At 45.2% G+C, this 139,445-nt stretch overlaps 1 protein-coding gene and 2 long non-coding RNA genes across 4 annotated transcripts; 2 read left to right on the forward strand and 1 right to left on the reverse strand.

The window, feature by feature from the left end:
• Positions 1-40,075: 40,075 nt before the first annotated feature.
• Positions 40,076-66,207, reverse strand: NPTX2 (neuronal pentraxin 2). Its single transcript, XM_083585295.1, has 5 exons — positions 65,486-66,207; positions 60,903-61,119; positions 52,333-52,577; positions 48,829-49,008; positions 40,076-45,573 (listed from the first exon to the last, which is right to left on the reverse strand). The coding sequence occupies exons 1-5, from the start codon at positions 65,918-65,920 to the stop codon at positions 45,346-45,348; spliced, it is 1,305 nt and encodes a 434-aa protein (XP_083441421.1). The 5' UTR covers positions 65,921-66,207; the 3' UTR covers positions 40,076-45,345.
• Positions 66,208-66,423: 216 nt separating this feature from the next.
• On the forward strand, positions 66,424-75,339 carry LOC310749024. 2 transcript variants are annotated; one of them, XR_014541433.1, is made up of 3 exons: positions 66,424-66,657; positions 70,948-71,054; positions 73,653-75,339. It is a non-coding gene; the product is annotated as an uncharacterized lncRNA (long non-coding RNA). The 2 variants fall into 2 exon arrangements; XR_014541434.1 differs by lacking the exon at positions 73,653-75,339 and adding an exon at positions 71,340-72,230.
• Positions 75,340-106,973: 31,634 nt separating this feature from the next.
• Positions 106,974-110,545, forward strand: LOC310749054. Its single transcript, XR_014541466.1, has 3 exons — positions 106,974-107,030; positions 107,544-107,596; positions 110,502-110,545. It is a non-coding gene; the product is annotated as an uncharacterized lncRNA (long non-coding RNA).
• The last annotated feature ends 28,900 nt before the right edge of the window (positions 110,546-139,445 follow it).

Raw genomic sequence — 139,445 nt, forward strand, 5'->3', positions numbered from 1 at the left:
ACCACTGAACCTTTTGGGCTTGCCGATCAGAAGGTTGGTGGTTCGAATCCCCGCGACGGGGTGAGCTCCCATTGCTCTGTCACAGCTCCTGCCAACCTAGCAGTTCAAAAGCACGCCACTGCAAGTAGATAAATAGGTACCACTGCAGCGGGAAGGTAGACAGAGTTTCCATGCGCTCTGGTTTCTGTCACAGTGTTCTGTTGTGGTTTAGTCCTGCTGGCCACATGACCTGGAAAGCTGCCTGTGGACAAACACCGGCTCCCTTGGTCTGAAAGCGAGATGAGCGCCGCAACCAGTAGTCTTTGACTGGACCTAACCATCCAGGGGTCCTTTATCTTTTACCTTTACCTAAGCTTCCGGGGGGGACACAGGTGGTGCTGTGTTCTAAACCACTGAGCCTAGGGCTTGCCGTTCAGAAGGTTGGCGGTTCGAATCCCCGCGACGGGGTGAGCTCCCGTTGCTCGGTCCCAGCTCCTGCCAACCTAGCAGTTCGAAAGCACTTCAAAGTAGATAAATAGGTACCACTCCGGCGGGAAGGTAAACGGCATTTCCATGTGCTGCTCTGGTTTCGCCAGAAGTGGCTTAGTCATGCTGGCCACATGACCCGGAAAAACTGTCTGCAGACAAATGTCGGATCCCTCAGCCAGTAAAGCGAGATGAGCGCCGCAACCCCAGAGTCGTTCGTGACTGGACTTAACTGTCAGGGGTCCTTTACCTTTAAGCTTCCAGGGCAAAGAACATGCATGGGACTTTTACCTACTACCCTAGTGCAAGAGTGATCCTCTAGGCCTCTATCTGCCCCCCAGAATTCTCAAGACCATCTCCCTCACTGGCCCTGATTTGCACCCCGTGTTTTCACCCTGAGGTTCAATAATGCCCCTTGCTTGTCTGGATGGATAGAGGATACAGAGGGGTATGTGAGTGGTACAGAAACTATGCTGCTCTGCCTCTGGCCCCACCCTCCACTGTGCCACAGTGCTGTCAGGTAAGGAACGTCCCAAGTGAGGAATTAACTCTCTATTGTCAAAAATACACTTACAAGTTAGGGAAAGGCATGTCCATCAGTCCTAGGTCTCTCAGCCACTCGTAGGTGTGCACCTGATGAGGCAGTTGCCGCATCGGAGAGGTCCCACCTCCAACCTCAGCTTCTGTATCTCCTCCCCCTGAGCTGCATGCATGTTTCAGCTCATGGATTGCTTTAGAAACTGCATGTTAGGTAAACTCAACATTAAATGCAAACCAGATTGCATTCCCTTCCCCAGACCCTGTTCATATACACCACTATGCACACAAGCATTGTTCCACCCAGCGGAAACATTTTCAGGACAGCATCTATTGTTTTTAATTTAATTTAATTTAAGAATCACTTCCCAAGAGGCACCCTGAAGTGATTGATTGGCAATTTAATAAAAAATATATGGAACGGCTAAGTAAGTAAGTAAATATTAAAAGCATTATGTGCACATGCAGAATTTAAAACAACAACCACCATATATAATATATTCCTATCATTATTGTGAGGAGGGCTGAGCTCAAAAGGTGGTGCTTTTCAACTTAAATGAATCCTATTTCAACAATTTACAAATGAAAGCAAAAGTTCAGGATAAGGGCACTCTGAACTGGCTTTGTAATACAGGGAGGCCAAATCTGATAGCTACATTGCCTCACATTACATAATTTCTGATTGGGGAGCTTACAAATGGTACAAACAGAAGAAGGGGAGAACTGCAATTCATGGCTTAGGAAAACATTATGCCCCTTTTATGCTAAACAGATTGGCATTGGGTGAAGCCAGTCTTATAATGCCACTACAAAATATGCAACATGGACCTGACTGGACGAAGAGGAGTGGTGGAAGGCACCAGCCGGGGAACCCCCCCCCCCAAAATGGGAAACCCCAGAGGACTCAGAGCCCAGGGATTGGTGGTGGGACATTGAGGAGAGGTCAGAGGGAGAAGTTTGGGAGGAGGTGCAAGATGCAGAAGAGACAACAGGATTTAGTGAGCAGGAGTGCTGCGTTTGCAAAGTAAAGGAAGGATTGAACTCTGATTAACAAGAATACACACAGAGACTTGAACCAGCAAGACTCTGGGAAGGGTGCTGTCAGGGAAATGACATTGGAGTGAGAGGCGGAGGCAAGGCTCCCAAGTGATGCTGGAGAAGGGCCCAGCAGGGAGAGAGGCAACTCATCGGCTGGGGAAGGAAATCAACGTAACACCAGGGATAAAGGGGGGCAGATGGGGGAATCGGCGAGGGGGCTCCAGGACTCCTCGCCGGAGACCAGCGGGGAGAGCACGGGTCCTCCGCTACCCACACCCACCCTGCGCAGAAGACTTCCACGCACGGAAAGTAGGCGTAGACTTGGCGTCAAAGAACTTCTTTGCTGGAAGAAGTTCAAGAAACGCCCACTGACGGATTCTGCTAGTGACTGAAACAGCCACGAAGTGAAGGGCTGTCCAGACAGAAAAGGTTTAACCAGGCAACCTAGCCAGGAGTGGCGGCAACTTACGCACGAGCATCCCCTATAACCATTACAGGTGCGTATAATCGTGTCCCTCTGTGCTTGTCCGTGTGCAGCCCCTGGCCCAGGTAGTTTTATTCACAAAAGAACTTTTTACAGAGTGTTCATAAGAACCAATCAGATTTCTTCTGAGCATATCCACAAACCCACGTGGGGACAAAGTTAGATCAAAAGAAATTCTTTTAACTACAAAGACTACTACTCTGAGCATGCATACATAATCTGAGAGTAAATAAAAGAGGACTAGAGAAACTCCAGAGATCACAAACAGGAGTAAACAAGAGAGGATGGAAGGATGGTAAGGAGATAGGCATCTTTATCACCTTCCTGTGAAACTATTTCCAGGCCCTAAGATTAATATTCTAAGATTAATATACATCAGAGAAACTTGCCCACTATCTTTATGGCCCAGGATGCCTGCCTGGCGAAGCAACTGCTGTGTACGTGACTTATGAAGAGAGAGAAATGGGCAGCAGAGGGAAAAGGGCATGAAAAGGGCACGAATGTAGAGTCTTATGGGATTTAATCAGAAATTATCGTCAATATATCAAACCCAGTCAATACAATGTCTTCATCGTGGACACGATGGCTTGAAGTATATTTTATAATTCCTCATGGTAATCCCATCTGACCCCTACAAGGAGGAGCCTGTGACAGGGAACAGTTCAGACTCTGAGCTGAAGTAGAGGAAGGGGGTCAAGAGGCAGGTAGGGAGTCTCCCTTCTCCTGCTGCGACAAGCTCCCCTTCCCCCTGGTCTCCAGGAACGTGTAGAGCAGTGGTGGCCAAACTTGGCCCTCCAGCTGTTTTTGGACTACAACTCCCATCATCCCTAGCTAACAGGACCAGTGGCCAGGGAAGATGGGAACTGTAGTCCCAAAAACAACCGGAGGGCCAAGTTTGGCCACCTCTGGACTGTAGAGTAATGAGAGCAGAACAGAGACCAGGGGTGCGCAGGTGCAGTTTGAGGAGAGGAGGAGCCTTAGAGATGAGTGGGAGGTGGGTTCCTTCAGTCCTGGCAACTGCTCCATGGGGGCAAGACCTACTGGGAAGTGTTCCTGAGAGCACTAGGCGGAGTTGTATGTTCGTTTCCTGGAATAAAGAGTTAACTTCCCTGGCAATGGAAACCTGCTTCTTTTATTGCTGCATATTGTCTAACTCCAGCCCTGACAATATGCAGGCACAAGCTCCTTGTAAAACATGCAAGTAGCCAGACTGTAGGGTTCAATACAAGACCACATGCTTCAACAGAAACTCCAGGGGATGCTAAATAGGCATTATCCAAGCCACAAAGACAAGCACATTCATTTCAACGCTTGTACACGGTGGCCCCAATTCAGCCATATGCACACGTCTATTTCTGGAACCAGAGTACGGTATCTCCCTTCCCTCCACTCCCCGAGAATGATTAAAAGATGAACTGTTGGCTTGAGAGCTATTGAAATTTTAAAGCAGAACACCCATCTGCAGCTGGAGTTTGTTCTTTTGAAACATAGACACACAAACACACACGCTTGAAATGCTCTAGTTGTTTTTACTCCTTATGCAAATTATTAAGCTGCAGAAACAGCATCTATTTTTTCCCTCTTTTGGGGTCTTGCCGCTCTACTGTATCCCTCGGCTTCAAGACCCTTCCCGCCCCCGCCACTGAATGAGAGCCAGCTATCAACCACAAGCTGTATGCTGGGGGGGATTACGAGAAACCTCTGGCTGATTCAGTATTATCTTTCAGCTGCTGAAACTAATATCAGCAGCCTGATCCTTAACAAGGTACTAAGCCGTGTTGATTTCCATGGAATGCAATCTGACAGGAGCGTGTTTAGAATTGCAGCTTTAATGGCATGCTGTTATTCAAACTGAGTTGTTTGGAACACTAGATTGGTTTAAATCTATATCTGTATATATGGGAAGCAGGGTCTGCATGCAAAAAGAGACCAAGTTCAATCCCTGGAATCTCCAGGTAGGGCTGGGAAAGAATCCCTGCCTAAAACCCTGGAGAGCTGCTGTTGGTCCATGTAGACAACGCTGAGCTAGTTGGATCACCTACTGAGCTAGAGGGATCAGTGGTCTGAATTGATATAAGGCAACTTCAGATATTCCTATTAAATAAGCCAAGGAATTAACGTGGGTTGTAGCACTGGAGGGAATGGCCCTGCTGCTCCTTCTTAGGGGTATAAGAACATAGAAGAAGCCCTGAGAATTGTGGGAAGGAATGTGAAAATATCTAAATTAATGGTTCTTATTACCCCTGAGTAGTACTGAGTTAAAAACAAGAGGAATGTAAATGGGTAACATTGATGGTAATTGCAGCCAGACAGGTTATAGTGAGTAATTGGGAAAATGCAGAAGAGCTAGGGGTGAACCAATGGAGGAAAAAACTGAATAATATTATAATTTTAGAATACTTAACTGTGAAGATACATAGAATGAAAGGGCTTTAGGTCAGTGAAAAAGAGGTTTGGTTTGAGAAGATATTGAATTATTTGGGTAGGTTTGAACAATTTGGGGCATTAAAATGTTAAAAGTTAAATAAACCTTGTGGAGGGAGGAGTGTTAAGGTATATAGAAGTGTACATATGGTTTATTTGAATATGTTATTATTGAATATTATTGAATAGGTATATTATTGAATAGGTATATTGTTGAATAGGTATGCCCAATGTATCAGCTGCCTGGGGGGTTTCACTGTTTGTGTTTTGGTGGTTGGTAAAAAATAAAATATTGTTTCAAGAAGAAGCAGCAGCCGCCCTGCTGTATGGGGCCAAAGGCTCCTCTAGCCAAGTATTCTGTTCTCACGGTGGCCAAGCAAATGTCTAAGGGATGCCTGCAAGCAAGTGCAACAGCAGTCTTCCCACTTGCTACTCCCAGCAACTGGAAGGAGGCATTCCACTTCCAACAGTGGAGGTAGAACACAGCTATCATGGCTGGTGAGCATGGATAGCCTTATCCTCCATGAATTTTGTCCAGTCTTCAAACTGGACTTGGACAGCCCTTCCAATAGAGGACTGTACCTTTCAGGGGGGAACAGAAGGAGAAGCTTCATGTCCTATTTGCAGACTTCCCAAAGGCATCTGAGTGGGCACTGTAGGAAACTGTGGTAGGCTTCAAGGACTTCTGATACACTCCTGATGCTTCTAACCCCAGATGGAGAACCTCTGGCCCTCCATATGTTGTCTACAATTCCTCATCTACCCTGACCATTGGTAATGCTAGCTGGGCTGCCTGGGTGCTGCAGTCTGACAGCATGTGGAGGGACACCGGTCCTGTCCCCCCCCCCCATCTACTCTCAACTATATTTTATCCTGGCAACCACCCTGCAAGGTAGGAAGCTGCCTGTCACGGTACAGTTCACAGGCGATCCAAGTCCCGGCTGCGGACGTCGGGACCGGGGGCAAGATGGTGGGGTGGGAGCAGGAATGGGAGTCTAGAAGCCAGGAGTCAGAAAGCCAAGAGTCCGAGGGTCAGAGAGCTAGGAGAGAAGAAGCCAAGGGTCCGAGGGTCAGGAAGCAAGGAGTCACAAAGTCAGGGATCTGAGGATCAAGAAGCAAGGAGTCACGAAGTCAAGGGTCTGAGGATCAAGAAGCAGGGAGTCAAGAAGCTGAGGTTCAAGGATCAGGAAGCAAGAAGCCAAACAGAGCAAGGCAGGAAGCATGTTGCTGTGGCAAAGAGCCGAAGGGAAATGCTGACCTTATATCCCTTCCCAGCTCTTACCACCAGGTGCTGTGAGTTACCAATCGGCCTCACCTGTGAGGCCGCGCCTTGCCTCTTCAGAACAAACTTAGGAAGGCCCCAGTCCTGCAGAGTCCTACTGGTCACAGGGCCTGGCTCCTGCATGCACACCTGACCCTGCCTTCTACTGAGTAAGACCAGTGATTCAAAGAATCATTGGATTGTAGAGTTGAAAGGGACCCTTCATCTACAAAATATCATCCATATCCGGTGTGGGGAAACCTTTGGCCTACCAGATGTTGCTGAACAACAACTCCCATCATCCCCAGAAAGTATGGTCAATGGCTAGGGATGATGGGAGTTGGAGTTCAAATGTCATGGACTGCCAAAAGTTCCTCACACTGACTGGCAACAGCCGGGATAGCTCAGTCAGTAAAGCATGAGGCTCTTAATCTCAGGGTTATGGGTTTGATCCCCACACTGGGCAAATGTTTCCTGCCTTGCAGGAGTTGGGACTAGATGGTGCTTGTGGTCCCTTCTAACTCTATGATTCTATATTAGTGTTTCAGACTGGGGATATTTTCAGACCTACCTGAAGATGCTGGGGATTGAATCTAGGACCTGCATGCAAACCAAATGTTCAACTACTGAGCTATGGCCCTTCCCAGAAGACACACACACACACACACCAGGACACCATACAATAACCTGTGCTGTTATGTATTATTGATCCTATTGATGTTTCAAGTTTGCAATCCCTTCTCACCAACAGAAAATAGGAGAGACCATCACAGAACGTTGTCATCTTATTGGCTCGGGGAGTACCTGAACCTCTTTTACCATGCCAATATTTCGTATAATTACTACCTTGACACTTTCAGGGATGGGAAGAATTGAAAAGCTTTCTATCCTGTGGCTCCCATTTACAAGAATGTGCAGAGTGTTGCTTTGAAGAGCAGTGGTATCTGTGATGAGCCTGTCTCTGGTTATCATGGAATCAAATGATGGATGGCACTGTCAGGACTCTGAAATCAGCATGTCAACACAGCTTTAAACCTCCAGCTTCTATGTATTAAATTTCTACTGCAAAGTGGCATTGGAGAGAATGCAGCTCTGAGCCTTACTCCCGAGGTGCACAGGGAAAGCTGTGCATGCACAATGCAGTTGGGGGACCTCAGGTGCTTATTGTTCTACACCCCTGACCACCAGCCATACTGCCTGATGGGAGCTGGAGTCCTACAAAGGAAAGATCATAGTTCGATGCTAGAGAATCGGCTTTGAACACAAGAAGGTCCTAAATTCAATCCACAGCATCTTCAGGTAGGGCTGGGAGAGATCCTTCTCCAGCACCAGCTATTCAGAGGTACACATGGGGGAGGTGCCTCCATTTAGCCATGATGGTAGTCTAATGTAGTGGTTAGAGTTTGGGGTGTAGCTTGAGAAGATTTGGATTCAAATCTCAGCCCCAAGGCTTAATAGGTGACCTTGGGACCAGTCACTGCCTCTCAGCTTAGGACTATCACCAAGGAGAGGAGAGGAGGCATGAGGAAGAGTTTTAGCTCAGTGGTAGAACATCTGCTTTGGTTCAAGTCCCAGCATCTCCAGGTATCTGTAATCTTAGAAATCTACTGCTAGTCAGTGTAAACATAACTAAGCTAGCTGGACCAATGGCTTCAGTCAGTATAAGGCAGCTTCCTATTCACTTTCCTATGGAGGCACAAAGGTTTCCCAGCCTTGAACTGGAATCTTAGGCTTAGCCAAGCATGGTGTCCAGGGGTGCGCGGAGAAATCTCTTCCCATGTGGAATTTAGAACTGGGAAAATGAGAAACTGAAATGGACAAATTCATCCATCCCCAATGGAGAGGCAGAGGAATCTAATAACATAATAAGATTCTGCTGGGTCAGGCCAATGGCCCCTCAAGCCCAGCATCCTGCTCCCGCAGTGGCAGACCACCAGGAGCCCATGGGAGACCCGGAAACAGGAAGTGCTGCGGAAAGTGCACATTTGAATGGCTTAGGAAAGTCACTAGTTACAGGAGAACAGGCTGAAAAAGTAGTCATTTGATTCCCCTCCCTGTGATCTACCAGGCTCCACCATCACCTCGAGGGGGACAGGATGATTACCTTGTGACAAAGGGCTTTCCACATGCTCTGTTTATTGTCACCCATTAATGAGAACCCAGCAGCATGCAGGAAGTGTGCATTCTCATTTTGAGCCAAACCCTCCCTGGATGCAGTTTTTAATTACGACTGCTTAAAAAATACAATTGGACATCTAATCAGCTCTAAATGAAATGCCTACTTGGGAATCTTAATTTTAGTAGATGCACCATCAATATTTATTGGGTGTAGGCTTCTCTCTCCCTCTCCCACACTCTTTCCTTCCACCTTTCCTTTAAGGAAAGGGATAGCAAACATCCCAAGCTGAGAAGCAAAATATAGATCAAAAGTCAAACTGACCACATTTTTTTCCTAAATTAAATGCCTTCCCCATTGTGTTGGGGGTCATGCGGTGGAAAAAAACTCTATGATGAATGGAAGAAGAGGCATTCACAAACCATTCCAGGCAAATTAAATTGGAAAAGAATGGATAAATTTATTACCATTGCCTGGGTGGCTGTAATTGTAGAGGCATGTCTGTTACAGAAGATGCTGTACAGAGTCTAAGAATAGCTGTTCTCCCCATTATTAGGAGAGCTGAGCAATTGTGAATGGGTGATTGATGGACACTAGAAGGAAGCAGCAAGGGTTGTGGGAAAGGCAGAAACGTAGTTCTCCCCGGTGCATCATTCTAAGACCAACAGCCTCTCAAAGAGCATGTTTGCCTCCACTTACGCTCTGCTTGTTTGCTTCTAAATGCAGCAGATATCACAAAGGCACCTTTAGCCAGGGGTGCCCTTGAGAAGAGAACTTCTAACACCTTGTTCAAGGCTCCGTGGGCTAAAAGGCACAGGAACCTGCCACCACCTCTTACAGTATCTCAGTTTCCTCAGACTTGCAGAGCACAGTGGCTACAAAACAAGGTGAGGATCTCTGATCAGTCAGCCACTTCCCCCAGAGAGGCAGAACATACCACATACCATGTCTAGTCTGCCTACCTAAGCCTTCACTTGGCTCTAGCTCCTTGCAGAGACAGTATCTTCTACACCAGACATGTCCAAAGTCCGTTTTGGGGGTCTAATCCGGCCCGCTGGTCGGTTTAATCTAAGCCATTCAACCTCCACAACTTCAATCCTTAAAAAGGTCAACAACTTTGGTTGGCCCTTTGGTCAGCCCTCACGGCCCTTCACTTCATCAAATCTGGCCCTCTTTGAAAAAAGTTTGGACACCACTGTTCTACACACCTTTCCTACCAGGGCCCCTTGGAGCTGTCCAAGGTCCTGTTGGCTCTCTGCTGGACTGGATGCTTGAATGGATGCTGCCAGATTCCCCTGTGATCCTCAAGCTCCCACAGAACTGGACAGTGGCAGGCCAGCAGAGCACAAAAACTTCTTGTTGCACCAGCAAAGGTCAACTACAGAGGAGGGCCACCAAGAAGATGAAGGGTCTGGAAACCAAGCTTTATGATGAATGGTTGAGGGAGTTGGGTATGTTTAGCCTGGAGAAGAGGAGACTGAGAGGTGATGTGATAGACATCTTCAAATATCTGAAGGGCTGTCGCATGGAAGACAGAGCTAGCTTTTTTCTGCTGCTACGGGGGGATGACCTGAACCAATAGATTCAAATTACAAAGAAGGCGGTTCCAACTAAACATTGGAGGGGAATTCTGATGGTAAGAGCTGTTTGAAAGTGGAACAGACTACCTCAGAAGCTGGTGAGCTCACCTTTGTTGGAGGTTTTTAAGCAGAGGTTGGGTGGCCATTCTTTAGCTGTGACTCCTGCATTGCAGGGTGTTCGACTAGATGACATTTGGGATCCCTTCCAACTCCACAATTCTATGATTTTATGAACGGGAGCTGAAAGCTCCATTGCTTTTGGTCCCAGAAGTTCAAAAGTTCAGTTGGCAGAGTATCTAGAGCCTAGAGGTGCTCCACTGGGAAGCTGCCTCCTGCAGTTCACTTCTATCCAAAGTCCTAACTAGATATTACTCTGATCTAGCAATGATAATTCTTACAATTCTTTTCTATTCTTAGTGAATCTAATAATCAATGTTACATGTGTACATAAATTAATTAAGTGGCGGCTAACTGTCTACAGCGCCTGCTGAGAATCAGATGTTAAATTTGGTAGAAAATCACACGCTATTATGTTGAAATGTTGAGCGCTGCTCATAAAATTGAGCATTTAATGGAAGTGACAGGCTGAATTCCCAGTGATGTCTGATTTTTGTAGATCAGCTGCTTTTGACGAACACATACAAAAGATGTGATAGAATGACTAAGGCAAAGGAGGCCTGTTTTTATGAGGGAAGCAGAACAATCTTATTTCAGTCATTCATCACAAATCCTGTCTGAATCATTAGAGGAAAGAGGAATGTTAAAAATGTGTACATAGGATTTGGGCAGAAGCCAATGAGAATTCTCTCACCAGTCTTCTAAAAGCTCTGTAGATCCAGCTAAGCTCAAAGTCTGTGAACAAGGAATGCCTTCATCAGTATGCTATTAAAATCCAATAACATACTGTGCTGGCCCATTAAACAAGTCGTGATCCCAATAAACTGAGCTGAATTACTTGCCTTGCTTTGTGATGTAAACACTTCAGGCTACCAGAATATGGAAACTCCACTGTAATGCTTTTCTGAATCACTGAAGATGGGACTTACCGTATTTTTTGCCCTATAGGACGCACTTTCCCCCTCCAAAAATGAAGGGGAAATGTGTGTGCGTCCTACGGGGCGAATGCAGGCTTTCGCTGAAGCCTGGAGAGCGAGAGGGTCGGTGCGCACCGACCCCTCTCGCTCTCCAGGCTTCAGGAAGCTATCCCCCCAGCCCGGCAAGCTCCGGGAGTGATGGCGAGGTTCTGGGGGCTGGGGTCGGGGGAAGCTTGGGCTTCAAATAGTAAGCAGTGCTTATTTGGAAATAGCAGCACCTCACACCTACAATGCTCAGGAATTCTAAGGAACCTCAGAACCAGCAGAGTTTGGAAAAGTTTGGTCTGCTGAGTTTTTTTCAAAATGGCATCCAGTTGTATCCCATCACAAACAAATATAATAATCTGCTTCTTCATCTCAGGAACCATCATAAGTTTGGTTGAAATGAATGGAGTTTTGAAAGGTTCAGCCCATCATCTTGATTCAAAATAGTGCCAATTTTCCCCCAAACACAGACGAAACCGACTCCTTCATCTCAGGAATTATCACACAAAATGTGATTGCAAATCCCTTAAGCAGTGTCCAAATGCCTAGTGAAAAAGCAACTTTTGAAAACATAGTCGATAGGCCAGCCGTTGTGGAGTATTCAAAAATATGGTCTTCCATGGGAGCAGCTGGTGTGGCAGGGCAGAGCTGTGTAGCCACCTTCCTTGCATCACTGATATTTACCTGGTTCTGGGAGTGGCAGGACAGGAAGCATCATAGTCAAGGCTGTGCAGATGTGCCAGCAGAGTCATTCCAATGCTCCTGACAGTGTGTTTGTGCAGCCCTAACCTCTCTGCTCCCCTGCTCCCCATTATTCTTCAGAGTAAAGTTCTCTTCCTTACACTGAAGTAAGAACCATTTTCATTGTGCTTTAGGACACTGTGCTAGTTGTCTATATATTTGAGACACTGTTTAAGTAGTTCAAGATATCTTCTCCCACGTCCCGAAGGTTGGTCTTCTAGACCAGAGGTAGGGAACTTTTTTCAGTCCAAAGGCTATTTTCCCTTCTGCTAGCAAGAGGCATTATTGGCGCTCAACGACACATTCTAGTCAGGAAAAACACTCAAGAAAATGCAAAGCAGGGCTGGTGAAGAGTGCTGGCTGAGAAGAGGTGTGGTTGGGGAGAGTTCCGAGGGCCTGATGGAGATGCCTGAGGGGCCAATTTTGGTCCCTGAGCTTATGTTATGTACCCCTATTCTTGACTCTGTTCCAAGTGACTTTTGTAGAAATGGAACTAGGCATGATAAGATATATTATTTTGTTATCTTTCCTTGCTCACGTGAAATCAGCTGAATACTATCCTTTGTGGCTTAAACTTGGAAGCAACGACAAGGTTGATTTAACCTTTTAGAAACAATAATCCAGGGTGCTTTAAGGCAGGCTGGATTTTCCTGGTATTTCACCTTCCCCCACCCTAAAAATACAATCACATAAACATTGTTTTGTGAAGAAGTAAAAGTAGTATTTACTTACATAATTAGGACTTGAAGCAGCAGTTACAGTAGCAAAATGAAGGCAGGTTTATAACTACTATCTAATTTACAAAAGTAGAGAATCTAAATTCAAGATGGTGTCTGAGCTGTAGAGTTCAGACATGCACGTGTGGTAAGCTTGGAGGCATGATGAAGAAAGAGAAAGATCCCTGGGCAGGAAGGAAGTATGTAGTGTTACAGCTTCCTGCTGAGGTAGATACAGGAAGTGATCTCAACAGAGTTCTTGCTAGCAAATTTTACAGGAAAGCTCTGTGAGCCTCAGCCTCTTCATGCGCCTACCTGGCAAAACATGAATTGTTGGTTTGACTGCAGTAATGTCCCCCAACTTTGTCTCAGCATAATTAAAGCAGACAGGAGTCTCTTTCTCAAATTCATCTAAGGCAACTTCAGACAGAACAAGACATCCATGGGAGTCTAAGCACAGCACACATACTTCTAATTCATAACTGGTGTGCTTATCATTCTAGAGGCAACACCAGGATGTAAGGAACAACAAGCAAAAGTGTGTGTGCTCACCGCTCTCTTATCTACTGAACGGGCCATACTTAGAATTCTGTATGGAATAAGACTTCCAGAGTAAATAATACATAGCCTTCCAAATGCATCATAAAATTTAATTCAGTCTTCTTCCAGTGGGTCTTTTGATCTTGGCAAGGTTCTAAATAAATTGGGCCAGATCCACTCCAGGAATTGAAGGAATTGAAGCCTCAATCTGATGTAGGATTGCACACATGAGATTTGGTTTCTGTGTGTATGCAGGGAAAGGGTGTTACACCACATTATGATTTATACACCTCAGTGCACTTCAGTGGGCTTTCCACATGTGCACCCTGCTGTGAAAGGCCACCAACAGTATGGCTTCTTGTTCCATGTACATGAATTGGAACAGAAACCATCCATGTGGATAGTAGACGCATTGGATTCACAATTGATAGCTAGGATCAATGTTGTGTACTTAGGAACATAGGAAGCTGCTTTCTACCGAGTCAAACCATTGGTCTGCTGTAATGGCTTTAGGGGTTGCTTGTGTGTAAGTTACCGCCGCTATGGGCTAGGTTGCCTGGTTAAACCGTTTCTCTCTGGACAGCCATTCACTCCGTGGTTCTTCAGTCGCTGGCAGAATCCGTCAGTGGGCATTTCTTGAACCTCTTCCAGCAAAGAAGTTCTTTGACGCCAAGTCGCCGCCTACTTTCCCTGCGCGGAAGTCTTCTGCGCAGGGTGGGTGTGGGCAGCGGAGGACCTGTGCTCTCCTCGCTGGTCTCCTGCGAAGAGTCCTGGAGCCTCCTCTCTGCTTCCCCCATCGGCCCCCCTCTATCCCTGGTGTTGCGCTGATTTTCTTCCCCAGCCGGAGACCTGCCTCTCTCCCTGCTTGGCCCCTCTCCAGCATCGCTGTGGAGCCTCGCCTCCTCCTCTAGTTCTGATGGCAGTTCCCTGATATCTACCTACCTCAGTATCGTCCAAGCTGATTGGGAATGGCTCTCCTAGGCCCACAACTCCCATTATGCATGACCATTGACCATGTTGGCTGAACTGATGGAAGCTGGTGTCCAACAACATCTAGAAGGCACCATGTGGACTTTCTCTGCTCTACACAAACACCCTTTAAGATGTAACTGCCTTCTCACATTCATATTTCTACCACACATGGAAAGAATCTCTTTTTCAACCTCTACACAGACCCAACAGCTTCTGTCATCCGGTCTACTTATTCTACTCATTTTCCTGGCAGATGGATTCCATTGTGTGGCCTTCTCAAAACAATCATCTTTATAATTCATTGCAAAAGAGAAACATAAGGTTGTGTCCAATGTCAGTCACTCAGAGCAGAACCATTCGAATGAATGGATGGGACTAATTTAGGCCCATTAATTTTGATGGGCCTTCTCTAAGCAAAACCTACTTGGATTCGACCCATGATCCTTTAGTAAATTTTGAAAAATCTCACTCTTCTTGAAGAATTCTTTGGGATTTGAACACCTCTGTGCCATATCATTATGCAAGTCTTTTTCTCCACTATGTCCACGTGTAAAGTGAATAACATAAGAAGAGCCTTGCTGGATCAGACCCAAGTTTCATCTAGTCCAACATCCTGTTTCCATAGTGGCCAACTGTGCAGCCAGGCATACAGAAGCACCAGGCACATTATTTATTATTAATTATTATTATTATTATATATTCTTTCATTCCTCCCAAAGGAGTCCAGGGCAGTAAACACATCAGTTTAGAAAAGGCATTCTAGAAAAAGTTAAAACGCAGTCTCTCAAGCAGTGATCTCAGGAACAGTGTCTTCCAGCCATCAGATGCCTGGACAAACGTTTTTTAATTCCATTGAAAGTCAATAAAGAGGGACTCCCTCACCAGGGAGAGCATTCCACAAATGGGGAGGTGCCACTGAGAAGGCCATATCATGAGTCAGTGCCAAAAGGGCAGTCTTCAGAGTGGGGCACCACCAAGAAGGCCTCACCTGCCAATCGTAGGATCCTCAAAGGTTGAAACTGGAGAAGGCACCCTTTTAGGTCCCAGGGTCCCAAGCAATTTAGTGCTAACACATTGAATTGGGCTTGTGCAATGCTTTTGAGACATGCCAAGACCCAGCCCTGCTGGACTGCTCCACTTACCAGCCTAGCAGTCATGTTGTTCTCTAGCTGCAGCCACTGAACCATTCTGCAATAAGTTCTCATGTTTCTCCAGCATTCTTCCTTCTCTTCTCTTGCCTTTTCCTAAAGGACTACCGTTTTCTTCAAAAGCAGGAGCATCCCTTCTAGCCCAAATGATCAAAAGGTGGGTCATTGGCTCATTACATTAGATACTCCCTGCCGCCGCCGCCGCCCTCAATTAGCTTGCATGGGTCTCTCCTTTGCTTGCCTCCGTAAGTTAAATTCGTTAATTTGATTCTCCCAGAGTTGTCAGAACACACGATAATTAATCACCCCCTCACAGTTCCAGTGCCATTGCTCTCAACAGATGTATTTCTCTGTCTAATAAATTCTTCATTAATTCCCCAGAAAAGCTCCTTCATCTTTCCATCAAAAGAATCCCAGTTTCTCCTGAACAGATGATGTCTCTTTGGTCTCGCAGAGGCCTGGGGCTGCGACACAACAATCTCATCCCACATACTTGAATAGGAAGAGAAGGGCGAAGAAAAGCGATCAAATCAAACATTCTCTTCTGCCAACACTTATGCTCTCGTTGCCCTCTGTTGACAAGAAAGCACCCTTAATTTATGGGAAATGTCTCTGTTAAATCGCTGGCGAAATCCGAAGGGTGCCGAAGAATCAAGGTTTTATTGGCCTGACGTTTTTCAAATGGAGATTCTTCCTCAAAAGCATGGCAAATCAGAACAATGAACATTACATTAGTGCTGTTGAAACAATTGCACAGTGAAGTGGGGAAACAATACAAGACAGTACGGTGTAGTGGTTAGTGTTAGGTTTTCTTAATGTGGTCAATGGTGCTACTCAGAGAGGTGTGTGTCTTTGTAATCTTAGCCTGCATGGCGGCACGCCTGTGAACTATCGAAATTTCAGCACACCTGTGGTATGTTAGCAATTTGCCTAAGTAGCAGGGAGAGTTTACTTGCTGCACTGAATGCAGCGATGTGATATGATAATTGATTATTTTGAATACTGTATTTAAGTTGACCAATTGCTCTGTATCATATCTTGCTATTTTACTCTCTTATTTTGTACTCTCTGTTTGACTTACTAATTGACTAGTGTGTTGTTAAAAAATTTGGTTAATGACTGGGGGAGTGTGTAGTGGTGAGAAGGGGTGTTTTGCAGCTGTTTGATTATTACTTAAAATAAAGCTAAGCAAAGATATTGCGGGCAAGTTTTTATTCCATCGTCCCAGCCATTGCACAAACTTGGTTGGCAAAGAGAAGTCCAACAGTTAGGGTGTCGGACTAGGACCTGGGGACAAGCGTTCAAATCCCCGAGCAGCCTACTGGGTGACCTTGAGCCAGTCACTGTCTCCCAGACTAACCTACCTCACAGGGTGGTTGAGCGGATCAAATGAGGAGGGAGAGAACCACAGATGCCACCTTGAGGCCCTCAGAGAGAAAGGTGGGGCCCAAATGCAACAATTAATTAACAGTAAGAAATAGGACTTTAAATATCTTACAACACTTTTGTTCACATTTATCTGGATCAGATCAATGTCCCATCTGAGGTCCAGTGCCGAGGGCCTTCTGGCGGTTCCCTCACTGCGAGAAGCCAAGTTACAGGGAACCAGGCAGAGGGCCTTCTCGGTAGTGGCACCCGCCCTGTGGAACGCCCTCCCACCAGATGTCAAAGAGAACAACAACTACCAGACTTTTAGAAGACATCTGAAGGCAGCCCTGTTTAGGGAAGCTTTTAATGTTGAATAGACTATTTTATTTTAATATTCTGTTGGAAGCTGCCCAGAGCAGCTGGGGAAACCCAGCCAGATGGGCGGGGTATAAATAAATTATTATTATTATTATTATTATTATTATTATTATTATTATTATTATATCTAGTCCAGCTTCCTGTTCTCACAGCAGCCAACCAGATGATTGTGGGAAGCCCACAAGCAGGACCTGAACACAAGAGCACTCTCCCCTCCTGTGGTTTCAGAAGCATGCAGCCTTTGCCAGTGGAGGTAGATCATCACCACTGAAAGCCTCATCCTCCATGAATTTGTCTAAGTGAATTCACTAACAAAATGAATTTCAGTAGAGAAAAATAAACGGTGCTGCATAGGCACAAATAACCAGATGCACAAATTAAGATGGGGGACACCTGGCTTACTAGCGGTACGTGTGAAAAGGATTTAGTGGTCTTGGTGGACCACAAGCTTAACAGTGCGATGCAGCAGCAACAAAAACCCTAATGCTATTCTAGGCTGCAGCAACAGAAGTGAAATATACTTGGAGTCGAGTGGATTTCATGTTCTTTATTCAGCTCATAGTAGGGAGGAATGGAAGTTCCCCCAAAATATCTGCTTTATATACATTATTTACACAATGGGCCCCACGTGATTGGTAATTTTGGGATTCTCCTGTAGGCCAATCAGGTTGCGGATTCACTTCCACCTGGAGTTGGATTGGGTGGCTCCTGCGGACCAATCAGACTGCTGCATTCTGGAACCTATTGCTCTAGGACCAATCAGACTGCTGCATTCTGGAACCTATTGTTCTAGGACCAATCAGACTGCTGCATTTTGGATCCTATTAACTCAGCACATAACAAGAAGTATAGTGTCCAGATCAAGGGAAGTAATAGTACCTCTGTATTCTGCCTCGGTCAGACCACACCTGGAGTACTGTGTCCAGTTCTGGGCACCACAGTTTAAGAAGGGTGTTGACAAGCTGAAACATGTGCAAAGGAGGCCAGCCAAGATGATCAAGGGTCTCTGATTCTAAAGCCAGTTGCCCTTTTCCCAGACTCTACCTTGAGACTGATGTCAATGCAAATTTTATTGCTTTAATACCAATACATCTTTTTCCCCCCTCCCGCAGCCTTTGCTTAAATTGCAACCTGATGAAGCATACTGGAGAACTCGAATGCATCCTGTGGCATGACATTTTGGCTGGCCTTCTAAAGGCCTTGTCCCACTAGAGATTCAGACCCAGCAGGTTGTATCCAAAGTAGCACTAAGTGAAAGTCATTTAGCGGCATACTTGTTCCGCTGGCAAAACACTTCATGCAAGGCAATGCATAAACAGCTACGGCAATTGGCTCTAAATGAGAAGTTAACACACAGCTGCCAGAAATCAAAGGGAGAAATATGCAAAGACCAGGTCTCTGAGACACAGTTTCAATTTAGTATGTATGTTAATAACAAAGATGAGACACACTGACATCCCTTTCGGTTTGACTCAATAGTTTACATCCAGACTGGCAATTTCATAATGCTAACATTTTATTTTATTTTTTGGTACCATATCCATCATTAGCTGTATTCACATAGCAATTTGTTCCATTTCCGTGCTGTTTTCCTATAACCCTCTAGTTATAAATGTTCACATTGTATTTGAGTTTTCACACTATACAGTGGTACCTCGGGTTAAGTACTTAATTCGTTCCGGAGGACTGTTCTTAACCTGAAGCACCACTTTAGCTAATGGGGCCTCCTGCTGCCGCCATGCCGCCAGAGCCCGATTTCTGTTCTCATCCTGAAGCAAAGTTCTTAACCTGAAGCACTATTTCTGGGTTAGCAGAGTGTGTAACCTGAAGCCTATGTAACCTGAAGCGTATGTAACCCGAGGTACCACTGTATCCCAGAACTATACTGAAATACAGTTTATCTTTAGCATTCACTTCCATAATATTTGCAAACAATTTTTTCCTGGAGCCAAATAACAAGGAAACAAGCGCTGAACTTGCATTATATGCCACCATCGTTCCAGAAGTGGCTTTTAATGTGTGTGAACACTAAAATATCATGCAGAAGAGTAAGGGGGAAATCATGAAAACAGAATAAACTGGCATGGGAATGCAGGCATTGCCTTCCCCATATTTCTCATGCTTTGTCTCTCTATGATTATTTTCTACTACTTAGTGTACTTGTGAAAAAAAGTTCAATTAAAAAATGGAATGCTGGTTGCTCTACAGATTGTGAAATCTGCTGCACAATGAGTTTCCGCAAGCACTTGCTTTTAGCCAATAACTACACGGATCATGGAAGATCATTTACAGGATCACAGAGAATGAGGCAACATTGATAACCTGCTGCCAACGCCTCCCCCCCCCCATTCTGCCTTTCATTATTTCTGAAAATAGAAAGTAGGAACAGATGTTTAGGAGCAGCAACAACAGACATCTGTTCACATTAGGAAGTTCAAATCCCCCATTTTCTGGCCTGGTCTCAATCCGTGTTTTTGCTCCAGTGTCACAGGAAGGAAATCTTAAAATGACGTGAAAGAGCACACGGTTTAGAATTCGATATCCAAGGGGGATCTGCTGGCGGGGGGTGGAAGGCTTTCCCCAAGCAAGTGCTTATAGAAAAAGAGGTTTATGTGGGGCAGAGATTTACTCAGGGAGAGATGTGAATGTCTGATTATAGCATACTATGTGTATAAATTCCTGCCAACCTAGCAGTTCGAAAGCACGTCAAAGTGCAAGTAGATAAATAGGTACTACTCCAGCGGGAAGGTAAACGGTGTTTCCATGCACTGCTCTGGTTTGCCAGAAGCGGCTTAGCCATGCTGGCCACATGACCCGGAAGCTGTACGCCAGCTCCCTCGGCCAATAAAGCGAGATGAGCGCCGCAACCCCAGAGTCGGCCACAACTGGACCTAATGGTCAGGGGTCCCTTTACCTTTATGTGTATAAATAGTTAGAACACTTTTTCTAGAAAAAGAGGTGCCAGAACTCACAGTGAACACTGCCCTCGTTCTCTTAGAATGGCAACGGCCTGTGCGAGAGGTGTCTGAACCGACTTCCAGCAAGTTCCAGCTGGGGAAAAACGCCCTGCAAATAATGCTGGGGAATTGGAGTTATAAGTGTGCAGAAAAAATAAGTCGATGGCTGCAATCCGAACTCTGGCCAGGGAACAGTGGGGCTTAACAGAGCAGGGACACCATTTCCCCATTTACAGCTCTGCCACTGACTTCCTCAGCAGTTCTGCCCAAATAAGACGACTCAAAGAAACCGGTGGGTTTACCAGGGAGCAAGGATGAGAGTGTAGGGCCATAAGAAACCCCCCTCAAAGGCCTTTCTGAGAAAGGAGAGGTCCGTCAGGAGAACAAGGCTGGCATTGATGGAACAGGCTCAAATGTTTAGTATTCAAGGTTGTAAAGAGATAAGCAAACTCAGGAATGCAAATGGCCATGGTGTTGTGGGGCCATGGCAGGAAGGAGGGAGATGGCAGGAAGGAGAGAGGCCAAGACCTTACATGGTAATAGGAACTTACTATAACTTTCGATTTCCCAGAAATCAGGTGGTTTACAAGAAATCAGGTGGTATTGTATTCTGCAAATGTATAAAAAGCTGGCTCACTCAGAATTCGGGGGGCAGACATCGGGCAAACGCTTGTCTGTACCATTTTTGTCATGACAAAATAAACGATTCTGTTACTGCTGTCATTTTGAATCTTTGAAGCAACTCCCTGATTGCTCCGAGGATCCCAGGAAAAACAAAACAAAACAAAAAACAAAACAAAACAAAACAAAACAAAACAAAACAAAACAAAACAAAACAAAACAAAACAAAACAAAACAAAACAAAAGGAAGGATCCTTCAAGAGAAACAGGCCTGGTCAATTTTTTAAATGTTATTTTAAACCTTCTCAAAAGAGAGTCCATTGCACAAAAATATTGCCCAGGAAAGTTTTCACCAATTGCTGAAAAACAGTAAGAGGCATGGAGGGTAAGGGATCTTAGAGGATAAAACAGAGGTGAAGAAGCTCAAGCCAGGATCAGTATGTGCCCCCCGCCCCAATTCTCTCTATCTGGCCCACAGAATTTTCCCTAGACCATGCCCATCACCAGCCCTGCTCTCCACTCTCCCTGAGTGTTTCAGCCTAGCTAGATTGTGCCGCTGAACTCAGAGATTACCTCTTGCTAATCTGAATGGAGGCTGGAGAGAGGTGTGCGTGTATGTGCAGAAATTAGCCTACTGCGCAAAAGTAAAATTTACAGGAACTGTTGCTCCCTCTTTTGCCTCTGGCCCCACCCACTATTGAGGTGTGGCCCTCGGAACCTTGCCCAGAAGGCAATATGGCCCTCAGGTTCCTTGCACAGAGGATAAACTATTCTACAGTCTGTCCAGCTCCACATAAAAAGTCTCTCTCTCTCTCTCTCTCTCTCTCTCTCTCTCTCTCTCTCTCTCTCTTGCCTCAGCCACAGACAGCACAGTGAGAAAGTGCCAGATCACAGGGAACTGACCTGCTTGGACAGGAGATGTATTCTCCACTGAGCTCACATTAAACCATAACACATAGGTGCCCACAAAACTATACAGAATGCAGCACACAAAGCGTCAGAGAACGAATGGATCATGAGAGTGCCAGGAGGAAAACCCTGGTGCTTCTGCCTTAATTGAAAGCCGGCTTGCGATCTGTGTGCTCCACTGACAGCTCTGCCATCTTGAATAAAACATGAATGGTAATTTATTTAGTGGGGAAGTCTCGGGGGGAGGGGGGAAACACTTTTTCACAGCTTTCATTAACGTATGTTACACACAATTAACCTTGCTTTCTGTTTGGCATGTCATGTGCTGGTGTTTTGAAGTGAAATGCCAAGTGAGGAGCCGTGTGTGTGTGTGTGTGTGTGTGTGTGTGTGTGTGTGTATGCATATACAGTATACATATACATATACATACACATAAAAAGTCTCTTTTAATTAGATATAATAGCTTATTAGATATTAGACACATATATATTAGAGATAGTTATAGATAGATATAGATGATAGATCGCTACAGATACACACACACACACACACACACACACACACACACACACACTGCAGTACATTTTTGCTCCTGTGTTCCCAGCTTCTGGTAAGCTCTAAAGAGGTTCTCGGATGTATGTTCTAATCAATGATTTATTCTGCAATCCATTTATATCTTGTCTCTCATCTTCCTTCCTGTTTGTGCTTGTCGTTTTATAGGTAGCAAAGTGCCTGATACTATGTTAGGCAATGGAGGGGGCAGTCAAAATATAAAGGAGCTTATCCTTCCTTGACATCAGGGGTAGGGAACAGCAGCCAGCCCAGGGTCCCTTTCTGCTTGGCCCTGTGGACTCTCTCCAGGCCACATGACTCGCTGGACCTGCTCCGCACTATCTTGGGTGCACTCCATTGTCTCTCGAGACAGGTGGATGCCAACAACAGCAAGAAGTGTGGGGTGTGTTACAATACAATACAAATACCTTTATTGGCATTACAAATTAAGACATTTCAAATCACTGGGATAAATTTAAAAGGGACAGGAGTGAGGCTGTTGAGGGTCACAAGGCACTTGATGGTTCTGCTTCACCCTGTCCATTCCCTAAAGGGATGATTCATTAAGAACCCTTTTGGGTAAGATGGAGATAAAAAGGAAGCCACTGAGGCAGTAACGTCCTTGTCCCTGTCCACTAGAAGGGACCTCATTTGGCTTTCTCTTGGAGCCGTGGGTCACAGGTCCAACATCTTGCTGAGCATCTCTTTGTGGAGTCTGCTGTGCAAAGGGCAGTCCAAAAGCATATGGTCCAGTGAGTCTGGTACTCCCTGACTGCAGCTGCCATAAAACTTAGGGAACAAGCTGCGCTACCAAAATGATTAAGGTTTTAAATGATAATTTTAGGTTATATTTTAGTGATCAAGATTTAATATATTTTTTAAACTGCCGCTATATCTCAATTGTCTCTGTTATACCCAATTGCAATTCAATGTATTCCTGTTGTGTTTTATGATTTTCCTGATATTGTAAGTGAGGCAGAACTGGTCTGTGACCGTAATAATAAAATTCTATTCCCTGACTGCAGGCACACAGGCAGGCTTGATAAGGAATTTGCAAGTATCTACCTGTGGTCACTGCGGAGGGGAAAGCATTTAGTCTTGCGAGCATAAAAGCTCTCCGTTGGGAAAGAAGTAGTAGGTCTTTTAGGTAATTGGCACAAAATGTTACATGTATATGGGGTGCCCCCCACCAAGGCATAGAGCCCGTGGATGGTTAGCAATGAGAAAATGCAGTCCTTGGGTTACCGTATTTTTTGCTCTATAAGACTCACTTTTTCCCTCCTAAAAAGTAAGGGGAAATGTGTGTGCGTCTTATGGAGCGAATGCAGGCTGCGCAGCTATCCCAGAAGCCAGAACAGCAAGAGGGATTGCTGCTTTCACTGCGCAGCGATCCCTCTTGCTGTTCTGGCTTCTGAGATTCAGAATATTTTTTTTCTTGTTTTCCTCCTCCAAAAACTAGGTGCGTCTTGTGGTCTGGTGCGTCTTATAGAGCGAAAAATACGATGATTCCCTCCTCCCCCAACACTGGGGTACTCTCTTCCCACCGCCATTACTGTAACAACTTTGAGGACTTTCAAATGATTTAACAGCACTCTGCCTGCAGCCCTAATCCTGCAATATTTGTGCCCACATGTGAACTTGATAAATCAATTGTGAGGAGGGGGGGTACAACTCTCTCCCTGCCAAGTTAGCCAGATCACAGCTGATTGTCTGTCAACCCCTGGAGTGCAATCACACTTCCAAATCGGTCGTTCATCTCCCCTGACGCAAAGCATGCATGAACAGAGCTTATCCTCTCACAGTTCAATTGGGGTTACAGCATCGTTTTGCCACAGTTTCTACTGCACTGTATTTACAAGTCACGCAGCCAAATCTCCTCTCACCCGCGCAGTAAAAATATGACCTCGTTCCAAATAACTGTTATCCACTCTTCTCCAAATAACAACCTCTGCATTTCGAGCTTTGTTCAAACGTTACAACTCAAACGCGACCAACACCTGACATTGTATTCTTCTCTGTGTTGACTGTTCTTTCCTCCTTTTATATACAGTGGTACCTTGGGTTAAGTACTTAATTCATTCCGGAGGTCCGTTCTTAACCTGAAACTGTTCTTAACCTGAAGCACCACTTTAGCTAATGGGGCCTCCTGCTGCACCGCCGGAGCACGATTTCTGTTCTCATCCTGAAGCAAAGTTCTTAACCTAAGGTAATATTTCTGGGTTAGCGGAATCTGTAACCTGAAGCGTATGTAACCTGAAGCGTATGTAACCTGAAGCGTATGTAACCTGAAGTGTATGTAACCCGAGGTACCACTGTTTCTTTAAACAAACAAGTCCCCATTTTATTTGATAATCCCTGAGGGCTAAGACTGGGTGGCAACACTCATATAGGAATTGGTTGCAAAGAGAGGGGTGATTCAGACACAGGGATTATTACATTTGCTTTCCTGGTTATAATGATAGCATTTCTATCCTGGATTCTAACAGTCTAACCATGACATTGCTGTGTTATGGAACTGAAGCTTTTGAATCGATATACCATCTAATCGAGTTAAGAAAATATTTAAAAATACTTTTGTTAAAAAACCAGAAGCCTTTTTATTGGGTATTGTGGGTGAAGAGATACCAAGGGAAGATAAAAGACTGTTTATGTATGCAACAAGTGCGGCAAGAATTCTTTTAGCCCAAAAATGAAAACAACAAGAAGTACCAATGAAAGAAGAGTGGCAGATGAAGATGATGGACTTTGCAGAATTGGCGAAGCTGACAAGAAAAATCTGAAGCCAGCACGATCAAGTATTCCAAAAAGACTGTAGTAAATTTATACGATATCTGAAAGATTATTGTAAGAAATTAACACCACTGGCAGGGTTATCTGAAGACTTGTAATGAGAAGTTTTCTACCTTTCTATATTTATCTAATTTTTGAGTTATTTTGTAATGAGCGTAATTGGAATTGGGAAATGTACAAAATGCAATGATATAAAGGTTAATTTTGAAAGCCATGAGGTGGGAGTGAAGGAAGGTGATAGGCTCTAAAGAGCCAGGGAGGTAAAGTGGATAATAATGATGTGAATGTATATTATTAAATGGAAAATAAAATGGGTGGGTGGGTGGGTAACCTGGGGTTTCTCTGAGCATGTTGATACCCCACTCCTGTTTCCAAGTTTTGGCTTTGTTTCGATTGACACTCAACACTGACATTCACTATTAAAGAGAATTATGTTGTCTGCTTTTTATAAAAGGAAAATGGTGGGCATCCCAAATGAGTATGGGACGACTCTGCAGCCATCAAATAGCAATTAAAAGCTTCCCTCCACTCATAAACCAAGTGGGTGTACATTTAAAAATACACAGGCATAACACTCATCCTCAGACGTTTTAAGGTGTGCAAGTAGACACGAGGCAGAGCTGGGTAACTTCTGCATCAAATAATTTCAAATCAGATAGCAAGGTGACCTAAATATTTTGGCTAGGATCCATGCATCATAACAAAACTCTATGCAAGTTAATGAGCATATGCAAATAGGCCCCTATTTGCATTAATCTACCTGCAGAAATTGTGTTATAGTGTCATGAAATATCTAACTTCTGGCAGAGATTGTGACAGAGAGAAAGAGAGTGGAAGACAAATTGCAAATTTAAGAGAAGCTACTACTACCGGAATTCTACATAACTCTTAAAGGTGCTGGAACCCCCATTACATCGCTGCCCCCACTTATACCCTACGGACCATTGGTCTGTCTAGCTCAGCATTCTCTTCGCCATGGGTAGTCAACATGGCGCCCTCCAGATGTTGATGGAATTCAATTCCCATCATCCTTGACCACAGGTCACATGGTCTGGGGCTGGTGGGACTTGTAGTCCAACATCTGGAGGGCATCACATTGGTCCCCTGGGGAGCAACAGCATGTGATCAAGACTCCCAGAGTGGAAACTAACTTTGTTTCCAACATGCGCGAATGAAAGAACCTTGCATGCTAACTAGCCATTGGAAGATGGTTGTGGAATTAATTTATAAAAATAAACAAGAGAAGGACAATAATAATGACAAGAGGTAGTCCTGGCATGAGTGAGCTAAGTGGAGGATTCTTGAGTGGCTGCCCAAGCCAAGCCTCACATGGGTTGGGGTGGTGCAGATCAGGCAATTCCACACCAGGTACTGCTTTCATCAAAACCTTTCCTCACTTCATGTGACCTCTCCTAAGCCCAACATGACCCTCTGTCATTAGAACATAGGAAGATGCCTTATGCAAAGTCAGCCTAATGGTCCATCTGGTTCAGTATTATCCCAACCTGGTGTGGGCAACCTTTGGCCCTCCAGGTGTTGCTGAACTACAACTCCCATCATCCCTGTCCATTGACTATGCTTGCTAAGGCCGATAGCTGTTGTGGAAGGTGAAGTGAAGGACATGAGGCAGGAGTCGGTAATGCAGGTGAGCTGTGCACAGGCAAGCTGCCAGCTAGCTCTGCTGAAGCTCCTTTTATTAGCACAATATGCAAAACCAGTCAGATACATTTTGGACTGTGACCTTTACACATCTTCCAGTCCCGAGATCGAGGGGTGGTACAAAGTTATTTTGGCACCTGTTTCCACTGCGTCATTTCCCCCTTCAACAATGCGTGATGAAGGAGACAAAGGTCACAGACAGAGCACGGCAGACCACTAAGAAAGCAAAGGTTAGATAGAGGGCATGATGTTCAGACAGCTGTGGCTTTATCTGTGGATGGAAATGTGCTCCACACCCGGCGGGTGGAAGTGTGCTCCACACCCGGTGGTCATTCCTTCAAAAAGGTTCCCCGCATCTAGTCTATACTTACTCCATGGGTTTCAGACAGTAGTTTCTGCCAGCCCGACTTGGAGGTGCTGTGGATTGAACCCAAGCCCTTCTGCATGCAAAGCAGATGCTCCAAGAGCTACAACACTTCCCCTCACATGTCCCTGTGTCCTGCCAGATGTGCCCAGCCAGGTCCTATTTCTATAGCCCCAGCCAAGCGCTAGCATCACAAGTTTTACAAAGAGACTAGCGGGCTGCTCTTTGGTAAAATGTAAAGAGGCAGACAATCCGGATCCTAGCTCTGCATCATCTCATCTAGTTAGGCCTTGAGAATTAAGCCACCTGACAGACAGAAGGCAGCAAAGCAAAGGAAACTTGAAAAAGAAATATTGAGTAGGTATTCAACAGAGGGGCCTAAGCTGCCTGCCAAAGTCTCCTTGGAACATCAATATGGAAAACTGCCACAGCAGAGAGAAAGGAGCATTGCTTTGAAACTTGGTTCCCGAAACTGGCATTCAACGTATTGTGGGGTAAAACAATAAAATGAGGCAAAATAATTTATAAAACTGCCATGTGTGTTCTTTGCACTGCTTTAAAACTGATGGTTGTTTGCAAAATTCATTTATTTGCCACTGCACATATCTCCTGAGAAAGGGGGAGTTGTGACAGAGTCTAAAAACTAAACCTAGCCACTCAGTAGCAACTGGTGCCTAGTGGGAATGGTGGAGCAGAATGAAAGGTCTTCCAGAGTCTTCTACAGCGGAGTCAGAGGGCAGAAGTACCACATCCTTGGGCTAAGGGCAGGGGGCGGCCTCATGGGTTCATCTGGCAGCAGCACCTCTGCACATCCTTTGTTGAGGTCTGATCCTATGCCAGAACCCACAGGAGAAGGACCACGGACAGCTCCAAGTGAGCACCTTGCTCCAACAAAGGTTGGGAACAGACTGAGACCTCCAGACGGCCTCCTCCAGGCTCCACCCCCTTGACAGAACTTCAGGGGCTTAAAGATGTGCACTCACCCTTCATTTCATAATCTTCCTCATAGCGTGCTTGCAGTGCTGCTAAACAGGAGTGAGAGGCATCTGGCTATTCAGGCTCAGGCTCTGTCCCTATAGGCTCTGGTGAACTGGGAGGTTCCTCTGGGAGTTCTTGCCCAGCCACCTCAGCATCAATAGTATCCCTATTTTCTGTAGCCAGCTCTGAGCCCTGACTGCCAGGGACTGGCTGAATGATGAGGAACAGTGGAAAGGCACCAGCTGGGGAAACCCCAGAGGAGGGAAGCTCAGAGCCAGGTGGTAGGACACCGAGGAGAGGTGAGATGAAGAAGAGTAGGGGAGGTAGTGGATGCTGAAGAGGCAACAGGATTTAGTGAGCAAGGAGAGCCTGTGACAGGGAGCAGTTCAGACTCAGATACTGAAGCTGAGTGTCACGATCCGGTTCACGGGTGATTGAACCCGGTTCACAGGTAGCTGGAGACGTTGGGACCGGGGGCAAGATGGCAGGGTGGGAGCAGGAACGGGAGTCCGGAAGCCAGGAGTCAGGAAGCCAAGAGTCCAAGGGTCAGAGAGCCGGGAGTCAAGAAGCCAAGGGTTCGAGGGTCAGGAAGCAAGGAGTCACAAAGTCAAGGGACCGAGGACCAAGAAGCAAGGAGTTACAAAGCCAGGGGTCCGAGGATCAAGAAGCAAGGAGTCAAGGAGCCAAACGCAGCAAGGCAGGGAATGTGTTGCTGTGGCAAAGAGCCGAAGGGAAATGCTGACCTTATATCCCTTCCTGGCTCTTGCCACCAGGTGCTGTGAGTTACCAATCAGCCTCACCTGTGCAGCCGCGCCTTGACTCTTCAGAACAAACTTAGGAAGGCCCCAGTCCTGCAAAGTCCTACTGGTCACAGGGCCTGACTCCTGCATGCACTCCTGACACAGAGGAGGGGGTGGGCAAGAAGCTGCAGAAGAATCCCAGGAGTTTGCCTCTCCTACTGTGACAAGCTCCCTCCCCCTTTGGCTCCAAGGACACACAAAGTGATGCATAGAGCGGAACAGAGAGCACAGGTGCCCAGACACAGTTCAAAGCTGCTTGGGAGACACCTGGCCGAGGAGGAGCCTTAGTGGAGGTAGAAGGTAGGGGACCGTCAGTCCTGGAAACTGCTCTATAGGGACAAGACCTGCCAGGAAGTGTTGCTGAATTGTATGCCATTTTATTGAATGAAGAATTAGCTGCACTGAGAGACTCTGCATCTGAACCCAGCCTTGACACTGACCCAGACCCAGCTCTCCACTGGGTGCCCCTGCAGCCTCAGACTCTGTATCCACATCACTGCTAGAGACAGGGGTTATGGCACCCTTCCCTTTTGGGTTGGGAGTCTTCACCTCTCTCACCTGATGAAGAATTCAACTCCTTGGCCCTGACAGAAAGTGATTTCAGCAGTGAGTTTGTCTCAGTTGCAGCACTGGAATATCTTGGAATGATAATCCGCTCACAATGCAAGTAAAGAATTCATATTTTGCAACAGACGCAGTATTCAGAGAGCAGGAGGCAACCTGGTCTTCTTGGGAAAGCCACATGCTATTATGAGTTCATTTGGCAGAAGCCAAAAGAAAACACTGACTAAAATACTTTCCCCTCCTCCCTTTCCCACTCATAACAGGGGGGTGAGATATGATGAATTTCTCCTGGTGGAAGCAGGCAATCGGGTTCCTGTCTCATAATCAGCTTAAAAGAGCTGCCATGGGTCCAGAGGGTCACACCAAAATAACTTGACCTACCTTGGTCCTGTAATCTTTAAATACTACTCAACATCTGCCGTTCCGCATTCGGTCATAATTAATGTGTCTTTTGAAAGTTTGAGAGCGGCAGCCTTCCAGGTTCAAATTAATTAGCACAACTTCACAGACGAGGTCAACCTGGGCAAAAAAAAAAGGCTCATTCAGCTGGGGCAGATCTGGAGAAACCAATCCACTTGTGACTGCAAATCCACTGGAGCCAATTCAGATGTTAGAATCCCATGCAGCAAGATGAAAGTCAAGTTCTGATTGCTAAATCTTTGTCTATGCTGATTGATGGGCAGAGATGCAATTTTAGAAATAATGGCTGTAATTTAAACAGAGGAGGGGACCTCAGGACTGAGGGCCAAGTGCATCCCCCAGACTTCTCTGTCTGGCCCTCAGGAATCTCCTACACCAGTCTTTCTGGCCCTCACTCACCCTGCATCATGCCGCAAGTGCTTTGCCTACCTGGAATGTGAATTTGAACTCTTCCTTGCCTGGATGGAGGAGCTTGAGTGCAGAAACTGACCTACTGTACAAAGGTAATGTGTGCTGCTCCCGTGGGTTACCCTAGAGGTGAGGTCCAAGTCCAGTCCGTGGTCAAAGGTGCAACATGGAGGCAGTCCATAATAGCTGAAGCTGGGTGCAGGACAGGGAGTCGGGTGAAGTCAGGGTCAGGCATGCAAGCAGGGAGCCAGGGCGGGTCAGGAGCTTAGGCAGGAAAGCAGGACAGGGTGCAGGCAGGAACTAGCAAGCAACAATGTTCCTCCCGCAACTTGGGACTGGGGCTGGCTGGCTTTTATCTGCCCCGAGGCATAGGGTGACCCCGGTCCTCAGGTGACTTGCCTCCTGGCCTGGAGGCGAGCACTCCTCCTGCAGGAACTTAGTTCCCTCTGCCTCTCTGCCCTGAGCCTCCGCAGCTCAGGAGAGGCTGGAGGGTTACCGGACCCAGAGGCAACCTCAGCTTCCCCTGACGGGGCTGAGAGTGGAGCACCTGCAGGCAATAGGTCCTCCATCACCTCAGGAGCCAGAGCAGACTCAGCTGGTGCCTGCACCTGAGGATCCAGCACAGGTGAGGACCCTTCAGGCTCATGCCCCAGCCCCGGCTCAGCTGGTTCTGGAGGCGGAGACTCCTGTGCAGGCTGGGATTCCTCAGGTTCAGCATCCGAGTCCAAATCCCAGGCCATCACATAATGTTTATATTAATTTGCTCTGCCCACTTTTGCCTCTGGCCCCGCCCACCGCTGGCATGTGGCCCTCAGAAGGTAGCCCAGAAGCAAATGTGGCCCTCAGGCTGCAAAAGGTCCCCCCCCCCACACTTTTATATATTTCAAAATCCACTGGTGCTCCAAACTGCACCAGGTAGCTGGCTCTACTCTTCTTTTGAATTTCCCACAATGACCTGGGCAGTATTACACCAGGAGAATTGTGGGAAATTTTAAATAGTGAAAGCTGGACCGTAAAGGCTGATCGCCGAAGAATTGATGCTTTTGAATTATGGTGCTGGAGGAGACTCTTGAGAGTCCCATGGACTGCAGGAAGATCAAACCTATCTTGACTTTGCAGCCTGTAACCCAGTCTTGGGTTCCATGATCACTGCAGATGGTGACAGCGGTCACAAAATTAAAAGACGCCTGCTTCTTGGGAGAAAAGCAATGACAAACCTAGACAGCATCTTAAAAAGCAGAGACATTACCTTGCTGACAAAGGTCCGTATAGTTAAAGCTACGGTTTTCCCAGTAGTGATGTATGGAAGTGAGAGCTGGACCATAAAGAAGGCTGATCGCCGAAGAATAGATGCTTTTGAATTATGGTGCTGGAGGAGACTCTTGAGAGTCCCATGGACTGCAAGAAGATCAAACCTATCCAATCTGAAGGAAATCAGCCCTGAGTGCTCACTGGAAGGACAGATCCTGAAGCTGAGGCTCCAATACTTTGGCCACCTCATGAGAAGAGAAGACTCCCTGGAAAAGACCCTGATGTTGGGAAAGATGGAGAGCACAAGGAGAAGGGGACGACAGAGGATGAGATGGTTGGATAGTGTTCTCGAAGCTACCAGCATGAGTTTGACCAAACTGCGGGAGGCAGTGGAAGACAGGAGTGCCTGGCGTGCTCTGGTCCATGGGGTCACGAAGAGTCGGACACGACTAAACGACTAAACAACAACAACAACAACAAAGAGCTGGCCATTCAGCCCAGTCTGGAAAACCACTGCTGTTTTCTACCGGGTAAGCCTGCTAGGGCCTGTGGCTGACCGAGTGTGGGGTGAAATCAGTGGGCACTGACGGTGGGGGGAGAGGGCATGGACTCCTGGTGAGATTGAACGTGGCAGCCTCATCCAACCCAGCAGAGTCCTCATAGAGCATTGTGCCCAGACTTATTTTAGCTTCTTCCCTCCTGGGATATCTTCCCTAGTCAAAAATTCACTCAGGCGCTCCAAGCATTTAAGGGAAAGGCTTTCCACCCCCCCCACCCCCTCCTCTGTGTAGAAATAGCTGCAGAGATGAACAGAGTGGGAACAGACTTTGCGTCTTGATGTAAACCAACCCTCCTGTCCAAAAAAAAAGATGTGCAAGCAGTTTCTTCCCCCTCCCTCCCATAAAAACCCCAAAGCAGACATCCATTTGTTTTGACTTTGTTTTCCACTTCATGGTTTTTGTGAGACTACGGGGGTCATTTTGACATCTGGGAAAGTAGGTGGATTATGTTCTCAGTAATTATGAAGTTCTTCTGTTCCTCGATCTCGCCAGTGGGGGTGGGAGGGGAGTTTATAATGAAAACGAATGTGTCTAGTGCAGGCAACACCTGCAATGCTCCTTTGCAAAATGCAAACTTGACCTTCAGGCAAAGAGGGTGGAAGACGGTTCTGTCTGCAGTCCCCGAGGTTCAGATGATGCAGATCCGTCCTGAAAGGCCGCTCAGACTGACATTGTTTCTGACATCTGGTGTCAGTGGAAAGAAACAAGGTCCCCACCCCCACCCCCGCCTGGCCAGCCCTCATCACAGTTTTAATATTTTGTCACAGTGGACAATTCCCTTAACAAACAGTTCCATCTTCCTGCTCTGACAGACGATGTTATTTTATTCAAGGGATGATTTGAGCTGGGCCATTTTCGGATCCCAAGAACCGAGGGAGGCACTGCGTAAAGAAACAGCAAAAGGTAGGTTTTCTGAAAAGTTTGGCTAATTAATAATAATAATAATAATAATAATAATAATAATAATAATAATAATTTATTATTTATACCCCGCTCATCTGGCTGGGTTTCCCCAGCCACTCTGGGCAGCTTCCAACAGAATATTAAAATACAATAGTCTATTAAACATTAAAAGCTTCCCTAAACAGGGCTGCCTTCAGATGTCTTCTAAAAGTCTGGTAGTTGTTGTTCTCTTTGACATCTGGTGGGAGGGCGTTCCACAGGGCAGGTGCCACTACCGAGAAGGCCCTCTGCCAGGTTCCCTGTAACTTGGCTTCTCACAGCGAGGGAACTGCCAGAAGGCCCTCAGTGCTGGACCTCAGTGTTCGGGCAGAACGATGGGGGTGGAGATGCCCCTTCAGGTATACTATATATATATAAAGGTAAAAGGTAAAGGACCCCTGGACAGTTAAGCCCAGTCAAAGGTGACAATGGAGTTGCAGCTTTCATCTCACTTTCAGGTTGAGGGAGCCGGCGTTTGTCCACAGACAGCTTTCCGGGTCATGTGGCCAGCATGACTAAACCGCTTCTGGCACAATGGAACACCATGACGGAAGCCAGAGTGCACGGAAACACCATTTACCTTCCCGCCACAGTGATACCTATTTATCTACTTGCACTGGCATGTTTTCGAACTGCTAGGTTGGCAGGAGCTGGGACAGAGCAACAGGAGCTCACCCCGTCATGCGGATTCGAACTGCCAACCTTCTGATTTTGTGAATATACTTCCATTGCAGGGGCGGCAACATCATGGTTTGGCATCTGCCAAGACCCACATCCCAGCAGACACCCGTAGTTTTAGATGAGTTCTAAGGGGAGGCTTGGGGCCAGAACATGCTCAGGCGCTGGTCATAGGAGAACAGAGCTCTGATATTGCTTCAGCAGCCATTCAGGGCCGGCCCACCCATGAGGCAAGATGAGGAGACTGCCTCAGGTGGAAGGATCCTCAGGGGCAGCAGATTCAGGCTCCAAGAAATGCATCACCCACTGCTGCTACTGCAGTAACAGTGATAGTCACAGTATGCCACCTCTGCAGTGACCTCTTGGCAAACAGAATCTACAGCTCTTCTTCTCCCGCCCCTAGGAAGGAAATGGTGGGTGCTGCCCCCTGGGATATCACTGCGAGGTTGATTTGTCTCCCCCCCCCCCATTCCTGATGTAGATCTGCACTCACCCCTTCTTCCAGATGGGGCACCTTGTGGTTTGCCTCAGGTGCCAAAATGTCTTGGGCCGGCCCTGATCCCGAGTGAGCATGAGCTCTACGTTTTTCCCTCTTGGGAGCCAAGACAGAAAATGACTCTCTTCCCACAACCTTAAAAAATCCTCTTTTTCCCCTCAGCAGAAACTAATAGTGCAGTAGGAATTAGGGTGTCGTTTCATTTCTTGTTTTCAGCATCCAGGCGTTAGGCATTCCTTATTTGCTCCCCCATTGCTTTATTCGGTATATATATATTTTTCCTCCGGATGCATCACTGGAATAATTATCGCGTCCAAATAAACGTCCACCTCCCCTCCTGCGAAATAATGTAGCCCTGTTCTTTAGAGAAAGATAGCAGCTGCAGCATCTCCCCTGCCTTCCAAGTGACAAAAAGTTTGGGATCTAGTGAGTCAGACCCAAATAAAGATGCTGTGATTCAGGGTCTCATTCCAGCCTCTTTTCTTACTAACCCCTAGTTGCAAAGAGGCATCATTCCCTACATTACAGACTCTTATTAGATTATCCCCTCAACATTCTAGGCATGAGGCAGAGTGAGCCAGGCGACAAAATCTGAGAGGTGGGCCGTGGACCCATGGGCTGTATCCTGCAACCCATAATCTAGCCTGCTGTGCTCAGTGGCAATGGAGGACACTATCCCATTGCCAGCCAGAGGAGGCCAGTCCATTCAGTAGAATGGGGTGCTGTCCTCCCAACCTCAGCCTGTCCCCATGTCTTGGCTTCCACTCACAGATTTGGTACCCAAACTCTCATCTCGGATGTTAGGATTTAAAGCTTTCTTCCAAAATTCATGGTCGTGCCCCAACGTAAACTGGGTTGCTGTTGTTGTTTAGTCGTGTCCGACTCTTCATGACCCCATGGACCAGAGCACGCCAGGCACTCCTGTCTTCCACTGCCTCCCGCAGTTTGGTCAAACTCATGCTGGTAGCTTCAAGAACACTGTCCCACCATCTCGTCCTCTGTCGTCCTCTTCTCCTTGTGCCCTCCATCTTTCCCAACATCAGGGTCTTTTCCAGGGAGTCTTCTCTTCTCATGAGGTGGCCAAAGTATTGGAGCCTCAGCTTCAGGATCTGTCCTTCCAGTGAGCACTCAGGGCTGATTTCCTTCAGATTGGATAGGTTTGATCTTCTTGCAGTCCATGGGACTCTCAAGAGTCTCCTCCAGCACCATAATTCAAAAGCATCAATTCTTCGGCGATCAGCCTTCTTCATGGTCCAGCTCTCACTTCCATACATCACTACTGGGAAAACCGTAGCTTTAACTATACGGACCTTTGTCTCTGCTTTTTAAGATGCTTTCTAGGTTTGTCATTGCTTTTCTCCCAAGAAGCAGGCGTCTTTTAATTTTGTGACCGCTGTCACCATCTGCAGTGATCATGGAACCCAAGACTGGGTTACAGGTTGCAATTCAAGAAGTGTGGTGGAGTTCTAGAACACATGGCTAGGCAGATGCTAAGACACAGATGCAACATTTGACTTATCCTCCTGCGCTCTGTTTCTGAAGAGTGGGGTGGGCACCTGCATTTGCATAGTTGACGTCCCGAGGCTCAGGACTGGGCAGGCAAGCAAGCAAGGGCTTCAGCAAGCAGGCTGAGAGTGCAAAATCTATTTGCACCAGCACAAAGAGTCCCATGGAAATGTCTTGGTGCAGGGTGGTCGGACCTGGAGAAGGAGGAGAAGCTCAGGGAGTTAGATCTGGAAGACCTTAGGGAGTTCCCAGTAGGGTGAGGCTTTGTAGATCAGGCTTCCTCAAACTCGGCCCTCCAGATGTTTTTGGCCTACAACTCCCATGATCCCTAGCTAGCAGGACCAGTGGTCAGGGATGATGGGAATTGTAATCTCAAAACATCTAGAGGGCCAAGTTTGAGGACGCTTGTTGTAGATTCTGAACCCCAAGAGATGTCTGATTTGAGGGAGGATCCCAGCAGATAGGGACGCAGGTGGCGCTGTGGGTTAAACCACAGAGCCTAGGACTTGCCGATCAGAAGGTTGGCGGTTCGAATCCCCACGATGGGGTGAGCTCCCGTTGCTCAGTCTCTGCTCCTGCCAACCTAGCAGTTCAAAAGCACGTCGAAGTGCAAGTAGATAAATAGGTACCGCTCCGGTGGGAAGGTAAACGGCGTTTCCGTACGCTGCTCTGGTTCGCCAGAAGCGGCTTGGTCATGCTGGCCACATGACTCGGAAGCTGTACGCCGGCTCCCTTGGCCAATAAGGCGAGATGAGCGCCGCAACCCCAGAGTCGGTCACGACTGGACCTAATGGTCAGGGGTCCCTTTACCTTTACCCAGTAGATGACAACTCACCCTCCCATGGTGGCCAATGGTCAAGGATGACGGGATTTGTAGTCTTAGCAACATCAGAGTACCGTGGGCTTCCCATCTTTGACTTTCACACAGTTTATTCTGTTTCTCTAACATTAATTTCCACATTATATTTGAGCTTTCAGGTGATGTAAAAGCCACTTCCGGAAACCTTGCAGAACGTACTAGAAGAATAACACTCATTTCTGTGTTAACTGCTTCCAGAAAAGAATCCATTCGCAGCCACCTTAACCCGCAAAATTATTAGAGTAGAGTGATTAAATTTGGAGCTGTATCCTGGCACACAGCCCGTTCCTGCCGTTCATGGATGAATCACGGGGTGAAAGAAGCACACATGTGGGAAAGGTTGGGGAGTAGTGGCATTGTCCCTGGACATTGATTTTTGAGTCACACCACTGCTACGGGTGTGGATGAAATTGAGCATGACATGCTGGTATATTGGCCAAAAAGCCACAGTTCCATAATGCAACAGGGACTGCAGTGTGAAAGAAATTAGAAGCACTAGAATTGCAATCAGGAAAACGAATGCAATATCCCCCATGTCCGAATGCAGCTGAAGAGAGGTCTTAAATGACTCTGCCTTCTAGGGGTACGTTGTAAGTGCAGGCTTTGTGTATGTTTTAACAGCACTTCCAAAACTGATTTCCATTTTCTCACCTGATAATTATCCCTGTAAGAGACATACAGCTCCATCTTAATAAATATTCCACTTCTCATACTTTTTGAACAGTTGCCTATTAATCTTTGCAAACACCTTAAGAGTAGCCAGAGGGATGAACTTGTGTGGTCTGAACTCCAGGTAAGCAAACGTTTTCCTACTGAAAAATATAAGTTCAGGTTCAGCAATGCCAGCCATGCCCCTTCATACTTCATGGCAAGTATTAATATTTTATTCTTTTTATCAGGCAGATGATTTTCTAATGACAGAAGAGCTTGGAAGTGATCCCCTGCTGTGATTGACTGACAACATCATCTGTGTGTACTTATCTATCATCAAGCAGCCATTCTCCGGATCTGCAGAAATTGGCTGGCAGCTGTCCTGCACCCCAGAGGCAGTCGCAATTCAGTAAATAACTCTTAGCTAAGGAATTTATCATAAAGCCTCTTCAGTTTAAAGGCATTGTATTAACACAGCAGAGTACACAGGTTGTTGTCTTCCAAGCAAACTAGTCTCTCTCAATTTTGCCATCAAACTGGCTGTCATCTTCCACCTCAGAGATGTCTGCATTTCAAGAAACAAAGCTCACCTATGGCTTGGCACTATGCAAGTTAAGTTGTTGTTGCTGCTGCTGTTTTCAAAACAAGAAGTTTAAAAGTACTCTATAAACCGAAGCAGATGCCTAAATTTTGGGGAAAGGCATGGCAATACAGAGAACTGATCAAAGGGGCTCTTCTCAGCCGCCGCCACCATCTAGAATCTCAGATCTGTAGAGCTGGAAGGTACCATGGGGTCATCTAGTCCAACCCCCTGCAATGCAGGAATCTTCCACCCAACACTGGACTCAAACCCATGACCATGAGATTAAGAGTCTCATGCTCTACCAACTGAGCTATCCTTCAGGGATATGCTGCAATTCATCTGACTGTACTCAGACCCAACCCTCTCAAAGGAGCACCCATTTGCTTGCCCACATGCAAAAGATGACTTTTGCTTGCTGTGCTGAAGCTGTGCCCATCCTGCTCCTTAAAAGCTGTTGTTCCTTGAATCAGCATCTTAGCTAGCTCAGCCCTGCAGTCCACCTGCTGTGCCTTGTAACCCTTGCCTTGTCTATGTATCGTACTGATCTGAGTTCGAGTTCTTCATCCAGCAAGAGCCAGGTCGGAATCCAAAATCTGTACTTAACATAAGTAGATTGTGAGATTCTAATTGCTGCTCTCAGCAATTGGCAAGAATGGGTGGGCAGGAAATTGGGGCAGGAGGTGCTACCAGAGAAGTAAGAAGAAGAAGAGGAGTTTGGATTTGATATCCCACCTTTCACTCCCCTTCAGGAGTCTCAAAGTGGCTAACATTCTCCTTTCCCTTCCTCCCCCACAACAAACACTCTGTGGGGTGAGTGAGGCTGAGAGACTTCAGAGAAGTGTGACTAGCCCAAGGTCACCCAGCAGCTGCATGTGGAGGAGCGGAGACGCGAACCCAGTTCACCAGATTACGAGACTACTGCTCTTAACCACTACACCACACTGGCTCTCCAGAAGACAGTGATATCCATTACAGCCTGTACATACAATAATCAGCACTGTTTCTATTCCTCTGCAGTTCAGTTTCCACCAAATGCTATGTTATGTGTCCCACTGTCCACTGGTTAACGCAAGCTACATGACTTATGTAACTAATTTCAAGGACAGATGTAACTTACATAACTTACATTCATTTCAGTGTAAAGGAAATGTCACAACTGTTACATATTCAGAGGTCTGTGTTTGCCTGAGCTTGAGTCTGGACTAAGAATTCTGAGCTCCTGTGTTCTGATTTGATACATGGTGTCCAATCACAGAAATTTCAGGATTTGGGCCTCTGCCATTGGCCCTTGAACTCTGAGTCGTGATTCGCAGCTTGGAAGTGTAGACAGCCAATCACGGGGGGAGTGGGAGTGGCACAGGCTTTCAGGAAGGTAGATAAGCAGTTGTTTTGCTCCTGTTTCCCAGTTGTGCAGTTCAATAAAGGTTTTTGCTGTTATCACTGTGTCTAGCCTCGTGGGAACCCACCTACACTTCCACAACAGGTTTTAAAAAAGCCATTCATTGTGTGTCATTCGTGGACTTAAAGCGCCAACAACACTGTCACAGAATGAGTGCCCCTTGCTTGAATTATTTCCCTTCCTGACCACAACTTCTGCTTCCTTTTCAGTTTCATCGGAATTCTCCATCGCCTTTCAGTGCCACTGCTATGAACTGCCTCAAAGTTCTTAAAAAAACAGGCAGTCTCTCCAGTCATACACATGGCCCTCTAAAATTTTGAATTTGTGCACATTCTTAAAAGGATGCATCACACATTGGACCAAGACCCACGTTCTTTTCAGCTGAGGAGCATTGGGGAGGTTTTGAGCAGGTCATTGTTATTAGCACTATCATTTTGCACAGGCAATAAAGGATGGAAAAATAGCTTCACAATACAGAAAGGTCTTTGTGTTGCCAATGCAAGGTCAGCCTAACATCTTAAAGGAGGGTAGCCAGCTTAGAACCTTCCAGATATTATGGACTCCAACTCCCACCAGCTTCAGCCAGTGTGGTCAGTTGTCAAGGATCATGGGATTTGTATTCCGAAACACCTAGGAATGCATTGGGTTGGCTACCTTGCTTAAGGCACAATCCTGTCGAAGTCGTGCACCTTCCAGCTGCATTTATTTGGGGGAGATTTAGAAACACATGCGTAAAACAGAGTTTAAGGAGTTTTGAAAGAAGGAGGGCTTAGGTGCATTTATGTGACTAGCTCATGTTCTCAATCTTCTCCATTTGCAAAGATAAGATTGGAGACGAGTGAAAAACCAACACGCGAACCTCGTGGCAGTGGAATCAGCTTTTCACAAAAGCACCAAGACATTTTAAATTTACAGTGCAAGTTTTTAATTTCCTCTTTTTTAAAAAAAAAGAAAAGAAAAGAACATTGTACTACGTATTAATGGAAATATGTAACTTTCTCCTACAAATGATACAGTCACTACACGAGAGCTTCGTACAATCCAAACATTTGAAAAATAATATATGATTTTTAAAATATATAAATTCCCTTCCTTCCCCTCCCTTTAAAATCCCCCTAAAATCAGAAAAGATTATCAGCTTTCTTTCCCCCCCGCCCCTGCCCCGATATGTCATGTAAGTACTCTTAGTGATGCAAGCCAAGCAGTCACCAAATGCAAAAAAAGGGGAGGAGAGCCACATCTACAAGGTATTGGGAAAAGAACACATTTGCTTTTTTAAAAAAAAAACACCACACATTTAAAGACAGTTCAGTGCTTACAGATATCATGATAGCGAACAAGAACTTAAAAGCAACACAGCAGATTTTTATTTTTTGTAAAGCACAAAGGACCATCACAGGAGATATTTCTTTTTTTAAAAAAATAACAGACAGTTGTTTTTTAATTGGGAGAGATGAAGAAAATAATAAACATTGTCCAAGAGGGATATGGAACCTGTGGCCCTTCGGGTTTTTGTTGAACTACAGCTCCCATAATCCCTTGGCCACGCTGGCTGGGGCTGATGGGAACTGGGAGTCCAACAGCATATAGAGGACAGCAAGCTCCCCATCCCTGCAGACAGGAAGTCCTCCTGCACAACTCCCATTGGAATGAATGGGCGGCATCTACTGAAGCACTACTGTGCCCATTCATTTCAATGGGACTTGCAGGTGAAGCGCCCAGTGAAGAGCCAATGTTTCTTTGCAAGTGTGGGGGGGGGGGAGAGAGAGACTAAAACAACATCCTTAACTTTGGCACATGCTTATGAAAGGCAAAGCAAAAGTACAATCCCCTTTGGGAATTCTCTTGGGTAGATATTTTAAAAGGAAATAAACAAATAAAAAATACCCAGAAGGTTAAGTATGGCTAAGAGTCAGTACCTAATAAAGATCAAGGGTCCTTACTCAGGTGTAGGGTATCGCCCAAAAAAAGAGGACAAGGAGGACACATATTTGCATAAGTTAATTCCAGTGTTCAGACAGAATTTAGAAATAATTAACTATAATCTGAATAAAAATATAATACATCTCAACATGGTGGGGTTAAGACATCTGCTCCCTCTGTGCTAACTGAGGATGGCCAACTTCAAAATCCCTCCTGTTCTTCTCTCTTGGGCTTTTTATCTTTGGACCAGACAGCCCTTCAAATAGAAGATGCCTTCAAACAGAGGACCACCCTCTGTACACGTAGGACACATGGTTTCCCAATAGCCAGAGGCCTCCCCTATCAATTGAATCATAGTGCCTTGGGGCTAATAAATGGGCAAGCAGCATCTCTGGGAACTTAGCCTTGGGAATAAGGTTGCCAACTGCTCAGGAAGAGCTCTGCTGACTCGGAACAAGGGTCCAAGTAATCCAGCACACCCTGCTTCCCCAAGTGCCTAGCTGGATGCCTTTGGGAAGCCCCAAAGCAGAGAATTAAGGGAGCAACGTGCATGAGAGGTGGGATTTCCCCCATGTCACCCAGTGGGAATTCCAACTCACATGCACTTGATAAAAAAAAAAACCCAACAGGGTTTCCAGACAAGCTCTCTCTAGAGGCACCTCCAACAGCAGTTTGATGTGCAGGCCCTAGTAGAGAGGATCACACACTCGTAGAATTATAGAATTTGGTGGGACTCGAGGGTCATCTAGTCTGACCCCCTGCGATGCAGGAATCCTGCTCACAACCAGCCCTGGGTGGGCTCAAACCACCAACCTTCTGATTAACAGCCAGACCCATGCTTCGAAAAGCTTCCCCTTATGCAGTGCAAGCTGCTGTGCAAGGCACAAGAGCAGCCCAGATCACTTTCTTCCGGTCAGTTGGCAACCCTGTTCAGAATCCCTGTGCATGCTACTCTGCGATGCGAGCGTGACGGATCAGGAATGAAGGAAGGCCTGGGTTCACTTCCATATAAATACCCAGCAAATGACTTCCAGTACATTCATCAGCCAATGAAGGATGTGAATACAATCAGAAAACTTTAGCCCCAGCAACAATTGAACTACCCTGGAGGAAAGGAAGACAGGGTTACATCTACCGGTAAGTAAACGACCCATTAAAATTAATGAGTCTGGGTTTGTCATGTCCATCAATTTCAACAGGTCTATTCCGTGTAGGGCTGCATACACAAATTTATCCCCTCAAAGAATTCTGGGCAATGTAGTTTATCCTTCAGAGTGTTACGATTCCCAGCAAACCTTAACAAACTACAGTGCCCAGAATTCTTTGCGGTGGTGGGAAATGTGCTTTGAATGAGCTTTAAAGGTACTGTATAGTGTGTACACAGCCTAGGACTAGTAGTGGATACAAGAAAGAAAGAGAGAGAGAGAGAGAGAGACCTTGGTCAGATCCCTTGCTGGCTAAACTGAACGCCATCAAAATTGCTAAAGTGGCAACTTTTATGTTTTGTTTTTCGTAAAGTCCTATTTACAATCAAGCAGTATATAAATTTGGTCAGATAAAATGAACAAATAAAAACACATGGCACGATCCATTTGAACAGCTCTCCTGCACAAGCCTCCACTGAAATGAATGAGCGGAAGGGCACCGCCAAGTTCTTGGCACAACTCCCATTCACAAAATCAGAGATTCGGGGGGAGGGGAAGGACCCTCAAAAGTAATCTTATCCAACCCCCTGTCCGATGCACAAAATCCTCTGCTGCAGCATCCTTGAAGATGGGCATCCAGCCTCTGCTTAAAAACCTCCAAGAAAGGAGAGTCCACCACCTTCCAAGGTTCATTTCAGAGGGGCTTACTCAGGAGTAGATCCAGGGTAGATGGTGCTGCTAACACCTTCCTGCGAGGCTGGAGTGAAATGGCATGCTGCAAAACTGACTCCTATACATTGTACCACATCACAAACACACACAAGAACAAAACCAAGAAAGGTGTTGCCCGTTTCTCAGCTGTACAGCAACACTTTTTGCAATGTAAATAGTGCATATCTTTTGCTTTTTAAGGGCCTGAATGATGCAATATTAAGACAAAGTTACCATAGCGTTTAAAAAGTGCTTTTTTTATTTAAAGGAAGGGCTAACAAAACACAGGGGCTGGAGTCTGAGGAAAGGGGAGGTCAGGATCCTATTAGCAAAGGTTTGGGCTCTCTCTGTGACTGGGTTTACTTAGAGATCCTAACTATTGCCTAAGGACTTTAGAACAACTGCAAATGATATACTCTGAAGAGGAAGCGTGAAAGGAGGGCTGCAACATGCCTCAAGATTCACAACCTGTCATAGCTATATTAGGATTTACTTCTAACCAGGGATGGTGGAGAAATCCAATTCAGTTTTCATCTGAAGCCAAACCTATTAAATTCGCACTTCCCAAACAATATAACTGAAATACAGCCGTCCTTTGGAATTTGCAGCTATTCGAATGTTGCAATAAGGTTCTCCAACCAATGTTTACAAAAATGCATCTATTAGGGAAAAGTGTGCACAAAAACAAATGCATTTTATTAGGAGGAATTGCTTGCAAAAAATGTGCACATTAATCAAAATTGCATACAAAAATGTGATTATTAGGAGAAATTTGCACTAAAATGCTGATGAATTTTCATGAGCATTTAAAAAAACACACAATTTCATGAACTGCTGCAGAATTCTGGTTCTCTTAAAGTAAGTTATCCACATTTTCAACAGCACTTTGCATTTTTTTTAAAGTCCTCATGAAAATCCACCATATTCCTCTTAATATACATGTTTGTATGCAACTATGTGCAACAGACATGTTTTTGCAAAGCAATCCCCCCTAATATAATGCATTTAAATATTGTTTTCAGTGATATGAATATTTTTATGCATACTTTAGCCTAGCAAATGCATTTTTGTACTTGGCTGGAGAATTTCCCTGCAGATCGTTTCTGAATGTGTGAATTAGCTTGGCTCCCCTTTAAGTGCAAATGGAACCAAATCTCTTCCCCCATCCCTAGTCGCAAAGGAGGACACTGACGTAAAGGTAGGATGAGCTCACAGGTCTGCTTCTTCCATTGGAAACCTGTCGACAGGGCAGTTTATGCATCAAAGTCCCAGTCCCAGACGCACTGAACCAGGGCAATAGACACATTTAATTTTACCCCTTCCTTGATATGATTCAGAAGTGCAGAAACAGAATATCATATTGCCCTTTGTGCTACAGACCACTTCAGGCTGCAGGCTGCATATGCCAGATGTTTGAATACTGCTAGTGTTTTAAAAAACCAACAACAATTTGCATGTGGAAATCTAAAGCAAAAGGAAGATCAACAAAAACCCATAACCCTGATAAACTGGATTTCTATTAGCATAAGCAGAGCCACTGGTCCATTTAGTCCAGCATCCTCTTCCCACGGTGGCAAACCAGATTACAAGAAGCCTCAAAATGGGACCCAAGTGCAACCTCTCTCCCCCCCATTTGGGGTCCCCCAACGACCAACATTCGGAGTCATCCTGCATCTATGACAGTGGTGGACAACACAACCACTGTGGCTAGTAGCCATCGATAGCCTTTTTCTCCATGACACAGTTTCATTCTCACATGACGGGATCCTCCAGAAATTTAGGACTCTGCCTACAGCCTGAAGTGGGCACGAAAAAGGAAATACAGGGCCTTGTGCTATTTCCATAGGGCCATTTAGAGAAACCTAGAGGGCCACAGGAAGTAATTCACCCCTGCTTTAAGGAACCTCCCCTTTCCCATTCTTCACTTCAGCCCAACAAGTGCTCCCAATTCCTCCATTTGGCTGTAAACACAGGGCTGGGCATTACAGGTTCAGTGGGAAACAGCATGAATCTATTGCGACGACCAAATTGCTTGTAAGTCCTTACATTTAACCCCTACGACGTTTGTGCTTTATTTGACACCATGTGCTGTTAGGAGGGGACGCATTCTGTCATTAAGCAGGGACAAAGTATTTGCACAGGACATGGGGTTTCTGCCAGAGGGGTAGAAGTAATCCGTGGATCCATGGCACTATCTACTGCTCAAGTCTGAGAGCTTGATGGTTTTGGAAATTCATGCCAGGAACCCATGCAGGTAACAGACAGAATTGGCCACGAACCTCTTCTGTGGGAGCTCCGCTGAGCAGAATCAAAGATGGACAGGTAGAGGGCATAACAGTGTACAGGTGCTTCCCAAACTTTCCCCTCTCCCCATGGACCATCTGAAAATTGCTGAGGGTCCTGGTGAACCACTTAAGGATTTTTCTGCCTGCTCTAGCAATTGCAGTGCACTGAGCTAGATGCTGTGTGATTGTTAATGGTGTTATTGCAGACATGTCATGGACCACCTGAATGAAGCTCATGGACCACTGGTGGCCTACAGACCAGTTTGGGACACCTTGTCTTGTACGCCACCTCCTGTTTAATTAAGGGAGGCTGATGCAAGCACTTGTGGAGAACTGTGCCTCTCATTGGTACCCTGGCAGTGAGTTTACTAAGGGGTAATTGAAATTAGCGCTAATGAAAGGAAGCGGATAGGGGCATCAGAGCATCAGACCTCACGAGAGATTGTCTTAAGAAAAACGGGGCACTTCAATGGGTTATGGTCATGGCTATAAATCGAGCAAACGCTCTTCGCACGTCTCTACGGGCCATTTCGCTGCACCCCCAAACACATCCACGTTGTTGTCAACCCAGGGGATGATGTTGCCCGGCATGTTGGTGGAGCAGTTAGCAATATTCATGATGTCTTCAGGCTTCAAGACTCTGTCCCATATATTGAACTGGCTCATCTCCCCAACGAAAGCTTGAGTTGCATCAAACCTTCCTCCAACAGTGTCCTTAAAGTGAATGAAAACCAAAGCTTGGATTAGTTCAAGACCATCCTTTAAAAAGATGGCCAAATCAGTATCTTTACATTTGCAAAAATGAGGGGAAAAAGAAACCAGTGCAGCTTACTTCTGCGTAGGCAGAAAGCTGCGGGCCTGGTTTTCTCGATTAGGAAGCTGTTCCGTGTCATGTCAAGCCACTGGTGCATCTAGATCAGTATTGACTATTTGACTGGTGGTGGAAGAACTGCAGAAGCCTTTCTCAGACTTACCTGGAGATGCTAGGAATTGAATCTAGGGCCATCTGCATGCAAATCCTAAATACCAAGAGTGGGAGGACCTGTGGCCTTCCATGTGTTGTTGGACTCCAACTCCCATCAGCCCCAGCTAGTATGGTCAAGGATGATGGGAGTTGTAGTCCAGCAACATCTTGAGGGACTCTGGTTTCCTATTTCTAGTATCTCCTCCAGTTGATCCTTAGGTCACACATAGAATCATAGAATTGTAGAGTTGGAAGGGACCCTAAAAATGCAACACAGCTTTTGGGAGGGGGACTGCACCCCAATAAACATAAATTGTTTATTGGAGATTTTCCTATGTAGAGGTGCCCCTCTATTGAGTTGAATGGGGCTTCATTAGTACAATGGAATCAGCACCCATGCAAGGGATGGTGAGCTCAGGAATGTGCAGGATGGTTTATTCACTGTGTTCAGCTACAACCATGAATCTTTTATTTGTGTGCCGCATGTGTGATATTGCCATTTGCAACATATTGAGACTGATGTACTCATATGTGAGGCCCTCGATAGCTCAGTCAGAAGAGCATGAGACTCTTAATATCAGGGTTGTGGGTTCGAGCCCCACGTTGGGTAAAATATTGATTTGTAACCATGACACTTTCTTGGTGGAAAGGTAAAATACACACGTAATAAATACGGTATGGTCGACAATATGTCAGAGATGTGTTAGGTTTTTTATGTTATACTACATTAGCAGGGGACGCAGGTGGCGCTGTGGGTTAAACCACAGAGCCTAGAACTTGCCGATCAGAAGGTCGGCGGTTCGAATCCCCGCGACGGGGTGAGCTCCCGTTGCTCGGTCCCTGCTCCTGCCAACCTAGCAGTTCGAAAGCATGTCAAAGTGCAAGTAGATAAATAGGTACCGCTCCGGCGGGAAGGTAAACGGCGTTTCCGTGCGCTGCTCTGGTTTGCCAGAAGCGGCTTAGTCATGCTGGCCACATGACCCGGAAGCTGTATGCCGGCTCCCTCGGCCAATAAAGCGAGATGAACGCCGCAACCCCTGAGTCGGCCACGACTGGACCTAATGGTCAGGGGTCCCTTTACCTTTACTTACATTAGCAGGAGGAGAGGAAGAGGTGGAGGAGGAGAATTAACCCCAGAAACATGGGAAGCTGCCTTATACTGAGCCCATATTGTCTACACTGACTGGCAGCTGCTCCCTGGGATTTCAGACGGGGTCTCTTCCTGGTGACACTAGGGATTTTAACCGGCAACTTTCTGCATACAATGCAGATGGCTCTACCCATGAGCTATGGATTTTCCCTGTAGAAGATGAAGAAGAGGGCCTTTCCTGTGGTGGCCCTGCATTCCTAGAATACCATCCCCAGGTTTGGTCCCTCCTCATTGGCCTTCAGGCAGGCCCCAAACACCTTGTTGAATGAACCATGGTACAGTGTTTTAATAACTTTTCTCTACTGCCGCTATTTTAAAGCTCGGGAGATGCTTTTGAATTTCAAATTTTAATGTGGTGTTTTATTGATTTGTTGTAAGCTGCCCCAGGGTATGGGCTTCAAAAAGCAGGCCAGAAATAACAAGACGGATCATGTTCCTTCGTGTTCAGAGGCAGCATGCAACTGAGTTGCAGTTGCTGGGCAGCAACGTCACAAAGGGCTACCGCTGTTGTGCACGGCTTATGGGATTCCCAGAAACATTTGCCTGGCAAGTGTGGGAAGCAAGATGCTAGGCTATAGAAAGATAACCGGCAGGAAAAGAGGAAGTAGAGTCTCAAGGGCCACAGATCAATGGTACGGCATCTGCCTTTGCATGCAGGAAGTCCCTGTTTCAAACACTGACAACTCTAGGTCAGGCTGGGAATGTGGAGAGCTGCTGCCAGTCCGTGTAGACAATACTGAGCTAGATGGGCCAATGATCTGACACAGTATGGGACAGCTCCCTACGTGTTCTTCCTCCCTCCCTTCCCCACCTTACCCTCTGCCATTCTGAAGATGAAAATCACACCCTCTGGGGATGTTTCTTTCCCCTTCTATATTGGTCTCTCCCATAGTTGGGTTTGCAAGATTGTGGGCAGAACCTGTATTTTAAAACGCTTTTTGTGCATAGCACTTAGTTGAACTGCTGTGTTTTTTTTAAGACAGGTGCATTCTTCTGCAACATGTCATTGAAGCAATAGCAGTGCATTACTGCCTGGATAGCTCAGTTGGTTAGAGCTTGCTGCTGATCATGGCAAGGTTGCAGATTCGATCCCCATATGGGACAGCTGCATGTTCCTGCATTGCAGGGGGTTGGACTAGATGATCCTCAGGGTCCCTTCCAGCTCTATAGCTCTACAATTTATACTAGTCGCATCATTCTGCTTTATTCGTTATCATGCAATGCTTCTGCATTATTGCCACACAGAAGGGCGCTCTTGCACTACAGAGCAACCAAAGCAGAACCAAAACACAACCCGGGGCATTTGTGGTATAAAAAGTTACTGGATTCCAACAGGGAGTTGCAGGACACACACTGATGGATGATGAAGCAGTGTGTCTGCCCCAAAGGTGCAAACGGTATTGAAAGTGAGATTGTTTATAACCACCCCGATACCATCATGGGTTGCACACAATGATACTTTACTCAGAGTAAACCCATTGAAAACCAATAGGTCTAAATTAGCCATGCTCATTGGTTTCAATTAATCTACACTGAGCAAGACTAATATTGGATACAACTCCATGAATGCACAATAAAAAAGGATATCTGCAGGTACCGCTCAGGCCACATTCAAACCATATGATACCACTTTAAACTTTAAAGAATTCTGGGAACTGTAGTTTCTTAAGTTGTTATGAGGCCTCCTATTCCCCTCACAGAGCTAAAACTCTCAAATACCCTTTTGAAGACTGATTGATCGCTGAAATACTCTGGGAACTATAGCTCTGGGAGAGGAATGGAGATGACAATTTCCTGTTGTTTTAATTTCTTGGAAGGAGGAAAAGGGGAGAAATAAGCACCTTGCATGACTCACCTGCTCCTGACCAAGGATCAGAACCCCTCCTGGCTTAATGGGGTGCCAAGGAGCTAAATTATCCCCCGTCCCAAGCTTCTCTCCATCCTGGAAAGCTTCCCACATTCCGTCCCTCGTGGTCCACGTCACACAGATGTGGTGCCATTTTCCATCGCTAATGAAGAGCGGGAGCTGGGCGACCTGTTGAAGATAATAAAGGTCATTGTGGATGTCTGGAGTGTTACGCCCAAAGGGTGCTGGCCTGTCCAGGGGAGGCTGGTCTGTGTGGGTGAATGGCATGTTGCATCACCAACCTCAGCCTGTCTTCAGCCAATCCTCGCTTGCCTGCCTTCTCACCTGCACCCAATCCAAGCGGAGGCCCTGCCTGCCAGCTCCCTCCTCTTTAGTCTCAGCATTGGCCCTTGTAGAAGTGAGGAGGAGGAGGATGGGGACAAAACTAGAATGAATTGGTTCTGCCAGTCACTGACTCTACCCACCATTGGCCTCTTTGATTTCCTCCCTGGGAGTCCCAATGGGCACCAGCCGCCATTGGCACAGACCACACTGATCCTGAGCCAGTCAGTGGCTGAAGCACTCTACAAAGAACAGACGGTAAGGTTGACCATTATACTCCTTTGCCTTCAGTAGCAGTAAAGCTCTGCTGGATCCTGCAACGTGTTTTAAGTTTTTACTCTGCTAACTATACACTGGAGTTCTGCTCTGGATCAATACTGATCGGGGTCGTCCCATAAAGCTGAGTGTTGGAAGATTCAGGGCAGGGGAAATAAAGTGCTTCTTCACACAGCACATATCCCAACTATGGAATTCTCCGACAAAAGCTGCAGCCAAGGGTCACCAACTAGGAAAGCTTTAAAGGGGAATTAGCCACATTCATAGAAAAGTCTGCCATAGCTACTAGTCATGATGGCTATGCGCTACTTGCAGTATCAGAAGCAGAAAAGCCACAACTCAGTGGCAGAGCATCGCAGAAGGTCCCAGGTTCAATCCATAATGGCATCTCTGGGTAGGTCTGGGGGAATTGCCCCACCTGAAACCCTGGAGAGCTGCTGCCAGTCTGTGTAGGCAATACTGAGCTAGATAGGCCAATGGTCTGATGAAGTGTAACGCAGATTCCTAGGCCACTGAACGCTGGGGATCATGAGTGGATGGGAGTGCTGTTGCGGTCAATCCTGCTTGTAGGTTTCCCATAGGCGTGTACTGGCCGCAGTGGGAACACGATGCTAGACTAGATGAGCTGTTGGTCTGATGAAGAAATACAGTGGTACCTCAGGTTAAGAACTTAATTCATTCTGGAGGTCCAACCTGAAACTGTTTTTCACCTGAGGTACCACTTTAGCTAATGGGGCCTCCCGCTGCTGCTGCCACCACCACGTGATTTCTGTTCTCATCCTGAGGTAAAGTTCTTAACCCAAGGTACTATTTCTGGGTTAGCGGAGTCTGTAACCTGAAGCGTATGTAACCTGAAGTGTCTGTAACCCTAGGTACCACTGTAATCTTCTCAGCTATTTTGTGTTGGAAAGTGAAAAGGCCTGACATACAGTCTGTCAAAAAAACTCTTGTCCTCGGTTCCATAAATACAGTGGCACCTAGGGTTACAGACGCTTCAGGTTACAGACTTCGCTAACCCAGAAATAGTACCTCATGTTAAGAACTTTGCTTCAGGATGAGAACAGAAATGGCGGTGGGGGCGGCGTGGTGGGGGCAGCGCAGCGGCGGGAGGCCCCATTAGCTAAAGTGGTACCTCAGGTTAAGAACAGTTTTAGGTTAAGAACGGACCTCCAGAACGAATTAAGTTCTTAACCTGAGGTACCACTGTATTTAGTTGGAGATTCCAACCAAACATCAGGAAGAACTTTCTGGCAGTAAGGGCTGTTTGATAGTGGAATGAACTTCCCTGGGAGATCGTGGACTCTCCTTCCTTGGAGATTTTTAAGCAGAGGTTGGATGGCCATTGGTCGTGGATGCTTTAGCTGAGATTCCTGCATTGCAGGGGGTGGACTAGATGACACATGGGGTCCCTTCCAATAATTCTACAATTCCTTCTATCTATCTATCTGGAATCATTGTAGCTCCCCAGTGGTAACAGCAATATCCTCTGAACAGGCTTAAATACATTTTCCTTTAGAATTGCCTAGTAGAATTGATTTTTGTACCTGGATGCTGATGAAGCCCTGTGTGCATATATTATGAACTGTGGCAAATTCCGAATGATGCACATGTCTCTTAGCAACCTCTTATAACGCTCCCAGGGATTCGATGTTTATGAGACTACCACAATGCATCTGAACAGAACAACAGGCCTTTTCCGCTCCCCTCCCCAGCTACACACAAACACATTTCTCCTTCTGACAGAGCCTTATTTTGACCACATTTGTAATAGGTCAGTTGCTGACTTGATTAATTGTTACGTGACTTACAGTCTAATTTTAAAGCGGCCAAGCCAACGAGCCACACTCTGGTGAAAGGAGTTTCTACCGGCAAAGTAATTCAAGAACTGCAGCTTTACAACCTGATCAATCAACTGGGCGAACTTGCAGCAGTGCAAGTCTGGGAGCCTCATCCTTCCCTTTGAAAGCAAGTAAAAGTCATGTGGCCTCCCACATCTTCACTTTGCAAAACAATACGCAGAATGAAACACAGCCATCTTTCAAAATTCACCTTTCTTTGCAGTGGAGTTCTGCAGACAAGTAATGGGTACCCAATGAACATTGGTGAAAATAATGTGCAAAAATGTGCTATATTAGCAGAATTTGCTTTGCATAAATGTGTGCATTAGGCAATATTGCGTACAAATAATGTCCCTATGAGGAGATATTTGCACTAAAATGCAAATGAATTTCCACGAGGATTTTTATTTTTATTTTATGCAAACTGATGTAAAGGTGTTGAGAACTTAAGATTGGGTAAAAAACGAGAAAGCGGTTGGCTCATCTCTACTTGGAACCAGGTCCCATTCAGTTCAATGGTACTTGCTAGGGAGCGAGTGTGCACAGAATTGCTGTTCCAGGAGCCATGTACCAAGACACTCCATTTGCCTGTTTATGGTTTTAACAAGAGTGGGGCTCAAATGCATTGACCCTCCAGACTGAATGAAGAATTGCCCTACTATTTCAGCAGGGCAGGATAAAACTCTGCTACATCTTATAGTGCAGCAGAGCTTAATCCTTGAACATTTCACTATTGCACAGCAGGAATTCTTTCTTTTTCCTGCCTTGGCTGGTGGAAAGAAATGGGATTCTCAAAAGGAAGAAGAAGAAGAGTTTGGATTTCATATTCCGCTTTATCACTACCCTAAGGAGTCTCAAAGCAGCTTTCTTTCCCTTTCTCCCCCACAACAAACACTCTGTGAGGTGCGTGAGACTTCACAGAAGTGTGACGGGCCCAAGGTCACCCAGCAGCTGCATGTGGAGGAGCGGGGAATCAAACTCGGTTCACCAGATTACGAGTCCACCGCTCTCAACCACTACACCACACTGGCTCACTGGAAGGTAAGTCTTTCCTCACCTTGTCATTAATGAGCAGCTCAATGGGGTTGTTCCCCCACTCGATCAGCACCACTTCATTAGCTTGCCCAGGGACAGCGTAGGAGAAGGGTGTCCCTATTCCCGGAGAGGCACTCGACTTCAGCCACAAGCACACAGTGAAGGCATACAGCTCAGGCAACGTCTTCTTGATCTTCCCATACAAGTAGTTGGTGCGGAGAGGGAGGGAGACTTTAAATTCATCCGGCGATTTGAAGGCGCTGGTACCTACACCCAAAGGACACAAGGTTACCCATGTAAATTGCAGGGAGGTCGCTCAAATAAAGAAGCTGATTCATTGCACAGGTTTTACCTGGTTAATCAATCAATCAAATTTGCATAAAACTAATGCTAGACCTCTGAAAGCAAACGAAGAAGCGTGCTTTTTTTATCCCTGCACAGAAAGTTTCCCCCCTGAAATATTAAGTGTCTAAAATAAAAACATAAAATATATCTATTTTATGGATCTTCATGACGTAAGTGACAGGAGAAAGTGCCTCTTCAGTGGTGACGCCTGTATTTTAAAGTTTGAATGGGATCATTTTATTGTGTAGTTTGATTGTGGATGTTTATACTTTAATGCTTGTGGAATTGCTTTTTGTACTTGAACACTGTTTAAGAAGCCTTTTTCTGGCAATAAGATTTATATAAATTAATAACAGGATGAACAACAACAATAAGTGCTGGATTTTAAAGGGACTCTGAAAACCCACTTACATGGTACCTCGGGTTAAGTACTTAATTCGTTCCGGAGGTCCGTTCTTAACCTGAAACTGTTCTTAACCTGAAGCACCACTTTAGCTAATGGGGCCTCCTGCTGCCGCCGCGCAGGGGTCCAGTTCACTGTCCCTCATACCTTGTGGGGGGGCCGGACTATATTTTTTTTTGGGGGGGGGAATGAACAAATTCCTATGCCCCACAAATAACCCAGAGATGCATTTTAAATAAAAGCACACATTCTACTCATGTAAAAACACTAGGCAGGCCCCACAAATAACCCAGAGATGCATTTTAAATAAAAGGACACATTCTACTCATGTAAAAACACGCTGATTCCCAGACCATCGGCTGGCCGGATTTAGAAGGTGATTGGGCCAGATCCGGGCCTTAATTTGCCTACTCATGCTGTAAAGTGTAATATTTTGTTGTGAGTTCCACATGTCTATCTGAAAATAGATAGCAGGTATCACAGAATAGCCTTGTTTAGTGGGACAGGGGCACCATGCTAGCTCCCCAGAAGAGGGGTGTGTGAGTCAGCGGGGAGGTTGATGCAGTGCAAACACAACAGCAGAGCCAATCTAGCATTCCTGCAAGTGTGTTTGCACTGTAGCAACCTCTCCACTGCCTTGCCTCCGTCCCTCCTGGGTAAGCAACAGCAACTCACCTGCCAGGAAGCTAACACAATGGCTCAGTCTCACCCAGAGAGCAGCTTCTGGTGGACAGCAGCATTTAATGCAATCTCCTCTGAAGATTATTGGGTGTCATGCCACAGGTGCTGAAAAGATATCCCTTGCCTGAGTCTCTAAAGCAAACTTCGCAGACTGTAGGCTGTCTGGGTCAGGATTGGAAATATAGGAAGCTGCCTTGTACCAGTTCTGACAATTTTATCCATCTAACTGGGTGTTACATACTCTGACTGGCAGTGGCCCCTATGGTCTCAGGCAGCTTGCTCCTTTTAATTAGAAATACTGGGGATTGAACACAAGACCCTCTGCAGAGTATGTGTTCTGCCACTGGGCAATGGTATCTTCATTTAATTAGACGTTCTGATTCTGTGCTTACCAATGAATGGCTGCCTTCTTTTTAATTAAAAAAACATCACTATGCGTTTTATTCCTTCCTTCCTGTGTGGCATATATATATATATATATATTGGCAAGCACATTCATTTGCAATGAAACAGAACACAAAGCCTTTGATTTCTATGGAGCAGACTTTGCCGTAAATGTGTTTTTTAGACTGAGGATATAGGTAACTTACATCAAGACTGCATGTGGCAATTTCCGGCAGATCTCGACATTACCTGTCCCAGATGGTTTGCTTTTAAAGAAATCTAGCAGGTCAGCTTTTTTCAAATAGCTTTTGACTGCTTTTAAAGACCTGGGGATTTGATTTGCAGCAGTGATCCTGCAGCTTTCTCAGACTCATTTTCCCTTTAAGTGTATTTGGTTCCAAGTTCTGCAGCAGCCTGCTTGCCTCTGAAAGCTCTTTCTATGAATGCATCGCCACCCTATTAAGAGGTTAAAACCCATCTGTGAACAGCACGTGTCCCTGGGGAGAAGATGAACATTTTCATTCCATGCTGCCTTTCACCTTGGATGAAAGGTTCTGTTAATTTTTTATCAACGTGTCCATCTTTCATCCTGATTCCAGACATGTTTACTCAGGTTCAAGCTGGATGCAGGTTTACTCAGGTTCAATGCTGGTCCTGCACCCATATAAAGGGTCAGTGTGATTTAGAGGTTTAAGAAGGCATGGGAAATCCATGACTCTCCAGATGGGGCTAGACTCCAGTTCCCATCAGCCCCAGCCACCATGACCAATGGTCCAGCTACCATCTTCCAGGCTAGCCTACCTAACAAGATTGTTGTGAGGATAAATGGGGCAAGTGGGAAAGAACCATGTATAATGACTTAAGATTTGGGGAGCAAAGGTGGAGTATTTAAATATAATGCAATGTAAATATTAACCATTGCAATTATATGCAATATATAATTATCATTTATTGCATTTATCAGTTGCTCATACAAAAGAAAAAGTCTAAAAGCTATTTGACGAAACACAGCACCTAAAAATGCTTTAAAACCAGAAAAAAATTAAAACAATGAGCACTACAAAATACACAAAGCACTCGCCCAGTAACATTTTAATAAGGGCAAGTCCACTAAAATATGACCACTACCATAGGACACAACTTAATTACCAAAGGCCTAAGCAAAATAAGTCTTGGTGCCTAAAGATGAACAAGGATGGAGCCAGGTGCCTCTTTCTGGTGAAAGCATTCCAGAAATAGGATGGAGCCCCACTTAAAAAGCCAATTTTTGTGTAGCCACCCTCTGTCCCTCCCTCAGGGGGCACATGGAAAAGTGGCTCTGCTGAAGGCTACAGAGTCTGGGCTGGTTCATATGGGGGCAAAAGGTTCCCCTCACTTGTTTTATACCAGGCATCCCCAAACTTGGCCCTCCAGATGTTTTGGGACTACAATTCCCATCATCCCTGACCACTGGTCCTGTTAGCTAGCAACGATGTGATTTGTAGTCCCAAAACAACTGGAGGGCCAAGTTTGGGGGTGCCTGCTTTATACAACCTGGGGACACAATCCAAATCCCTGGCCTAGATATTGTCCCGTTTGCTCTTACAATGGAACCTTGCACACACAAAGAAACGCACTGTATTGGAATCCAAGCCAACACACATTTGGTTCCCAAGTGATCACCCATCAGATCAGACCTGCTTAGCTTCAGCAAGGTTGTGGGACTGACAGGTTATCAAACCATACCCTGGGACCAAATCTGAGACAGAAACAGGCTGAACCACCTTAGTCTGTCGCCGCTACATCTAATTTCAGTCTCAGGAGTTGAGTCTTTTTTTTCATTCCACAGACACTCATTTCCAACAGTGTGTTTGGGACTTCATCCTGAGAAGATGTCTCCCATTCCCCAAGACCATAAGAGGAGCTGAACTGACTCTCACAAAAGGCCCATCCATCTATTCCAGCATTCTATTCCCTCGGTGGCCGACCAAATTTATTTGTTTGATTTACATCTCTTCCAGTGGGAGGACACAGCATGAATTAAAACAAATACAATCAGTGTTTTAAAACACACAACAAGTGTCAATTTAAAAAAAACAAAAACTAGTAAGTAACCATACAGTGGTACCTTGGTTTGCAAACAGCCTAGTTTACGACCATTTCGGATTATGATCAATTTGTGAATTATTTTTTTTTATTACGACCCGTTTTTTAAGATTACAAACAATTTTGGGGGGATTACGACCCATTTTTTCGGAAGCCCCATTGGCGAAAGTGCGCCTTGGGTTACAACCTGTTTTGGTTTATGGACAGACCTCCGGAACGGATTATGGTCGTAAACCAAGGTACCACTGTATTAAAAAAGAGCACTACAAACCCTTAAAAACATTGAAAAGCACACACACGCCCAAAGTAGAATATCCAGCCCTAGAAGACCCTAACAAAACAGCCAGTTAGTGGCCAAAGACCTGTCTGAGCAAACAAATCTTTTGTCTACCAGTGAAAGGGAAGCACAGAGGGGGCCAGCCTAGCCTCTTGTAGAAGGGAGTTCCACAATCTGGGAGCAGCCACCAAGAAGGCCCTGTCTCATGTCCTCGCGAAACATGCCTGCGAAGGTGGTGGGACCAAAAGAATGGCCTTTAGGAAAGCATTGAATTGCATTTGGGAAGGTTGCAAAGCAGAACAGGAGCACAGCAGCCTTCTCTCGTCCTATCACTAGACTTCCTATATCTCCAAAACATCCCTGTAACTAGCCCATCATGGCAAAAAAACTAAGCGACCCAAAATGAAGATTCCCCTGCTTTTGCTCAACAACAATAACGAACAACAAAAAAGAGAAACCAGAGGTGCTTATGTGGTCTGGAGATTTATTTTAAGGAACGTTTGCACCCTTTCCCCATAAGAGTAATGGCATGCCCAGATATGTGGAACCTGGCTCCTGCAAAAGCTGAGGCTTAACCTTCATAAAATGCATCCCTTGGCACAATTCGGAGGTGCAATCATTAATTTGCCTGAACAAGCCTTGATCCAGACTTGCTTAACACTATAAATATCATTTAAAGAGAATCTATATTTAAACAATTCACACACTCTTGCTCTGTAAAAACAGGGGGAAAAGGAAAGGAAAAATGATTATGCAGACAGTTTCGTGTTATTCCTCCCTTGCCATGTGTGCTTGAAATTTAAATACACAAACTCTAGCCAAGCGTGCTGTTTCCCAGTAATTAAATCTAAGGATCTGATTAAATGATTAGGATTAAGAGTGTCCCCCAGTGGCTCCAGGAGTAATCCACAGTAAAGGTTGTGCATTTGAGACAGGACATGCTTGCCCCAAGGTCTGTGGAGTGAACAGAAGTGACATTCAGCAATTAATTAAAAGCAAAAGAGAAAAGGGAAGTTTGTCTCATTTCACAGCTTGCTCAAAGGCAAAGAAGAAGCCTTTACAGGTAGGGTAAGTGCCTCTCTCTTACTCTGTCTACCAATTAAACTAACTGATAGGAGGTTCAGGACAAACAAAATGCAGTACTCCTTCACACAACACTTAAAGTTAGACTGCAATGCTGCAAACAATAAGCCCTGCTGAATCCAATGGGACTTGCTTCTGTGCATTACATGGAGTTATGCTATAGCTTATGGAACTCATTGCTACAGGATGGTGGTGATGGCCACCCGCTGAGATGGCTCTGAAAGGGAATTAGACAAATTCATGGAGGAGAGGTCTATCAGTGGCTATTAGTCATGATATTTATATGCATTCTCCAGGTTCAGAGACTGTAAACCACTGAATACCGGAGCCAAAATCACAGAGGGCTATTGTCCTCATGCCCTGATTTTGGGTTTCCTTGGAGGTATCTGGTTGGCCACTACGGGAAACAGACTCAAACAATGGAAGCTGGTCCACTTACGGTGAATGGGACAATGCCCCATCTACCTCAGCCTGACCTCAGCCAGCCACCACCAGCCTTCTTGCATACAATCAGTCAGTGGGTGGCTCTGCCTGTCACTGGCTCTGGAAGCGCCCGCTATTGGTCTCCTTGCCATCCGCCCCAGCAGTCCCAATCAGCACCAGCCACCACCATTACATCCGCAATTTCTCAAACTTGGGTCCCCAGCTGTTGTTGGACTACAACTCCCATAATCCCTAGCTAGCAGGACCAGTGGTCAGGGATGGTGGGAGTTGTAATCCAACAACAGCTGGGGATCCAGGTTTGAGAAACGCTGGACTAGATGGACTGCTAGCCTGATCCACAAGGCCTCTTCTTGCTCTGTGTGCTGGGTGGACTGAAGGAACTCTATTGCCAGAAATGGACCGTGCAGGATTGAAGCCACTTCTTCCTTGCTCGACATCATCCCTTTGAGATTATGAGAACTGATTCCATATAGTGATGGAGACATGGCAGTAGCCTCCAAATAGCCACAGGACCGCCATGCAAAGATGGAACAGACTTCTTATCTGTTGCTCTGGAGAGCAGGGCTAGAACCAAGTGGCAGTTGTCAATTGGAGGGAAGGAAGCAAGATTAAGCCGAACATCGGGAGAGGCTTCCTAATAGCCGGAGCTTTTTGACAGCAGGAGGCGGTGGGCTCTCCTTCACTGGGTGTGTTTAAGGAGGGGGGCTGTACAACCATCCGTCAGGAATATATCAGCTGCATCCTGCATTGCAGATTCTGCACTGAACAAGAGGGGGTGCTACATAAACGTAGGAATACAGTGGTACCTCGGGTTAAGTACTTAATTCGTTCCGGAGGTCCAATCTTAACCTAAAACTGTTCTTAACCTGAAGCACCACTTTAGCTAATGGGGCCTTCAACTGCTGCTGCGCCGCAGGAGCACGATTTCTGTTCTCATCCTGAAGCAAAGTTCTTAACCTGAAGCACTATTTCTGGGTTAGCAGAGTCTGTAACCTGAAGCATATGTAACCTGAAGCGTATGTAACCCGAGGTACCACTGTATAAGAAAAGCCCTATCTGATCAGGCCATTGGCCAACTAACCCAGCATCCGGTTCTAACCAGTACTGGATTTACGTATAAGCTAAACAAGCTATAGCTTAGGGCCCCACTCGCTTGGGGGCCCCCAAAAAAATTAAAAGAAAAAAAACCTGGATGTACATTTCCAAAATATAAGACAAAAAACAAATAAAATAAAACCTACATACAGCAACAGTGTTTTGTGTTGTGTAGGCTCCTATGATGCAAGTAATGGGCCCTGCCTGCTAGCCTGCTCCCTAAAATATCACTGGTTTGCTCATTTCTATATATAGGGTGCCTACATTCTGAATGGATTGGTTGCATGGCAACACGGGCAAATGGCTTTAGATGCCTATTAGGTCCATAAATTACCATACAGCATATATTCAACACAAAAAGTAGCAACAATTTGTTGTTGACAAAGGACAGCTGGACATATAAAGGGCCCCATTACCTTCAGTAGCTTAGGGCCTCATGAAACCTAAATCTGGCCCTGGTTCTAACAGTGGCCAACTACAGTGGAGGTACTGCACATCCATCGTCCAAATGTGTGTATAAGTCTGCACTCAGGATGCCCTTATTCTGTTATTTATTTATTCAGCTTAGATTCAGACCAATGCAGTAACGGCTGTCCCCATCCACTACCAGCAATACAAGTTGCTCCAGGCATCACTGCACCCTAAATCAATACATAGGACTTATCAGCTGCATCCTGCATTGCAGATTCTGCACTGAACAAGAGGGGCTGCTACATAAACGTAGGAATACAGTGGTACCTCGGGTTCAGTACTTAATTCGTTCCGGAGGTCCAATCTTAACCTAAAACTGTTCTTAACCTGAAGCACCACTTTAGCTAATGGGGCCTTCAACTGCTGCTGCGCCGCAGGAGCACGATTTCTGTTCTCATCCTGAAGCAAAGTTCTTAACCTGAAGCACTATTTCTGGGTTAGCAGAGTCTGTAACCTGAAGCATATGTAACCTGAAGCGTATGTAACCCGAGGTACCACTGTATAAGAAAAGCCCTATCTGATCAGGCCATTGGCCAACTAACCCAGCATCCGGTTCTAACCAGTACTGGATTTACGTATAAGCTAAACAAGCTATAGCTTAGGGCCCCACTCGCTTGGGGGCCCCCAAAAAAATTAAAAGAAAAAAAACCTGGATGTACATTTCCAAAATATAAGACAAAAAACAAATAAAATAAAACCTACATACAGCAACAGTGTTTTGTGTTGTGTAGGCTCCTATGATGCAAGTAATGGGCCCTGCCTGCTAGCCTGCTCCCTAAAATATCACTGGTTTGCTCATTTCTATATATAGGGTGCCTACATTCTGAATGGATTGGTTGCATGGCAACACGGGCAAATGGCTTTAGATGCCTATTAGGTCCATAAATTACCATACAGCATATATTCAACACAAAAAGTAGCAACAATTTGTTGTTGACAAAGGACAGCTGGACATATAAAGGGCCCCATTACCTTCAGTAGCTTAGGGCCTCATGAAACCTAAATCTGGCCCTGGTTCTAACAGTGGCCAACTACAGTGGAGGTACTGCACATCCATCGTCCAAATGTGTGTATAAGTCTGCACTCAGGATGCCCTTATTCTGTTATTTATTTATTCAGCTTAGATTCAGACCAATGCAGTAACGGCTGTCCCCATCCACTACCAGCAATACAAGTTGCTCCAGGCATCACTGCACCCTAAATCAATACATAGGACTTGAGTGTTGCAGGACATCTGAGCTCCTGCTGAGTCAACAAGTCAAACAAAAATAAATCCATGCTGGAATATACGAAAAGGAGGATGTAAATTAGGCATCATTAGTACCTCTTTCTAGTTCAGAAACCCTTTCAAGAAGTGCGTTCAATGCTGCCTCTGTCCTTTGCCGATGGGTGGAAGTCTCATTATGAAGCAGGGATTTCTCGTTCTCCAGGTCTGCCACTTTGCTTAAAAGCTGGCGCTCTAAATCTCCCAGCCTCCTCTGAAGCATCTCTCGGAGATCGTGAGGCAGGGCTGTATAGGACACGTTCGCTCGGAGCTGATGCTATAAAGGAGAGGGGACAAGGGGGAAACAAAACAAAACGCCACAATTCTCATTCATTAAACTTAACGAGACACTAATACTATATTATCTTCTCATATGCCCCAGGGCAGCTGGAAGTCAAGCATATGCAGCAAAAATTGAGCTTCTGAGTTCATATATCTCACTGTATGGGAAACCATGTGTGCAGATGGGAGACGTGTGTACATTTCTCCTCTGTGATCTAACAGCTGGGGATGTATATGCAGAACCCAGTAAACCGCCGTCTCTTTAAAAAGCTGGATTTCCACAGATCAGCCTTTCAGGGCAAGAAGGAAGAGAGCAGCAGGATTCAATTCATCTAATAGCTGATTAACAGTATCTCAGGGGAGTCATTCCCATTAATTTCAAGGAGTCTACTATGAGTAGGAATAGCATTGGATACAACACTGTTAATATTCAAATAAGCATGATTAGGAACACAGCCTTATTTTAAATTCCAATTTATAATGCAGCAATAGTTCATGTTTGAAAAATACATCTCCTTTAAAAAAAAACTAGCTGTGAGGGTGGGGAGATGAGCTATGTCATAAATAAAACAGGCATTGCAAAACAATGAATTAAAGCAGTCCACACTAGCATCCCCAACAGCCAGACCTTACAGATCTCATTCTAACAACTGTAGAGCGTTGCTGGAATAAACAAAGTTTTAGCCTTCTTTTAGGAAAGCAGAAATGGAGGGTCTTGGCGAGTCAATGATACCCTGCAAAGATGGAGCAATGCTAGAAATGACCTGGCTTTATGCTCTACAAGAGCAATTCAGCAATCAATACGGAGATCAGCTGTGGGAAAAGGACTTCTGGAAGTATAGCTGCTGGCTGCAGCTGCTGGAAGCCGAAAACATCTGGAGGCAGTGTTAAAAACTCAGATATATAAGCTAGGAGCCAATTGGCTCCTTAAACCTGGGTTTTCTAAAACAGAATGCCTAGTTGCCATTTTGGGGCCAGATGGCTTGAAAGTCATATTTTTCAAAACAACTTTTTGGTTCCTAAAATTCATTCCGATTTTGCAGATAAAATATAATGGATTGACTTCTACAGGCTGTGTTGCTAGTGTGTGCCAAGGATCCCTAGGCATGCACCTCCAGAGAGTAGAGACATCAGGTGCCGTCCTGGTGCCCCAAGCATCTTCACATGGTCGCAAGTGGCCGATAGCCAGGTACCAAATGCACCCAGCGCCTGGCTAATTTCGAATGCTATAGGAGGGCATCCTATTGGCTACCACTGGGTCAAACCAACACTTTCAGTTATGCCCAGAAGTCAACTTTTTTTACTTACAAATGGATGGTTGATAACTCTTAAGCCGCTCCATTCTACAGAAAGTGACGTCACTTCTATGCAGGTATGTTTGGGGGGGAATGTGTGACTTTGGTGGCATGCAATAGCTCTCACAGGGGGATTAGCTGCCAGATTTAACATTTCCTTGCATGAACAATTGTTAAATGCTTATGACACATGCGACAGAGATCTCACGCCAATCTAGACATGTGATTTTGGGGAATGCAGATAAATTTGTGTAAATTGTCAATGAATGGCTAACTCTTTGAATCCTTTTACTGTAGCGTTCATGAGGGTGCCTTTGAACTGTGCAATAAAAGCATTGCTGCTAGCCATTTTATTTACATTTTTATAGGCCTGATGTTACTGAGTTCATCCATCCTTATGTTTATTCAATGTCATGGTCAAAAAGAAGAAGAAATGAAATGAAACAGAGGGATACCTGTGACCTCTGGGCCACAGGTTGCCTCACTGTGTCCCACAGGTAATCAAACAAAGCATCTAGCATTTCCGAAGGTGCTGCACCTTGCTGATAACGTTCCTTTCCAAAGAGGAAGGGGAAAAACTTGTCCTTAAGAGTTATATCCTTGATATTTGATTACTATGAGACTTCCTCATTATACATTGACAGCACTTCAAGCAAATGTAAGAGCTGCTTCAAACACTGAATTCTGCATTGATTACAAAAAGCTTTCAACCATGTCCTTCAAAATGACAGCTGGATTGGGAGAAGAGATATATTCTGCATTAATATTTAAGCATCAGCGACCACTGGGCTGAAAAATAATAATATCTAAAATATCTAAAATATTAATAAAAATATCTAAAATACTGTCTCATTCATTCCAATGGTCTTTGTAGCAGGTTGTATAGTTAAACTGTTGAGAAGATGGACCGGCACTTAACACTTAAAACAAAATAAAAACCCTCATGTTCTTACATGGCACCATATGCCAAGGACACATTATCTAGGATGTCAACGTTACACTGCAACCTCTTAAGCAACTATGTTCTTAGCCGAGGCTGAGATTAAGAAAAAGAAATGAAAAGCACCAGGGCAGGGAAATAAAACCCACAAATCTCCTCTCAATCCATTTTATTGGTAAACACACACAGAACATCTATACCTTCTTGTGCTTCCATTGGGGGAAATGGCACCTCATAAACACCAGTTCTGTAGTTTGTACTTGTTGCAATCAGTTTTCACAAAATCTGCACCAGGGCTCAGAACAAGCATCGCCTTGCCAGGAGCTGGTGAATATTTTATTTCTTTGGATTTCTAATAAATTGACCAATTCCGGATCTCACTTCCCCATCATATTCTCCCTCTTATGCCTGGATTAAAGTATAGCTTCTCTGCTTAATGTGATAATAAAGTTCCCCTTTTATAAAAGAGAAGTTCAAGAAAGTGATTTACATAAAACCTGAGCAGCCTTTCTTTAAAGATGACTTTAAAGAATGAGACGATGAGACGATGACTAAGAGTTTCTGGGAAATGAAGCCTGTTTATTGCAGTGTCCCAGAAGGTTGAAACTTCACTAATTGCTCCCCTGATAATCTACGACGTATATATTTAGCGGGTGACAACAATCCCCTAAGGAGAGATGCACCTTCAGCTGCCTAGAAGATGAAACTATAGGTTACATATGTCGAATGGCTAAGAAAATGGCAAAAAAGAAGACAGGCGGGTACAAATATGGAGTTCTTCCCCAAAAAATGACCTGGTATTTGAACTTGGAACAGCACCATACTATAGAATGGACCAGACACATAGACTATGAATGAAGATGTTTCACACAATTCTTTAGATATGGACAGCAATAGACTATTTTTAAGAAAATGAAGGTTGCAAAGCTGCTATAATGGGATCTGAGCACTTCTTGATAGGGGATAATATCAAATCCTGTCCCTCGACACTACAGCTACTCAGAAGAATGTGTAGGTTATTTATGCAGCAGTATAAGAATAGCACTGCTGGATCAAGCTCAACATTTTGCACTGGCCAACCAGCCGCCTCTGGCAAGCCTACAAACAGGGCAAAAGGGCTGTTGCCATGCTCAGCTGTTGCCTCCTTCAGCAACTGGTATTGAGAGGTACAGTCCCCCTACACATGGAGGCTCCATTTAGCCATCATGCTAGTATAGTATAGTGGTTAGAGTCTGGGGTATAGATTGAGGAGATTTGGGTTCAAATCTCAGCCCCAAGGCTTTGTGGGTGACCTTGGAAACCAGTCAATGTATTTCAGCCTATGACTGTCACACAAGGATAAAGAAAGCGGGAGGCATGAAGACGAGCAGAAGCAAAGTGAAAGAGCATCTGTTTTGCATGCACAATTTCCAGAATCTCCAGACAGGTCTGAGAGAGACTCCCTCCATCTGAAACCCTGGAAAGCCACTGCCAGTCAGTGCAGACAGACTGAACTAGCTAGACTAATGGTCTACCTCAGTATAGGGCAGCTTCCCGTGTTCCTATATACATATCGCCTTCAACGCTGTGGAAGAAGGGTTAGAGCTGAACTCAATGATACTTACAATGCAATGCCTACTTTAAAAAAGTAAATTCCAGTGTGCCCTGAAGTGCTTGCTCCCTAGTAAGGCTAGCTTTTAGGATTGCAGCATAAGTCTAACTTGCCTCCTTTCCACACCAGTAGCCAATTTTCAGCATCCTGGACACACAAAAGGTGGTTTTATCCCTATTAGGACTCCCTAAGAGTGAAGTTTCAAAGGCAAAGTGACTTTCTCACCTTCAAACCAAACACTAGCTACCTGGCATCAGTTACCCACAAGGATACCGCTCTCTTTTCCAAAAAGAGATGGAAGCACCACAAACAGCCCCCACCCCGCACCTAGCTACCACCTGTCAATCACCCCCAACGGAGTGCGCTCGCTTCCCGGGACGAGAGGCCAAATTGCAGCACCACAGACAGCTCCCGCTCGGCACAGAGCCCTCCCCGCTATCCATTACCGCCAACTGGCTGCCGTCCCTGCTTGGCGAAGTCGGCGGTTAACTTTCAGCACCGCGGACAGCTCCGCTCTCTCTCCCTCCGTCCTCACCTCCAGATTCTCCAGGCGATCCTTGAGCGTCTGCATGGTGCGGCTGAGCTGGTCGATGATCTTGGCGGGGTCGCGGGGCAAGTCACCCATGGTGTCCTTGCCTTTGCCGAACTCCTTCCTCCACGTGCCCGCTTTGCCGTCGGGGGTCTCGCAGCGGCCGAGCTTGGCGGTCAGCTCGCGGATGGCCTCCCTCTGGTTCCCGATGGTCTCCTTCTGCTGCAGGATCGTCTCCCGCAGCTGCAGCACGGTGGCCTTCAGCTCCTCCTCGGGGGGCAGCCCGCCCCCTTGCATGGGGATGGGGGGCAGCGGGCAGCCCGGGTTGGCGGCGTCCAGAGGCAGCGAGGTGCACACGAAGCGGCTCCCCGGGGGGCTCTCCTGGGCGCCCGCTGCCCCCCACGCGGAGAAAGCCAGCCCCGCTAAGACAGGCAGCAGCATGCCGGCCGGTGGGGTGGGGTGGGGTGGGTGGGGGGCGCTAACTTACTGCGGGAGGGACCGGCTCAGCATGGGGTTGCGGGGAAGAGGCTGCCAGACCCGGGAAAGCCCCTGGGGTGGTGTTTCCAAACGGCTTGCCGTCGGGAAGCGCCCAGCGAGCGTCTCTCCGCGTGGGGAAGCACTTTTCTTCGCAGGAGAAGAAAGTGCGGAGCGGAAAAAAAAGCTTGCAACGCTCAGCAGCAATTCGTTGCAAGAGACAGCAAACTAAGATTGCGCCGGCGAAGCGGCTCGCGCGCTCTTAAAAGGCTGAGCCGGGTAAGCTGCGAGGAGGGAGGGGGCGTGGGAGAGCCGGGCAAAGGGAGCGCGCGCCGTGGCGGCCTCTCGCTCTGATTGGTCGGTCGGTTCGGAAGCCCGCGTGACGCCTTCTCGGCTCTTGACCGGCGGGGCGGGGCGAAGAGTGGAGAGGGGGGGGGAGAGAGAGAGAAAGAGAGAAGGCGGGTAGCTTCCTCTTTCGTTTCCCGCTTGGGAGAGAAAGAGGGAAGCGCGCGAGGAGGATGGGGAAAGGCGCGTGCTCGCTGGGGGGCGGGGGCGCGCGGGTTTTTTGGCGCGAAGCAAAGCGCGGGAGAAAAGGCGCGAAAGCTTATTTCGCTTTTATTCCCTGAGGAGAAGCTTTCGCTCATTCCTCTAACCTGAAGGAGAGGTGTCTGGGCTCAAAGCCCGTCGCAGCTCTTCTCTCGCATGTGGGTTGAAACAGTGAAATAATAATAATAATAATAATAATAATAATAATAATAATAATAATAATGTGTGATGGGCAGTATCGTGTAGTGGCTACAGTGCTAGACTAGTGAGACCAGGGTTCAAATCCCCTCACTCAACCATGGAGCTCACCAGCCTCTCGGCTTAGCCTACCTCACAAGGTTGTTGTGAGGATGAAATGGAGAGGAGGAGAGCCATGTGTGCCACCTCAAACTCTTTGGAGGCTGTAATGTAATACTGTAAATAAAACTGGGAAAACCTGGGCGCAAGTCACTCCTTAGCACCACAGCACTTGTACATTATCTTCTGCTAGTCTAACTCATCTTCTTAACCTACCTCACAAGGCTGTTGTGAGAATAAAAGTGGGAGAATGTGTGCTTTTTTAATAATAAAAAAGGAAGGATAGGATTGAAATGAAATGTAATAACAAGCACTCTGCACATTGCTCAGAGGCACTTTCTTTGTTATAACACAATACTATTTGAGACTGAGCTGTGGTAAGTCTCGACACATGTAAAGCACCCTTCAGGGACAATGACCCAAGAGATGTGCTTTGCAACGATGTGTGAGAAGAAACTACACCTTTTGTATTTCATATTTATTACTTTATACAATATGCCTTTCTTCTGTGGTGCTCAATATAGCATAAATAGATTCCCACCAATACTTCACCCCAACGCTGTAAAGCAGACTGGGCTGAGAAGAAGTGACTCTCCATGGTCCTGCAGTTTTTGCAAGTGATTGTTATTCATTTGATTTATTTATTTAAAACCTTCATGTACCTCTGAACTGCAGTCATCTCAAAACAGTTTACAAAGATACAATGCCCCAAAAGTAAACATCAGTTATAACGACAAAACCAAACATAAAATGCCTGCTGGCAAGAGTGTCAGCTTGGCCCTGCGATCGTGGGTGCCTAGGGCCATAGGTGCCATGCAGCGTGCATGGCCCTGGCACCGAAATTTGTAGGTGCCCTGCCCCTTCATGGGGAATTTTGTGGGTGCTTGTGCACCCAGGACCCCAGGGAGTTGGCAGCTATGCCCACTGGAATAAAAAGGTCTTCAACAGGTGCCATAAGGGAGGAAGGCCTGTCAGACATCAACTGGAAAGGAGTTCCATAAAATTGGGCGCGCAATGTAGCTGGAGCCTCCAGACCAGGCTCAAGGGTAGCCACGCATAGAGCACATTGCAATAATCAAGTTGTGTTGCCATGTTGCTCTGCACTGTGAGAGGAATGGCGATGTAGCAATTAAATAATAATATTTTTTCATTTGCATTTTTTTTTACTTTCCGCAAATGCTTTGTACAAACTTTTTCTATAGCTTCAAATGTAATGATGATAAGAAATTCCCACCCTCCTACTCCCAAATTAATGCCCTGCCTTTGTTTTTGTTTTGTTTTTCAAATTCGAAACCATTATATTGCTAACCAGATACATTATTAACCACCCAGTGCCAAAGTCTTATTCGTATCAACACCTCCTTTATAACATTCCCAATATTCCTCAAGGCTGAATCCTTATTATTCCAATATGTTATAAAAATTGAGTGTTTTTTCTCACTGCCTTCCTTCTCGAAACATAATAATGCTTGTTAATCATTTTTTAATATTGCTTTTTAAAAATGTATTTAATCAAAACCATACAATTCAAAACCATGTAAGAAATGAGGCAGGGGTTCCCACCCTCCCATTTCCATCCCCACAGATCACTTTACAATTGCTCTCTGTGGACCACTTAATGATTTTTTCTGCTTGTTGTATCAATGGTAAAGCACTTCAGTAGATGCTGCGTGATTTTTAATGGTATTTTCACCAACACTCCATGAACCACCTGAATGAAGCTCATGGACCAACTGGTGGTCTATGAGTCACACGGTATGGGAATCCCTGAAACAAGGAAATAGAGAAAGAAGGAAGGAAATACAGAGAATAAAAATGAAAATTAAACTTCTCCCACACACAAAAAAAAGAGAGGTACAGATTTGGGTCATAATTCTTGGGAAGAATAATAGCATGTTGGTTAATTGCTCCCTCTTTTTTCCAATGTCCAGGCTGTGAATGTCATTACTTACACAGCCAGATTGGCAACATCTGTCCATTAGAGGGAGGCAGCAGTAGAAGTACTAGAAGTTTGCAGAAGTATAAAAAAAAAAGTTTAGTCCTATAGAATGAACCCTCAAAATATCCCAGTGTAAATTCTGACTGGCTGTTTTGTGTGGGGCGGAAAATCAGGGTCGGGGCCGTCCTGCCTAGCCCTGAGCTGGTGCCAGACACTGAGTCCTTGGAGGAGAAACCAGACGCTTCACAGGGCAAGAACCTTGAGCAACAGGCAGGGCCTCCTGGCACCAGGGCTGAGAATCTTCCTGTGGAGCTGTCTAGGTTGAGACCTGCTGAAGAACTTTGTCAAAGGAGGAGGAGGAAGAGCCACCTCTCAGTCTCTGAGAAGATTGGTGCCAAAAGGCCCAGAGTCCAGTCCAAAGAGCCATGACACAACGTACGTCTACAGACTTTGAGTCATCATGTGGCTCATGAGTAAGGGCTCTACTTGTGAATGAGCAGTCCCTAAAACTTATTTACTACCAAGCAGCTGCAGCTAGAACAGGCATCCCCAAACTTGGCCCTCCAGATGTTTTGGGACTAGAGTGGTACCTTGGGTTAAGTACTTAATTCGTTCTGGAGGTCCGTTCTTAACCTGAAACTGTTCTTAACCTGAAGCACCACTTTAGCTAATGGGGCCTCCTGCTGCCGCCACGCTGCCGGAGCACAATTTCTGTTCTCATCCTGAAGCAAGGTTCTTAACCCGAGGTACTATTTCTGGGTTAGTGGAGTCTGTAACCTGAAGCATATGTAACCTGAAGCATATGTAACCCGAGGTACCACTGTACAACTCCCATCATCCCTAGCTAACAGGACCAGTGGTCAGGGATGATAGGAGTTGTAGTCCCAAAACATCTGGAGGGCTGAGTTTGGTGATGCCTGAGCTAGAATGTGGTTTAGGAGGCCACAGAATATAAGGTGATTGGGCTTGGCTTAACTGAGACTATGCTGTACCTCTGTACTTTCTTGGACAACTGTTTTGGTAAAAGGCTTTTACCTCACTGAGACCCCAGGCTTTGAGAGAATCTTCTGGAGCACAACAAGGAAGGGAACAGCTGGAATTTGGGGCAGCAATGCTCCACAATGCAACCTTTTGTTGCAGGCCCCACTTGTATACTCAGTTCAAGGCAGGGGAGAGATCTGAATGAGGGACTACCTGATTAATTGCTCATTTTCATTTTTAAAAATCCATATCCCACTTCCCCCTCCACAAAGAAGCTCCTTGCAGCAGCTGACAAATCTATATGCAAAAATTATCGAACCATTAAAACCCAAATTACCAAACTAGAAACAGCAGCACATAAAGAGCAGAACTAACAATATATACATTAAGCTGCAACAGAATTAAAAAGCTTGTTTAAAAATGAGTGTCTTCAGTTGCTGGTGGAACACGAATGAAGAGAAAGGTTTTTATTCTTTTGTTATAATTTTTTTAACAGGATTTATATGCAGCTTAATCATCAAATCCTCTAAGCAGCTTACATAAAATATAAAATATAAAATAAAATTATCAATAAAGTCAGCAGTTAAAAAAAATATGCATTGTAAAATAATATGTACATATTAAAGTACATGTCAAATGTAAGTGTCTGGGTAGGCTCACTTAAACAAAAGAAATCTTTAGCAGCTCCCCCCAAAAAGTACAGCACTTTCCTGATATCAAAGTGCTGATCTTTGGTATTGATCCTGGGGCTGAGACTCAGCTAAGGTTAACTCTGCCTGCCCTCTAGTGGCTAACGGTAACAAGCCCACACCCATTCATAGTCAAGTCTTCTTGTTTCTAGTTCCATCTGCACCATACATTTAAAGCACTCCTGTGTCACTTTAGCAGTAATGGAGAATTCTGGGAACTGCCGTTTGCCCAAGGTGCTGAACTTGCAAAGCAACGATTCTTAGCACCCTTAAGAAGCTGCAGTTCTCAGGAATCTCCACGACTACTAAAGTGGTATAATACTACTTTAAATGTAAGGTATGAATGTTTCCTTTGTTAGGAGAGCTTCACACAGCTCTTCCTATAAGGAATTTTTAAAAAGCAAATCTATGTTGGCAAGATCCAAACATGAGTTGAACCGCATTTTGTTAGGGCAGAACCTGATTCTGACACTCACCAAAAACATTGTGGACTATTTGCAAGCCTCAAAGTGAATTCCTCCCTTTGATGTGACTTTTTGCAGGCCTCATGTACTAAGGCTGAAATAATGGCACCATTGGCGCAGACTACACTGATCCGAAGCCAATCTCTGTCTGTGGCTGAAGCACCCTGCAAGGACTGGATGATAAGGTTAGCTTGCGCAGAAACATTGCTTGCAACCCCTGGACTTTCACATTTACAGCCAACGGGGATTTTGCTGCTGATTACACCAAGATTGTGGCTTATAGTTTATGACCGAGCTTTGAAGTTCTGACATGTGTCAGCCAGCCAGTGAGGAGAGCTAAGTGCTAAACAGCAGGATCAAGTTCAACTTTCCTGGCTATTGAGCACTAGTGTGCAGTACGTGCAACAGAGCTTTGTTATGAGAACGAAGTGTTGTTCGGTATTAAAGCCATATGTCTTTTGCTTTGACAGGCAAGGTCAATACAATTGCGGAGAAGTCTAACATGGGCAATATGAGATATGGCACATTCTTTTTGCTTGGTGAGGCCAAGCGCATGGTGGAGATGGACAGATTGTCTAATATTAGCACCATCAGCCTTCACTGTTGCCCACATTTTGCTTTGTCATCTTAGTGCTAAGCAAAGATAAAACTTCAATTTAATACGTATTAAACACACTGCTTGAAAAATATAGCTGATGTTTATATGTTTATGAGCATATAACTCTTAATTTTGTGCAAACAGCATGCATCAGTTGTTTATTGGATTGAGGGAGGAAAAATCCTTTAAAAAAGCACAGCGCACACCAGCCTGCTGCTTTTGATGCCCATCAATAATTAGGCAGTAAAGGAACCAGATTTTTTTCCACAGGTTTCATTATTACTCATCCAAGCTGTTTTCACATAGATGCTGCCAAAGAAAACGATACCCATGCAACATATTCATGCAAGTCAGCTATATATTTCGTGACGCGATAAATATATTACAAAAGAGAGCTTTATAGCTGTAGTGGAAAGAATTTTTTTTTTTTTTACGTCATTGCCCTAAGGGCTGTCTGGCAAACTCACCATCTCTCTTCAGCCCACGGAATGGATTTTTAATTTTTAATTTAGCATTGACAATTTCAGCTGCCTTCAAAAGAGCTTTGTTCTTTTTGGAAAAGGCCTTTGTGTTCTAGTTTGTGTCATTTGCCGCGTTTGAGGCACTGTTTGAAATGTCTAACCCTGAAACTTAGGAAGAAAGATATAGGGCACAGATGGGCTAATAAGGCTGGATTTTTGCTCAGATGCCTGCTGAAGGCTTCAGCCTGCTACTAGCAAATACTAGGGAACCCCAAGCAAAATTTGTATTTACCTCCTAGCATAGGGCCAAAAGAGGGACGCGGGTGGCGCTGTGGGTAAAACCTCAGTGCCTAGGACTTGCTGATCGTATGGTCGGCGGTTCGAACCCCCGCGACGGGGTGAGCTCCCGTCGTTCGGTCCCAGCTCCTGCCCACCTAGCAGTTCGAAAGCACTCTTAAGTGCAAGTAGATAAATAGGGACCGCTTTATAGCAGGAAGGTAAACGGCGTTTCTGTGTGCTGCACTGGTGCTGGCTCGCCAGCTGCAGCTTCGTCACGCTGGCCACGTGACCCAGAAGTGTCTTCGGACGGCGCCGGCTCACGGCCTCTAGAGCGAGATGAGCACACAACCCTAGAGTCGGACACGACTGGCCCGTACGGGCAGGGGTACCATAGGGCCAAAAAAGCTCCAGTATGTGGAGACCAATCATGGCCTGCTAGGGAGTCCAATTTGGCCCTCCAAGCCACTTCCCCCCTAAAACCACACCCACCTGACATCACTGATGACATTCACTGATAGGCAGGGCAGGATGTAATCCTCCAATGGCTGTCCTGAAGGAACAGGACCACACAGCTTAGGCAGCAAGGTTTAATCTTCATTCATCGGCTGATGAGGACACTCAAATCTCCCCCTCCCCTCCTCACACTCCCAGTTTTCCTTTTTCCTTTTCCTATTAACCCTTAGGGCACATCGGTACCATACATTTAATTCACACAGTTTCCCACACTGTTGCAATGTGTTAAGGGTGCTGGGAATTGCAGCTCTGCGATGGCAAGCTATACTTCTCAGGATTTTTGGGGGGAACCATTTGCTTTAAATGTATGGTGTGGGTGTGCCCCCAGTGTCCCATGGTTTCTGAACAAGGGCAATTCTCACTAGGCTGGTTTGGTGAAAGGGCTGCCACCTGGGGAGTGGGGGTGGTTTTTATTTTTATTTTTAAGCTGAGACCCTCTAGTTTTTCAAAAGAATTTGAAAGCCTTGCTATCACTTCATCATTGCTCCTGCTCTGAAAAAAGTCCTGGAACTATGCTCGCCTGCATTCACCTCAAGGCAGGCCCATCCATGAGGCCAAGGTGAGGTGGCCACCTCAGGTGGCAGGATCCACAGGGAGCAGCTGTTGATCTTTCTTTCCCCACCTCCTTTGTTCCTGATGCAGATCTTCCCTCATCTCTTCTTCCCTGGCAGGGAACAAGCACCATTTTGGGGTCCACCTCAGGTGGCAAAATGTCTTGGGCCAGCCCTGATTCCTCTTCACTATGCCAGGGATTTCATCATGAATTCATCGTGTCCATGCTATACTTTTCATAGGCTATTCCTATTAATTCTTCTTCTATATATTTTGTTATCTTGGACTGAGTATGGATTTTTTTTTCTTCAAAATGAAAGCCTGTTTCCTTTTATTAGTAAACCTTTTAGAGGATACTTCATTTCTGTTTTTGCCAATAGCTGGTTTGAAGAATACTTATGAAGAACATGGGCATTAAGGCAGCTGATGGACTTATTCTGTAGGAGTGTTCGCTGGCGCTGTGTGTACCCTGAATTGCAATGTGAGTTGGGCTGATTCATGGAAGGTTCTCCACCCCCTCCCCTCCCCAACGCTGTCAGCTTGGTCTCATTTCTCTGGAAAAACCTTCCCGAAGACTCTCTGCCTGGGAAAGAAAATCACATCCCCATGGCTCCATTTTGGAAAAGTCTACAGCCCTGCTTGGGACCCTCTGGCCCTCCAGATATTTTTGGAATCCCATCATCCCTGAGCTCTGACAACACTGGCTGGGGTTGATGAGTGTTAAGAGTTCAACAACTTAAATTTTAAAAATGCTCAAAATGTGCAATATAGCCTTGAATTCTGCCTCCAGCCTTACATCCCACTTTCCTTCTATCTTTCTTCCTGTACTGCTTTTGTTAGTGACTGATGATGAGAGAGTTATTTCTTCACCCCCGTTACATTCACAATGCCAGAACGTCAGGTGTTTGGCCATGATGTGTCGTCTGCTTCCTCTTGCATTCTAATGGGCATTACAAGGAAAATGAATGCTGGCAGCTCTTCAGGGATGCTTGATTAACTCAGAAAGCCACAGTTTCCACACAGTGCAATCTCTATAAAGAGAATTATCTGCGTTTCTTTCATTCATACTTTGGTCTCTTAATCAAACTATGCAAACTAAAGAAACAAAAGGAGACGTTGATCTATTAACAAAATGCCAGCACTGCAGTCATTGCCATAATCTGATTCCAAACACTCGCACTTTCCAAGGGCGCAAACACACATTTCTAATTACTACTAGGTGACTCTTTCCTGCATGACGATTATCTCCAGGTAGGAAAACTTGTGCACAGCTTCACATACAATCAAGCTGGCACCCAGGAATTTTGGACAGAGAGGGCTTATGTGAAGGACATGCAATATACAAATGTGACACTAGATGGCGACAGTGAGCTATGACAAATTCAATGTATTTTTCAAAACTTTTTTTAAAAAAGCATTTTCACAGCATTTTTTATATGTGTGTAGATTCCACCCCTGTCAAGGGCTGTATTTTCCTTTGGGGATAACCCATCAGGGACTGCAGGCCAATTGTGGACGGGGTTAAAGCCAACAGAGGGTGGGATTAGTGGTGGGGGGATAAGGCCACTTGTTTCTCTCTCTTTTTCTGCCACCTCTTTTCCTCACCCCAATAAAGCCTGAGGCCACAGCCTTGCTAAAGCTTATCTGGTCAATGCCTAGAAGAGTGACTGCCTGGGAACTACAGGTATGATGCTTTGGGTTTCACAATGGAAGAAATGTGGGGTGTAAATGCCTAAGGGCTCCCCAGAATCTAGAGCTGGCCCTGGTAACCTGTAGTTTAGCCAATGGCTGTTGCAGAGAGGATTTTCTCAGTGGTTGTTCTCCAGTTGGCTGCCTAGTTCCCCTCCTTCACTGAATTGCTATCTTGTTAATTGCTTCATAGATTTAATCTGTTTAGTATCAAATGTAAGACACCCTTTGTGCCTTTTGCTGCTGCCAATTGTTCATTTAGGCTGTTTCCTTATCTTACAGGTGGCTTATTCTAGCAATTTTTTATATATTGATTTGTTTAAATTGTTCCACATTGATTGTAAGCTGCCTCGGGCACATTTTATGGAAAGGAAGAATATTAAAAAGAAAACCTTAAATAAATGAAATTATAGTTAATGGAAGGAATTTCACAAGCAGTCTCCTTATTTGTATTCCATGTGGTCACACATGCGTTTGCAAATTGTTCATAATTTTATTTAGAAAGGGCATGGGTTTGCCAGAGCTTCTGTGAAAGCAGCTCTTAGTTAAATCTAGGGAAGTGTGAAAATCAGTCAGATCAGATGTACATGTCTACAGTCAATCTCTCACTTGCCTTTAAGTTCTTTTTTCCGGTTTGTGTGGGCGCTGGCAGCTAATGCAGGTTTCAATCAAACGTCAACAAGCAAAATTCCTCCTGCCCTACAGACAGCCACAAAAATGATTCAGCGATATATTCACACTACAAATTCATTTAGACCCCTGTCCAGACTCGATGAGGCACAGCAAGTTGAGGGCATCACATTTCATGTTCGTGAGATTCTTTTGTTTTTGCCAAAAGGTATCTTCAAATGTGAAACAGCATGCTCTTAAAATTGGAAAACAACATCTAATGGAGGGTGGATTCAATTTCTGCCCAAAGATGGAAAAAGTGTCTAATTTAGACATTACTTCCCAATTTGGTAATGAATTGCATCTAATTGCCTCTTAGGGAGAGAAAGACATTATGGCGGCAGACCTGCGCCATGTCTGCTCTAAGATTTTCTATAAAGGGAATAGTGTGATTTAGAGTACATCCAGTAGGAGGGGTGCATATCCTTCCCCCTCCCCGGTTTTTCTACCTGAATTCTTTAAGGTAGCTATGTCAGGCCTTTTTGCAGAAGAAACAATGCTCTGATGGTACCTTGTAGTCCAACCATGTTCTTGTTGCAGAATTTTGCTTTCATGGACTAGTGCTCTCTTTGTCAGATGTGTGAGAAGTGTTCTGCCCTCAGTCAGTAGAAAAATGGGGCATGGCCACAGATGGAAAAGGGTGGTACTTAATGGGTATGTTTAAGAAGCACAGAATAACAGTACCAATAGTAAGAAGGCATTGTTTTCCTTTCTGGTCTGTATCCATCGTATACAGCAATGTTTCTGTTCCACGGCAGTTCACCTCCTGCCAAAAATTAATCTATTCATCCCACTGCATGCTATGGCAAAATTATTTCACTTACACAATTAATTAAATAAATTACATTGTGTGCTACTGACCAACAATAACAGACAAGACAGCGTACTGGGATCAAATAAGACCACAACTTTTTTGATTGACAGGTGTCAGAGGTTTGGCATAGGCATTGGGTAATACCATGAACTTCCAAGCCCACTGGCTGGAAGTAAAACCTAGGTCAACCCGACAGCTGGACTAACATCAACTAGAAGCACCCCCTGTGGGATCGCCATTTTGAGGCCCCAGCCACTGCCGTGGCAACTCCCAGATTCCTTTAACTGGATACCCATAATTTGGAGGGGCAGGCAGTGGCTACAACCTCCCCTCCAACCAATACTAAGGCTTTCCCAATGCCAAAGTTGTGACGATTGCTATGAGGTAGGCGAACCCACAAGGCGTAAGCCAATTTGCCTGCCCCTGATTGGCTGAATTTGAGTAGGTCTGAATACAAAGCTTGACTGGCAAGACAAGGCTAGGCTAGGCTGCCTTGCTGGCCAGGGAGCCACGCAACAAACAGGGGACATTGGGACCCAGCACATTGGGACCCAGCTACAATTTTGCTACACCAAAAGGTTTAGCGGACTTGTCATTATGTTATTTCCTCTCAGTTCAATGGAAAGGAAATTCAATGTGAATGGGTGGGGGGAGGCATTATCAATTACATGTCATTGCAGACTGAAAGCAGTAACAACAACAAATACCAGTTTTATTCACAGGTATTTGATTGATTTCTGTTCTGGACATGGAATGAATTAGCAAACGTCAGTAATTTCTACTTCCACTTGCATTTTTGTTGGGATTCTCTGACATCCCTATACACCAGTACATTCAACCTCCTATTCCACTTAAGAAAACGAGCTAGTTTGCAGTTGGCAATTTTCATCTTTGTATGTCAAAAACAAAGACACTGCAGCAATGGGTTGATGGCAGCATTGTTGTTTGCACTAGAAATGTATTGCTGGCGATGAATGCTTCAGTTAGGGCTTTCAGTACAAAAGAGGTGGAGGAGTAGCAAGGACAGCCCCAAATGCAGATTCAGCATGAGGCAGAAAACGCAGGGACCATATAGGCTTTCAAAAGCAATTAATGAGGTCCATGGAACAGTCAGATCCTTTCTGCAGCCTCTGCTGACCCTTCCACGTCTTAGCATCATCTGCCCAGTCAGAATGCTGCTCTGAGATTGCAGAGAGTGGTTCAAAAGAGTGTTTTGATCCATATTGCTCATTGTAAGTGAAAGACAACTTCACACAACCAGGAAAAGCTGGGAAGGATTTCCTGAGGTTTAATGAGCAGTAATAGTTTGCTGGCAACAGGCTCAGCCTGCCTCAGTGCTTGCCAGCTCTTCATGGGGTTTCAAGTACATTCTTTGCTTTCTCTATGGCATATCATATTGATGGAGCCTGGGAAAGGCCATCAAAGCCTGCCTTGTCTGTTTGACTTTCAGACAGGGATGACGACAAAATTCAATTCCGTTTGTATTTAAAAGTGAACTCAACCTAATCTGTCTTCCCCAAAACAATACATGAATCAAAACATAGCCATCCTTCAAAATTTTCTAAATTTTGCAACACAGTTCACCACCAGCCAAGTAATGTGTACAAAATGCATATATTAGGAGAAAGCATGCACACAAATGCATAAAATAACACAAAAGTGCATTATATTAGGGGAAATTTATCTGCAAAAAAAAATCTGTATGTTAGGCAAAATTGTATACACAAATGTGTTATAGGTGGGGCGGGATCACAAACTGATAAGGAATGTGGAGAACTGAATTTAAGATTAGATTAATGAGAAATGGAGAGAACCCCACTCACCCATCCCTACTGTCAGAAATTTAAAAGCATAGAATAATATCATGGTGACAAGCAACCACAAACCTTCGTAAGATTTTATTTGCCCGCATTTAATTATTTATATAAAAATAAAAGGCAACTTTTCAATTCTTTCAATAATAATGAAATAATAAACAAAAGCATTACAAGAAAAACAGATCGAAAAATAAATCAAACAAAACTGTTACAAAGCAAAGCGGCATTAAAACCTAAGGAGAAAGCATAAACACAGTAGAAATCTGTCTTAAAATACCTGGTTTGTGACTGGGTGAGGTTTTTGTAGTATCCATCTAAGAACAAGAAGAGAAAGTACTTAAGTGGACCTAGCTAAGGAGGGAATTCCACAACTGCGGTGTCAACCACCTTGAACAACCAAGGTGTCTCTGTCCCTGGTACCCATCACTTGGACCTTAACTAATAATAATAATATAATAATAATAATAATTTATTATTTGTACCCCGCCCATCTGGCTGGGCTTCCCCAGCCACTCTGGGCGGCTTCCAAAAAAATATTAAAATCCTCTAATACATCAAACATTAAAAGCTTCCCTAAATGAGAGGCCAGAGCACTTAGCCTGTGATGCTTCTCTTAAAGCCACACAGGCTCATATGAGAACATGTCTAGTGTTAACCCTGCATTCCCTTCGCCTTTGGCTTCAAGATTCCTCATACTCTGAAGATGAGGAATCTGAGTCCACGATCATGACAACTACCTGCTAGAAAGAAATGAAGGGTGCTGAACACTCAAATAGATGGAAGTTGGTGTACAGAGCTTTGACCTTCATGCTCATGGTAATTGTTTGTGTCTGTGCACAGCTGCAGTATCAAGTGATGATGTTTACAGTTGGGATGGGGCAGGACTTGTAAGCTATCTTCTCCAATCCCTGGGTCCATGCAAGAAAGCCAGAGTTAAACATCCCCAGCAGAAATCTGGAACCTCCAGATTTGCTGTAGGCAAATGTTTGGCTGTAACCAAAATTGCTTTGAATACTTCCGGCATTGGGGGGGGGGGGAGAGAGATAGCCTGCCTTTTCCAAACTCCACCAGCAACTTAGCCAAGTCACTCATCAGAAAATTTTATTATATATTCAGTCAGCGTAATATTTTCCCTCTGATCTAGTTCCCACGATCAGTTCCACATCAATCATAATAACAGTTCAGATGGCTGAAAACCCACACAGCCTTCTGTGCTGTGGTTCCTGTTTCATTTTGAACAGAGGGGGTTTTTTCCCCCCCTACTTATCAGCCGAAACACTGGCATCTGTTGAATATCACATTTCGTTGCAGCAGGAGAGCTCTCTGTGTAAAGCGTTGCAAAAAGAAAAAGGCGCCCCTAACGAAGATCTTCAGTTCTTTCAGTGTCACTGCCACCACCATTTATCATATCAAAAACCAAGCTGTGAACTGGTGTTGGCTCAATGAATTGTTCCTCTAGCTTCCCATTCTTGCCCAATTCAATTGCAGGGTGATCAACTTACAGTGCAATGCTCTGCATAGATACTCAGAAAGAAGTCCCATTGGGTTTAATGGGACCAACTTCCAAGCATGTACAGGATTTCAGCCTTACAGTCTGATCCTAGCTTTATTATTGCTTCAATTACTAAGCTACAAGTGTAGAATTCCGCTACTATATATTTAAGGTGCATCCTATGCTAAGAAAATTACTTTCCCTGGAATAATTACAAGGTAGTTTACAAAAACATGAGCAACACATGAGCAATCAGGGCCGTCTTACCCATAGGCACCAGGGATGTGGGGCACCTGGGCGTTGGGCTCTCAGGGGCGCCAGGCCGAGAGTTCGGGGCCCAAGAGTTGAGTCCGGGGAAGAGCCCATCTGTCAGCCAGAGTGCCGCAGAAGGCTCTTCTGCTGTGGGTGGCTCTGCGCCGCACGTTTGGGGGTGACCGAGCCAGCGAGAAGCTAAGGCGGCCAGCCGGTTCTTCCCTCCTGCATGGCTGGGACTGGGCAACCGGGCGGGGGGGGCGCCAGGCAGATCTTTGTACCCTGGCGTCACATATGCTTAAGGCAGCCCTGTGAGCAATACACACATACAATAATGCAACAATATGTTCAGATGCTATAAATTCAGATAAACAAAAAGATATCCAGAGGTTCATTAAGAGCTGGAACTAAGAATTAATGACCTGGAACTGCATGAGTAAATAGATGTATTTTTAACAAGCAGCAAAAGACCAGTCCTATATTGTTGTCATACCTCACCCTTTAGTTAAAAAAAAGGCAGTCAATGCGAAGATGGCCCTTGCCCTCAGGCTCACAGTCTAAAAGGACATGGCACATGAGGAAAAAGGAGTGGGAGGGAAGAGAGAAAAGCAAGCTCCAGCACAAGGTCTTAAAGTTACAACCAATGTCATTGGTGGTTCTGCTACACTTCCAAAGGGAGATGATTCCATCAATAGCTGTACTCTGCTCACTATTTATACTGTGATCACATTTTTGCTTTCATCAGTTGCTAAGAGTAGAGCAGGCCGGCTTGCTTTTGGGCAGATGGAGCTAAGGAAAGGGATAGTATTGAGAAGGAGAGTGGGTAGGGCTTATAGCACCACTGATCTTTTTTAAAAGAAAAATCAGTAATCCGTATTAAAAAAAACCTGTTATGATTCATTCTCTGATACCATGCATATTAAGGCCTCGTGTGCACTATACATTTAAAGCAGTGTCATACCACTTTAAACTGCCATGGGTTCTTCTTCCAAAGAATCCTGGGAACTGTAGCTAGTTAAGGATGCTGAGAATTATTAGGCGACCCTTCCCCCCCCCTCATAGAGTTACAATTCACAGACATTCTTGCGGAGAGGGATTGATTGTTAAAACCATTCTGGGAACTGTAACTCTGAGAGGGGGAATAGGGGTCTTCTGACATTTCTCAGCACCCTTGACTACAATTCCCAGGATTCTTCAGGCTAAGCCATGGCTGTTTAATGTGAGATAGTTTATTCTGATATTGCTTTAGATGCATAGTGCAGATATGGACTAAGATGGCGGGTAGCAACCTTTACACATGTGTTTCTCTAAGTAGGTATGTCATGATTTGCTCCTGATAGACATTCTGTTGATATTCATCATCAGACATTATCAGACATTCCGTGAACAAAGTATCCAAAGAAAACTACAATTCCTCAAAAATGAAATTGGTCTTGAGACTGCCAAAAGCAACTGAAAGGATTTTCTCAGACAGGGTTTAAAGATTCATTATTTGCTTTGTATTTATTTAGTTGTAAGTTTCGCACACAGAGAAGGAGAAATTGGGAAAAACCCAAAGCTTTGCAGTGCCTAGAGCGAAGTCAAGATGTTTTTACTTTTTCCCATTGCACACTGAGTATTGCAATACTCTGCTGCAAATTAATTCATTGAATGCCAATAAGAATCCCTACCGGCAGCCTGAATGCCAGAGGAAATTATTGTAAATACTGGTTTAGAGTCAAGATCTAGGATTGTGAAACTGACTATTTAAAAGCAAAGGCAAGCACTAAATATGTTCAGGTAACAGAAGCAATCAGGAAATTCATCTGTAGATCAGGCAGGAACCTGGACAATAGTCAAAGAAGAAAGAGTGAGGCAGTTGGAAAGAGAGAGCCAAGGGAAGTCTGACGTAGCAGCAGTCAGAATTTCCAGGACTGTGCGCTAATTTTGCACGCACCAGGATTTTATATATAGCTTTCCCTATGGAGCCCTCTAGCCCATCAGAGGACTAGGCTGAAAGTCAGCCAAGAACTGAAGAATGTAAACATCCATCAATTATGCCAGTTACATAGAATGAGAGAGTGTGCTGCGAACTTCATGGGTTGACTATAGATGGAAAACGTCCAAACACAATCCTGGAAAACTCAGGGCATAACCTGGCTCTTTCCACCCAAATAACAGGAGGGTGGGGATGCACTCTCTACATTAACTTACCATAACTGGGAATGAGAGACAATTTTGATTCAGTTCACAATTAAAGGAGATGCTTCCTAATGACCACTTTCTGAAACAAAACACAGCCATCTTTTGGAATTAGCACTTCTCTGAATTTTGCAATGCAGTTCTCCAGTCAAGTAGGGTAAAATGTAAAAAGTAGGGTAAATGCATACATTAGTGAAAATAACATCCAAAATATTTGAGGGACTGCCCCTCCCCCAAAGTTGGTGGGCATTGCCATTCACATGGTGTGTGCACCGCAGCATGTGTTCTATTATGCAGAGAGGAGCTTACCTGCCCCCCCTCCAATATTTTATTCAAGTTGGCACCCCTGATCTGTGACCTGGAACAGGACATGAACACCAAGCATGTGGTTGACATCATAGTGGTGGATCAGAGGGTTTACCATTAACGCCTAGCAGAAACCCGCTACACTCTGTGTGCAGCTTATTCCCTCCTATTTGAGGTCTTGGCTAGGATGCAGATGGGCTGCGGGCAGCCAGCTATGCCACAATCTAGGGTTGGAAAAGCAGCTGGATCATGAAGTGCCACCGGCAGAAGGACCTGCTCTGTCGACCAGGCGTATGGCCAGGTTCCTGAACCAATATAGTCAGCAGTTACAAGAATGAGTTTTTCTATATGTATCAGAATCTGGAGGCCTCCCAAATGAGTTGGTGCTTTTGTATGCACAGTCAATGACTTCTGCAATCCATCCATTCTGTTCTTGCAGCACTCTTGATCTGAATAGCTTTAGCTGTTCTACAGGAGAGATGATTAAGAAGGAGGGTCTGGTGGGGGGGCGGGATTCAGAAACTGGAAGGTAAATTCCAGCAATGCTAGGGAGTTTCAACAGTGTGTGTGCTAGGACTCAATCTGAGGACTCCCTTTACACACACTCTACTTGAAGCTTGCAAAGCAAATCCAAATGCAGCCCTTATTAGGAAGAATTGGTTGCATTTTCATGAATGGAACAGTGCATATTATATGAAGAGATGTGTGTCTATCCAAGGGATGGGAAACCTATGGCAACTCCAGATATTGCTAGACTACAACTCCCATCATCCCTGATCACTGGCCAAGCTGAATGGGGCTGATGGGAGTTGGAGTCCAACAGCATCTGTTTCCACATACCAGGCCTATCCTCACCACAAATCACTGCTCTACAAATCATCTAGAGTAACTTTAACTTGATTTGAGTATGGCTAGGGTCCCTAAACCCTAAACGAGTAGTAAATGAACTGGTTATTCAAGGCCAGGAAATTAGCTGTTGCTAAAGCCATATTTCCCCCCCCCTCCATTTCTTTTTTTAAAATAAAAGCCATCTTTTATTACATTTACTGTTGAGTTCCTTCAACGCTGAAAGGAATTTAACCAACAATACTGCAATTGCTCTTTGATTATGTGAGGTCAGGTTCCATCCACAGGCAATAAACATACAAATGAGGTGCCTGACATTTTTGTAAAAAAAAAAAAAAGGCATAACATTTAGAGTCAATGCGAGTATTTATTGTTTTTATGAATTATCTCACAGGCAATAAAAAAAATATACTGAATGGCATTTCAGTTTTCATATCTCTCCCACACTCTTTTAAATGTGAAGCTTGCTATGGAGTTAGCCACAAATGCCACACTAAACTAATTCCGAGATTCTGCTGTCAGAAAACTGGATTCTGCAAGAATTGACAACAACAATTTAAAACTCAAAAAATTAAAACCAACAACAAACTAATAAAACTCATAGCAGCTGGCCACAGATGAAGCTAGTGGCTACTTTTCCAAGTTTTGCATCCAATGTCTTTAACATTCAAAGTGGAGGCTTGACAGATGGAACCTGGTTTCCTCTGTTAATGCTGGGCTCTCCAGTGGTTCTAGTTGAGCTCCACTGAGCTCATGCCTGTTCTAGTGACTGCTTCCATTCCTTCTCAGCCTAAATAGGTTCTAAATGATCCTATTTCTCAAAGAATTCCACCCTTCCCAAAGGCAATCCTAGCCATCAGAGTTGAAACAACTCAACAGGAATTCTTTTTATACGCCAGCTCACACGTTCAAGTTTTCATCCACCCGTCTTCGGCTTCGTATTGCGCTTGCCATATATTTTTGCAATACTGGTTCGTGTTTGACTCTGACACAGAAGCTACATATTTTTCTTTTAACTGCAGCAGAAGAGGTGAAGTACTTGGAGGCTGCGGTCGAGAGAGGTTACATTCCGGAATTCAGTAGCCAGTTTTCCAAATCAAGCCATATGTCATGGAAGGGAGAGGATGTCAGAAAACACACTCGGGCAGGTTTGTGTTTATAGAAGGCCTTCCAATCTCTGCAGGCATCATAATGGGTTCTTTGACTCTTATGGTCGTAATGAATATAGGAAACCAGTTTCTGCCCTCTCACTTACACTGATGGGGTCAACAGCTGCTGCCAAGAACTAATGGAAGGCTGGAAATCGATTCTGGAATGAGACATGACTTGTATTAAATGCTGGCTCGGGATGAACGTGATCTCTTAATCAGGGTTGCATATTTAGGGCTTGTCCACATGCTATGTAGTACAAGTGTACAAGCTGGGTTGTATCCTCCTCAGGAAAATTCATCAGCATTTTACTGAGAATTTTATCCTAACACAAACATTTTTAGCAAAACAATTTGTCAAACATAATGCATTTTTAATATGTCATTTTCACTAATAGATGTGTTTTTGTCCATGCTTCACATTAGTTTTCCCGAGAGAATGCCTTACCCCACATTTGCCCAGTCAACTGTTTTGCTCTGCGGAACTGGCCCTGTTACAGGTGTTATATAACACTCATTTCCCATTTGTATGAAATGATATTTTTGTGTGGCAGCATCCAAACGTTGGAACTCCCTGCCTATGGGCACCTGGCAGGGGCCTTCAATGTACTTCAGTGTGGTGTAGTGGTTAAGAGTGGAGGTGTTATGTACTGAGTTGAATAGGATCCAAACTGCAGCAGTCTGATTGGTCCTAGAACAATAGGATCCAAATTGCAGCAGTCTGATTGGTCCTAGAACAATAGGATTCAGAATGCAGCAGTCTGATTGGTCCTAGAACAATGCAGCAGTATGATTGGTTGGCAGGAACCACCCAATCATGCTCCAGATATAAGTGAATCCGCAACCTGATTGGCTTACAGTAGAATTCCAGAATGAGCCAATCATGTGCAGCCCATTGTGTAAATAATGTATATAAAGCAGATACTTTGAGGGGACATTCATTCCTTCCTCCTCACCACTATGAGCTAAATAAAGAGCATGAAATCACTTTGCGACTCTGAGTATATTTCAGGAGGACTCATATTCTGGTGAACCGGGTTTGATTCCCCGCTCCTCCACATGCAGCTGCTGGGTGACCTTGGGCCAGTCACACTTCTCTGAAGTCTCTCAGCCTTACTCACCTCACAGAGTGTTTGTTGTGGGGGAGGAAGGGAAAGGAGATTGTTAGTTGCTTTGAGACTCCTTAGAGTAATGATAAAGAGGAATATCAAATCCAAACCTCCTTCTTCTTCTTCTTCTTCTTCTTCTTCTTCTTCTTCTTCTTCTTCTTCTTCTTCTTCCCTTTTCAGTGCCTGCTAAAAGCATTTCTGTTTGGGAAAGTCTATCCAAATATGCAGGATGTCAACACATATTTTAATCTGTTTTTCAGCTTACCAGTGGTGTTAACTATTATTATTTGAATATTTTAAACAGTTGTTTTTAACTGGTGTTGTGTGTGTGATTTACAGATAATTTTTTCAACTTGTGTTTTTTTGTAAACCGCCTTGAGGTTTCATTACAACCGAGCAGTATATAAAGCTTGTGAAATAAATATATAATCCCCCACAAGGGGTGGGGTGGGGCAGGGAGGAGAGCCTTGGCACAGAATGGGAGTGAGATCAAACCCCTTAATGTTCCATTATCAAATTCACTGCCATTTGCAGATGCTCTTTCATAAGGAAACATACTTCCTCACCACACAGCCAGGAAATGAGAGCAGCGTCTGTCTGAGTGGAAGTTCATTTTGGTTTAAAAGCACAGTTGGCACAGAGAAGGCACCGAGAAACATGGGCTGAGCAATTGAATCAGCGACGTTAAAGGGACGAGGCTACACAAAGACCACTTACCGTCATTTGACAAAGGTTTTGGGGAGGGTTTTTTTTATTTTTATTATTACTATTAAGGGAAAAGCTATGAGATGTCATCAAAGGCCAAAGGATTTGTTCCATCTCATTATCTCTTTGCATTCTGTCTATGGAACAAACAAGAATGGCTTAAATTAACAGAGGCTTATCCCTGTCCTGTTGCATGTTGCTTGGAGCTGTTGTGCTTCGTGGTGGGTGGGCTGTGGTGAGTCTGTACGAGGGATGGGCAAATGTGTCCAGCAAGGTTTCTCTCAGTTTCTCTTTTTTGCCAATCTTAAATTCAGTTCTCCACATTTTTGCAGCCATTCTCTATGGAACGCATAGGAAAGCATTTGTGTTTCTGTATTAAAGGCAGCACATACCGTGTACCAAGGGTTCAGGGCCAAACTGTACCTGATGCAAGAGATCTGAGATAGTTCAGTATAAATCTAACCTTTGCATCCAGACATTGTTAGAGTTCAGGGACACATCCCAGCCAAGCAAAACCATTTGGGGTGTGAAGCAGCGCCACTGAGGGGAGTGGTTTAGGGAGAGGGGTGTGGCCTAGTGAGAGGGGTGTGGCCTAGGGAGAATTCCGTGGGCCACCAAGAGAAGCCATGGGGGCAGAATTTGGTCCTGAGCTTTAGGTTCCCCCCCCCCCACTACTGTATACGATTCGACCAACAAGAAGTGAACTTGTTGCTAGGTTTTTCTTTTTAAATCAACATTCAAAACTCACAGGAATTAGCAGTGGAAGGGGAGATTTTAAATGTTTCCTGGACACAGAGCCCTTGTAAGCGAGGGCACAAATGTCTGGTTGCTTAGATGCACACTGCAGGTCATCCAGGCAACCTAAATCGAAACCAGCCACTAGCTTCCTGGAGGTTTGGCTCTCCTGAGCAAATAGACAAATTGTATCAAAAGAAGCTTCTTATAGTTATTATTTATAGTTCTCCTTCACCCTCCCTGCTGAGTTCTGCAAGGGCAACACAGAGTAAGGAGGGGGAAGCTGACAGCCGGTGCCACCATTTGAAATGGTTGAATGTAAGAAGACAGGCAGGTGAGAGTGACAGCAGTCTGAAGTTTGTCGCGCAGTACCCCATTTGCCCTAATGGACCAAACACAACCCAAGGAGAAGTGAGCATGCTCCATGGGGACCAAGTGTTATTTGGAACCTTGAACAGCAACATTCCACACTGCAGCACTTTGTAATAAATCTAAAACCTAAATTTACAGTGAGCAAATGCTTAAATGTAAGGCAGCTTCCTTGACTCCATCTGCACTATACATTTAAAGCAGTATCATACTACTTTAAACAGTCATGGCTTCCCTAGAGAATTCTGGGAAGTGTAGTTAAGGGTGTTCCGAATTGCTAGAAGACCCCCTACTCCCCCCGCAGAGTGACAATTCTACAATCCTTCCCAGGGAACTCTGAGAATGGAAGCTCTGTGAGGGGAATTAGGTCCACCTTAACAAACTACAGTTCCCAGGATTCTTTGCAGGAAGCCATGGTATGATGATGCTTTAAATGTATGGTGTGGATGGAGTCCTGATTCTCTTCCCATCTGCGGTACACTAATTTGCAGATTGTTTGGATTATTAAACCACGGGGAGAAAAAGATGCCTGACCATTATCATACTTTGAAAAGCCCCTTAAGACAGATCGCTTCCCCTCATATCTCAGGGTCTCTGACCCAGCCTTTGTCTTGGGAAGTTGCCATCTGGCATTTCAGGGACTGGTGAGCAATAAATATGGATGTATGCAAATAGTAACACAGCTAATCAGGGTGATTTTCCTTTTAAAGAAACCTACACTAACCTTGGGTGATGATGGATTGCTCATGAAATAAGTACCAAATTGTGAGGCTGTCTAAGGAGTAACTTTGCTAGTGACTTTTACTCCTCCCTAAATTCCAGCATTCATTCTTTCAATTTGTTGAATTTATTTCAGTGTATTTATTCTATCACCATCACACACAAATCACACATTATACCATAAAACAATCCAATCAGCAGTAATTAGCAAGCCACATTTTAAAAAAAAACTTAAAATGTCATTTGCGATATTATCCTAAAATCCTTATACAGTGGTACCTTGGTTCCTGAACAGCTTGGCTCCCGAACAAATCGGCTCCAGAATGCCGCAAACCCGGAAGTAAGTGTTCTGGTTTGCGAACTTTTTTTGGAAGCCTAACGTCCGTTTTGGCTGTCGGCATTGTTTCCAGGGCCAATCAGCCAATCAAAAGCCGCACCTTGTTTTGCAAACGTTTTGGAAGTCGAACCAAGGTACCACTGTATTCCAGTATGGAAATCTGAGTTCCAACTAGACACAGTTGGTTGCACCTACTACACTAACCATTGAAATTAATCCATATAACCGCCCTAGGTCTAAACCACTGAGATTTTATTATATTTTTATATGCTCCGGAAGCCGCCCAGAGTGGTTGGGAAAACTCAGCCAGATGGGTGAGGTATAAATAATAAAGAAGTTGTTGTTGTTGTTGTCATATAGCAGCATATAAATAAATAAATAAATATCTTGATTTCAGTGGGTCTGCTGTGTAAGTACATATACAAAGATTCTCTCTTCTTTTTTTGGAATCATTCTTAATGTGTAAGTTTTACTATGTACATCAGGAATAGGGAATATTTTTTGGCTTGAGTACCACATTCCTTCAAGGGCCATATATCAGTGCTGAGCAGGGCCAGATGCAAAAGTGGGGTGAGCAATGGATGTGGATCTTAAGAGTACATTCCAGCCTTGCAAACCTGAGAGGTTTCAATGCACACATCCTCCATCCTCCTTCCAGACAAGCAAGAGGAATGATCACAATTCACAGACACATCCCACTCGGGCAAAAGCACTCAAGGAGGATCTTGGCTGGGAAGAGGTGTGTAGCCTGGGGAGAATATCAAGTGTTAAATCTTGGAGGCCCTAAGGTTCTCCAGCTCTGATGTGCAATGAGCCCCAAACTTTGTTCAACCACTCTTTTGCCAGTGGGCCTTCTGCACGGGCAAGAGCCTTAACTGAATGATAGGACATCTCCTGCAGAATGCTCCAGCTTCAATCCCTGGTATCTTCAGGTAGGACCAGAAGAGACTCCTGCCTCAAACCCTAGAAGGCTGCTGATGGTCAGTGTGAATAATAGCAAATTAGGTGGACCAACAGTCCAATTCAGTATAAGGCTGCTTCCTATGTTCTCTTTCCATTAATAATTATTATTTCCATGATTATTTACTCCAATTTTTGTTTCCTCTTATAAAACAAGTCTTCAGTATATCCAAATTATAGCCTTAATGATGTTAATGCTGGTTTGAGGAACCTTTCAACCTCAATATATTGTTGGATTCCAACTCCCATCTGCCCCAGCCAGCATGCTCAGTGGCCAGGGATGAAGGGAGTCTATCAACATTAGAAGGGCTACAGATTCCCTGTCCCTGTATTAATGGGTAACTCGCACACAGTAATTCTCTTGATAGCTTCAGTGGTTTCCTTGCAATACCTTCCCGTATTCATTCTTGACCCTTTGCTTCCAGGCAGCCTGTTTAAGCATGGCTCCTTTTACAGTGGTACCTTGGGTTAAGAACTTAATTCATTTCGGAGGTCCGTTCTTAACCTGAAACTGTTCTTAACCTGAAGCACCACTTTAGCTAAAGGGGCCTCCTGCTGCTGCCATGCCGCCGGAGCACGATTTCTGTTCTCATCCTGAAGTAAAGTTCTTAACCCGAGGTACTATTTCTGGATTAGCGGAGTCTGTAACCTGAAGCATCTGTAACCCGAGGTACCACTGTATTATTAACATGGATGTAAGAATACTCTAATAGCTGCTTTTGTTACAGAAAAGCTGCATTGGGAGAAAGCAGTTTTTATGTTTCTGTTCTGTTCTGAAGAAATTTCTGCAAGTTTTGATTAACACTAATGGGCCTGGACAATGTTTTATTTCAAAAGGAGTCAGGTTTTATGCATCCAGTTGCTTGAGGCGGCATAATATTAATATCTGCAGTAATGAGTGCATTGGCTGCCACCTGCAATAATGACTTACTATTACTTTAGCAAAACACATCCATCTGTTCCAGCCAAGTTCTATAGTGGACGAACTTACTTTATACTTGGAGCCACCTGGTATGCTTAAATGCTTCCATAATGCTCCCGGTGTTATGAAACCACCCTGTGTGTGGGTGTGCATCTTTCCTGCATGTGGGAATATCATACACAGCAGGTACAGTTCATGGCACTCTGGTTAGCAAAGTGATAAATTACAACTGTCAGTTGACGAAGAGTAACTTGTTGCCTGGGTTTTAAGGGGATGCTATTTTTACAGCAGCAATGATGTGGTGTTGATTGTTTGTTTCTCTTCGCATTTGTTTTCGAGGTAAAGCTGGACAAAGGGTCCTTCCAGAGTTACTCACTTTTTCTGTCATACTTCTTCTGTTTGTTTGCTTCTTCCGTTTGTTTTGAAATACACACTTATTCTGCTTTCAAGCCCATCGCTGTCACACTCCCTGTGTCATACGGGAATGCGACAGTGATCGGCTCATAAGTGTGCTCTTGAAACGAAACAAAAAACCTGTTCAGCACACCAGGCTCTCAGCATGAGGGAACAGAAAGGAAAGGTGAGGTTAGGGGGCGAAAATTCACAGCAATGTTTCAGTTGCTTTGCCAATACCTGGGAAATAATTCAGTTGCTTTCAGCACTGAGCTGAACAAAAGATGAAGATTAAATTTTTGTATTAAAAAAAAAACCACCCCACAACGCGATTAGTTGCCTCAGGGATTTTAGATCAGGGACAGACAGAACACAATGTAAACATTGTGAAGAACAGGAATTGCTATTAATGATGGGAAAAACGGAGGGGAATCAGACAAATTTCTTGGTGGTGGGAGAAAGCTTTGCACTGCATTTATTTATTTTATTTTACTTTACTTTACTTTTACTTCTTTATATATCCCACCTTTCCTCCAAGGAGCTCAAGGTGGTGTAAATAACTTTCTCCCTCTCCATATCCTCCTCATGACAACCCTGTTGAGGCAGGTTAAGCTGAGAGATGGTCACCCAGTGAGCTTCATATTGGCTCAGTGCGAATTTTAACCCTGGTTTCTCAGATTGTAGCCTGGCACCCTAACCACTATCATTATGCATGGTGGTGGTAAAAAGCTTTTCTCTGTTTCTCGTGTCACTAGAACTTGTGGCAATCCAACGAAGCTGAATGTTGGCACATGACAAAAAGTACTTCTACATGCATGACATAGTTAAACTGCAGAATTTGATCCCATAAGTAGTTGTGATGGCCACCAACTTGGATGGCTTTTTTTAAAAAAAGAGGATAAGGGTATCAGTGTCAGGAGTTCAGCCTTCACTCGAGTAGAACCCTGACAGAGACACATGCCCAACTGGCATGTTCTCTCCCTCCTGGTTGATCGTTCATGAGCTTCATAAGCTTTCTTCAGCCCGAACATCACAGCGACTGATGCCAACTGACACTGGCACACTTAGGGATCCACAGTTTGCGCAACAGATCTCAGCAACTCAGCATTTTGGCTAATGTACTTTATTTACATATAAACACACACAGAGCACTGCAACATGGCTCCCTCTCTCTCTAGCATCAGACAGCAAAGAGAAAAAGAACAAAGGACAATAGTCCCACTTCACGGAACACAGTACAGTGGTACCTCAGATTACATACGCTTCAGGTTACAGACTCCGCTAACCCAGAAATAGTACCTCAGGTTAAGAACTTTGCTTCAGGATGAGAACAGAAATCGTGCTCCGGCAGCACGGCGGCAGCAGGAGGCCCCATTAGCTAAAGTGGTGCTTCAGGTTAAGAACAGTTTCAGGTTAAGAACGGACCTCCAGAACGAATTAAGTACTTTACCCGAGGTACCACTGTAACACAAACATCCTGTCTCTGTCACTTCCCACTCTGTGGAGTCAAAACATATACCATCATGTGATAGACAACAATCCCATGACTGCAATCATGGAGCAGGAATTCTAACAATCAGTGGCTGCTAGCCACAATGGTTATGTTCTCCCTCCACACTTGGAGGCAATATGCCTCTGAATGCCCATTGCTAGGAATCACAAGTGGGGAGAATGCTGTTGTGCTTGGGACCTGATTTTTTGGCTTCCCATGGGCACCTAGTTGGCCACTCTGAGAAGAGGATGCTGGACTAAATGGGCCAAATGCATCTTCTTAAAGATATTCATTTAAAACATAGTTTGGTCCCTAGTTGCTCAGTTCTTCGGATTCCACCCACTGGCAGCAATCTCAATCAAACCTCCTGCAAGCATCTCAAAACACATCCAAAATTGGACTCAGGCACTTCCATTCCCCATAGCATCACAATGACAACCTAAGGCTAACTATTCTGGGTAGACTGAAGAAGTAACTCCCCCCATGATAAAGTATTCCTTTTAAAATCTTCTTGATTATGTTAAATCATTATGGCTTGCAGGTGCCATATACAATAATAGCACTGACTGTTCTTTGCTGCCACAATGGATAACTATATAATGTATTCAACGCAAATGATGAAGACAGATTTTAAAGCAGCATTGAGTACCTTTTAAATAAATTATTTTTCAGGACTGAGAATGCTGAAGAACTTTTCATCACAGGGCATTGCAAAGCACTGTTCCAGGTTCTGTGACCTTGGGCCACATTTATAACTGATGTGCCTTTCTTTGAAATTTATGGCTGTCATTACGACGGCAGGTAGTGGAGGATATTCAAATGGCAGTGTGTAGAAATGCAGCTGCTATGAATTATTTTGAGGAAGGAAATCAATACAGGCTGCAATGGGGCTTATTCCCAGATGAGCATGTTTAGGGTTGCAGTTATGTCTGCTGGCCAGATACTAGAGATGGATAAATCCATTTCTCATTTTTCCAATTTTAAGCTCAGTTCTCCACTTTTCCACATCAGTTTGTGAATGGGGGGGGTGGGGGGTTAAGTCCTCATGAAAGTTCATCAGCATTTGCATGTGAATTTCTCTGAATATACAATTTTTGGTATTCGCTTTTGCCTAATGAATGCATTTTTGCAAAGCGATTTTCCCTAATAGAATGCATTTTGTATGTTGTTTGCAGCAACGCACCCATTTTTGTTCACATTTTACCCCACCATGTGCATTCTTGTGCACATGACTTGACTGGAGATTGGCAGCATTGCAAAATTCTAAGAATTGCAAATGGTCAGCAGTCATGGCACCCACCTCTCTCTAAATCCTGCTTCATAGTGGAAGGCAGTTCAGTATGAGAGGCTTGTAAGTATGTTGCAACTGTCTGGGTTTTTTAAAAATGATATGTTATCTTTCTTCTTTTAACCATTTTTTTTTACTTTGTCTTTTATTCCTTTTTTGCATTTAGTTGAATTATTGCACCTTATTTCCATTAACTGCCTTGAGCATGATTTTGTGGGAAGGTAGGATATAAATTTAAGCAGCAGCAGCAGCAGCTCTTTTCAAGTTGGTAGTCATGGCATCTTGTGGCACTGAATTCCATAAGTTAATTAGGCACTGTGAGAAGATGTGACACATAGTATCATAAGTCCATTCCAAACCTGTGATTCTGTATCTGTGATGTTAGAATCAAATCAGCCAAACTACCTAATTCTTTTAGTAAAGGCCTAAACCAGCCACTTAAGTTCTGCCTTTTACATGGTCAGAGAGGTTGCTTTGTTGCCATAGAGACAAGTGGGTGGGCCTTTCCCCACCTTAGCTAGCTGATTGCAAAGGGAGAGCTGTGTACATGTGAGAGTTTGGCTGATACCAGAAACTGGAGACAGAGAGGCTTATCTTGCTCTGTGCTGGACCCAAAGCTATGGCTTCGGGGCCTACCTGGAAACATCATGGGGAGACAAGATATGTTGGAATGTTAATGCTGTGATTGCTCAGGTTGTATACATGTGTAAATAAAACTATATATCCTAAAGACAACGGCAGCACTGCCCGTCTTGCCACCTGAGGTGAAACAGGAATTGTCACCTCCTGGGCTGCTGTGCTGCACCCCACTTCTGCTGCCACTGCTGTGCCCTACTGTGGCCAAATTTGGTGGGAGCCAGTGAGCTATTCAGATTGTTGTCACTCAGCTTCTCTGCCTGGGGTGGGGACGACAAGTGGTGACACCACATGCTTGAATGCCTCCCAGCATTCCAGCAGTGGGCCAGGCAGAATGCCGCCTCTTGCACTTCTGCCACCCGAGGCCAGTGCTTCGCCCCATGTCATGGGTGGCCAATTCTGCTGAAGACATTGCAGCCCCCATGGACCTCCATTCCAATGAAACTGAACCCTGGATAACTATAGGAAGCTGCCTTATACGGGGTTAAACCTCTGGTCCATCTAGCTACAATCTGCGGCAGTGGGTGGGAGGTTAAATGTAACCCTCCATGCCTTCCTATCTCGCCCTTGGGACTCTCTCAAGGTCACACCCTCTCCCCGTCCACATTGCTCACTGGCCCAGCTCCACGTCCATCACCAGCACTTTTGCTTGGCTGACTGTTTTGATACAGCTGTCCTAAGGTGATCACCACTAACTTGTCAGGTACAATCTATCACTTGGGGTCATAATGACACTCCCAAGCAGTAAACATAGCAACTGTCTAGACAAGTGTGTCATAGGCTAAATATTTTAAAAATATTTTCTCAGGGTCTCTAATCTCTGACGCAAACCAGTCATTCCCTGTTTTCTTGTTCAAATTGGTTAATGTTTAACACTGCCCGGTGTCATTTGAGTTATACACATTTTAAAATGAATTGATAAGGTTTGATTGCTAAGTAGACAGGCAGCTTATTGAGAAAAGTGCCTTGGGTTGCCTCTGTGCCAGTTCTTTTCCTTCAAATTGCCACACTTTACTCCAGGTGTTGCTGAACTAAAACTCCCATAATCTAGCACTCTCCCTAGCTATCTAGCGCTTTCTCTAGCTCTCTGCAGAATTTGGGGAAGTACGAATTCCAAAGGATGACTATGTTTCGGTTCACAATCTGTTTCAGAAAGTGTGGATTTTGTAGGCTTGTCTTTGAAGGTGAAATTAATTCTCTGCCATCTCTAGATGCAGCTTATAAAAGCTTGTTTTATAACAGATTCTGAGACGTTTGAGAATCTGCATCAGTGTACTACTAATACAGAGCAGTTTGTTTTTGAACTAGAATGATAGGATGGTGGCTTCTGGAAGCTCTACTCCAGCTTGTAGTCAATTGATGATTCTGATGAATCAAAATAGAATCTAGCCAAAGGAAATACTAACCACAGTGGGGCAAACAAAGTGGGGGGGGGGAGTAATAACAACAGAGCCCCATCTACTTAAAATGCCAATGTTAATTTCATGAATAGATATTAAATTATAGATTTTTATTATCCTGCTCAAATTTATGCTCCCATAACCTCACACCCACACGTGTGGTAGCATAGTAGCAACATAATTTTCTCTCTGCAGGGGATTTCATAACACTGCATTAAAAGAGTGATCATTCCACTCACACATTTTATAGAATTGTTTTCTCAACAGCCAAAAGCACGTTCCCTCCATTTCAATAAGACAGATATTTTGCGGCTGGGAGTGACAGTGAAAACCTAATGCATTTGCACCTCATTTTCACTGCAACTGTTTGAATGGCTTAAGACACAGTCTGCTAGGAACTGCAATGCTGTTGCAAGAGTCCCATGATTTTCAATGGAGACTAAGTAGGCCAAGGGAACTTGTGGGGTGCAGGGTTGTCCCCTTTGATCAGAGCTCTCCAGAGCTGCTGGACTCCAGTTCTCCTCATTCCCTACTGTCAGGGAACTGCCATCGGAACTAGAGGAGGAGGAGGCGAGGCTCCACAGCGATGCTGGAGAGGGGCCAAGCAGGGAGAGAGGCAGGTCTCCTGTTGGGGAAGAAAATCAGCGCAACACCAGGGATAGAGGGGGGCCAATGGGGGAAGCAGAGAGCAGGCTCCGGGACTCTTCACTGGACACCAGCGGGGAGAGCACAGGTCCTCCGCTACCCACGCCCTCCCTGCGCAGAAGACTTCCACGCAGGGAGAGTAGGAGGAGACTGGGCGTCAAACAACTTTTATGTTGGAAAAGGTTTAAGAAACGCCCACTGACGGATTCTGCCAGCGACTGAACAGCCACGGAGTGGATGGCTGTCCAGTGAGAAATGGTTTAACCAGCCAACCTAGCCCAGAGCGGCGGCAACTTACGCACAAGCAACCCCTAAAGCCATCACACCTACCAACATGGCTAATTCACAGAGTGGTTTGACAATCAATCTCTCTTCCCAGAGAACTCTGGGAATTTTAGTTCTGCAAGGGGGAATAGGCATCTCCTAACATCTTGCAGCACCCCTAACTGGCACCCCAGGATTCTTTGGGGGAAGCCATGCCTTTTGAAAGTGGAATCTTTGCTCTGCTACGCTAGCTTCATGGAAGGTGTGTTGCTGTTGCTTTCTGAAAGTGAGAGGGTTGAAGTGGCAGAGAGGTTGGCATGGTACAAATGCCCTGGCAGAACCAACCTGGCATTCTTGCAGGTGTGTTTGCAATGCATTGACTTCCCTGCCAGTGGCTCACCTGCCAGGAAGCCAATGTAGTGGCTCTACCCCACCCAGTGAACTACTTCTGGATCGGAACAGTGTCTTAGCTCTCAATATCCCCACAAACATGGAGCTACAAAGGTGTCATGGCCCCTGTATCCTGCAGTGATCTGAACCCAGAGTTGGAAACTGCAGGGGCGCCAGATGGGGAGCTGGGTCTGGGTCTGAGCTGGAAGAAAGGGATACCACTACACCTGAAACATTTGGAGGAGACTGCCCAGAAGTTCCTTCCAGGCTTCCAGGGCCAAAAGGGCCAGAGCCCAAACCTTCACAGACACTTTCCCCTGAACCTGAAAAAACAGGCTACTCCTGCTGCATATCATCAGTCCAGCAGCATTGGGAGCATACTGGGAGGAAGGCTATGGAACAAAGGAGAAGTTCCCATCTTCAGGCCAGAAAGCTGGCCCTTTAAGGGCCTGAAATTCTTTCAAGTGGGTAGAGCAGGCATCCCCAACCCGGCCCTCCAGATGTTTTGGGACTACAATTCCCATCATCCCTGACCACTAGTCCTGTTAGCTAGGGATGATGGGAGTTGTAGTCCCAAAACATCTGGAGGTCCAAGTTTGGGGGTGCCTGGGGTAGAGCCTGGAGGAGGTAGTCTGGAGACAAGCATAAGATACCCCTCAGTCTGCTCCCAAGCCTTGTTGGAGTGAGTTGCTTGCTTGGAGCTCTCTGTGGCCCAGTAATCTTGGTCCAGCCCTGCCTCCAGTCTTGTTGCATTCCCCATGGGTTCAGACAGTGGTCCAGAAAAAGGCCAATTTGTCCCCCTTTTGGCTGAAGCAATCAAATGTCAATTGTTCCATTTCTTGAATAAGTATCTTTCTTACTACTGCGTTTCCAAGTTTCTGGGCAATATAAGCAGGACAGGGCTATTTCGCTCACACCATGCTTGCGAGCTTCTGAGAGGCATCTGGCTAGCCACTCTGGGAGCAGAGTACAGGCTTTGATAGGCAAGGCTGGCACAAAATATTTGCTGCTGGAAGCCAAAATTGTGTGACCACTGCATACAGAAACTGACAGAGTGGTAGCAGAATGTTACTTCAACCCTGTCAATGAGACAGGGCAGCAAGGAAACTTACAGGTTACAGAGCAGGCTAGAGGGCACACAATAGCTTTGTCCTCAACACTTCTCTGCTGACTTTCATCCAACAGCATCTGCCACCTGAGGCAACTGCTTCACTCTGCCTAAATGGTAGGGCCGGCCCAGTCTTTTGGTCTAGCAGGACGCTTTTTCTGAATCACAAAATGACTTTCTTCTTAGTTTCCTTCCGGATAAAACAATACCTTAGCTCTCAGCCAACTTGGAAGGGAACAATAAGGAATAAGAACAACTTTGCTGCTTATAACGTTCTGCATGTAGTGTCAAGAGTCTTCCATAAACATCAACTAATTATTCATGAAGGGCTTAATGAAGAGCATTATTTTTTAGCCTTTGACTCACACTGGTGTCTCGCATTGTGATAATTAAAAGGGCTTTTATTTGTACAAGATAAGCAGCCATCTGGATAGCAAGACCAACATAAACGTTGACTTACAAACACTGATCTATAAGCCCATCTCAATGCACTTCCTTGCCGGACAGCTTAACAGGATGAATGAAACCAAAACGGGCTAAGTTCCAATGAGAGTATCGTAGTAAAGAGTTTTAATTGTATTTGGTGAACTGTTGACGAAAAGCTTGTTTACTACATATTAGCAGCTGTTTGCAGAGACCATTGACCACACTGGTGGGAGGTTTTGACTTCAGCGGGAATAAACAGTGCCATCCTAGGCATGTTTATTCAGGAGTGAGCTCCATTAAGTTCAGTGAGGCTAACTCCAAGGTAAATGTGGGGAGGATTTCAGACTAAGCTAGCCTGTTAATAGTGGTGGTTGACCCTTTAGGGCAGATGGGGCACTGCCCCTCTAACCCTAATCTGCTCTCAGTTTCCTGTCTGTGAGCAAGTCATTGATTTCAGAAGTTTCTAACTTTTTAGAAATTTTAATTGCATTGTTTTAGTAATGACATGCTTGCCACCCTGGACTCCTTTGAAGGAAGGGTGGAATATAAATTTAATTAATGAAAATAAAAAACGTGTCTCTCTCTGGTGATCTGATGTGAGGGTAGCACTTTCTCTGGAACTTCGTGTTACTTGGGGAAGGGGAGAGAACATTTTGGAATTGATCTTTCAGGACAGAAGGCAAGGCAGCTTTCAGTGCAACCATAAGCACCTAAGGCTGTCTAAAAGGTAAAGGTAAAGGGACCCCTGACCATTAGGTCCAGTCGTGGCCAACTCTGGGGTTGTGGCGCTCATCTCACTTTACTGGCCGAGGGAGCCGGCGTACAGCTTCCGGGTCATATGGCCAGCATGACTAAGCCGCTTCTGGCGAATCAGAGCAGCGCACAGAAACACCGTTTACCTTCCTGCCGGAGCGGTACCTATTTATCTACTTGCACTTTGACGGGCTTTCGAACTGCTGGGTTGGCAGGAGCAGGGACCGAGCAACGGGAGCTCACCCCGTCGCGGGGATTTGAACCGCCGACCTTCTGATCGGCAAGTCCTAGGCTCTGCGGTTTAACCCACAGCGCCACCCGTGTCCCTAAGGCTGTCTACAATTACAACAAATTTGTAATTGAAGAATGGCTTCCCTTTAATTGATTACAGTGCTTTTTTTCTTTAAAAAATGTTTAGGGGTACTCTCATTTTCCTACTCATATTGAAACACTGCCCCTCAATGAGGCCAAACTTAGATTCACAAAATGTTTAGGGGTATGCTTACCCCTGCGTCCCTTCAGGGGGGAAAACACTGATTGATTACATTTAAAGAAATGCCCGCATTGTCCCCAAACTCAGCTTAAGTTCCTTTTTGCTGATATTTAAGCACGTGTGAGAACCTGAACACTTTCCCAAAGGAACAATAGCATTTGCTTATAGAAGGAAAGGGTTTCCTAATACATTTTCTATTTTCACTTTTGTACAGTAAAAACATGAGGTAAAACAGTAAAAACTCCCTTCGAAAATAAAAAGTAGACCCTTAAATTGAAGCCCCACCCATTTGTGCGCGCGCACATGCACACACACAAATTAATTAACTAAAGCTTTAGTGGGTTAATCTGCTAGTTAACCCAATTAAAGCTTACAGCTTTAACAAAAACAGGGACTTTCCACTGAAACAAACGCCCATACCAACACTGTCATAAAACCTGCTGGTAAGGTTCCAGAAGCCCAGGCAGATAAAGCCATTTCCAAATATCTTTAGGCTGAACGCATATTCTGGAGAAGAGGAGGCTGTCAAACACTGCTTAACAGAAAGCGATTGCTGGAAGCCGAAATCGCCGCCCGTCCTAACATTAATATTTTAATCCAGCATTAGTGAATCCATTTCCTTATTCACACCCACACTGCATTACTTTTAGACTTATTGTAATGCAGTATTCATTTGACTTTTGAGAATAATCTCCCTCCTGGACTGGCCTCCTGTTTCAGCCAAGGGAAAGGGCTCAGAAATATTTAATCTGATTTGTTAGACCAGTGGGAAGATGTTTACATAATACAGTATAAAGAACATGCTGTGGTATTATTTAAATCAGATACTGGAATTTAAATTAATTCTAACCAGATTTTCCCACTCCCTTCCTCTCCCATCTACCCCACCTCTCAATTTTATGAACACTCAGATGTGGGTTTTTTGTTTTTTGGGGGGGGGGCAGGACTGGGAAATAGACTCTGCCTACACTATGCATTGCCCTGGGTACACAGTTTCAGCAGCAATAGATTCTGATTACATCAAATATGAGCAGTGGCAAAGGTTTTCTTTTTTTTAAAGATATTTATTAAAGTTTTACAAAAACATAAGTTTACAAAATGAAAAAAGTCATATAAAAAGGAAAAGATACAAAAAAGAGAACATAGAAAAATACATGAAAAAGAAAAAAGAGGAATAAAAATACAAAAGACAAAAGACAAATAACTAAAAAAAAATTAAAAACAAATCCGTTTTTTGTAACTTTGAACTCATTAGCTTATTTCCTTGGCCTCCTCACACCTCCCCTTTTTGTATTCCCATTTAAATAATCAAATCAGCAAATCCTTACCCTCTTTCGTTTATCTTAACTCTGTATCTTAACATATTATAACTCTATATTTTCATCCATTATCAATTCATTTTTGCATATTCTTATTAACTTTGTTGCTAATGCCACTTATTTTCAATCCAACGTCATTTTAACATTCATTAATTTTACAGTATTTCTGAAGATAGTCTTTAAATTTCTTCCAGTCTTCTTCCACCAACTCTTCTCCCAGGTCTCGGATTCTGCCAGTCATTTCCGCCAATTCCATATAATCCGTCACCTTCATCTGCCACTCTTCCAGGGTGGGTAAATCTTGTGTCTTCCAATACTTTGCAATAAGTGTTCTTGCTGCTGTTGTTGCGTACATAAAGAAAGTTCTATCCTTCTTTGGCAGTGGCAAAGGTTTTCCCCTATGAGTCAGTCACTTTCTAAACTGCTAAATAGCTCAGTCAGTAGAGCAGAAGGCTCTTAATATCAGGATTGTGGGGTTGAGCCCCACATGGGGCAAAAGGTTCCTGCATTGCAGGGGGCTGGACTAGATGACCGTGGGTGTCCCTTCCAACTCTGCAATTCTATGATTCTATTATTCCATTGTCAGGGCATACTAGTGTGTCCCAAAGAAGTGGGAGGAATACTTGTGGAGGATACTTGTGGTTAGAGAGATTTCCACCTTCCTTTCTCATAATAGTAGAGCTCTCTCACTGAAATGAGCAGACATATCCTCCAAAATTTCTCTGACGGATCCTATTCCATAATAATAAGTTTATGATTTACACCCTGTCCATCTGACTGAGTTGACCCAGTCACTCTGAGTGGCTTCCAACGTATATAAAACATTAAACTTCACAAACAAACAAACACCCTTCTCTATACAGCCTTCAGATGGCTCGGGGGTCAGATAACTCTATACCCTCGCAACATTTCTCCGATGAAAATAGGAACATCCTACCATACCCTCCAACATTTCTCCAGCGAAAATAGGGATGTCCTAAGGAAAAGCGGGACATTCCGGGATGAAATCAGAAACCGGGACAGCTTCTGTAAATCCAGGACTGTCCCTGGAAAATAGGGACATTCGGAGGGTCTGGGCAGACAGTAGGTTCATGACAGGAAAAGGTTGTGGCTCGTGGATAGAGTAGATGTTTGCATGCAGGAGGTCCTGAGTTCAGTTCCTGCCGTCTCTGGGCAGGGTTAGGGAATCTGAGACCCCGAAGAACCACTGTTGGGCACTGCAGATCTGAGGTGGGGAGCCCTTTCTCAGCTCAAGGGCCACATTCCCATGCGGCTACCCTTGGGAGGCGGGCACATGTCTGTGGTGGTGGAGCCAAAGGCAAAAGTGGGCAGGGCAACGGATGTGACTCTTTCAGTAGACCACATTCCAGCAACACAAATATCAGAGGTTTCTTTCTACAAAGTCACCTCCACCCACCCAAGCAAGAGGCACTGTTACAGTTCAAGGACCTCAGAGAGGATATTGTGGAGCTGAAAAGGGTTCAGAAAAGGCAATCGAGAGGTGATCATTGAGAAAGTGCTTAGAGGAAAGTGGTTTTCTCCCTCTCTCAGAACACTAGGACTCAAGGACATCCAACGAGGCTGAATGTTGTAGTGATGGCCACCAACTTGGATGGCTTTAAAAGAGGATTAGACAAATTCATGGGAGATAAAGCTATCGATGGCTACTAGCCATAATGGTTATGCTCTACTTCCACGGTTAGGGGCAGTCACGCTGCAAGCCATGAGCGGGAACAGCACTCTTGTGCTCAGATCCTGCTTCCGGGCTTACTATAAGCATCTGGTTGGTCCATATGAGAACATGATGCTGGGCAAGAAAGGCCATGGGCCTGATCCAGCAGCACTCTTCTTAAGTTCCAACCACTTACAGCATTTTTCCACTGCAAATTGCACACTCTCCCTTAAGCTGCTTTCATCCACCACTGCAGAGGAGGAGGATATAGCAACACAAGATCTAAAAATTATAAACCCTTTCCCCATATGGGGGGGGGAGCAGGTGGGGGGGGACTCTGGGTGGAAAAACAGCACGTGTTTGAAAGGATAAAGAGGCCCCTCCCCAGCATTAATCGTCCTCTTTTCAAAGCTGCAGCCTTGGCATCCATATTGTGTAAAAACACAAAAGTACTTAAGAAGTAAGAAGTACAGAACTATAAATACTCTGCTGTTCTGCCCTCAAGGTAATCCATTGTAACCCAGAAAAACAGGGTTTGTAAACTATATTTTAAAGAGCTGTCTGTAAGTGAATACAAGTATTCTTCCTAACAACCCATGGGTGAGAGCCAATGCTACTCAGAGTAGGGCAAATGAAATTAATGGGCACAAGGAACTTAGGTCCATTAATTCCAATGGGTGGGTTTACTCTGAGTAGGAGTTAGTTGGCTACAACTGTCTTCCTGTCAAGGACTGGCTGGACGCTGACAATTGTGCCCTGGGGGAAGGGGGCTGGAGTCTGACTTGGAATGGGGGGAGTCAATGCTTTGTGGGGAACTGTACCAGCCAGGAGGCAACAGGTAGAGGCAGAGGAAGCTTCAGAGCTTGAGGGTGGAGCACAGGATGGGTCAGAAGAAGAGGAGGAAGAGGCAGGCCAGGCAAGTGAAGGTCCTGGTGCTTCCCCACCCTCTCCTGCATCACTATCTCCCAGAACCAGGAGGGGACTGAAAAGGGATGAGCACAGGAAATTGCCACGCAGGCACAGTCTCCGTCTGTGTGCACACAGCCCATCGGAGAAGCTACATAAACTGGTGGAGGGAGAGTTGGGCCCCTGTTGCTGCAACTGCTCCTTAGAGCATAGACCTAAGAATAGCTGCCTAGAGGCTAGATTGGTGTGCATAGGTATCCGGAGCTGTAGAAGCGACTGTAAATGTTATCTCTGACAAAAAAGAGTTAGCTACCTGCCATGTGCATTCCTTTGGGCTGGGCAGCATCCATGACACTTCCCCAATTGTGCGTATACCACGTAAAGCAGGGGTGCAGGCAAGGGGTGCAGAACCCTTCCACCTGCCTTTGTTCTCTTCTTCTGCTGGGTGTTTTTTAAGCAAAAACCAAAACAAGGCAGGCTCACTTTCCATTATCAGAGTTGCAGTGACAAAGGCTTCTGGAGGCACACTACAGAGCTGTGACCCTTCATGTCGTGTTAGGGGACTCCAGCTTCCAGCCAGCACAGTCATTGGGCACGAGTTCTTATTCTTACATTTATTTATATCCCGTATATCTCCCTGACAGGGACTCATGATGGGAGCTGCAATGTCTGGAGGGCCGCCGGTTCCCTTTCCTTGCTATAGGGGATCAGCAAAGCCAGGGCAGTCAAAGTGGTTGGCAATTACACCTTGTTCCATTTTGGCAGGGTTGGGCTGAGTAGTGAGAAAGGAGCTTAATGAACTGAAAAGCCAAGCAGTTTTTAAAAAAAAAAAATGCACCAAGGAAAATATACTCAGTCCTCCTTCATCACCACCACTGCAAAGGTTTGCATATAAAGCAGTGTTTATTGAAATTAGTTGGGTGTTTTCTTTCAAGGCAAAATTTAGCATTCATATTATGTAGGTTTGTTTGTACTGATTGGAACAAGCTGCAATTAAGAATATGCCTCCACTCGCCAATTTTTCACACGAGCTCTCTGTTGCCTGCTACTAATAGTTTTATTGGGGGGGTCAGCTCTAGGGGGCAGGGGAAGATAGTGGGAGCCCCCTCCCCACACAAAAAAACACACCAAGGAGTTCAGGGGGAAATGGAAGAAATGCTCCTCAGGATGAAAACTCTTTCTAGCAAACAGGAGGCACTTGAAGTTTGCCTTACAGCAGATTCAGACAGAAGTTCAGATGACCACCACCACCCAAAATTGACATTATGTCTAAGGATGTCAGAGAATTCCAATGAAGGCAGAAACGGGAGCAGAAATTGCCAATCTTCACTTTTTCTCCTTATGTCCCCAGGCTACAGGCTGGCCACTAAGGGAACAAGATGGTGGACTAGATGAGCCATTGGCTTGATAGGGCTCTTCCTATCATCATCTGTTCCTACAAGGAAAGGCCATAGCTCAGTGGGTGAACATCTGCTTTGCATGCAGACAATCCCAGGTTCAGTTCCCAACAATTCCCACGTAGGGCTGTGGGAGACCCCAGTGCTGACAATCCAGGTATAAGGAACCTTTGGCTCTGCCCAGGTGGGGGAACCACAACTCTCCATCATCCCTGGCCACTGTCCATGCTTGCCAGTGTGGTGTAGTGGTTAAGAGCGGTGGACTCGTAATCTGGGGAACCGGGTTCGCGTCTCCGCTCCTCCACATGCAGCTGCTGGGTGACCTTGGGCCAGTCATACTTCTTTGAAGTCTCTCAGCCCCACTCCCCTCACAGAGTGTTTGTTGTGGGGGAGGAAGGGAAAGGAGAATGTTAGCCGCTTTGAGACTCCTTAAAGGGAGTGAAAGGCGGGATATCAAATCCAAACTCTTCTTCTGCTGCTGCTGCTAGGGCTGAGGAGAGTTCCCCATCAATACGGAGCTTGGTGGACCCATGGTCTGACTCAGCAATAGATGGCTTCCTATGTTCTTAAGTAAATCAGTTATAGTTCTAAGTCTGAAACCAGTCATAGTTCTGTGTCTGGAACTTTTCCCAAAAGGCAAAGGGAGTGCATTAGAAATGGGTTAACCTGCCTGTCCTGGAATAAACAATGAATGCTGTCATCAGAAGGAAATTCTTATTTGTGAATTTACTTGAAATAAAGCCAGCGTAGTTGCAAATGTATCAGGGACCTTCTGCATGCAAAGTGTGTGCCCTAGCATTATGCTATGGCCCTTCACCCAAGTAAAATGGTGTGTAAAAAAAAAGGTAAAGGTAAAGGACGCCTGACAGTTAAATCCAGCCGCAAACGACTCTGGGGTTGCGGCACTCATCTTGCTTTACAGACCTAGGGAGCTGGAGTTTGTCTGCAGACAGTTTTTCCAGGTCATGTGGCCAGCATGACTAAGCCGCTTTTGGCGAAACCAGAGCAGCGCAAGAAGACACCGTTTACCTTCCCGCTGGAGCGCTACCTATTTATCTACTTGCACTTGACATGCTTTCGAACTGCTAGGTGGGCAGGAGCTGGGACTGAGCAATGGGAGCTCACTCCATTGTGGGGATTTGAACCACCAACCTTCTTGATCAGCAAGCCCAAGGCTCAGTGGTTTAGACCACAGCACCACCCGCGTCCCTAAAATGGGGTGTAGTGCACACATGAAAAAGTATGAGGAAAGAAAGCCATTAGGCAAAAGTCAGGCTGCATACACAACAACATTTTCTTCTATAATCAATGGAGACTAAGCCCTTACTCCCCCCCCCCCCCCCGCATAGCCCACACAATCTAGATCTAATGCATTAAAAAGAAAAAGGCCCTGAAAAGTGCTTCTCGGGAAACTGGTTTCATTCCAGAAATAATAGCTCATTGCAGATTGATTCTGCATTAGTCTGTAGTGTGTCCATTTGAAAACCTGTGTAAAGAGATGTAGGTGGTCCTGGAATTGTAGGGGGAGTGAATGCATCCCCACTGGCCCAATGACATGGTGGGTAGGCATACACCAAGATCACAGTCATCACTTCCTTCTTCATTCACCTAGGGAATGTGCAGGGGCGAAAGGGCATGGATAGCCTACTTAAGGAGAGGATTTTCAAATGTGTATCCAATAACCACCCCTGCCCTTGTGGGTGCAAGATCAAAAGCAGCATGTTGAGGATGAGCATGGATGATTTTGGATTGGGAAAAGCAACATTTTTGTGCTACGAAAGGGACAGTGTGTACACAACCTCAGTATTTAAGGACCTGCAGATGTTGCAGGTTAACCGGGTCCCACTGTGGATATTGTTGTGACTTTGGGGCATTAGTCTGGATGATATCCTGGTACCCTCTAGGCCTGCTTAGAATCAAGGAAAAGAGGCTGTGTTACCAGTGGAACTAGTTCCTTTGTTACGATAATTGTTTTGGCTGGGTTATTAAGCACGGTGCTTTAACATATCCAAAGAGGTTGCTCTGTTGCCATAGAGACAAATGGGTGGGCCTTTTCCCACCTCACCTGGCTGGATGCCACATCAGCCTATGAACAAGAACAGTAGGTCAAGGCGGGCTGTGCACAGAAAGTGTGTGAGAGAGAGTTTTGGCAGATGCTGGAAGCTGGATACACAGAGGCAGACCTTGCGCTGTGCTGAACCTAAGCTGTGACTTGGGGGCGGGGGGCAAGATCTGTTGAAGTATTAATTCTGAGAGCCACTCCATGCTATGCTCAGATTGCATAAATGTGTAAATAAAACCATATATCCTAAAGACATCACAGTCTCTGCTGAACTTCATTCTGAGGAAACTGAACCCTGGGTAAACACAGGCACCCTGGAGCCACAAAGGCGAACAAATGGCAGTCAACGCAGATGGGTAAGGAAGAGAATGGGCTGATAGCTGAGGAGGGAGACATGATTGGTGCAACCCAAGATTCAGTGCCGAAAGGAAGCTTGCTGGCATTCCAGTTTGGTTTAGTGCATCCTGCAGCTAGCACATGATTAGAAAGCTTCTGCTTGTATCTGAAGGTTTAAAATGTAAATGCAACCTTTTTGTTATCTCTCTTCCAAGGCCAGTCGTCTCTCTATCTCTCTTCCAAGGACACTCATCTCTTGAGTCAACAGAAGCAGTGAGTTCTCAAAAGTCAGGGCAGGAGGGGAGGGAATATCCTGACAATGGCTGTTCCATTAATTCACCAAAGAGCAGAAACTCCATCTGCAGAGGGTGGGGCGGGGGGATACACTGAAGAGCTGTAGCTGTAATAAAAATGTTTTTGAAGCATATATATATAATGCTTAGAATCTGAATCAGAGCCTTATCCGGGAGAGTGCTTCCTTTTACCTTATCCTTGATCAGGTTTGTAAGGATCTTCCCAGAATATAAAATATGCACACCACAAATACACACACATGCACACACATCCCACACATGCCCCTCCCCAATACACACAAACAGTATTAACTCCAAATTTAGGAACATTGGATGCTGCTTTATACTGAGTCAGACCATCAGTCAATCTAGCTCAGTATTGTCTACACTGACTGGCAGCATCTCTCCAGGGTTACAGGCAGGGAGTCTCTCCCAGCCCTACCTGGAGATGCTGGGGATTGAACCTGGGACCTTCTGCATGCAAGGCAGGAACTCTGCTACTAAGCTGCAGCCATTCTCTAAAGATTTTGAAGGGTGTCTTGGACAAGACACCTTGCCCCAGACGCTCTGGGTGGTTTCCAACAGAATAAAAACACAGCAAAACATCACACGTTAAAAATTTCCCCAAACAGGGCTGCCTTCAGATGTCATTGGGAAATTGTGTAGTTTTGACATCTGTTTGACATCTGACAGGAGGGCGGGCGCTACTACTGAGAAGGCCCTCTGCCTGGTTCCCTGCAGCTTCACAGCTCTCAACGAGGGAACTGCCAGAAGGCCCTTGGAGCTGGACCTCAGTGTCTGGGCTGAACAATGAGGGTGGAGATGCTCCTTCAGGTATACAGAGCTGAGACTGTTTAGAGCTTTAAAGGTCACCACCAACACTTTGAATTGTGCTTGGAAATGGGAGTTGGTGTATATACTTTAGGACCAGTGTTATATTTTCCTGGTGGCTGCTCCCAGCCACCCACCTGGCATCCGCATTCTGGATTAGTTGTAGTTTCTGAGTCACATTCAAAGGTAGTCCCACATAGAGCACATTGCAGTAGTCCAAGCAGGAGATAAACAGTGCATATACCATTCTGGCAAGACACCTGTTTGCATATCAGGCAGAGCCAATGAGCAAGCAGCCAGAGGTTTCTCCTGCTCCTCCTCCTCACTGGGTGGGTCACCACTGTGGTCTGGACCAGAACAAGAGGCAAGTGAACAAGCAAGAAGGTGACCTATACCCTCCTGTACTACTCCTTCTGTGACTTGAGTAAAACCTTTACTGAACCCTTCTAATTAAATCTGCCAGGATGGTCAGGTGTATTTTATATCTATCAACTCCTTTTGGATCAACCTACATCTGTCACTCTCAGTGTGGCCAAGCAGAGCCAGCATGATGTACAGTGGTACCTTGGTTTGCAACCGTTTTGGATTACAACCATGTCAAACCCAGAAGTGCATGTCCCTTTTTTTGGATTTCAACCCATTTTTTTGGATTACAACCAATTTGGGGGGGGGGAGGCCCCATTGGCGAAAGCGCGCCTTGGGTTACAACATGTTTTGGTTTACAACTGGACCTCCGGAACGGATTATGGTTGTAAACCAAGGTACGACTGTAGTGGTTAAAGTGTTGGATTAAGAACTTGGAGTCTAGAGTTCAAATCCCCTCTTGGCTATGAAGTTCACTGGGTGACCTTGAGCCAGTCCCTTCCTCCCTCCCTCCCTCTCTTTTCTCTTTCTCTCTCTCCCCTACCTCGCAAGGTTGTTGTGAAATATAAAATATGAGAACCACATCTGCCACCTTGAGCTCTGCGGAAGAAAGGATTGATACAAATGAAATAAATAAATAAATAAATAAATAAATAAATAAATAAATAATAAAACATGTCCCCAGTAATGTGTCGATACACTCATATAATATTCAATTGACATTCTCACTGTTACCATCAGTTGTGCGTGGGCCTATCTGACAATCAAGTGAGTTTAATGCTCCATGCCTCTGATTGCTTTTGGGGATTTATGCCCCAACACTGCCCTTGAAAATTCATTCCCAGGGTAGCTTATGCAACATGATAAAAAGCAGCAATACGCTAATAAATGCAGTGTAAAAACAGAATCTGAAACCTATGCAGTAATTAAATAACAGCTAAGGCAGCCAAAGAGTATCAGAAATAAAATGCACATGATTTTAGTATTAGGCATGCTAATAGAACAAAACACAGATTCAACTCTCCCTCCACACATGGAACATTATGGAAGGATGATTTAGACTGAACAGCATAATTTCAACAATGACGTCATGACCCACTTGGATTTAACACTATGTTTTGGGTCTTTGCTTCTCATGGTGTTCTTGATTCAGGAAGGGGATCACATCAGATTCCTTTCTAAAACATTGGGGGAAACCTTCATGTTAACAGTGCCTTGCAAGGCACTTTGAAGCCCTGACTTTGGGATTGCAAAGCACATTGCACGTAATGTCATTGTGATGTCAGGCAATGGGCAGTTGGGTAGCCCATTACCCATCAAATTTGGCCCACAATGTCCATCCTGAAAAGGATCTGACCTGTGGAACCAAAGAGCCCACCCCTGCAATAAGCTATTGTTTGCCATACTTTAAGGTGTAAACTGGCCCAATGTGTTGTATTTGTGGGTATCCCCCCCCAAAAAAAGGTAAAAATTAGAGGATATCAGTCAGTGTCTTTTAGTTTTGCATTTTGTTTCAGGGTGGTGGGGAGACAGAATCTGCCAGAACGTCTTTTGAAAGTTGTCTGAAGCCATTTTATCCCCTTAAATTAAAACAGGTTGCCTTTTCCCCCCTGTTAAGTGAGTGTTAACGCTTTCTGCATCTCAAACCTCCTACATTCATCTGTTTCTCTTGATCGTTACATTTGTGACAGAAGCTGTTTCACTCTCTAATTTGTTGGCTGCTGTTTATTAAGGCCGGTGAATTCGTCAGATCCGTTTTTACTGTAAATCTCTCCCCATAAGGTGCTGCTCCTCTCTGTCATTTTATTGCCGCAGCTATTTCTAGCTGTGAACCCTGGGCTAGAACAATAATCTCATTTAATTGTTAAAATAAATCAATTAAAATCTATTAAAGCCGCAAATCTTCTGCAGACCTAACCCTGGACCTGAAAGACTGCCAAGAGAAGCAGACTTCACGCTGCTTCCAAAAGATGCTCAAGGTTGGGCATGAACATGTTTCCAAAGCGCTGCACCATTGAATTACAGCCATAGGACACCCACCCCATAAGTAATTTTAAAATCAATTCTTCCCAGGAAACTCTGGGAGTTGTAGCTCTGTGTGGGGATAAGAAGTCTCCTCTAACAACTCACAGCACCCTTAACAAACTGCAGATCCCAAGAATCTCTGGGGGAAGCCACGACTGTTTAAAGTGGTATGATACTGCTTTAAGTGGAGAATGCAGACAGGGCCTTAAACACACTTGAATAGGAAGCAAAAACAATACAGCGGAAATATGTACAGGTTTGCATTTTTTCCATACTATAATGGATATTTTCAAATATATTTTGCCCCATACCAAAAAGTCCACATTCCTATATGCTGTTATCAAAGAAAGATAAAAGAGTAATCTCTTATTCGGTTTCATTCTACAGTGATCATCGTGTCTGTCAGACTTGGGGGGGGGGCAGTCATGGGCCAATCTGGGGAAACCACTTTTGCCACCCCGGCATGAGGCTGGATTAAAATTAAATCCATTCACTTATTCCTACCTGTTGCTACCGTAAATTTTCTGTTCTGGATGGTATTACAAAGCTCGTGCATATCTTCCTCAACCAGTTTTTCAGCTTTCTGACTTTGTGCCTCATTCAAAAGACTCCACCCATGTCTTTTTTCTTTTCTTTTCTTTTTTGCACAGCCAAGGAATTTATAATCCTTTCCTGGAGCAATTGTTAGAGGGTGCGGAGATGCACTGAATGTGACCTACCACTTGCTACTGGTTCCACCCAAGCAACGAGTCAAAATGATGTTGAATGTGATGTTTATGTTGATTACAAGGCAACATTTCTCAAAACTTTTTGAGAACAGATTTATTTGTTTCCCCTAACGTACATCAAATAACAGTTTGTGGGACAGAGGTACTCGGAATAGTGCAAAGGAAAGGTTGTTTTTACTGTCTACCACAGTACAGTGGTACCTCGGGTTAAGAACTTAATTCTTCTGGAGGTCCGTTCTTAACCTGAAACTGTTCTTAACCTGAAGAACCACTTTAGCTAATGGGGCCTCCTGCTGCCGCTGCGCTGCTGCTGCACGATTTCTGTTCTCATCCTGAAGCAAAGTTCTTAACCTGAGGTACTATTTCTGGGTTAGCAGAGTCTGTAAACTGAAGCGTATGTAACCTGAAGCGTATGTAACCTGAAGCGTATGTAACCCGAGGTACCACTGTACAGTAGTTCAACCATATTGTGCAATCTCTATCTCTCTCTCTCTCTCTCTCTCTCCCTCTCTCTCTCTCTCTCTCTCTCTCTCTCACACACACACACACACATACACACCAAACAGAAAACTGCAACTGAACTTTTTAAAAGGACATAAAATTGAATGGTGGCCTAAGAGCTAGGCCTTGGCATGAAAGCTTCTTGTATTCACATACATAGCAATGTCTTTGAGTCTTATAGATATCTCACACACCTAGGCTGCAATTCTGTACCTACTTTCCAATAAGTGAGCCACATTGAACTCTGCAGCAATTCCCTTTCCCTTTTCCCTTTTCCCTTTTCCCTTTTCATCAGAACTTTCTGACATCCCTAGGGGTAAGGATTCTTGGATTCTTGGCAAGCAGTTAGGAAGGAGGAGAGATTAGACTTCTGGTGGTGGATCCTTGGTTTAGAAGAAGGTTTGCATCCACCTTTCCTCAGAACCATGCCCTCAGATGCTTTAGGTTCCAGCTCCCATCAGTCCCAGTGGTTAGACTTGATGGAAGTCTTGGTCCAAATAATCTGGAGGATATTTGGAGGATGACGAAGGGCTACTCAGAATGTAATATCAACAGAGAATGGGGAGTCAGTACCCCTGAGATCTAAGGTAGCCTCCTTCTGACTCTCCACAGAAATCTCATTTGCATGAGTTGTTGCATAAGTTAAGGCCAGAATGCACCTCAGCCATTTAACTTTTTATTCATTTGCTCCAATACCTGCTGTTTTGCACTACCACTCTCTATAGCAAATCCCCCCTCCCTTCACTTCCCTTTTTGGTACTCTACTGTAACACTTTAATTTGTCTTGGTCCTGCTGTCACTTTCCCTTGTCTTTCCCCTGCAGACCCATGTCATCCGCTGATAAATCAGGTCAGCAAGACAGGAAATGAATTTGCCATAGGCAACGATGGCGTGAATCTCAGCGCAGATGCCATCTTCCTACTCTGCTTATAAGCGGAAAATGTGTTTCTCCAGTGGCATTTGCGGGGGAACTGCTTAACAATAAGGCATCAGTGTTTGGACACTGGGCCCATTTCACTACTTCAGAAGCATAGGAAGGTAGAACAAAATGAACCCAAGGTAGCAAGAAACCAAATTGGGTAGCAAGAAACCAAGTTAGAGGCTATGACATGAAGCCAGATGTAAGAAGATTTTCCTGCGCACTTTGTTGGTGATTTAAGGATGCATTTAACATAATGGATCTCTTGCTGTTCTCTGGCCCATTGACTCTATTTTTCTGATTTTGTTACACTTGTGAAGCTATAACTCTGCTGCAGTTACTTGCTCTCCACTACCCCGTGGTAGCTGGCAGTGGCGTGGTGTGTGGGGCTGGGGGGCCATTGCCCTAGGCACATTTTTTGAAAGGGCACAACCAGGCGCCCCAACTACAGTTCCCTCGTCAGGGGAAGTCACGCCTTTTGGGCTGGGGGGGGGGGTTTGGTGGCAGTGGTTCCTTCTCCTTACGGCAGCCCCTGGGCTGACCAAGAGGGAGGGGGAGGGCGCAACCGCCAGCCAGGCGCAGGCAGCCCAATGTGTAGCGACATTTTAAGTCAACATGCAAGCTGCATGCATACAGACATGTATTTCACAGCATCATAGAACTGTAGAGTTGGAAGGGGTCACAAGGGTCATCTAGTCCAACCCCCTGCAATCTAGGAATCCTTTGCCCAACATGGGGCTCAAACCCATGACGCTGAGATTAAGAGTCTCATGCTCTACCAACTGAGCTATCCCAACTATTTCATGCAGATGTTGCTAACAACAGTTGTTGCCATCCACATAAGCTACACTTGGCCACCCAAATATAAGGGAGGAGAACCTCAGGCATGGGGGGGACGAATGTGGCCCTCCAGACCTTTCTATCTGGCCCTTGACATTCTCCCCAGGCTACTCCCCATCTCTCCATGTCTCACTCTTCCCTGGCCCTGCTTCACACCACAAGTGTTTTTGCCTGGCTGGAATGCCTCCTTGCTTGCTAGAGAGGGTGTGCGTGCAAACTAGCCTCCCATACAAAGGAAAATTTACATTCATTGCTCCTCCCACTTTTGCCTCTGTCCCCGCCCACCACTGTCATGCGGCTCTCAGAAGGTTGTGCAGAAGGGAAAGCGGCCCTCAGGCTTGGCAAGGTTCTCCTCCCCTGAAATAGCAAAAGCTTGTGTTTTTAAAGAGACTCGGGAAACGAAATGAATGAAATACCAGGATAATGCCGACAGTGAGTTAGTGTAATCATTGCAGAGCTAAAAAGAAAACAAAAGCATTACTCCCTTCTAATGCACGCTGCCTCGCATGTGACAGTTATATAAACTCAATCTTGTAATGGCTGTGGTAGGCAATTCATCCTGACGGTATTTATATTTCAAATTAGGTGCATTTTATGGAATGTAAAAGTAGAGGCAAGGAGCAAGCTTTGAGCATTTACATTTCCCATCAACAGCCGTCAAGTGAATAAATGGCTGGCAAGGAACAACCTAGAGAAACCCAGGGCCCCTTCTCGCAACAGCAAACGAGAAATCAAAGGGAATGTGTGAGCAACTGCTTGCTATTTTTATTTATTTATTTTAATGAGCTGGCCTGGCTTCATTATTCATGCTTGCCCATGGTAGATGTTCAGGTTTATCAGCTCCTGCATGGGCATATAAAATATTGAAGGGGAAGCAAGATAGAAAGAATGCTTACAGAGCTGCACAAACATAGAGCAATCCGGGAGCTCCTTATGCTATGATGCACAAACTGCTGCCAGGATCCCCACGAAGGATCCTCATGGGCAGAGGCAAGGATCTAAGCTAGCAAGATGCCAGGGACTGCGTGTGGTCAGCTCTCTGTTCCTTCTCTGGGCACAGAAGTGGGAAAGGGGTGTGCTACTGAGCCTAGGGCTTGCCAATCAGAAGGTCAGCGGTTTGAATCCCCCGTGACGGGGTGAGCTCCTGTTGTTCGGTCCCTGCTCCTGCCAACCTAGCAGTTCGAAAGCACGCCCAAAAGTGCAAGTAGATAAATAGGTACCGCTCTGGTGGGAAGGTAAACGGCATTTCTGTGTGCTGCTCTGGTTCGCCAGAAGTGGCTTAGTCATGCTGGCCACATGACCCGGAAGCTATCTGTGGACGAACACCGGCTCCCTCAGCCTATAGAGCGAGATGAGCACGCAACCCCATATTTGTCCGCAACAGGACCTAACAGTCAGGGGTACCTTTACCTTTACATCAACCCCAGCTGCGATTGACAGGCAGTGTGATGTTGCAAGTTGTCACAAAAGGGCAACCAAAATAATCGAGGGGGTGGAGCAAATTCCCCTATGAGGAAAGGTTGCAGAGTTTGGGACTTTTTAGTTTAGCGGGGGAAAGGCAAGTAGCCTATAAATAAACAGAGAGCTGCTCAGCATGCAGGTAGGTGCATTGCTTTTTAAAAGATGCAGAGTGTCACAGGCAAAACAACATCGGTTGGGTACAGAACCGAGTGTGTAATTTGCAGCCTACTGTAGTAAATAAGCAGAAAGGGAGTTGTTACAATCTTCAAGAACATGATTACAATACAGTTCCCCTGTATAATAATTCAATCTAACAACCAATTCGGTTTCTGTGAGTACAACTGAATTACTTGTATGTCGCCATCAATTTATTTATTAATTAACTGGAATTTGTTTGACACTGTCAGGGACTGGGTAGATGAGAAAGAATGGTGGAGACCGCTGCCCCAGGCATCACCTAGGGAGGAGGAAGGGGCAGATAGCATAGACCTCCAGAAGTGGTTTGGCACAGGGCATACCTCAGAGGGAGATGAGGGCAAAAGTTGGTAAATAATGGGAGAGGAGGGGGAGGAGGAGCAGGAGGCGGAGGAGCAGGATAGCAGAGAGAACCAGTCAGAGGGCCTTCTCAATAGTGGCGCCTGCCCTATGGAATGCCCTCCCATCGGATGTCAAGGAAAGAAAGAACTATCTGACTTTCAGAAGGCTTTCAGAAGACTTTCAGAAGACTATCTGACTATCTGAAGGCATAGGAAAGCTTTTAATGTTTGATGTTTTATCGTGGTTTTTAATATTCTGTTGGGAGCCACCCAAAGTGGCTGGGGAAACTCAGCTAGATGGGCGGGGTAGTAGTGGTAGTAGTATAGCATTCAGCAGACAGAGCCTCAGCAGCAACTGAATGAGGTGTTGTCACTGGAGAGTAACCCAGAACCCATATCCTCCCCCAAAACCAGGTGTTCGCTGAGAATAGCAGAACAGAGAGCTTAGAGGCAACTGTCATGTACCAGCAACTGTCGGAGGCAGGAGGAAGAGTCAGGTGAATAGGGATGTAACGGAGAAGGGGGGTGGAGCTTCACTCAAGGCAACGTTAGCCATTAAGGTGCATCTTGAATTCATCTCTGTAAATTGTGCTAATAAGCAGAACTGGAAAAGCTTGCTATTTCTCTATCTCACTGCCTTCCTGGGAATCGGCCGCAGCAGCCGACAGCACCCTGACAGACACCTTTGGTGCCTTCCGTCTTCTGGGATGCTTTCTGGTATCCCAGCTGTCACATGGCACTTGAATAGTTTGTGCGTCTGTGTGTGTGCCTTTATTACAGCAATACGTTAAGTGCCAGCTCCCACATTTATTTGTGCTAATTTAGAACATGCCAAAATGAAGCTGGCTTTGCTTGTGGCAAACTCAGTTGTGCAATTGTTTCCAAGTTGTGAGTCAATACATCCGCCTGCATCTTCCAAAAGTCTTCTGTGTGATGGCCCACAAGCTTGCAAGTTAGCTGTGCTGAACAAATCCTATCCCTAGTAAAGGGCTGTTTAGAAGGACCATCTTCACGGATTGACCATGCCTGCTAGCCCTACCCCAGATGTTTGTGCAGTCACTAGCCATGCTCCACTGGTGTCAGGTGGGTGTCAGGAGCAGGTAGCAATAAATCACACGGCATCAGTGAAGTTAACTCTTTATTCAAGGAAAGAAGGTCAACACAGGAGGCTATGGTTAGTGAGCACAGCAACTCACCCTGGCACTATGAGGCACTTGTGGGGACTGAAGGTCCTCGCCTTCCCACAGTTGCCCGAGTCTCCTTCTCCTCCAGCTCCTTCCCAAGCAATCTGAGACTCTGCCGCCGTGCCTGTATTTGCTTCTCTCTCTTCATATCTCTTCTGGTTCTGGGAGACCTGGGGAAGGGAACTGGTCACAGCAGGAGGGGGAGGCACCCTGGCTTCTTCACCAGCCTGACTCATATCTGCTTCTTGGCCTCCCTCCTCTCCTGCTTCTGATTCCAGACTTCTCTCTACCACAGCCTCTCCCAGCTCACTAAACCCTGTTACCTCTTCAGCTTCAGATACTTCCTCCTCCCAATCTTCTCCGTCTTCTCCCTCTGACCGCTCATCATTGTCCCACCGCCCATCCCCAGGCTCTGTGCCTTCTTCCCTTGGGGGTTCCCCAGCTAGTGCCTCCCACTTCTTCCAGCCACTTATGACATCTGACAGCTGTGCATTTGGGATTCATGTGGAAGTGTGAGCCAGTGTGGAGCAGGGGTTAGGTCAGGAGTAGGGGAACGTTTTCAGCCCGAGGGCCACATTTCATGCTGGGTGACTTTCCAGGGGCCACATGCCGGTATTGGGTTGGGCAAGAGGCAAAAGTGCCCAAAGCTATGAATTTGGCTTTCTACTGTAGGCTGGTTCCTACACAAACTCACACAGCTCTTACTATGCTCCATCCATGGGAGCAAGAGGCATTATCAGAGTCCAAAATGCAGTCCACTCAAACAAAAACACTACTGGGATGGAGAATCTCCAGCCAAGGGGCCAAATGTAGCAATCCAAGCATCTGTATCTGGCCCTCAGGACTTTTCCCAGGTTGCAGCCTCTCTCTCCAGGTTACATCCCTGCCTGTCCTTGTCTCACACTCAGCCATAAAGGGTCACTGATTGAACCTGGGCCAGTCACTGTCTCAGGCTAACCTACCTCACAGGGTTATTGTGCGGATGAAATAAGAGAAGAACCATGTACACCATCTTGACCTTTCCCTGGAGGAAAGGTAGGCTACTCATATAGTAATTAACTAATTAATTAATTAATTAATGGTGAATATGGTGTCGCCAGTCAGTCCATTGGCATTTAGGGGCACAGCCAGCAGGCAGCTATGATTCTGCTTATCCACACCCCATGTGTGGGGAAACATCTGAACAGCTCCTATGTGCTAATGTCAACTTGAGTAAGTTTGGCATTTTTTTAAAAAAAAAATGTGCTAAAGCTAGCAACAGGAAACACCCACAGTCTGTAAGTCTCCATATCAGGATAATTGCTTGGGGCAACGAGTTCTGCTGACACAACAACCAATCTAGTAGATGATTTATGTGCAGCGCTGTGGGTTTGTGGAGTTCTGTCACAAGCAACATCCCCGGATTGCTGAGGATATTGCAAGCATCGAGATTTGTCACACATCCTCAGGCTGTGGTCTAAATCGGACCACCTGTTCACTCGCTTTTCCATTTCAAAGTGTTGGTGTTGACCTTTAAAGCCACAAATGGCTTCGGCCCTGTATATCTGAAGGAGTGTCTCTACCCCAATCGTTCAGCCCGTACACTGAGGTCCAGCGCCAAGGGCCTTCTGGCAGTTCCCTCATTGCAAAAATTGAGGTGACATGGAACTAGGCAGAGGGCCTTCTCGGTAGTGGCACCCACCCTGTGGAACGCCTTCCCATCATATTTCAAGGAGATAAATAATTATATGACTTTCTGTAGACATCTGAAGGCAGCCCTGTACCAGGAAGCTTTTAATGTGCGATGTTTTCAGGTTACAGACTCCGCTAACCCAGAAATAGTACCTCAGGTTAAGAACTTTGCTTCAGGATAAGAACAGAAATCACGCTCCTGCAGCACAGCAGCAGCAGGAGGCCCCATTAGCTAAAGTGGTGCTTCAGGTTAAGAACAGTTTCAGGTTAAGAAGGGACCTCCGGAACGAATTAAGTACTTAACCCGAGGTACCACTGTATTATTATTATTATTATTATTATTATTATTATTATTATTATTATTATTATTATTATTTTCAGGAATATGTGGTGGGACAGTCATAAGTTTCACTTCTGTTCCTCATGCAGAATACCAGCAGTGACACAGTGGCATTTTCTTCCTCCAAATGATCATGAGGCTCAGAAATGGGCAGGTTGTGGGCTGCCAATTTCACTTTCAATAAATTTAATCAGGACCAGCTGGCTGCGGAGCTGACATTTTATGGGCTCCCCTGCATAGCTCAGGCTATAATGAAACCCCTACTGGATCCCAAGTGGCCGAGGGAGCCCTTTGTGGGAGAAACTTTATGAGGGAGGGGGTGTGGATCAAAATGTGTCATCCAATCCTCTTTTCTTTCTCATCCAATTAAACTTCAAAAACAAATCTGAAGGTTGAAAGGGCATGAGTTTATTCTACCCTCGTTCCTTTTATTATCCTTATAGGAGCCTTCAGAGGCACCCTTAATGAGTTCCTCAAATCCTTTCTAAAGTGTATAGAAGTAAGAATTGTGAGGCTTCAGCTTTGAACATGGCTGACTATTATCTTTTTCCAACAATGACTATAAAGTTGCCTTCCCCCCCTTCAGTCTTCTCCCATTATTAACATTGCTGAATGGCAAACGCCGTGATTGCCAGCCCCGGGAGCTCTGCTCGTATTTCTATAGACCATCTCACTCCAGCCTAACCCAGGCAAATGCCATATGATTATGTGGATTATTGCCAGTTGAAATCAACATCTTAAGCCTGCCAGCAGCTCTGTTTGATTCAGGCCTTAAATCTTTTGTGAATTGTGGACTTCTCCCTCTTCCTCCCTCACTTACGGAATGAACCACATGCCTCTTCTCCAGATATTTGTTCTTTAATCTTCAGCCCAACCCTCCTAATATCTTTTCAGCACTTTACTGAGCGGGATCTAGACACCATGTTGTTAGAATCACATGGGGGTGGGTGGTGAGATACACACACACACAAACACACTTTCTCCCTCCTGAAAAAATCTTCAAGCCCTGCTATTTAACATAATTTTTTTGATAGATTCACCTTGAGTAGACCTTTGACTTTTGCAAGTTCAACAACATCAAAGAGTTCTTTTTGGCCTTATATAACTGCTCCCTTAAGCTTGGTACTTTAACTTGAACCTGAACCTAGCTGTTCTTTGAGCAGGAGCGGGGAGCCTTTTTTTCCATTGAGGGGTGCATTGGGAGGGGGGAATCTGTCAAGGGGTGTGTGCAAGCAGAGATCATGTCAAGAGCCAAAAGCTTCCTTTTCTCTGTGTGTTTCCTCTCCCTTCCTTTCTCCGCCTTCCACCTGTTCTCTCTCTCTCTCTCTCTCTCTCTCTCTCTCTCTCTCTCGTCTGCCACCTCTTTCCCCCACCTCCCTCTCTTTGCAACTTGTTTTCTCTGTGTGCCTAACACCCCTTTCCCCCTGCTTTTTTTACCTCTTTTCCACCTGCCTGAAATTAGACCAAGATCCGCATGAAATTACCTATGAATCTGTCTTTTCCACCACTAGGGATGGGTGTTAATCTCGGTTTCCCTCAATTTCTCATTTTTCTAATCTCAAATTCAGTTTTCCAAATTTTCACATCACGCCATATATGTGTGTGTATATATATAGAGAGAGAGAGAGAGTCCTCATGAAAATTCATCAGTGTATACACATTTTTGCAAGCAATTTCCCTAATGCCATGTGTACTGTCGCTATATGTTTGCATATAGTTCTGGGAAGTGCAAATTAAGTTGGTTCACCTTAAAATTCAAACCTACCCAAGTATCTCTTCCCGGCATCAGTATCAGCCATCGCGCAGTTCACTGCTTGCAGGCCTGACCCTGGGCTTATACTTATTAATAGTAACTCAGAGCAGGGCTTCTGGTGTGCTTGCCCCCATTCTGTGGAATGGTATTCCTCTTGAGATATGAGAGGCACCCACTATCTGCACTTTCCAGAAACAACACTTTCCCAGATGGAGAAATGGGACGTTGCCATGCAGGTCTGTTCTGTATGTTTTAAATTTGTTTTAAATGTATCTTCTGGGGGTTTGGTTTTTTTAAAAAAACAAACAAACCAACAAACCTGTTTGTACCTGTTTTGATTGTACATCATTTTGATATGATGCTACAGAAGGGGTTTTTTTTAGTGCTGGCAGTGGTGGAGGTGATGATGGTGATGATAAACCTGATTTAGACCAGGAATAAATCTTACCCCAAAGCTTACTGTGGGGTACATTAGGCAGATTTCAGCCTACCCTACCCTGCAGGTAGAATAAAGTTTTCTCCCCATGTTGATCATGTGATATCCCCCATCCCACCCTGCCCATTGCAGTCTGAAGTGATGATCAGGAACAAGTTTGCTATGAGATCTCAGTCTAGAACAGCCTCCCCCTCAACCTGGGGCCTTCCAGATACTGTTCAGCTCCAACTGCCATCAGTGGGAAACATGGCAGGAGTCCAAAATATCTGTAGGACCTCAGCTTGGGGGAGGCTGGTCTAAAGAACCTACTTGCCTTGAGGGGGATGCCACAGCCTCTGGGACCATCTTTACTCTTAGCTAGCATGGTATGAAATTAGCCATCATTTCCTTTGGCACTTCCAAATATTCTACCTCTAGATAACAAGCTGCGCTGTCTTTATGAAAGCACATTAATGAGCCTTATCATCAGCACTGCAGTTGCAAAGATTATTGGTAAACACTTCAGGTTGGAGGAGCCCCAAGGAGTGCTGCCGCCAGTGAAAATCAGCTATTTATTTGCAGAGCCGTTGAGACCATAAGCAAATTACATCCAAGAGGTCGGATACAGTATCTCATCTAAAGGCTCTCGACGTTGGCAGAACTCAAGTATTGGCAAATCAGAGGAGAGTTCTGAGTCACATATATGTGTGTGTGTGTGTGTGTGTGTGTGTGTGTACAGGGCTGGCACAACCATGTTGAAGGTGAGGTAACTGCCTTAGGCAGCAAGATGTGCAGGGGCAGCAGACCAGGCCTCCAAAGAATGCATCGCCCAATGCTACCATGGTGGCAAGCAACAGCTGCAGCATGCTCTGTGGAGGCTGGATCTGCTGCTTCCTCGGCAGCAGCGCCCCCACCCCATGCTGCCTCTACAGCAGCATCTCAGTGAATAGTCTCCTCCTAGCCTGATTGGTTCAAAATTGGGAAAGGAGTACAACAAGGCTATATATTGTCTCCCTACTTACCTATTTAACTTATATGCAGAATTCATCGTGCGAAAGGCTGGGCTGGATGAATCCCTAGCCGGAATTAAGATTGCCGGAAGAAATATCAACAACCTCAGATATGCAGATGACACAACTTTGATGGCAGAAAGGGTGGAGGAATTAAAGAACCTTTTAATGAGGGTGAAAGAGGAGAGCGCAAAATATGGTCTGAAGCTCAACATCAAAAAAACGAAGATCATGGCCACTGGTCCCATCACCTCCTGGCAAACAGAAGGGGAAGAAATGGAGGCAGTGAGAGATTTGACTTTCTTGGGCTCCATGATCACTGCAGATGGTGACAGCAGTCACACAATTAAAAGGCGCCTGCTTATTGGGAGAAAAGTGATGACAAACCTAGACAGCATCTTAAAATGCTATATTTCCCCAGTAGTGATGTATGGAAGTGAGAGCTGGACCATAAAGAAGGCTGATCGCCGACGAATGGATGCTTTTGAATTATGGTGCTGGAGGAGACTCTTGAGAGTCCCATGGACTGCAAGAAGATCAAACCTATCCATTCTTAAGAAAATCAGCCCTGAGTGCTCACTGGAAGGACAGATCCTGAAGCTGAGGCTCCAATACTTTGGCCACCTCATGAGAAGAGAAGACTCCCTGGAAAAGACCCTGATGTTGGGAAAGATGGAGGGCACAAGGAGAAGAGGATGACAGAGGATGAGATGGTTGGACAGTGTTCTCGAAGCTACTAACATGAGTTTGACCAAACTGCAGGAGGGAGCGGAAGACAGGAGTACCTGGCATGCTCTGGTCCATGGGGTCACTAAGAGTCAGACACAACTAAATGACTAAACAACAACACCCCTAGGCAGTGGTCTCCCATCCCTAGGGAGGAAATGGTGAGGGCTGTCAACCAGGATCTCCTGGGCTCTGCACCCTCCCAGCCTGATTCAGAGCAGGCCCTTCTCTAACAGCCTTTGATTCCCACTTCAGCTGTCAAGTATGGTTGATTAGATTTTCCCCACCCTATTCCCTATGTAGATCTTCACTTTCCCCTTGTTCCTGATACAGGTCTTTATTCCTCCCTTGTTCCAGATGTAGATCTTCATTCACCCCTCCTTTCCTGCAGGTGGAAGCGTTGGGCGCCATTTTGTGGTTTTCCTCAGGTTCCCAAATGTACTGGGCTGACCATGTACGGTATGTGTGTGTATAGCTTGTTTCGGTGGCAAACAATTGACAGCTTGGGGGGGGGGGGAATGGAAAGCTGGAGCTCAAGATAACACAGAAATTAATCCACAGATGAAGGCATTAGAAGTCACAGTACATCCTCTTTAACTATGAATTAAAATACTGAGCAATTCTGTTGCTAAGGAAGATTTTACATTCTATATGAACATGATAGCAAATTCTCTTGGGCTTAGCCTATAAGGCTGGTTCTTAGGATGTAAGTTTGGAATTGTATGCACATGGTATCTGACTCCAGAATAAGGTTGCCGTGTTGTGTGTGAGAGAGAAGGTGGGCAGATACTGGGGTTAGTCACGTTTAAAATGGCTTATGTGTGACTGGGATCTAGTCACCATTCAATCTTTTTGGAGGCCTTTATCCAGGTCCCCCTCTGAAGGAAGCTCTGAGGGTGGTGACAAGGGTGAAGGCCTCTTCGGTTGTGGCTCCCTGTCTGTGGGATGTTCTCCCCAGTGGGGTCTGTCTGGCACCTTGACGGCCATCTTTTCAGTGTCATATCAATACTTGCCTTTTACCCCAGGGCTTTGGATAGACTGAGATGATGCTGTTTTGTTACTAGTGTTCTGCCAAAACTTCCTCTGACTGTTAGGGAAGCTGTTTTGTTATTCTGTTATTATTTATTATTTTGGTCACAGACCAGTTCCAGCTCGCATACAATATCAGGGAAGTAATAAAACATGATAGGGATACATTTGAATTTGCAATTGATATAACAGGAACAATACAGATCTAACAGCAGTTAAAAATATATAAGTTAAATCTTAATCACTAAAATATAACCTAAAATTGAGCTGTTTTGTTTTTAAGGGTATAATGTATTTATATTAATGTTTTTAAATGTGTTGTAAGTCACTTAGAGACTTTCAGGAGAGAAGCAACTAGTAAGTCTAATGAATAATATTATAACTTTCGGAGTAATGATGATCTCAGGCCTTAGTTAGCAGCCATCCCTACAAGATCAGCTTAAAGGATGATGGGCAGCCGTTTGAACCACCAAATATGTCCTGTGTTAAAAGCTAACCCCACACTCCCCTTGTCTTTGGGTTGGGCACTGAGGGGCAAAGGGTGTCTCCCAGGAAGTTGGATTTGAGCCGAGTGCTTCCAGTTGCTGATTCATCATCTAAGAACTTGCTAGAACAGACTTCATTAAAATCAAAGAAATAAGGGGTAAGGAATGACTTTATTTTTTAAAAAAAGGGAAGGGTACAATCAGTGCAGTCAGTTCAATTATCTTCCAGTATTTCTGGTCTCACTACCACAAGGCTTTGCAATGGGATGTAAATTTACTCTTAACAATTAGCAATTTACTCTTTGTCCTAAGCACAGGGATGGCCAGTGTGGTGCTCGGTGTTGTTGGACTACATCTCTCATCATCCTGGGCCATTAGAAATGCTTGCTGGGACTGATGGGAACTGGAGTCCCACAATATCTGGAGGACAACACAATGTCTATCCCTGTCTCTGCAAGTTAATATGACAGAAATCTCTAAACAAACCTAATTTGGGGGGGTCCTCCTAACCTGCGCCATCAGTGGAAGCCCTAAGCAAGGACATCTGCTTGGACAATGGGGCTTTTCCCCTCTCCTCCCCCCCAAGTGCCCGCCATGGCTCCCAAAATTGGCTCTGGGGCAGTCAGGAGATCCCCAAGAACAGCACATGGGAGGGGCATGAGGCTAACCTGGGATGCTTGTGCAGACAGAAGAATTGGAAGAGTTTGGTGTTCAATTCCACCCAAAGATCAGGGACACTTCCGGTTGCCATCTTGAAGATCTGTCTTTGATATCACTTCCGAATACCGTAACACCATTTAAGTTGCCTTTTCAATGTGTCAGAAAGGGTCATGGGTTGTAGCTTTCCATATCACCAAAGGATTTCCTTTGTCTATAGAAAACTGTATCCTTTTAATAGGCCTTTGCTATCTTATTTTAAAACCTTGTCATGCTCATTTGCTTCAATGGGATGGTTACATTCGCACCTCTCTCCGTTTTCAGAAATGCTAATTAACATCAGATTTCTCTAACCCAGAACCCACTGACTGTGTCAAGGTGAGAAATTTGGGGAACGGGGAATGGACAGAATGACGCAGGAGAGGCTTTAAAGATGAACAAAGCTTATTAGTTTCTCACACTTTGTCCTGATCTGCTAAATTGATTCTAGCTGTGAAACTGAAGGAGGGGAGGATCTGTTCAAAATCTCTATTAGATGGAGACGTGCTGCAGAGGGAAGTGTGAATCAACAGTCTGCTGAGACTTAAATCTATTTATCATTTCCTTTTGTGAACTAAGGCGTAAAAATCCAGCTTGTCTGAATGAACATACATAATATTTTATCTCTGCGACATTTGGGGGGGGGGGGTTCTGCTACAACCTAACCAGTGGCGGCGCATCCCATTTTGTCACCTCAGGCAAAATGGGACGGTGCTCCTGCCACCCACACCAAAGCATTGCTTACTGGGGTCATGAAGTGGCAGCTTCCAGTAAGCTCTCGTGAGATCTCATGAAGCTTTTGCAGGATCTCTCAAGAGTTCTGCGAGGTCTCTCACGATCTTGCCAGAAGCTGCAGCAGCAGCAGCAGCTGCTCAACTCCAGCTGCAGGGGCAGACAGGACGCCAGTGGCGGGTCCTGTCCCATGGGATTCTGCCACCTGAAGTGGCTGCTTCAGTCCGCCTCATGGGCGGATTGGCCCTGAGCCTATCACACAGTTCCCTATACTTAAGGGCCACCTCCCAGCCCGCCTATCACACCAAGTTCTGATCTGGTGCCAAACATTGACTTTGTGCTTGACTTTGGCTTGCTGAGACCAGGCTGCACCTGGAACCCTGTTCTCTTGGGTAAGTGTTTCAGTAAAAAGCCTTTATTCTCCTTTGGCAGAGACCAAAGATGGGGGAATAATAATATTAATTTATATTAGGCAAATTTACCCAGAAACTCATCTATTAAGAGAAATTCACATATACGGTAAATTTCCAAGAGGACTTAAAAAAAATCTGGTGCAGAGAACTAAATTTAAGATTGGGGGGTGGGAAAGAAGCTGAGAGAAACTGGACTGGACAAGCCTATTTCTCCCCCAGAGATTCAGATCTATATCCTGTAACACCATTTTCAGCTCAAGGATGTGAATAAGCCAATTCTGCAGGACTGGGAATTTTGATCCCCAAAGCACTGAACTCACCAGGATGCTTCAGCCCAGTTTTGAATAGCTTTGGTAGGAGCAAACAGAAAGTAGATTGGGAAGCTACTGGTAATCTCTGCAAATCTGTCAACTTCAGTTTCTCCTATTTCTAATCTTAAATTTTATTCTCCCCATTTTCACAACCGTTTGCAAATTATTTAAGTCCTCCTGAAAATTTATCAGCATTTACAATGCAAATATACAGATTTGTATGTAGTTGTGTCTAATCTAGGGTTACCAGACGTCCCTGGTTCCCGGGAACAGTCCCCGGATTTGCAAATCTGTCCCCGGACAAATTCCATCCCCGGAATGTCCCCAGATTTTCAAATCTGTCCCCAGGAAACGTGGCAGCAGCAGCCTCAGCAGCCCGGAGCCAGACTGGTAGCGCAGTTGGCTCTGGCTGGCTTCAGGAGCTGCTTGCTGCTTGCTGCCATGGTGCCCGCCATTTTTCCTCACCAGAAGTCCCCATATGATGTGTTGCGCACAAGACATATCATATGGGGACTTTCAGGAGGCAAAGTGGCAGGTGCCACGGCAGCGAGCAGCAAACAGCTCCTGAAGCCAGCCAGAGCCAACTGCCCTACCAGGCTGGCTCTGGGCTGCTGACTGCCGCTGCTGCTGCCACTGCTGAAGGGGAACCGGGGACGTTTGGCGGTACAGATCTCCTGCCCCCTTCCACCTTTGTTTTGACTAATCAGGGGAGGCTCAGGAGTTGTGGGCGGGCAACTGTTGCCCAGTTTTTTAAAAACTCTGCGCATTTATGTTTCACAGGGTGAAAAAGAAGGGCTTTGCACTTTTATACAATATGCATGTGTGCTTGGGCCCAGAATCTTTTGCCTTACCTCCCCACTACTGATTCCCTGTTGCTACTCAGCTTAAAAAAAAAAAAAAAAGTGTCTCTGAATTCATTGAAAAAAATCTGGTAACCATACACATTTTCAGAAAACAATTTCCCCTAATGCATTTTTGTATGTTGGGTTTACTAATATGTGCGTTTTTATGCACACATTACTGTGTGAGCACTTTTGTATGCGTTAACTTGGCCAGGCAACTCAACTGCAAAATTCAGAGAAGTGCAAAATTTGAAAGATGGCTGTTTTGGTTCTCATATTGCTTCGGAAAGTGTGCATTTGGGTAGATTTGCCTTTAAATGCGAACTAAATTGGATTTCTCCTCCGTACCTATGTATGATAGATTGGCAAGAGTTTTTGTCTCCTGACCAAAGTTCTTCTACATTGGACTTTGGAAATAAAGAAAACTGGGAGAGGTAGGCCAGGAGTTGATTTTTGTGGGGAAGGACTATGAACTCAGTTCTTGTCCTGAAAACTAAATCCTAGGCTACGCATGTGCTTAGGGCAGGTTTGGAGAAACTTTGGTCTTCCAGATGTTGCTGAACAACTCCCTTCCCTGGCTATTGGCTGTGTTTGCTTAGGCTGCTGGAAGTTGTCATTCAGCAATATCTGCAAGGCCCAAGTTTCCCTGCATTAGAGGAACCCCTTCCTCAAGTTTATGTTTTGCCCCCATAAATCACCATTTTGCACCTGGCTCTAGTCGGTAGGCCTTGGCCTATTGTTAAAAACAAGGCAGACCTAGTAAAAAGCACTCTGAAGTCTGCCCAGCCCCAATTACAATTTACGCTGCATGGCTAAACTCGCTTTCCCCCAATCTGAACCTAAATCACATAATGTGCTTTACAGGGAAAACATTCAAATACAGGGCCAGGTGGCTAGGCAGTAAATTGTTGCTCTTTATATATTGCAATTGGTTGTAACTGTACTTTTAATAATTGCTGTTTTTTATGATGTAATTCGTTATTTTTATTGTCTATGCCAGCCGATTGGGTCATATTTATAGGAAAGGCTGCCTTTAAACAATGCAAGCTAGCAAGATGGAACTGGCTCCTTCATCACTTGAACATCTCTTAGTCATTCTGATTATCTCACATTACCTAGTCTGGTTCCATTTTCCTTCAGGAATAGGCCATTTGCCCAAACTATAAATGGCAGGGATAACATCAGCACTGTATCTAAATCATAGGTGGGGACCCTAAATCTAAGGCTCAGTTTCATGCAGCCTTTGATGTAATTGCATGTGCATGGCAAGAAGGAGGTAGCAGAAAGGGAGAGGGGGGAAGGGTGGCAGAAAGAGAAAAGGGGTGGCTTCCTCCACTTTTGTTTCTGAGACCTGCCAACTGTGACTCCTGCCCTGCCCATCATCAGTATGAAGGCCCTGACAGATTAGCCCCCAGGGAATCAGACCCTTGGTGGAAAAAAGGTTGCCCATCCCTGCTCTAAACATTTTTTACAGTGGTGGAGAACTTCCAGTACTCTTTCCCCAAGTGGTGCCCACCTACCTGATGTCGTATGAGATATCAGGTGCAGGACAGGTAAATACATTGCTGCAAAGAAACCATTAGGAACTCTGCAGTGAAGCTGATCACAGCCCAAAGTAGACCCTGGTAAGCACTTAACAAGAAACTCCACTGTGAAAATAATAATAATAATAATAATAATAATAATAATAATAGATTTATTATTTATACCCTACCCATCTGGCTGGGTTTCCCCAGCCACTTTGGGTGGCTCCCAACAGATTAAAGGTAAAGGGACCCCTGACCATTAGGTCCAGTCGTGACCGACTCTGGGGTTGCGGCGCTCATCTCGCTTTATTGGCCGAGGGAGCCGGCATACAGCTTCTGGGTCATGTGGCCAGCATGACTAAGCCACTTCTGGCAAACCAGAACAGCGCATGGAAATGCCATTTACCTTCCCGCCGGAGCGGTACCTATTTATCTACTTGCACTTTTGACGTGCTTTCGAACTGCTAGGTTGGCAGGAGCAGGGACCGAGCAATGGGAGCTCACCCCATCGTGGGGATTTGAACCGCTGACCTTCTGATCGGCAAGTCCTAGGCTCTGTGGTTTAACCCACAGCACCACCCGCGTCCCCCTCCCAAAAGATTAAAAACAGAATAAAGCATCAAACATTAAAAACTTCCCTAAACAGGGCTGCCTTCAGATGTCTTCTAAAAGTCAGATAGTTGTTTATTTTCTTGACATTTGATGAGAGGGCGTTCCACAGGGCAGGCGCCACTGCCAAGAAGGCCCTTTGCCTGGTTCCCTGTAACCTCACATCTCGCAGTGAGGGAGCCACCAGAAGGCCATTCGGAGCTGGACCTCAGTGTCCGGGCTGAACGATGGGGGTGGAGACGTTCCTTCAGGTCTCCACTTTGGAATGGGCCAGTGCAATCCCCACCATCTCTAGTAAGGGCTGGGAGAGACCTCTGTCTGGAATCCTGGTGAGCCATGCCAAAGTAGACAATACTGGACTGGATGGAGCCAATGGTCTGATGATGTAAGGCAGCTTCTAAGTCCCTAACACTTCCTTTCCCAGTGCGACTTGATTTCAAACCCCTCAGGCAAAGGAAGTGTAAAGGGGGAAAGCTCCATGGGTTATCAAAGATAACACAGGGTTGCTGGAGGCTGGATGTGGCTGACCAGAGCCAGTTCCCCACCTTTGGTTTATAAGGTGAGGCTTCCTTTTCTTTCCTTTTGCAGTCATTCCTCAGGAAAGTATCCCAGAGCCATCCAGCTGTGAGCTCTAGAAGACCAGATTCTACTACAGTAACTGCACAGCTTTTTTAATATTTGATTTTTTATTATGTTTTCATATTTGTTGGAAGCTGCCCAGAGTGGCTGGGGCAACACAGCCAGATGGGTAGGGTATAAATATAAATATAAATAATATAAATATAAATAATTCACATGGCACTTTATTCCATTTTCACTGTGTTTTCCTAACTTTTATTTTCCACGTTATATTTTAAACTTTACACAATGTAAAAGCCACTTCCAGAATGATAAAATTATTGTTATTGTTACTGTTACTGCTACTGTTAAATATAGTTCATGTTCAGCTCTCCTTTCCATATTATCTGGAAACCACTTTTTCCCCCTGGAAGCAAATAACATGGAAATGAGTACTAAATTTGCACTGTATTTTGTTACAGTTCCAGGCTTTTACATCATGGGAGAGCTCAGCTATAATGCAGAACTTAACCGTTGGGGGGAAAGCTGTGAATATAGAATAAACTGCCATGTGAATGCAGCCAGTGTTACTACATGGACAAGTGCTACATCTCATCGCATGATATTAGTAACTTAAGGGAACCTACAGCTTCTCAAATCAAAGCATTAATATTAAACAGAGCCTCTGAAATATACTCAGAGTCGCAAAGTGATTTCATGCTCTTTATTCAGCTCATAGTGGTGAGGAGGAATGAATGAAAGTCCCCTCAAGGTATCTGCTTTATATACATTATTTACACAATGGGCTGCACATGATTGGCTAATTCCGGAATTCTACTGTAAGCCAATCAGGTTGTGGATTCACTTCTATCTGGAGCATGATTGGGTGGTTCCTGCCAACCAATCATACTGCTGCATTGTTCTAGGACCAATCAGACTGCTGCATTCTGAATCCTATTGTTCTAGGACCAATCAGACTGCTGCCTTTTGGATCCTATTGTTCTAGGGCCAATCAGACTGCTGCAGTTTGGATCCTATTCAACTCAGTACATAACACCCTCTTTGTGAGTTGGGATTCATGCTAACAATGAAATATCCTCAATCTGCATTGCATTGTTGGCTTCCTCTTCTTCTTCTTCTCCCTCTCTGTCACTCACATAGAATCATAGAATCACATGCTGATCTCAATTCCATTGCATCAAGTGGGACTTCTAAATCATTTTAAGACAAACATTTCTTGCAGCGGCTCATTTGATTATTTTCTCCAGAGAACAAGCAAGGCCAAGCCTCACACCTCTGCATGCAGAATTGTAAGAGCGAATGGCTGCCCTCGAAGAAGATGGCTCCGAAAGCAGTGCTCCAGATTTAATTATTGGTAGCAAAAGTAAGTTGGCGGGAAGAGCCTTTGGTGCCCCCCTCTTCCCCATTGTGTTTACCGTGGCCACAGATGACTCTGCGCCTCTTATGTTGTTAGCAGGACAAGTTGCAACTCGATTTTCACATGCCTCAAAGAAAAAGACCAGATAATGACAAGCTCTCATTTTAAAGTGGAATGAGTCTATTCTCACATTGCTGTTATTGTCCTCAACTGAGCCTGGACTTCCTGAGGCCCCATTACATTTCTACAAGATCAACGCAGTCCAAGTGGAAAGGTGAGGATGAATCACTCACCCAGGTGGCAATGGCACCCGCTAAAAACTTCACTGAGAATCTTTTTGGCGTAACCATATGAATGTGTCACTGCTTCTGTGCTCAGAACAATGTCCAGCCCCCTCAACCTTAGTATGACTATGGTTCCTATACATTTCAAGGAGTAGCATTCCATTGTAAATAGCCGTGGCTTTCCCTCAGGCCTGTGCAGAGCTTTGTCTGAGGCCTAGGGCAGAAATCCCTGGTCAGCTGGGAGGCACAAGAGATTATTGACATGACAGTGTAAGTCTGGCAGGTCCCTGGCTTGAGCCCTGGGGCAAGTGCATGCCCACAAGTGTCCCAGAAGAATAAGAAGAGTTTGGATTTGATATCCTGCTTTATCACTACCCTAAGGAGTCTCAAAGTGGCTAACAATCTCCTTTCCCTTCCTCCCCCACAACAAACACTCTGTGAGGTGAGTGAGGCTGAGAGACTTCAGAGAAGTGTGATTAGCCCAAGGTCACCCAGCAGCTGCATGTGGAGGAGTGGGGATGCGAACCCAGTTCACCAGATTACGAGTCCACCACTCTTAACCACTACACCACGCTGGCTCATTTGGGACATCCCGTTTTCCCCCCTCTGAGAGCACGGCGGCCATTTGGGGTGTGCGAACTAACGTGATTTCATGCTGATATCTTGCCCCACACAACAGTGCTTTTTTGAGGGGCCGCAATCTCACGCAGTGCCCCAAAACACACGCATTTGGGCACTGTGCTGTCGTGCGAGGGCACAGCCCTAAAAATAGCACATCTTTTGGGCTCTGCGATCTCACGTGGGTCACGTGACGTGAGCAGGACTATGGCCAGGAAGACAAGTGGTCCCGGTTTTGGGACTCAGCAAGTTGGAGGGAAGGCAAGTATGACCGGCTGCCTTCCCCTCTGCATGTTCCTGCTTCCCGCAAAGAATCCTGCAAAATGTTAAGTTTGTTAAGAGCGCTGAGAGTTGTTAGGAGACCCCAATTCCCCTCACAGGGCTACAGATCACAGAGTTCCCCAGGAAGAAGAGGGATTGACTGTTATTCCCAAAGCATTTTCGTAGCTCTGTGAGGGAAGATAGGGGACTCCTAGCAGCTCCCAGCACCCTTAACAGCCTACAGTTCCTGTGATTCTTTGGTGGCAGCCATGACTATTTAAAGCAGTGTGATACTGCTTTGTGTGTGTGGTGCAGGTAGAGCCTAAACTAGTCCTTCTCCATCCCTGTATTTTCTGTGCACCTGAAATCAGTATAAATGATAGGAGATACATATTAAATTGAAGTGGGGAACCTCGGGTACGGCTGACAAATGTGGCCCTCCAAGCCTCTCTGGCCCTCAGAACTCTCCCCAGCCACCACCACCACCCCATCTTCCAAGCTACACTACTCACTAGCCCCTTTTTATACCCTCCTTGAATGTTTCTGCCTGGCTAGAAAGTGTCCTTGAAGTGTGATAATGCCTATCACTTGCCCGGAGAGAGGATAGAGAGGGGTGATGCAAATTAACATGTATTGCTTCACTCACTTTTGCCTACTGCCCCACCCAAAACTGGCCTGTGGCCCCTGGAAGCTTGCACAGAAATGACTGTGGCCCCTGAGCTAAAAAAAGTTCTCCATCCCAATATATTTTCCTTTCTTATTTCACTTGGTAATCCCCAGGTAACGCCACATCGAAGTAGTACCATTTAAACACTACCTCTGCCTACCAAACCATCAAATCATCCAAAATTTGGGGGGGCTTTTCTGTGGACCCAAGAGATTAATGGTACTGTCCATCCTTCAGGACACAAGAAGGCCTGGGGAAAAGGAGCAGAACTTGCGCAGTAAAAACCTTTTTTAAAATAAAAGAGGAAACAAAAATGGACCCATGCTATGGTCTGAAGACTCCTTACTCTGTGTTGCGCCTTGTAGAACTGAGCAGGGAGGAGGATGGCTTTGTCTGCAATTGGATCCAGTGTCATTGGCTCTGTCTCCCTGTCTTTTGCCCCATCGGTTCCAACAGCCACCAGCCACCACTCACAGACAGTGGCATAACGTTTGGATAAAGTGGACCGCTCATAGGTCTGTACCTCTTCAAAAGGCACATTGGGTATGATGATACCACTCCCTTGAAGAAGCATTCACAGAAAACTTCATCCAACACCTAAAACATGACATTCACTTCGCCAGTTTCCTTCCTGGAAACAAGATGGAAGGGGGTTCTAATTTCAGTAGTCTTGTTTTATCCTGGGAGCCATATAAATGCATTTATATATATATTTGTGTGTGTGTGTTGCAAGTTTGCCACCACCCAGTCCTATACTAAACACATTCCCTGGGAAAAAACAAGAGTCTCAAGTTCTTCGTATCAGAGCTGCTTTGCAAATGGTAGCTTTCCAGATGGAGCGTTCCTCTAATCTATGGCCAGCTGCCCATCACCTTCATGGTTCATCTGCCGCATCTGGAATTGGCCAGAAAGCAAAGACTGCAGCTGAGCTGAGGCTCTGCCAAGGAACAGGCTGTATGTTAGAAGCTGTGGAACATGAAACTTGGGTTTGCATGAAGCTGGCAGTCGATCACAAGAAGGCCCTTAAAAAAAAAAAGATGAATTCAGAATCAGGCACAGCAAGCTGATCTTCCAGTTGTTGTTTTCATTTACTGCTGGAATAAGGGATCAGAATTTGCCCCAAGGTAGGAAACTAAGCAAGCAAACGGAGTAATAGGCTGCTCAGAGCCTCTCTGCTGGCAAAGTCTAGTTAGCTAAAAGTTTTAGGGGGGAGTTAAGATGCTGGATTATTGCCAAAATATGAGAGAGTGTATTGGGAGAAGGATATTTCCTAAAGGCAAGGCCAGTAGTGGCCAATTTCAATTCTTGGCAAGCCATTCCTCAGTCGTTGCTCTCTTGGCAGTAGCCAGGAGCCATTGATCTTGAGATAGAAAAAGGAAAGGCTCTTGCTGTTTTCTCTCTTAACCTGCATTTATTATTCTCTCTCTTCTCTTCATCTGCTACTCTTTGTACTTGAATTCCACATGACTGTAACTTTTGGGAACCCAAGATGACATACTCACATAGTGGAAGTTGCCCACAGAGGCAGCTTAAGGTCCAAAACAGTTTGCTGCAGCTGCTGCTGCAGAAGATAGGACTTCAGTAATAAAGTTCCAGGTGTTGATATATACGTACAGCTTGTAGGCTTTTCAGATACAGAGATATACACATAGAAAGTATTTCTGTTGCTTCGGCAATTCCAAGACTGACCCTAACAGCACAAGATACTGAACTGATAAGCTGGCATCACTTGTATAGTCAGCACTGGGCTGTTTCCATAGCAACTGGCTTGGCTGAACTTGCACCTGTTGCCTTATCCCAAACTATGGGGTCATTTGCATTTATGAAGGAAATTAACCCCTTCTTCCATGTCCAGTTCCACCAACAATAGCTGCTCCTTGTTCAACTGCCCGCTTTCCTTTCTCCCTCCCACCTTTCATTGTCTCACTTATAAATCTAGGCTGCTGCCTCCACACCATAAAGACATGGCTTCCCCCAAAGAATCCTGGGAACTGTAGTTTACCTCCTCATGGTGCTACAGTTTCCAGCAGCCTCGCCCCCAGGTTTATTTGGGGAAAGTCACATGCTTTAAATGTGTGATGTGTTTACAGCTCAAATAGGACATGAAACACATTTTGAGAAGTAAGGAACATTAAATAGATTAAATGCACTCCCAAATTACCTTGTACCCACCTGCTGCCATTACTGTAAAGTTTTCCAGGTGGTAAAGGGCCATATGTAAAGGGTGGAAGTCCTTAAACTGGAGACATGTGTGTCCTAAGCCAGTTCTCAGAGTTATGAGCTGCTATGTCATGCCTAGCCCTGACCTTGTACCAGGCACAGAGTCCTCAGAGGACAAACAAGATACCCCACAGGTCAAGGACCTTAAGGACCAAGCAGGGTCTCATGTAACCGGTGTTGAGAATCCTCTTGAAGGGCTTTCCAGGCTGAGACCTACTGAAGAACCTCTGGAGGAGGAGGAGATGCCATCACCATCACCCAGTCATCGAGAACACTAGCACCAAAAGGTTCAGGCTGCAGGGTGAGGACCAAAGATGGACAAGCTACCCCAGAAGGAGCACAACGTGTCCCCCATCAGAGGTACTACACCCCCAACATCCCACACACCCCTTTGAAAGACTCCTCCTCCATGAATTCATTGTATCCCCCATTTAAATCAGTGGCCCTCTCAGGGACTGTGAGTTCCCTAAGTTAACTGTGGTGGACGTGCACATCTGTACCCATCTCAACTTCTATGAAATAGGGTGATGAGAAATCAAACAATATTTTATTTATGTGCATGCATGTGTGAGGCCGCCCACCCCAAATGCTCTTTGCACGCTCGTTATTTTATTGTGTTTGCAAGTATTCCTTTATAACATGAATCCTGCGCAGACACTCTCGAGTATTGTTATTTATTCCCTTTGTAAGAGCACATGAAAGTGGACCAAAATAAATATTGGATTCCAAGAGCCCTGAACTCTCTTTAAAAAAACAAAACAAAAAAACAACAAAGTTCAGGTCCGGGTTGAAATTTACATTTCAGGGCCATCCATCTTTGTTTTGTAGAAATTAAAAATAAAACCCTTTTAGTTGCTAGGAAACATTATAACAGCAATGATGCAGACAGAGAACAATTCCTGTGCCTCTACATGATATAAGCTGGGGGGTGGGGAATATGTACCATGTTTTACACTAATGGGAAATGACTTTTTGAAGGCATTCCATCTAAAAAGGAATAATCGCTGTTCAGTAGCTGATGGAAACACAGAGTGCTTGCCCACTACCTGCCTGTTGACATTTCAGAGAAGGAGGGGTGGGTGGGAAATACACAATTAATGTCCCCTGTACAGTTTTTCCATTAGTGTACCAGAGAGCTTTTTTGAAGATGTTTCCTGTTAATGTAGCTGCCAAGGCAACTTTAAGGCTGAAGCAAACTACAATAATCCGAAGGGCTCGTCCTCTATTTCCATGCCTAGAAAACATGGGTTCAGATCAACCCATAAACCTTATTTAGAGTGGAATCAATAGGCATAGGTACGGTAGATTCACATAATTGTTAGTGGATGTAACTAGTTGTAACAACCCATTTTTACTTACAATCTAATTTTTATCCCATCCTTCCTCCAAGGAGTTCAACGGGGTGTACATGATTCTTCCCTCCCCGTATTCACAGCAGAAGCCTGGCCACATTCATACCACACATTTAAAGCACTGCAATGCCACTTAAAACAGCCACGGTTTGCTCCACAGAATCGAGGAAACACTGGTTTGTTAAGCGCGCTGAGAGTTGTTAGGAAGTCCCTGGTGCCAGAGCTCCAATTCCGAGTGGTTTAACAATCTATCCCTCTCCACAGGTAACTCTCCACAGGTAAATCTGTGAGGAGGATAGAGGTCTCCTAACAAATCTCAGCACCCTTAACAAACTACAGAACTCTTTGGGGAAGACATGGCTGTTTAAAGGAGTATCATGGTACTTTAAATGTATGGTGTGGATGTCGCTAATGTTACACTAAGAGACAATGCAAGCATACCCCAAAACGGTCCTGTTTTAAGTGGGACATCCTGGAATCACAGACGCCAGTCCCATCTTCTGCTTGGATCCTGAAAAGTTCCTTTCTTTGGTCCTCACACCAGAGCGCACCAGAGCCCACTCTGGCTTGAGTCAGCTGTCTTGCGCCAGAGCACCAGAATGATAGCCGCTCATTTTTTGGTCTTGCTATAAGAAAAAATAGCATGTATTTTGGTCTCCTCTGGACCCCAAATGGAGGTGCTGAAAATGTTGGAGGGTATGTGAAAGGCCCGTGGTCATCCAATGAGCATTGTAGCTTGGTGCGGCTTTGAACCAGATCTCCCATTTCCTAGTCAAACACTCTTAAGCACTACACTCATATACAAGGGTTCTGAATATTGGAGAGCCTTCTGTACATGAGTACATGGGAGCTTTTTCAGACCTTACAATGAATGTCTATGGGATGGAGCCTGCCCCACCCAGCATACTTTGCACATCTTCATGCACACATTGTGTGTGCTGTCATGTCTAAGAAGGGATGTGGAATGAAGATGGAAGAGAGGCTTTTGTGAATTAGCCTTCTCACTAATATAGATCTTACATCTGCAGTACAAACCTATTGATGCAAGAAATGATTGAAGCTCTTGAGCAGGCATAGGCAAACTCGGCCCTCCAGCTTCTTTTTGGACTACAACGCCCATCATCCCTAGCTAACAGGACCAGTGGTCAGGGATGATGGGAGCTGTAGTCCCGAAACATCTGGAGGGCTGAGTTTGCCTATGACTGCTCTTGAGTGTAACAATCCCCCCCACCCAGTGGCGTAGCGTGGGGGTGCAGGGGGGGCCGGCCGCACCGGGCGCAACATCTGGGGGGGCGCTCGCACTCGCAGCTCTCTGCCCCTACCTAGCTCACTCACTCTCTCTCACTGCAGTGCTGGCTGTGCGAATCCGATCCGAGCCGCCGGGTCGCCGCCCACTGTGGAGGGGGTGGGTGCCAGGTGTGCGGTGCAGAGAGAGAGCGAGGGACTATCTGGAGGAGGGACAGTGCAGCGGCCGCCCAGCGCAGCGCTGAGCGCGGGAGAGAACCACACCAGACCAGCCCAGGCAGCAGCAAGAAGAAGCTGGCAGCGGCGGCAGGTTAGGGGTTAGGGGGCGCAAATTACTTGCCTTGCCCCGGGTGCTGACAACCCACGCTACGCCGCTGTCCCCCCCCCCACTTTCCGTAAACGATTCCCCTGATTATCATTTTTTAAAAGGCAAGTGTCAAAATTTCACTTCTAGTGAACAGAGTTCTTACAAAAGTTTCCCACTTTTTACATACAAAAGAGAAAAGATGTCTGTTTGTTAATGCATTCGCTGATTAGCATAATGGCTGTTTTTAATTAAATAATAATAATAAAACAAAATTCTTCCTTACTATAACCAAGCAAAACCTTTTTGAGACATTCTGTTCAGCCACTTCCGAAGGAGCCATCTGCTATTTAAAAGAGTTTGGTTTATACTGAAATATAGGTCTAAACCACATGCACGCACATATTCAGTGGTGTGGGAGCTTTTTGCGGGGGAGGGCGTTCCCACATTGCCAATGAGTGTGTATGAATTAAATAACCCTATGGGCGGGACAACTGCAAAGATCTTTCTCACTGTGTTCAGTGTTTGTTCCACACACATTCCCCAGCAGTACTAACATTCCCAGGTCAACATTCTGAACTGTTTGCAGGGCCACACTAGACATGCTACTAGAGATGGGCAAATTGGTCCATTTCGGTTTCTCCTATTTCCCTATCAGATTCAGTTCTCCACATTTCCACCTCAGTTTGTGCTTTTGTTATCTTAAATTCATGAAAATTCATCAGCATTTTAGTGCAAATTTATCCCAGTATACACATATTTGTTTGCTGTTGTATGTCTAACATACACAACTTTTCCAGAGCCATTTTCCCTAACGCAATGCATTGGAAAGGGCAAGTTGCCTTTACATGCAAATGGAAATGGAATTCTCCCCCAGGTGATAAGCTTTTGTTTTATTTACACCCATTCTCCAGCGGTGCTGACATTCCCAAGTTCCCTTTTAAAATTATAACTAAGACAGTGCTGAGGAATCCTCATAGTCCTTTTATTTCCTGA

The sequence above is a fragment of the Podarcis filfolensis genome, assembly GCF_964270895.1.
Source record: "Podarcis filfolensis genome assembly, chromosome: 14".
NCBI lineage: Eukaryota > Metazoa > Chordata > Lepidosauria > Squamata > Lacertidae > Podarcis > Podarcis filfolensis.

Bases quoted from the DNA above. Each gene is read 5' to 3' on its own strand.
- NPTX2 (XM_083585295.1), bottom strand. From the start codon at position 65,920: ATGCTGCTGCCTGTCTTAGCGGGGCTGGCTTTCTCCGCGTGGGGGGCA. The intron at 49,009-52,332 runs GTGAGGAAAGAC...TATCTTCAACAG, and splicing joins AGCTGCTCATTAATGACAAG to GTCGCCCAGCTCCCGCTCTT. The intron at 45,574-48,828 runs GTGAGTCATGCA...ATTCACTTTAAG, and splicing joins TGATCCTTGGTCAGGAGCAG to GACACTGTTGGAGGAAGGTT.